The 124672-nt window shown below is 32.8% G+C and overlaps 14 protein-coding genes across 16 annotated transcripts; 8 read left to right on the top strand and 6 right to left on the bottom strand.

The window, feature by feature from the left end:
- The first annotated feature begins 15080 nt into the window (after positions 1 to 15080).
- On the top strand, positions 15081 to 16426 carry LOC118043801 (E3 ubiquitin-protein ligase PUB24-like). The gene is given in 2 exon segments (XM_035051877.2): positions 15081 to 15716; positions 15719 to 16426. Coding segments are annotated over 2 exon segments (1227 nt in total). The 5' UTR covers positions 15081 to 15176; the 3' UTR covers positions 16406 to 16426.
- Positions 16427 to 26825: 10399 nt separating this feature from the next.
- Positions 26826 to 28610, top strand: LOC118043802 (E3 ubiquitin-protein ligase PUB22). The gene has a single exon (XM_035051878.2). The coding sequence runs from the start codon at positions 27155 to 27157 to the stop codon at positions 28394 to 28396; it is 1242 nt and encodes a 413-aa protein (XP_034907769.1). The 5' UTR covers positions 26826 to 27154; the 3' UTR covers positions 28397 to 28610.
- A 9717-nt stretch (positions 28611 to 38327) lies between these two features.
- Positions 38328 to 39209, bottom strand: LOC118043803 (dof zinc finger protein DOF3.5). Its single transcript, XM_035051879.1, has one exon. The coding sequence runs from the start codon at positions 39207 to 39209 to the stop codon at positions 38328 to 38330; it is 882 nt and encodes a 293-aa protein (XP_034907770.1).
- Positions 39210 to 46524: 7315 nt separating this feature from the next.
- Positions 46525 to 47097, bottom strand: LOC118043804 (large ribosomal subunit protein uL15x). The gene has a single exon (XM_035051880.2). The coding sequence runs from the start codon at positions 47057 to 47059 to the stop codon at positions 46619 to 46621; it is 441 nt and encodes a 146-aa protein (XP_034907771.1). The 5' UTR covers positions 47060 to 47097; the 3' UTR covers positions 46525 to 46618.
- A 6774-nt stretch (positions 47098 to 53871) lies between these two features.
- LOC118043806 (syntaxin-121) lies at positions 53872 to 56039 on the top strand. The gene is made up of 2 exons (XM_035051883.2): positions 53872 to 54812; positions 55285 to 56039. The coding sequence occupies exons 1-2, from the start codon at positions 54257 to 54259 to the stop codon at positions 55647 to 55649; spliced, it is 921 nt and encodes a 306-aa protein (XP_034907774.1). The 5' UTR covers positions 53872 to 54256; the 3' UTR covers positions 55650 to 56039.
- Positions 56040 to 61822: 5783 nt separating this feature from the next.
- LOC118043805 (transcription factor bHLH91) lies at positions 61823 to 64031 on the top strand. Its single transcript, XM_035051881.2, has 4 exons — positions 61823 to 61986; positions 62134 to 63027; positions 63151 to 63567; positions 63692 to 64031. The coding sequence occupies exons 2-4, from the start codon at positions 62173 to 62175 to the stop codon at positions 63797 to 63799; spliced, it is 1380 nt and encodes a 459-aa protein (XP_034907772.1). The 5' UTR covers positions 61823 to 61986; positions 62134 to 62172; the 3' UTR covers positions 63800 to 64031.
- Positions 64032 to 66386: 2355 nt separating this feature from the next.
- On the bottom strand, positions 66387 to 68699 carry LOC118043807 (33 kDa ribonucleoprotein, chloroplastic). Its single transcript, XM_035051884.2, has 4 exons — positions 68140 to 68699; positions 67903 to 68004; positions 66896 to 67204; positions 66387 to 66809 (listed from the first exon to the last, which is right to left on the bottom strand). The coding sequence occupies exons 1-4, from the start codon at positions 68578 to 68580 to the stop codon at positions 66684 to 66686; spliced, it is 978 nt and encodes a 325-aa protein (XP_034907775.1). The 5' UTR covers positions 68581 to 68699; the 3' UTR covers positions 66387 to 66683.
- Positions 68700 to 68887: 188 nt separating this feature from the next.
- LOC118043808 (nuclear transcription factor Y subunit A-10) lies at positions 68888 to 73835 on the bottom strand. 3 transcript variants are annotated; one of them, XM_035051885.2, is made up of 6 exons: positions 73673 to 73829; positions 72810 to 73127; positions 70797 to 70909; positions 70626 to 70694; positions 70199 to 70339; positions 68888 to 69705 (listed from the first exon to the last, which is right to left on the bottom strand). In XM_035051885.2, exons 2-6 carry the CDS (start codon positions 73057 to 73059, stop codon positions 69307 to 69309), a joined length of 972 nt encoding a protein of 323 aa, XP_034907776.1. In that variant the 5' UTR covers positions 73060 to 73127; positions 73673 to 73829; the 3' UTR covers positions 68888 to 69306. The 3 variants fall into 3 exon arrangements, with proteins under 3 accessions (XP_034907776.1, XP_073266152.1, XP_073266153.1); XM_073410051.1 differs by having other exon boundaries at positions 72810 to 73829; XM_073410052.1 differs by lacking the exon at positions 70626 to 70694 and having other exon boundaries at positions 72810 to 73835.
- A 15915-nt stretch (positions 73836 to 89750) lies between these two features.
- Positions 89751 to 91217, top strand: LOC118043928 (uncharacterized). Its single transcript, XM_035052046.1, has one exon. It carries the CDS (start codon positions 89751 to 89753, stop codon positions 91215 to 91217), a length of 1467 nt encoding a protein of 488 aa, XP_034907937.1.
- Positions 91218 to 92407: 1190 nt separating this feature from the next.
- Positions 92408 to 94855, bottom strand: LOC118043809 (uncharacterized). The gene is made up of 3 exons (XM_035051886.2): positions 94479 to 94855; positions 93018 to 93125; positions 92408 to 92935 (listed from the first exon to the last, which is right to left on the bottom strand). Exons 1-3 carry the CDS (start codon positions 94797 to 94799, stop codon positions 92624 to 92626), a joined length of 741 nt encoding a protein of 246 aa, XP_034907777.1. The 5' UTR covers positions 94800 to 94855; the 3' UTR covers positions 92408 to 92623.
- Positions 94856 to 98183: 3328 nt separating this feature from the next.
- Positions 98184 to 98983, top strand: LOC118043811 (RING-H2 finger protein ATL70). Its single transcript, XM_035051887.1, has one exon. It carries the CDS (start codon positions 98285 to 98287, stop codon positions 98786 to 98788), a length of 504 nt encoding a protein of 167 aa, XP_034907778.1. The 5' UTR covers positions 98184 to 98284; the 3' UTR covers positions 98789 to 98983.
- Positions 98984 to 102821: 3838 nt separating this feature from the next.
- On the top strand, positions 102822 to 104882 carry LOC118043814 (MD-2-related lipid-recognition protein ROSY1). Its single transcript, XM_035051891.2, has 4 exons — positions 102822 to 103064; positions 103160 to 103261; positions 103456 to 103616; positions 104628 to 104882. Exons 1-4 carry the CDS (start codon positions 102977 to 102979, stop codon positions 104733 to 104735), a joined length of 459 nt encoding a protein of 152 aa, XP_034907782.1. The 5' UTR covers positions 102822 to 102976; the 3' UTR covers positions 104736 to 104882.
- Positions 104883 to 105803: 921 nt separating this feature from the next.
- LOC118043813 (uncharacterized protein At5g39865) lies at positions 105804 to 107636 on the top strand. The gene has a single exon (XM_035051889.2). It carries the CDS (start codon positions 106575 to 106577, stop codon positions 107445 to 107447), a length of 873 nt encoding a protein of 290 aa, XP_034907780.1. The 5' UTR covers positions 105804 to 106574; the 3' UTR covers positions 107448 to 107636.
- Positions 107637 to 110887: 3251 nt separating this feature from the next.
- LOC118043812 (uncharacterized) lies at positions 110888 to 114620 on the bottom strand. The gene is made up of 4 exons (XM_035051888.2): positions 113939 to 114620; positions 113204 to 113359; positions 112370 to 113056; positions 110888 to 112178 (listed from the first exon to the last, which is right to left on the bottom strand). The coding sequence occupies exons 1-4, from the start codon at positions 114329 to 114331 to the stop codon at positions 111057 to 111059; spliced, it is 2358 nt and encodes a 785-aa protein (XP_034907779.1). The 5' UTR covers positions 114332 to 114620; the 3' UTR covers positions 110888 to 111056.
- Between the last annotated feature and the right edge of the window lie 10052 nt (positions 114621 to 124672).

Genomic DNA, 124672 nt, shown 5'->3' with positions numbered 1-124672 from the left:
TACCCTTCTTCAACGGTATTCTTAGTTCACAATACTTGTATCCAAACCGGGGCATTCTTCATCAGACCAAGCAAAACATCCAAATTCTTGTAATAGGTGATCAGTTTATTTCTTTGTTCATGAAGTAATTAAGTACCGATTTTCAACTCTTTCCTGAGCTGACCATGCCCAATTGATAGTTTCAGTTCCTCGGATGGCAGGCTTCCAAGTCTGTTCTTGTTGTTCTTACAGCCTGGTGAATCACTGATGTGGCTATTTCATCCCACCCTTCTTCTTCCATAGATATTACATGCTCGTTTCAAGTTTGGCCATATTCTTGATGCTTAGATGTATGTGATGTTGTAGGAGATCCGCTTTCAGGATTCCTGCAAAGCCGGGAAGTCTTGGTGTAAAATGCATATATAAATAATCAATTTTTGAAAAAGTGCATGATCTCCATTTATTCAAAGGGAAAAGGCTGGGCTCCATGACAACATAGAATCTAGCTGACATCATTGAGCCTCGATTAGTCAACTAGAGAAAAATAAGCAAAGCATAAGCAAATGACAAAAAACTTCTAAGGCAAACAAAGGTTGGTTTACATTTTGAAAACCACTGGAGCTTCTTTGTGGTCACCCAATTCTGAAACTTTTCGCCTTGGAGCCAAGCTTGCGCACACAGTCTTGGCGGAGACTTCTTCTAGTTGTATGGATATTCAGTTGTGGCAGCACTTCATCTTCTTTTCTTGCCTATTTTCTTCGCATTCACCTTTTTCTTCTCCTTCCCCTCCAAGCTGTTGATGCTCTATTTGCCAGCTCTAGGACCCAGGCTTTCAGCTTCCCTTATCAAATATTGCATATTGATATGCAGCTCTTGGAAATGTACGCTAAGGGGAGGGATTTCCAGCTGTTTTCTTCAGATCTCTTCCTTTACTAGCCATCCTTCTTGTCCTTCTTACCGTATCAGCGCCCATGATAATCTTCTTGGTTAGGTTGATATCCTAGCCCAAATCTTTGATCAGCCCTTTCTCTTCCTGTCGGATTAGCCCCTTCTGGTAATTCCGCAAAGCGAGGTTATATGAAGTGGGACCCCACGGTTCAAGAAACATAGACTTTTTTGGGCCGAAAAATTCCTTTGCCGCTTCTGAGATTCCTTGGTCTTCTTAACACGGTGTTTTCGGGTTAAACCCAGTCAGTTTCACCGATCTCAAAAGCATGGGATATTGTTATCCTTGCATTCCTCCGCTTCGATGAAAAGCACAGCCACTTCTTTGTCATGTGCTATTGCCTCCTCAGCCCTGACGGTTACTAACATCCCATTCATATTTACTTCAGACATTGGTGTTTTTTAATGATGAAGCTACTGCCCCCGCTGCGTGGATCAGGTCTTCCCAACAACAACTATAGGTAAGGGTGAATATCCATAACCTGAAGTGTCACTAAGAACATTTGCTGGTCCACATATAGCGTCCACTTCTAAGTTCCCAAGATTGGCCAGGTGAGCCATCATGCTCTGGCCATCATAGTACTTGCTTCATATGAGATTCATCAATCGGCATTTCCTCCAGGAATGTGCTTGGCAATACGTTCAGGGCCGAGCCATTATCAACGAGCACCTTCCCTACGAGGCATCTTTGCAACCTAACCGTGAGTATAAAGGCTTGTTGTGTCCGGTACCTTCAGTATCAAGCTCATCAGATGTGAAGTAAGGTAATTAGTTGCATGGATTCCTCCCCACTAATGCTCCATAGTTTTAGCTCAATGTCCTGGGGACATATGCCTCATTTAATACCTTTTTGCAAGCATTTCAGATGCGGCTCAGAGTGAGTATCAAGGACATGAGGGAGATCCGAAGCTGGAGTCTTTTTTAGTTGCATCCACTATGCAATATTTCGCTATGCTGATCAACTTCAAAAAATTCATTTGATTTCCTCTTCCGTTTACTGTTATTAACTTCTGGTGCTTTGTCCGATCTACCATTCTTTACCTTTTCCTTCCTCCATTCTTCAGTGCGTAAAGCAACGAACCACTTCTGGTCAAACCACTTTATCTCCGTCTGGAACAAAGGAAGAGGATCTCGAACGTTGGAGGCATAACCCATAAATTGTACGGGCATGGCATTGTGATTCTCTTTTGTGCAGGACGGTTAACCCAAGATTCAGCCTTGGGGGGGGCCCATTAGCAGTCTGTTTGTTGAACCCTGCCAAACTCCTGCCATCTGATCTTGACCTTCCGTCATACGTTAACTTCCACACCTTGCTCTCCATTGGTTCAATCCTTAATTGTCCCATCCTCAACATTTTAGCAAATCTTTGCAAACTCGGTGCAATCCTCAATGTGATGTCCTTCTCTTCCATGGAACTTCACAGTAGTCCCCCCTCTCCAATTGGCTTACCTCCTTCACCGCTAGAAATTCCTTGATGTACTAACATGTCGTACAAACTTTTCATCGGCGATACCTTCAAACAACCTTGGCATTGATTTCCCACTTCGTCATGCCTATTCCGCCCTTGGAACAATGTTTTAGGCAATTTGGTTTGAATTAACATTGGGCTTGTCTTCGAAGGATACCCATCCTAACTTATAAGCTCCAATAACCTCTTTCTTGAATGCATAGCAGGTTTCAATCCCATGCAGGATTCCCCTGGTGGTACTCGCAAGGTCAAATCGGGCTTGTACCAAATTGGAATGGTGGTTTAGGGTTAGTGTAGGGATAGGATAGCTAACTTCCAATGCTTAAGTTTGGCATACATGTCCTTCAAGGCTATGGGTAATGGTGGCAATTGTTCGTGAGGTGTATCCTGAGTGGGGTCTGGTAGTGATTTTGATAGTTGGTTGGTTATTTGTATCGGTTAGGTGAAAAAGCATTGGTATAAAGTTATCGTGTGGGGATTGAGAGGTAGGTGCTTGCTGGGCTGTGGAAATTTACTTTTCTTGCCTTTTATCATCCGCCCTTCCCAAATGTTAAACGTCCCCTTCTCTTTTCCTTCCCATAAAAACCTTTCTTCTCTAAAGGCTCTGCTTATGCGCCCTGCTTTAATTCACTTGCTCGGATTCTTTCGCCACACGCTACACATTCATTAGAAATGTTGAGATGAGCTACCCATTAGCTCATAGTAAGTGACCTTGAATGTAATGGCGAACAAGTCACGCATCTCCGTTTCTATCAAAGGGTTGTTTGCACGTGCGTGGCCTCGTCCCTTCCATCTTTTGCTGTGCATAAGGCCCCTCACTGACTTATGGCTTTCTCTCTTCCATCGCATGAGCTGAGTTCGATCTGGAGCAATTTCCATTGAACTTGTATTGGCTTTAGGGAAAGCCTCCACTTAAATCCTTCCATTTCTTAATCTTGTCATTATCCAGCCTCATGGTACCAACTTAGCGCATGATCCCGATAGACTGTCTTGGAAAAGAAGATCATTAACTTATCGTCATGGAATGTACTTCAGCCACTTGTTCAATAAGATCGAAGTGTGAGTGTTTGGGCATTCCAACAGTATACCTTTTATTAAACTCTGGTATCCTAAAATCTTTGTACGTTGAGGTTAGGGTTACAAGCATATTTCGACATTCGTAGGGGGTCAAACCATCATTCCCTCGATGCTCTTAACCTTTCTTCTAATGCTGATATCTTGTCATTCATATTCACAAAAACCCGTGGCCTATATCCGGAAGGCCCCTCGGCTGTTAAATCTTACAGGATATGAGGCTTGAGGGGTGCTGAATGGGAATAACAGAAGGTGTAAAAAAGTGCTTGTCCCCACGTTGCTGATCTGCCCCCATATTCTGAGATTCCCCGACAGGGGCCGCGTGCTCCTTGGGTGGTTGGGTAGAGTTCCTCCCCATTCTGGCTTTTAAAGTTGCTTCAAGCAGATGGTTCAACGGAAACTTCATTTTTCACGGATTCCAACTCGGTCTGTAGTTGTGGACTCTAACTGAGCTCTTTCTTCGTTTTCCATTCTTTGATCTGGAACCGGGTTTGTGACTCTGGATGTGGGACCTATGTTTCACGATCTGGAGATGCATGCATAAAGATGTAGTGAGAAAATATGTATGATTGTGGGATGGTATGCATGAGGGCATGTTTTTATTTGAGAAAATATAGACCATAGCCCATATAGACATTCTCTTGTCACATTGCTTTGGATAGAAGTTCTGCCTTTCTCGAAGTGTGTGCTAAGAATACATGTTCACAAGAAGACAGATTTTTGCATAAGAAGATGGGTCAACGCCCTTTTCATTAATGCTTGGATAAAAAATACATTTGTTTTAAAAAATAACACAATGCTAATCTCTTTCCTCCATGAAACTACTTAGCCAAAGGTAAGAAAAAGCAAAGCGGGTTCTTCAATCTTCCCTAAAAAAGGGCATTCGGTTCGGCCTAGGCGCTTTCGGCGATAGGCGGAATGATGTCTTTCTCCCACTTCGCTGCATTTGATTCTTATTAATTTGCGAGCATTGGTGCCACTCATCCATTTGCTATCGTTTTGGTCATGTTTTTATTACTTATATGAGCACATGTTTGTTCTGTTCAAAGCAATGTTGGGGGGATGGGTCGGATATCGACTCCTTGCTGCTTTTTCCGTTGCTACTAGCTTCTCGTCCAAATTTACTTTCGACTTTTCGCGGTTCCTTTGTCGAGCTTGTATCTCTTGCAACTGTTTTATCTTCACTCCTCTCTTGGCTTGCTAACTCCGCTTTAATCATCCTCGAATTCCTCCCCCTTTTGCTGTTTTCACCTAATATTTCTTATTGTCAAACCTTATACCCTTAATCTCAATCCATTATTGTTATCGTATTGACACTTGCACAATATATTTTGAATCTTGGTAATGTTATTGCATTTCTGGCAATCGCTTCCATTGCTCAAGTTGCAGAACAACTTTGCATCCCAATCGCTAAACTCAACCTTTAAGCCCTTCTTCTCACTCACTATTACCCTAGGCATCTTCTTTCCTTAAGCAAACTTTTAAACTCAAAGTTGGTTATTTTCCGCTATCTTCTAGGACTGTATTTGCTCAAGTCTCTAGAAAATGATCATCCTTTTAATCCATCTTCTAGCATCATTTCACTTCCATACGTCGACCTTGTCCTTCTCTACTCTTGCTCAACTCTATCCTTAGTTTGTTCCACTTGCCTTCTCAATTCACCGTTAGACCCAATCTTTCTTTTTGAAGGGGGTTTCTCTATGGTTTGAGTAGAGATTTGGACTTCTACACGAGGCATGGCTGAAGCAGCTCAAAATCATCTTCAATATTACCTCTTTTCGCCTTTAATAAAGGTTTCTCCTCTATTAAGCGCAAGTGCAATGGCTGTTAAGCAGCTGGAGGCTCTCCCATTTTACATAATCCTTTTCGCTCTACACATTGGATCTCCTCTCAAACCTTCTAATTTCCACCAACACTAGATGCTGCAATCTTGTTGTTGATGATCTTCCTCCAAAACTTTCCTTTGCCATGGAGATCTTTGAACAGACCAAAGAATTGAGGCAATATCCCATAAAGTGCGAGTCTGGGAAACAAAACTGTAGTATGGCCCCCCGAATTGGTCCTTACCACTAAAGTCGGAGCAATAACTTCAATAACCCGTAATCCCCAGCAATAGGTACCCAATGCCTTTGTCCACAACTACAATTAGGACCTTCCGTTGTTGTTGACCCATGGTGCTGCATTTAAAATCGGCTATTAGGTAATTACCTTTCAAAATTTATCAAACCAACCACTGGTTGTCATAGATCTCCCCACTTGCTTTCTTTTCCGACAATCTTTAGGGGTTTTTGAGTGAGACCAGCAAAAATTGATTGAAAACAGGTTGTCTTGTTTCGTATGGCCTCACCATCCAAATAATACAACAGTTGCCGTGCATGCATCTCATTGTCTTCCTTTTTCCCAGCTTTTCTACAATGGTTAAGTGTCAAAAATGTTTCGGCTAAGATAGCACACTGGATTGATCTGTGTGTTCTCATACTCCACATAAGCAGCGGCGGCTCAAGCTTACTAACCAGTCTGACTTGGGAACACACAAGGCCAATATACCTAAGGCAATCAATTCTCTTTTTCTACTTCTGACTCCTTTCCACTCTAGCATCCTCCATTTCAAACCGGTGCCATTCTTTTCCAGAAACTTTTCCAAGTTGGAGATTCTGAGCAGTTTTGACAGCTCAGGGATGATCTTTGTCGGATCTCAAAGGAGAATAAATCCGATACAGGTCATTCGGAACTCGGTCAACAATCCATATTCCTCAATCGTGGGGCACAAGTCCACGCTTCCAAAGGAGAAACATCGGTATTCTGGATCCCAAAATGAACTAAGGCTCGCAAGCTGGGGCTTAAAACTTCTACGCTTTGCGATTTCCATCAAACGTCCGTATTTCCTAAAAAATGCATCTTATCCACATTCTGAAAATGAGTCGTTAACGTTGTTTCACCTCATTCAATATGCAATTCAGGTTCTTGATTGGCGACATCTTCTTAGCATCGCTTCTAAGGCAGTCTCCTTCAATCAATTGTGACAGTTCAGAATTCTTTCCATACTCTATGGAAGGTTTGGTGATGGTCATTTCGTTCACAAATCCTGCAATTCAAAATGCATGGGGGGTTAGTCTTGTTTCGATGCAAAAGATTTATATCGGAACATACACCCTAAGGATAGGTTCTAGTTCTTTTACGTGAGACATAAGGTAGGTTTATTACTAGGTCTCTAAAAGAGGGTCTCTTGCTGTTCCAGTGATCACCCTCGTAAAGGCGATATGGAGGTCCAGCAGATAGTGGGATGGCACGTGTACCAATCACTATCAGTCTAAACACTCAGCAAAGAGTTGGGGTTTACACAAACTTAAGCCTTGACTCAAGTCATAAGGCAAGCTGCTAGTCCCCCACTTAAACTTAGAGTTACATGTGTGTGCCCTCCAAAACATAATAATAATAATAAAGTGATGCATGACTATGGCACGTATTATAGAATGTAAAGATATATGCTAAAGCTTTTAAACAAAACATCATAAGAAAACAAAAACCAATAACATATAACATAAACAATCAAACAAAAACAAACAAATCAAGCTTAGTCCTAACATCCCCAGCGGAGTCGCCATTCTGTCACACCCCTTACAAAAAATTTATAAAAGGCACGACATCGGCTGGCGATTTTCGTTGTGTTCTAAGGATTTGGTTCTTTGGAGTCGCCACCTAGTATTTGGTCACTAGGAACCCTAACTGGTCTTTTCAGAGATTCTAAGGCAAGGGACTGGTTGCGTAAAGGAAGGTACTAGCACCCCTAGTACGCCCTACCTAAGGTAAGCTGCTTGGTGTTTGGTTTGCTTTATAGTCTATGGTGTTGGTGTTTTTCTAATCCCGTCAAACTCGTAAATCGCAAGGATAAGAGAATAAAAGAATGAAGAAAATTTCACAATTCTTAGAAAAAACACAATTACTTTTCACGACTCGTAAACCGTGGAAAAAAAAAAAAAAAATTTTTGAAATGTTTCTCGATCGCAACCAAAGCTTCTTTCAAAACATGCGCGTTGATTTATTACTCCCGATAATATTTTTGGATGTTCGTCCTTTTAAGGATTCTTCATCCAAACATTAGCGGTGAACCAATAACCACAACTTCTCCTCCCAAAATAAGATTTTTTATAGTTTTTGGAATATTGGCCAATACCCTTTGGAGTTTTACAAACAGGTTGTAAAATCCACAAATGCAAGAAAATGATTTTGTGTTTAAGAAATCTATGCGAAAACACATTTTTAAAACTTCCAATATTTTTTATATATGTAAAAAGAACATTCAAAACATGCTAGTGTATTGGCCGTATGCATGAAAACAAAACATTTTTTTTTTTTTTTTTTTTTTTGACGAAAACAGGTTGTTTTAAATACTGAAATTAAATCCCCATATTATAAAAAAATCAATGCATATAAAAAAACAATATATATTTTTTACTTTTCAGAAAAATTTTTTATTTTTTATTTTTTATATATTTTTAAAAAATATACATATATACACACCCATGCATAATATAATAATATAATAATATAATATAATATATTATATACTAACTGGGCTGGGCCGGCCCAACTAAATGGCCGGCCCCAGCCTGAAAGCCGTTGGGCCGAACTCGGCCCGAAAGGGATTGGGCCGAGTTCGGCCCAAAAAAACTACATGGGTTCTGGGCGACACGGGCCCCAGACCGCCGGGTTGGGCCAGAATCCTTCTGGCCCGCCCCACATATTTCTGGGCCAGAAACCATCTGGCCCAGAGAAGTAAAAAAATTACAAGCACGGGGGGAATTATTTTCCCCCCCGCGCGCCTCCTGCATGCAGAACGATTCTGCATGCAGGAGGCCAACCGAACTCAGCTTCAGAAGAAAAAATGCACGGGGAAAAGGATAGTGTACCTGGCGCAACGGAGACGGCGGCTTGCTGGCGGAGCTGCAGTGTCGTGGCTTCACGGACGGCGGCTCCGGGGCGGCGCTAACGGCTGTTTTCCAACGGTTCGTCGTCGTTCAAATATCGGCTCGTTCCTTCTGTTTCAGCTTCTTGAGTTCCCTCTCAGTTTCACTATCCCAAGCTTCTCAACTTTTGGGTTTCCAGTGGCTGTTTCTTGAGTTCGTTGGTTTCTCTCTCTTTCGGTTCTTCTCTTTCTTTTTCGGGTCCTCTCCTCCCTCCTTTTTTCTTCGGTTTTCTCTTCTATTTATAGGGGCAGAACCGGTGTGGGGGACCATTGTTAGTGCGCCCTGGAGCGGGTTTCGCGGGTGGCTGGTCGGCCACCACCCGCGACAGCAAGGTGCCGTTTCTCTTACTTTCGGCCGGTGGTCGGCCAATGCTTTCGGTCGGCGGTCCCACGGTGTGGGGGCTTCGGGTTGTTCGGTGGAGATGCAAGGGAGAGAGAGGCGGGAAGTTTATTTCAAAAACCAAGCTTTTCCTTCTGTTGCAGGTGCGGGGGAAAGGAAGAAGAAAGGGGAACAGTGCCGTTCAAAACTGTGCGCCGGTTCGGTCCCTTTTTTTTTTTTTTTTTTTTTTTTTTTTTTTTATGCATGAAACGGCGTCGTTTTTGGATAAAACGCGCCGTTTCATTTAAAAAAATAAAGGCGCCAGAACATGTTTCGAATCAGTCCTTAATCATCTTTGTTTAATTCAATTTCGTCCCTGCTAATTTCGGTTCGTCCCCCATAGTTGGCCGCGTTTTTTCACTTTGGTCCTTGGCCTCTGATTTATGCATTTAAGCCCTTAATTGATCAATAAACTTCCAATTTCTTCAATTAAGCCCCTGAAACAATTCCAAACAGCCCCCCCCTATCTTTGCGCCTTCTCCAAATTGGTCCCTGGTTTCGGATTTTCACAATTAAGTCCTAATTGGCCTTAAACTTCAATATTTATGCAATTAAGCCCCTGATTTGACTTAATAAAATCCTAAAAATTATAATTTAGCCCCAGAACTTTAATTTCTTCAATTTAAAGCCCAAATTGACTTAAAAAATCAATTTTCTTGCAATCAAATCCCCTATAAATCCAATAAAAAATCAATTAAACCCATAAACATCCAAATTTGGGCTTCTCTCCTCAAAATTCAAAATTTTTCTTCTCAATAGGGTTTCTCATCCTTCAAGAATATTTTGTCAAAAATCCAATCTTTGTATCTTTATACTCCTTGACCAATTTTCTGACCATTTTCCGAGCGCTTCTGCCTCTTGTCATTTTTCTAACCTTCTTTGGCTATTTATTTTATTTATTTATTTTTTTTTTTTTTTTTTTTTTGCGGGGACCCAAAAATGGGTTTACAACACCGACACCCCCACGCTTGAAACCGCCACCGTTTCCCCCTCTCCCTCACCTCTGGCAGAATCTTTCTTTCTTCCCAGTGATCAACTCCGGCCAGTTGCTCCCAACAACGCCCGGCCTTCGCCATCAGCTCAACCTCCCGATCACACCCGTGACCACCACTAACGGTAGTCTTCTCCTCCGCCCGTCCACCGTCTCTGCAACCATTCGGTTGCAAGCAGAACGTGAACCATTGTTCATGTTCTGCAATTAATTAACATTTCAAATTGGGTCGGGCTAGTGTTGGCCCAGCCTGCGGCCCCAAAAAAAAATGTTCTGGGCAGAGATCGGCCCAACCAGTTTGGGCCGATGTCGGCCCACCTTTCCAGGGCGGAGCTCGGCCGAGTTAGCTGGGCCGGCCCAGCCACATTTAATATTATATATTATTATATTATATATTATAATATTATTTTAAATTAAAAAAAATCCAAAAATTTTCAAAAATCATTTTAAAAAATTTGTGATTTTCTCAAATATTTTTCTACCAATTTGCACAAATATCGGATTGTATATTTTACACTGTAAAATACAAATCCGGTATTTAAAAATACCTGGTTTCTCCGAAATATTTTAAAAGAAAAGGGCAAAAACATTTTCAAAAAAGGAAAAAATATTTTGGTTGCATACGGCCAAATCCTTAAACTTTTCCAAGCATATTTTTTTGTAAAAAAACAAAAAAACAAAAAATGCATCTTTTTTCATGTTTTTTTTTTAATAAAAAAGGGATATCGTAACAGTTTAATGATTGTCATTAGGATTTGGCCAAAATATCAAAAAACTTTTTTCAAATCTTTTTGGTTTAGATGTAGACTTTAATATTTGTGGGGTGTAAAATTACACGATAAAGTACACCCTCAAATATTAAAGATACAAGATGTAAATAAATGTGATGCTAAAAAAAATTCAGTCTTTAGAATGGTTAGGATTTAACCCGATAAGGTAAAGACTCTCTCATGAAGAGAGATCTGCCTTAAACCTTAGAAAAAGACCAACTCGACTTAGAAAAAACAATCAAATAACAATGCAGCTTACCTTAGGTGGGGTGCACTGGGGGTGATGCGTCTTCCCCTTGCACAACCAGTCCCTTACTCAGACTCTCGTAGACCATAGGTTCCTAGTGACCATAATACTAGGTGGCGACTCCTAAACATTAATCATAATTTTATGATTAAATCAAAAAACCCTTCCCAACACACAACACACCTCATATCAGGAGGCACGACAAGGAGCCTCCGCCGTCGCCAAACGACGTCGCGGCCCCCCTGCGACATTACCAATGGAACTAAAGTAATCTCGAGGATGCACACACATGTAACAAGTATACCCTTTATGATATGTGCGAGATAGGCCAGGCTTCCCAGGCCTGTGGTAGGCCTATCTATTGCTAACATGTTCTTTTATATGCTCAGGTTATGCATTTTTATCTAGCCAAGTTTTCTCAAGTGACTAGTTTAATGGAGAAAAGCTTAAGTATTTAATGTGTTTGTTTTCTTTGATGATAATGAGACCCATAAATGTATATGTGTATCTTAAATATATCTATATATATTGGTATCCATATATTGGTATTAAACTGTGTTTATAGTATTAATGTCTATCCTTCAATTAAATCCTATTTCTTTTCATTATATTTTTTTTTATGTTTTTATATATTATATTAGTTGTATCATTAAAGAAAGTTATTGATGGGAGCTTGGAACACCATTCAATTTTTCTAGTTTTACTTGTCAGACCATTAATAGTAAACTTATTTTAATGCCCAACCCTTATTTTAAGAAGAATATCATAAAACATATTAGTAATGCAAGGATAAATCTATTTTACAATTCATCCTATATTTATTGCATTGTAGATTATAATAAATAGTTTATAGTGTTTTTTTTCTCTTTTTTTAAAATTTTTATTATGATTTTTGTAAAAAAATATTTAATTTTAATCTTTTATATTATGTAATTGAGAAATTTATCTTTATATTTTATCTTATTTTATTTTATTTTTTATAACACTAAAGTGATTCGCGAGTTCATCAATACAATCCGGAGGAGAGATGGATGAACAAGGTGGCGTTTAGGAGAAAAAGCAGTAGAAAACGGACAAAAGAGGTGGACTTAGAAGCAATGGAATTCAAAGTAGTAAAGGATTCCGGGACCAGCCGACAATTTAGGCCAGACTTGTTCTTTTAATCATTTCGAGCAAAGTATGAACATTGAATTATTGTATGCCAGACATGATACGTTATCCATTTTTGTTTATATATATATTCCAGTGAATTATAATTCTTAAGAAATATTCTTTTGTTTAATTAATAATGTATTAAAATTATTAAAAAATATATCTAAAAACAGGAGCAATAGCTCTTCCAAACACCGATCCATCAACCTCTATATAGGATTTCATGGATATGTTTATTCATATTTATTTTATTATTTGTAAGAAAATAAACTATTTATGCATGAAAGCGAGTAGCGGAGACCTGCGTGAGAATGGATTGACTGGTGATGTGCAAACTACAAATTTGTATATTTTAGAAATTTGACTTGACTTGCCTAATGGTGTTTTTAGGCATAGCTGCTTGCTACCACCACATGCTTGCCGGAATCCGCGTGGATTGACTTAAAAGTTCCAGTTGTGGGAACTTTTTTAGTTTTGAACTCCATTTGTTGTTTTATCATGAGTGTATTTTAAAAGTTTATTTAGTGAATAAAATATGAAATTAATTTTTAATTTTTTTTTTGTTTTTTAATGTATTAATATAAAAAATAAAAAATATATATTTTTAATATATTTTAAAAAATATCATGCTGCACTAGGTACAATACATGTTAAAAAATCAAATATCTAAAGTATCAAAATAATATTATGATTCCTGCTATAGTAAAGATATTCGACGTAGGTTATAGAGTTTTTTCAAAATTTAAAACATATATATAAGCAATAGATTGTATAATTATTTTTTTCAATTATATAAACATTTTTATTTTTATATTTCAAAAGTGTGCTTTTATTTTTTTTCTATATTTCAAATTATTATTTTTTTATTTTCATATTGTTTTGATGTGTTTATATCAAAAATAAATTTTAAAAAATAATAATAATATATATTATTTTAATGTATTTTCAAGTTAAAAAATACTTTAAAATACAATTATTATCACATAACAACTAAACCTTGTGTATTTGGGTTAGAGTTTGTACAATGAGATTATAAATCTCACATCTTCTATGTAGATTTTTTTACTTTTTCACTTCTTAAGATTTCTCAACAGTCACTAATAGGCATAGAATGCTGTGATCAAATTTTCTTTTGAAGACAATACATGCATTCACCTAAAACTTTCCAATTTATGCATGATGGGATCAGAATAAATTTGTTGACAAGCTCTTCAAAGGCCTTAATTTCCTTTTCTTAGACAATTTAATTACAGAAGTATTCTTTTTTTTTTGCTCCTTAACAATAGATTCTTATTCCCTCAGTTTTCACTTACCAGCGAGATTCACCAACAAATCTGAAACTCTAAGAAATAACATGGAATTAATAATAAAAAAGAACTGTTAGGCGCTTGATCGCAGTAAAACCACCCGTTGGCTGTGCAAATAATTTTGTTTTTTGTTTTTTTTTTACTCAATAATGAGCCTCTTCCGGCCATGATGTTGCATCTCCTTGGAATTCTTGACGAAGAAGCATAGCATCTGCATGTTAATCTTATGGAAAAGACGACTCTCAAGATCCCATGTTAACGTCTAAATAATGTATTGGTTGGTGCATTTCTAGAAGAAATGCACTTTTTACCTTTCGTTTTTGCGGACTATGACTTGAAATTCTAGTCAGTTAATAGTTTTTGAATGTTGTATTATAACATGAGAGATAAGGCAAAATATTAGACGAAACTGGAAATCAAGATCATAAAGTTGTATTTAATTAGTTGAATGAGAACAAGGCATATAGTATAAAATATGAAAAATTCTATTTTATTTTTTTATTATTAACACTAACCAATCTCATTCAACCTATAATCTATCTTGATGGAAAATACTGTTGTAATGGCTGATTATTTTGTATAAGTTATGTATCTATTCTATAACGGTTCATTGAGATATTTTAAAAGTTTTAAAAAACCTAGTTGCATCTATATTTGATTCTTTATTTAAAGGAATATTACATGCACCTTCACCTAAATAACCCTGATTCATTTTTAATACATCCATCATTATACTCCGATAAGAATTATTATTATTATTATCTATAAACCTAATTATATTGCTAAACCTAGAAGTTAAGCCAATCATTTCTTTCTAATGTCATCTTGTAAGGAACATAGGGTTTTTTCTTATGCTAACCAGCATAAATATTCCTTGATGAATAATCACAACATCTTTATAATAGAATTTTTTATTTTTACACTTTACACATGAATATCTAATTTTACCTACACTAATATTTTTTTGAATTAGAAAGTGCAAAATTAATAAAAACTTTCAACTCTTTGAAGATAATCTTGCCTATACAACCTTTTAGGTGAATTTCAATACATCCAAGAATGATAATTCATTACTTATAAATCTATATAGAATATTGATGATAATATTTATTAATAATGTAACCATCAGTTAAAAATTCAATTTTTTAGTAAAAATAAATTCAAAATCCAATAACCAATTATTATTTCTACACAAATACAATGTAGCATCAAAATGTGAATTAAACAATCAAATTATCAACAAATGATTGGTATTCAACTAATTATTCATCATTTATTCAATTCAAACTTATTCAAATTATTACCCTTTAATTATTTTTCATGTCAATTTTCTAGTAGTATTACATCTATATGGTATATCTAGAAGAATATATTTATTAATACTTTTAAGTAGTTTCTTTAAAGTTTAAATGAAACAATATATATAAAAACTCATTTGATTGTTGTATAACAATCAAAACAATGCTTTTGAGTTCTTATAATAAGAAAACTCATAAATTTTTGCCTCCTCGTGCATGGTCAGGTAAAAGCTTTCATATTTTCAATTACACTACTAAGGAATCATTAATAATTTTCTATAGATCGTTGTAATAACGGCGATTACGTGCATTCTTTATTTCATATATAGCCAACAACTTTTCTTTCTTTGACCGCCGAATGCTTCCCTACAATATACTGTATTAAAATTCCCCGAGAGAATATGACCAGTGAGAGACACGACCGATGCCCTCTCTCTCTCTCTCTCTCTCTCTCTCAATAAATTAGCCGCATTCTCTTACCAATCTTCAAGACAAAAACAAATTCTCATTTCCACATTTGATCATTAATCATCAATCTCTCCATTTTGCAGCCTCCTAGCTAATCCTTCACTACACAGATTTTACTTTCGATAATTTTTCATGGATGATATTGAAGTTCCAAAGTTTTTTGTCTGCCCAATATCTCTCCAAATCATGAAAGACCCAGTTACAACCATAACTGGCATCACATATGATCGAGAGAGCATTGAGCAGTGGTTATTCACTAGTCAAAACACAGCTTGTCCAGTCACCAAACAGCCCTTGCAAAAAGATTCAGATTTAACCCCTAATCACACCTTACGCAGGTTAATCCAAGCTTGGTGCACCGAGAATGCATCCCATGGTGTTGATCGAATCCCCACCCTAAACCTTGTCTTGACAAAAGCCCATGTCCTTAAACTCATCAAAAATCTTTCGCATCACGAGTTGCAAATTAAAACTCTTATACGATTGGAATTACTTGCGGCGGAGAATGAAAGAAACAGGAAGTGCATGGTGGATGCTGGCCTGCCCAAGGCCATGTTATTGTTTATAGCAGCATGTTTCAAGAAAGGTCAAGTTTCTGGTATTCAAGAAGCTCTTAGTATACTATGTTTTATTAGAATTCCTCGAAGTGAATCAAAGGCTCTTTTAGTGAAAGTGATGATAAGATTATCGAATCCTTGACTTGGATTTTAGGACGCAGAATGGAGAATTATGCCACAGTTAAATCCCATGCAGCTTCGGTGTTGAAAATGCTACTTGAAGAAGCGAGTTCTATTGTATTGGAGAGGCTTAAACCTGAATTCTTTGAGAGGATTGTTGGTGTTTTGAGAGAGAGAATCACCCATCAAGGTATTAATGCCGCCTTGCAAGTGTTGTTAAATGCTTGTCCCTGGGGAAGAAATCGGAAAATGATGGTGGAATCCGGTGCAGTTTTTGAGCTTATTGAGCTTGAATTGGGATCACCTGAAAGAAGAACCACGGAGCTCAATTTGGGTGTTCTTTTTCATTTATGTTGTTGTGCTGAGGGAAGAGCTCAATTCTTAAGCCATGGAGGTAGCATTGCTGTGGTTGCTAAGAGAATATTGAGGGTTTCTCCAGCGGTGGATGATCGAGCCGTTCTGATCCTTTCACAGATATGTAAATTCTCAGGAACAAGTATGGCGATCCAAGAAATGGTGGATGTTAAAGCTGTGACAAAGCTATGTATGTTGCTTCAGGCAGACTGCGCACCATATTTGAAGGACAAAGCTAGGGAAATCCTTAGATCACACTCTGACAAGTGGAAGAACTCTCCTTGCATTTTTTCTTCTCTCTCGAGTCTTGAGTACCAGGTTTCCAGCTAGTTTGATTTCGAGTTCTGCAAATTTTTCTCCTTCCTACCCGTTTCTTATTATTAATTAGTAATACAATTTTGGACCAAACAAATGTGAGCCCCGGTAATGAAAATGCTAATAGCTTCGGGACCATGTTTGGTCTACAGGAAAACTTGCCATGTGATGCACAAAGCTTCCATATTGTGATTATTTCTATTTTTTGTTTTTAATTATATGATTTCCAAATGCTTAATTAAGGATACACTTTCTACATATTGGTGATGCCATAGGACAATTCCAATTAATGAGAGAGAGAGAGACGCATAAAAAAACACACAACCTTGATTGATTTAGCTCATAGCTTGCTAGAGTAGTTTATAATAATAATAATAATAATAATAAAAAATTCATTTTAACTCGTTAGAAGTAAGGTTGTTAATTTTATTTTGATAAATATTTTATTTTTTTTAATTGGAATGAAATGTTTCAATTTCGAAATGTTTTGGCATAATATTTCGGGATTGTACTGTTTATATATATATATATATTTAACAAATATAATTCAAATTTAAGATAAATTAATTATAAATTACATCTTTAACTTAAAGTTTAATTCAACTTAAATAAAATATTATAAAAGTAAAATGTTTCAGCACAAATATTTTAAATATAAACTAAGTCAATGTTATCAAAAACTAATGGGATCTAAAGCATTCCTTGTTTTGCTCAAATTCCTACAAAGTATAAATATTAAAAAAAAAAACAACATGAATATAAACCATATATATATATAATAATAAATTTAATTTTAAAAAATTAATATCATTGTTAATAAAAATAGTAATAATATTTTTTCAATATTATTATTAATATCATTGTTATTGAAAATAGTAATGAAAAAGAGCTTTTTATATTTGGATGGTTTAATTAATTAAATTGAACCGAGTTCAATTTGATTCAATAGTTTTTCAAAACCAAAACGAAACATATAAAATGAAACCGGAACATTCCTACTGAAATTTAAATTGAAATCTGGAACGGATCGAGATTTGAAATGATATGAAAATTTTTCTTTTTTTTAATTGATATAAAACATGTATTTTTGAACAAAATAAAATGGAATTGACAATATTGATTAAAAGAAAGTTAGAAAATATTTAAAATTACAAGGAGCATATAAGCCTATAGGGTGTATCACGAACGCATACCACTCCAGCTAAAAAAGGGGGAGCATCTCTTTCCTCCCAACTTATCCTTCGCATTATGTTTAACTCGTGACTATCCACTTCTAAGTTCTTAAGTTTAAAAAGCGCAAAAAACAGAGCGTGTAAAAGTCCAATTCAATTAGCGGTACGTAAGATCCAATGTGATTTACACGTGAGTGCTTATGTATGCAATACTTTTTTTGAAAAAAAAGAAAAAAGAAACACTTGTAGCTTTAATTAAAATCTTCCCCTTTTTTTATATTTTAAAACCAAAACTTTCTAGATGGAGAATGAATTAAAGTTATGATCTTAAATTTTAATTCCGAAAATCAAAATTAATATCATAGAAAAAAACTTTAAAATTGATTCAAGGTTATTAGATTTTTGAGTATTTAAGTTATTAGATAGTTTTATATATAAAATGTAGAGAGATTTAGTTTTATATGTAAAATATGGTGAGAATGTTGAAAATAATAATAAAAATAATTGATTTTAAATATATTAAAATATAGAAATGTAAAATGTAAAATTAAAAAAATGTAAATACAATAAACAAACATAGAACAAAATAAATTTGATGAGCAAAATATGCTATTGATGAGAACCTCAAATTCAAAGATTTATTCTCTCTTAAACTAATTTTAATGGATTTTGTTTCCTTAGAAGGTTTACAAAATCTAAAATAGATTTAAAAAATCTACTTCAATTATAAAATAAAATAAAAAAATTTGGGATGTCGTTATAAGATTTTTGATATTTTAATATTTGATGGTTTGAAAAACTTTTATAAAAATTTAAGTCTGAATTTAATAATTAGATCAAGAGTTTTAAATTATTGTTCTGATTTGGAATGAAATAGAATTTTTTTTTTTTCAACTTATCTCATTAGTTGATAAATATATCCGCTAGATCATTTGTATAATTTATTTAATATAGCTTATTATTTAGTTATGACAGATGTATACCTAACTGTTAAAATTATTTATTATCTGATTACATAAAAAAAATACAAAAACTAATTTTCAAATAATCTTAAGTTTATACAAGATTTAAGTAGTTTAATTCGGAAAGCAAATCCATTTCCGATTCAGTCTTGACTTCCTTATAACTTCTAGGCTATTATAATAATTATTTCTAAAATATGTAACGATGGATGAGCCACGCGGAGGCCTTCACTTCTAAAGAACCGGCCGACACTCCTCTCTTTTTCTTGACAAAATTTACGACTATAATTGCGCCACAGAATCCCTTTTCTCCTAATGAAGCAATTTGGACAATTGAATCCACCGAATCGAGCATTCTTCTTGCAGGACAGTGCTCAATGCCTGCTCGAAATTTGCTGCTACATTATTCTACACCTTTAAATGAGTGATTTCGACGATGGATCTCACAATTGTAACCCATGTTGTTACATGAAGTTGCTATTTATTTGCTTGAAAGTAATTTATTTTATAAAGAAAAGTGAATTCTAGAAAAATTAATTATAAAAAAGTAAATTAATTTTTAATATTTGATAGTATAATGAAAAATAAGTTAAAAAAAATACTTTCTAGTATTTGGTTAAGTCATGAAAATAAGCTGAAAAATAACTTATTAATGTTTTATTTTTTAAAAAGTTTGTTAAAATAATAAGAAACAAATCTTACAAATTAAAAGGTTGAATGAGAATGAAATTGAAAAAAATATATAATTTCATAAATTATCTCAAATAAAATACATAATAATCAAAATAATAGAGATCAAATCTAAAAAATAAAAAAATTAAAAGATGAAGAAATTAAAATAATAATAATTATCATTTCATAAATTATTTCAAATAAAATAAGTAACAATTAAAAGAATGAGGACGAAATTTAATAGATAAAAAATTTATATTAAAAAATAATAAGGAAAAGGCAAATAACAAATATAAAAATAAGAACTAAAGTTAATAAAAAATCAAATTCTAAGAAATGAAATTGAAAAGAAAATATTCAAACATATATATATATATATATAGCAATTAAAAATTTGAGGACCAGATTTGATATAATCAGCAAATAATATGATATTTTTAAATTTTTAATAATTTTAGGAAAGTGTTTTCCATAAAAAAATACTTTCTTAAAAATCAAGTTAAATTTTTTAAAAAATATTTTTTATTGATAAACTTTTCTAATGATAATATATAAAAACAAGTTCGTTTTATATTCGAAAATGAGCATTTAGCATCAATACACATAAAATTTTACTGCTGATGTTGAAGCTAAAAGTGTCATTTAATCTGGGATCATTGGCTGCTTGCGTTCTCTACTTGCTCCCAAATTTGGTGATTGATATGTATTTAATGCTTTAGCTAAAAAAGGGGGGGGGGGGAAACAATTGTATGGGTTGAAGATTGGGCCATTAATAAAAAGGATCAAAGACTGTGACTGTGTTTTGTGCGTTTTCTTAATGGGCTCTCACTTGTATTATAGAATGAGTTCTACACCCATTGAAGAAATATGGATACGGTGGTTGCTTGCAGTCGATTTATTAATTTTCTATGGCACAGATGAACCTTATTATTTATTGTTGTGAATGTTCCAACACGATATGCTTGTAAATGATTAAGGTGCATAAGGAAAAAGCAACGAAGAGGTGTTTGATGCCTGTCCTCTATTCTTAATAGGATTTTTTATGCGAAAATTATATTCAAATTCAAATGTTATATTCTCATACCAAACTAGGCAACACTCATCCAATTAAATTTTACACTGTAAGACTAATTAAGCTTATTAGTAAAAAAAAAATTATATCAAGTGTTTGAGAAAAAAAAAACCATTGCATTATACTATAAACTAAAAAACAAAAAATGGTGTGTGCATTGTACACAGATTATTCACCAGAACACATTTTCCTATTCACTCAACTACTTTTTTCTCTCTTTTTTTTTATGTTTATTTTTATTACATTACCGAACATATTTTTTTATAATTTTATCCACGCATTATATATTAGCATAATTTTATATACTGTAATTTGTTATGCTTTGCATGCTCTCATGTGTATACACACACACAAAGTATACTACAAAATAAAATAGTAGTTTATAGTTAAAAATAATTGAAAGAACAAAGTTCTATTTAATCCCTGAAAGTTCAATGTACGCATTATTAGATCCTTATTGTTTTAGATTTTTTTTCATTTCAATTCTAAATTCATTCCTATTACATTTCAGTCGCTAGATGTTTAGAGAAGAAAGAGAAAATCATTGAAAAAAAAAATAAGACAGAAACCATTTGAGAGACCACATTCTAACAATAAAAAAAAAAATCCATCTTATTATCAATAAGATTGCCTTTGCGAAGAGAGTTCAATGAAGTTGGTGTTGTCCTTTAATCATGCTAACAGAAAGTAGTTCAGGGTCTATAATTTTTCTTATGCATTTAATTTTTTTATTTTAGATGAGCGGGGTGAGTTTATTAGGGTTTCTATGGGTTGGGTTAAACGGGGTTCCTATAATATTTTTAAAGTGTTTTTTTTTTTTAAAAAAAATAATTTTAAAATGGATTCTTAGGGTAGAAAAACTCATACGTTGATTTTTCAGCCATGGAATGTAATCCGAGAATGAATTTGTTTTGGGCTCCTACATGAAAGGCAACATGTCATCCATTAATACTTTTTAAAAGAAAACACTAATGTGAATGACACATCGTCATCTCTTTTTTAAAAAAATATAGTTGAACCAAGCAAGTTGGACTAGCCTATCATATCTAAGCAGTGTCTAGCTTTTTGTTTTTTTTTATCAATTTGTTTTAATTTAATTATTACTTAATACAATCTTCCTTATATTTTACTCTTTTTTTGTTTATTTTTTTAAATGGTAATATTTTGAATAAAACATTTTGAATTATTTTTATAATTTTATAATCTTTAAAGAGATTATTATAATTTATCTTTGAATTTTTTTCCTCGTAAATTTTAGATCAATAAGCTATATTTGTATAATTTATTTATAAAATAAAAATTATTTGTACTTAGTGATCAAAATTAACCTATTTGATAAATAAAATAAAACTTATAAAATAAACTTAGGTGAAATGTGTGTAAAACAAAGTGCCATATAATAAAGACATGAGTATATAGCATATCCAATTCAAAGAATGATTCATGAGAATAATAAAGAAGAATGATATATGAAATATAACATAAAAAATCATATAGTCAAAGATATATATATATATATATATATATATATATATATATATATATATATATATATAAGAACATAAAACATGCATATAAGAAATAATAAACACATATTAATTAGTTTAGGCAATCAAGTATAAAATATGTTCAAAACATGTCAAGCATATTATTACAAAATTAAACATTCAAAACTTTGCCCTAAATCTTTAGTAGAGTAATCGTTTTGTTGCAATAGATATTTCGACGATCTGAGTTATTATGAAAGCAGTAAAAACAAGAAAAAAAAAATCACCATCTAATTTTAAGGTTACTAAAAACCCTAACTGATATTTAAATTTTTTTGGATAGAGAGTAGTTGGTTATGCTAAAGAAAAGATGAAAATTATCTTAAAACATCTTATTTGAAATAAGTTGTTTCGTTATTTGATTTTTTAATAAAAAAAACTTGTCACGGATACATAATAATATTTCACTTAAACTAAATATGTATGTTTATTAGAAGTAAAAATTCATAGGATAGTGATTTAGGATTTTGACTTGACAATGAAACCTAACTCACTTTTTTATTATTATTATGGGTGCAAGATTGTAAATAAAAAATAACAGAGACTTGAGTTTTGAATTATTTTCTTTAATTATCAAATATATATTAACCCACCTAAACTAATTACTTTAAAATGTATATCCATTATAAATAACCACAAATATCCCACCCAACTTAATTGATATAAAAAAAACACAAAAATAAAATCATAAACACATCGTTAATTTATACAAAACAACATCAACATCAACATTCATTTGCGATTCAAAGATTAATAAAACAAATAAAAAAATTATATTTAAGTTGTATAGCATCAATCATTAGGGTAAGTATGAAGGGAATTGGTTGATGAGTCATACAACTTACCTAGATCTTTAGTATGGTAATAAAGATCAGATATTTATGGTGCAACATCTGACAATTGATCTAGACAGTTATATAAGATGATATTTTTTTTTCCATAATGTGTCTTGAAACAAGCTTAATGGATGATGATATCAATGATCATGAACGAGGACATGCATATAGGGAGGCGGGTCCATCAATAAGTATTTCAGGCTCCTTTATGAGTGTTCTAAACTTGTTTACTAGCTAGGGTAATTTCGGTGTTAACTCTCCATGAGCGTTACATATCTTTTTTTAAGTTGGATGAGTTAGGGTGGTGTAGGTCGTACACAAATGCTCTAGGTCCATTTACGAGTTGGGGCAATTTTTAGAAGTAATTAGATTATATGGTCTAATGTTATAAGAATTTTGAGTTTAGTTTAAATTTTAAAAAAAATATTATGTGAATTTTTATTATGTTTAATTATTAATTATTAATTTAGATGAATTGTGAAATGTGGTGCTTTTTTAATTGTGATTGTGAGATGAATTTTGTAAATTATGTTTATGAATTGTGAATTTTTAGGTTGATTTTTTATGGTAAGGAGTTGAGAGAATAAAAAAACTGTTTTGACCATTTTTGTTTTTGGCAAGTCCCATATTATTTGCAAATTGCAGATTTTATGTGAATTGTCAAATTGTAATATTTTCTTAAATATTTTTTTAATTATGTTATTTTTTTATTGTACTAAATTCCAAAAACAAATTCTTCAAATAATGACAAATAATGGAGGCTGTTCTAGAATGATAGGGCCCCCCACCTGCTAAGTGATCATAGTGATTTGCACACAATCTGAATTTTTTTTTTTTCCATCTGAAAACGATCAGATATCAGTTAGAATCCAACAATAGAAAAAACAAAGTGAAAATGTTTTCGCACCCAACTCATCTAAAAAGGTATGGAGAATTACGTACACATGTTAATACAGCACGTGGAGTTCGTGATGTAATTACATATGATCACGTGATTTAATTTAGATGAAGCATACCATTTTTTAGGCCCAAAACCACAGCTGCTGATAATAATAATAATAATAATAATTGATGACGTGATCAATTTAGGTAAAAGTACACCAAGTATTACAACAATTATTTTAAATAAAAAATATTTTAAAAAACAATTACTAATTCATTACAAAATACTACCTAAAAAATTATATTACTGGGATACCAATGAAAATGGGTTGTTAACATTTAGACAACCTACCTAGCTTAGAGGAAAGGGACGTTCATGTACATTTTTTTTAAGGAAATTAAAGTGATTATGTGATGATATGATGGTCTATTTTTTAAAATATTTTTAAATTATATTTTTTAAAAATATTAAAATAATATTTTTTTTCAAATATTTTTTTTATAATTTTAATATGTTAATATTAAAAATTTAAAAATAAATTATAAAAAATATTATAACATTTTTTAATTAAAAAAACACATAATACACTAAATTATCAAACACAGGTTTTATATATAAGAAATAAAGATAGAAAAATACCCATTATATTGCAGTACCTCTGGCTGCAGGTATTTTTAAAGCTTTTAATTCATTCTTTCTCTACTCTTTTTTTTTTCCCAATCATCGTATAGTGATTTTCCAATCATCGTATATATATATATAAAAAAAAGAAGGAAGATAAAATAATAGTATAGGTTTTTTCATCTTTAATTAATTTCTAGCTTGCTCTTTTTAAGGTTTAAACTTGAAACTTTAAAGTAAGAAATCCAAATTTTAATAGCTAGTTAAGGCTAAAAGGAATAATTTATCATTGGGTCAAAAGCTTTTTTTTTTAAAAAAAAAAAGAGAGGCGAGGAATGAGGTGGACGTAAGTCATGGCAACATGTGAATAACACTATTGATATTAAATCACCATTAAAATAGTTCAAAGGTAATCCTTTGTTTTCATCTATATATTTTCTCCCTTTATTAACATCATGGATTGGTTTTTACTCCTAACAACCCAAGAACGCAAAATTGCAATACTGCCCCTGGATACGCCATCTACTCTTTAGCATGTTTTTTTTTAGCAGCAGCCGCCATATACGGCAAGCAACAAAGGTAAATTAGACTTCTCAACGGAGTCTACGCTAAATTCCCACGGCCAACACTTCCAAGAACATGGCTCCGTATTGAAGCCACCTGCCATCCATCTCCAATCTCCACCTTGAAATTGCTTTCTTTGTCGTCTTCTAGTATTAAGAAATTTCAAATATAGGGATGTAAAGCCAGCCACTTCCATCACTGCTGACTCCACTTGGACAAAACCACGTGAAATATATCCATAGCCGAGCTGTCACCCCACAACTGTCTGAAAGTGCTATTATTATTTTTTCTACCACGTGAAATACGGTATTGAACAAAACTTTGGGTTGAATATCCAAAGTCAACTGAATATCCATTGTACTTAAAACTTTATTAATTAGTTGCATTTGGACGTTCAGTTATTTTCTCTTTCAATATTTGTGAAATTTTTGTGGTAGGTAGATTGCTAATGAACGTCGTTTATATGCATGCTGTCTCTTTAATTTCTTCTCTTACTTTGAATGTTTATAAATCCTAGTGATTAATCACTCTCAACCGTCATGAATTAATTAAAGCTTTTACAAACCATGTCATAAGGAGGTATTATTTTATAATTTCTAACATATAAAATAATAAATTATAATAAACATGTAAAATAATAAATTTAATTCTAATCCTAGTTGTAAAACTCGGTTCTACCTAATGAATTAGTTCAAAAAAAACTCAGGACTTAAAAGTCTAACCCAAGCCAAGTTGCTAGTTGAGCTAACCAAGCCTTTAACATAAAGAAATTTATCCGACTTGATCTGGTTTTTGGTGAATAGAATGATTTGGTTAAATAATCTAAATTCAATCATATCAACTATAAGATAAAAAGGGTAAAGAAAGATTTAGTACTTGATGGTATTATTAGTTCTCATGCGGATTAAGTAATTAAGGGATCTCATAGAATATTCATGAATTAAAAAAAAAAAATCTCATATTAGATTCATAATATGATAACTCACAAATTCATTGTTAATATTATCATAAATATACTGTAATCTTACTTGAAGATAATGACATGGTTGGATAAGATTTTATTTATAGTACACGTTATATATTAAAAAAAATTAAGGAAAAAAAAGCTAAAAGGTCTAGGCTTGAGCCATAACAAAATTGATATTTTTCTACGTGAAAATGAAAAGGTCTTTATTTGCTTTTTTTCCACTTCATTTTTTTATATTTTGTTTTCTATTTTCTAAAATTAATTTTAAATTAAATGATAAAACAAATTTCATGCATAAAAACACACAAAGAGAGCACAAATATCAACATATAGAATGATGTGATGTGAAGATAACTTAAAAGGTGAAATTAATAAAAAATATTTGATGATAAGAACATAAAAAAACATTATTCTTCCGCCCACAAACAATTTAGAGAGGTCACAGCATTGCACAGTCTTTTTACATATTATACTAGCTAGTTTATGAGTAGTATTTGTTTTCGGTGAAATATTTGGGAAAACAAATATGATGTGAGCTATTTCCTTTACCAATCAATAAGATGTTTCTAGCTAAGGCTATTTAACGAAGAATAAACACAAACACACACACACTATTTGCAAGCTATGTGATCGAATATGGGCGGGGAGGCATACTTGTACAAAGTCAGACCACATCTTATGCATTATATATCATCCATATTATGTTGAAAAGATCAGAGGTATGCATGCATTATGGTGCACCACCCACATACATACCAATTAATAGTAGTTGAGCTAGCTCGAATGCAGCTGGACAGTTCGAGTCTTAGTTATGATTGATTTAAGAGTAGAGCTAGCTAGAAGTAGAGCCATGGAGTGAAGAGAGGGGCAGAAGGCCGCAGGAACCCACCATGGCCTATTTGTCGGCACCCATTGAATATTCATGCACCACCACGCATAAGAAACACGAGGTAGACAGAGAAAACAATGCAAGGGCCAGGGGGGAAAGTTCTAGAGAGAGAAAGTCAAAAGGGAGTGGCATTTATCCTTTACAAATAAGCTCGAGGATATAAGCCGCAATACCGCTGCACATCCATAGACTTAGTAAAGTTTGCCATTCTTGAGCCTTTCAATTCCTCAGAAAAGTCAAAACCAATTACTTCTCTCCATCTCAATGCCTATCCTCCGTGTTTTTGACTTTGTAAATCTTGAACACCTCTCAATATTCAACCCTTCTCGTATATAACCCCAACCCCTCATCTTCTCTCCAAATCAAACCAATCCACACAACTCCTCAGAACCTGCTCTCAAATCGAAATTCTCTACATCCTTCAAATATTCTTGGCTATTTAATCTACTTTCATCTACTTATCTATTAACCTCTCTGCTTTCATATCTCATTTGTGATATATTTTCTTGATCTTGTTTTAGCTTAAGTGCTGGTTCCTAGTGTTATATTTTAAGATCTTCTACGTTTATTTCCTATAAAATGGAAGATATTGAAGTCCCTTCGTTTTTTCTCTGCCCTATTTCTCTCCAGATCATGAAAGACCCGGTTATAGTCCCAACCGGGATAACTTATGATCGCGAGAGCATCGAAAAATGGTTGTTTTCAGGCAAGAATGATACATGTCCAGTTACAAAACAAGTGATATCAGGTTGCGAGGTCACACCAAACCACACTCTTAGGAGGTTGATCCAGTCTTGGTGCACTCTCAATGCTTCATACGGTATTGAAAGAATCCCAACTCCAAAGCCTCCAATCAACAAAACACAGGTTGCCAAGCTTCTCAATGATGCTAAGTCTCCACAGCAACAGGTTAAGTGTCTAAGGAAGCTGCGTTCAATTGCTAACGAGAACGAAAGAAACAAAAGATGCATGGAGGCTGCAGGTGCTGTGGAGTTCTTGGTCTCGGTGGTGAATAACTTCAATTCTTTATCGTTCGAAGAAACTTCAGATGACGGGTTTGAGATAGCAAGACCAGGTGATGAGGCCTTGAGTATCCTCTATGGTCTAGAAATATCCGAATCCGGTCTAAAGAATCTTATTATGGGAAGAAATGGTGAATTGATCATTGAGACCTTAACGAAAGTTATGCAAGGTGGAAACTACGAGTCTCGAGCGTATGCTGTCTTGTTGTTGAAATCAATGCTTGAAGTTGCTGATCCGCTGAAACTTATCAGTTTGAAACAAGAACTCTTCTCCGAAATAGTCCAAGTTTTAAGTGATCAAATATCTCACAAAGCCTCAAATGCTTCATTACAACTACTAATCAAACTTTGTCCATGGGGAAGAAACAGAATCAAAGCCATTGAAGCTAAGTCAGTCTCGGTTTTGATTGATCTTCTACTTGATTCATCAGAGAGAAGAACCTGTGAGATGGTGCTAATGGTGTTGGACTTGCTATGCCAATGTGCAGAAGGGAGAGCTGAATTGTTAGGACATGGTGCAGGCCTAGCAGTTGTTGCAAAGAAGATACTCAGGGTTTCTCAGGTGGCAAGTGAGAGGGCAGTGAGGATTATCTTGTCTGTCTCAAAGTACTCGACAACAACCAGTGTCCTTCAAGAGATGTTGCAGATTGGCATCGTGGCCAAGCTATGTTTGGTGCTTCAAGTGGATTGCGGAAGCAAGACCAAAGACAAGGCCAGAGAGGTGCTTAAAATTCATGCGAGAGTTTGGAAGAGTTCTCCTTGCATACCAGCAAGTCTACTTTCTTCATATCCAGCCTGAGAGATAGTGCATGATGGAATCATGACTTCCCTTTTTGCTTACTCTTGTCCTTTCTTGTGTGTACATAATTCATTCTTGATGAGAATATATATTAGAAACAGATATACAATAGCACGAAATTGTGTCGTCCACTAGCTAGAGCATGTTTCATGGCAAATTGGACTTTCCATTTCGAGGAAATTAATGATTATTAACGAGGTTTAGATCTTCACAAGTCACCACGACCCAATAACCAGCTCTTTTTGTTGTTGAATTTAATTTTTAGTTCTCCTTTGTTGCCCAAACTTGACGATCTAGTGCTATAAACATTTTAAAGCTTCCATCTAGCGAAATGATGGATCAACATTTCAAAACATTTTTTTTTTCTTGATGGTGCCGTCCATTCTGATTCCTGATAAGTTGATATTGCTCTTAGAGGATGATGAAGGTCGTAGAAATTTTATTGAATGTTCATGAGACCATTAAGTCAATGAAATTCTGAAATATAATACAATGATAAAAACCATCAATACATAAAAACCATCAATACATAAAAATTAAGAATGTCTGTTCATTAACAGAATTAATTTTAGGTGTTTGACCATTATATTTACTTGTGAATTATAAGAAAACGAGAGTATAAAAGCTTTTATTAGTTCAATTGCTAGGTAATTAACACCTTAAATTTCCTCATCGATGCCTATATAAGTGTGATCTGCTAGAGATGTTAGTTTCAGTACTGCAAGTTTTCTTTGATGATTATGATGTGTAATTCTCTATATAGGATTATTTGCAAATCGATCAAGTGTTTGTCATTTATTTTAGCATAATTAATAATGATGATGATCCAATTAATTGAAGGGGTAATTACATAAATCCTCTTGTAAAAAAAATAAAAACATTTCTATCCACGTATATTAATGAAAATATAACTATGCACATAATAGTAATTTATTATTATTAAATGTAAATGTAATCCAAAAATATTTGAAAATGTATTTGTTGTTGTTTTTTTTTTAAAGTATTTTTTATGAAGAAATATATCAAAATAATATTTATTTTATTTTTTTAAAATTATTTTTAATATTAGCATATTAAAATAATATATAAAAATTTAAAAAATATTTTTAAAATATAAATATTTAAAACAAATCTAAGCAGCAAACATTTTTGAGACCTGGGGGGTCCCATGTCATGTACAATACATTCAACTGGCAGCCGCCCATTTTTGAATCAGACCCATCCCATCCCATCCCATCCCATCTGGTGGCTACAGGTCAATGCTGGTTTAGTTGATTTTATTATAAAGCATTACGTGTTACTTTTTCTTCAAAAAATTAGCCACGAGGTCAATGTTGGTTTAGTTGATTTTATTATAAAACAATAAAGAGCAGCTGTTATTATAAAATAAGTGTTTTGATTTGTTAATATTAAAAATAAATTTTAAAAAATAAAAAAATATTATTTTTATATATTTTTAAATAAAAAATATTTTAAAAAATAATTTTTATCCTAAATTTCAACATGAAATTATTCCAACGCTGGCCAAAAGCTAGACAAAGTCACCATCCTTTTTACTTCTTTTTTATGAAGCACAAGCGTAACCAGTCCTGAGTTTAGCAGTAACTCGTACTTGATTCTTGTGTTTGAATAGAACATTAAGGAATTATTAATTTATAAATGAATTGGTATCGTGCTATAAAACACTTTAAATTATTGTCAAAATTAATTGATTTTGGCGGTGTGGTTCATGCCTTGAAACGTGATTTCTGGCATGAGTCCCACCATTAATTAATTCCTCTGCAAATTTTACAGTGATTTTAATTATTATTATTATTATTATAAAAGAGAACATCAGCTAAGTTATAATCTATTGACTGAATTTAATTGTTGATAGTTAATAAATAAACGATTTTGAGGTTAATTTCCTGTAAAATGATCATCTAACTACTCTAATATATATACATATATATATATATATATATATATATAGAAAGTCTTAAAATTATGTAACCTTGTTTTTCATATTTAGCTACCATAGTTTCGTCATGTATTACAGAATATACCAGAATCTTAATACACACATATATGTATCAAATAAATTAATAATAGATTTAAGCCCTGAAGAAAAGTATTAGTCAAAGTTGGGGGAATATTTTATCTCAAATAATTCAGTACTTACTTAGAACCATTGATTTCCATGGACAGCTTGGTGCTCTAGAGCTTAAACTAACTGTGACATCACCCTACGGTCAAACCATGTTAATGACATACCTTGAGCTAACAAATGGTAATAAAGGACACAGCCCTAGTTAATTAATTAAGGCCTCAATCACGATACATAGTACCTTGTCATAACGATCTTTGCCTAATGCTAGACCTTAATCGACCGTCTCTGGCCTCCTCTCATATTTCAACATATAGAGCTGGTCATGTCTCCCGAACAAGTCCAAGGAACCAGCTATAATTTTAATAGTTATGGATAAATTATATCCCACAACACCCACCATTGTTTGACTACCACAAAGAACACTAATTCTATAATTTGTATTAAAATAACATTTTTTTTATAATAATATTTATGTGTATTAATAAAAAAACAGACCCTGAAGAGTTCTATGACAGTTTATAGAAAAATAAAATGGTTGCGTTACAAATGAGATAAAAAAAAAAGAAAAACAAAGTTAAAAAACATTTGATTTTATCATACTCTGAAGTGCAGACCATTGATACATCCTAGAAGATATACACACACACATACACGATCGTGGGAGTTGGTTTCTTGGATCGTGTGGTGCATTTGCAAGCAGCAAATGAGATTATATTGATTTAGCCTACCTAACCATGAACGTGAATCATTAATTAAACAAATATACTATCGAGAAGTTTGATTGATCCTCTGCAGTTGAAGAGTTGAAGTATTCAATATTCAAGCGTGCTCGCGAAGACCACCGGAAACTTGTGTGGTTTATAAAATTTGCACCTCGAAGTTGATGGGTGAGGACCGCTAAGTTTCCCCTTCAGCCTTTAAGAATTCTATTTTTGCGTCTTTTCTTTTGATGAGAGTAAAGGGTCAGTCCAGAAATATTAAAGTTAGGAATTAGGTACGTAGTTTGGGCAAAATGGTTGGCATATATGCGGGGCCGTATAGAGGTCAAACCCTCGAGGCTCTTTCATGTGCCAGAGAGACGCGATAGACGGCATCAATGTGGTTATTTTATTCAGGCATTGAAACTGCTAGAAACTCAGAAAGAATAGTCGAAAAAAGAACTTAATCTCTTAGAGAAAACATTTTATCGTCAATCAAGAGACTAACCACCGGTTGTTGTCGTATTAAATGAATGCCTTAAGGTTTATAATTATTACCAGTAGCCCAACGTACAGCATGGTCTGAGTGCTGATATTGCTAGTCATTGTGGTAACTTGTAGCAAACTTGCAATGCATGCCATTACTCAAGGTTTTTCTATGGTTTACTTTTGGGGATATATTCTAATATATACTTAGAGTATGAAACATAAGATACAAAGAACGAATTATCATTATTTCAGTGGGATATTAAGCTATTAAAGTTCGAAACTTTTGCTAAGAATTATGAGGTTTGAAGTTTAAACCCTGACCTCCCTTACATAGTCCAATACCAAGTCGATAGACAGAGCAACTCGATATTCATCAACTAATTCATCAAGTTGAAAGATATTTTTTACCATAGTTATTTAATCGTTACCATCCTGAAAAACTTGAACATGATTACTGAGTTTGATTTTCACTACGGATAACTAGTCAACCTTAGAACGATTTTTTCTAATGGAAGGAGTATATGTGGAACAAACTTGTTAGTATTGTTTGACAAAAACAAAGACATCATCGATGTTGGAGAGTCTAGCATTTGTATTGATTTCAATCAAACCATGATGGAGATCTACTTTCATTCCTCTATTAGTGGTATCATACCAATAATATTTCAATAAAAAGACTATATTATGCTCGTTATGATATTACAATTCAATGATCTCTTCTAACTCTTCATAATAATCAACTTCAAACTCATTAGAAGTTGATCGTTTAACACAAATTCTACTATTATAAGTCTTTTTACCATGACCCTACTTTTTAGTATTAAAGACATTCATTGACAAAATACGTCTTATAACACTTGACTTTTCTTTTAGTATCCAAATATAGTAAATTAAAATTATCACTAGCATTCTCTCTTATTTGATAAACCTATAACAAGATTACAACCATTAACAATTAAAAAAGAAATATGCAAATGAGTTGGCCTGTTTGGAAGTGTGGTTGCGGTTGTTTTTCAAAGTGTTTTTCATGCCTAAATGCATCAAAATGATGTTTTTTTTTTATTTTTAAAAAATTATTTTTGAGATCAGCGCATCAAAAACAATTACAATCATATAAAAAAATATTTTTTATAAAAAAAAATGATTTTTTTTGGAAACGCGGGTTGGCCCGCGTTTCCAAACGCCCTTGAGTTAAGAATTATTAAGTTTTGCTTATATGTGTTATGAACCACGTAGAAAAATTATTTATCTTGTAATTAGAAAAATTAAGATTCAGTCAGATATGAATTTTGAGATATTAAAAATTAAAAATGATATTATACTACAAGAATTACTTAATCTATCAATTTATGAGAGTATAAAAGAGAAATTGTTTAAAATAGCATGTTAATATTATATTTACTAAATAAAAGAATTGTAGTTAAATAGCACATAATTATGTGCATGTCTGAATTTGATTTTTATCAAGTATCTTAATTCCCCTTACTATTTTATTTTTATTTTTTATAAAAGCCATCTAGTATAGAAAAATATCGATAAATTTCCACTCGAATGCACTTCTCCACCATTATCATGTCTTGGGATGCGATTGATTTTTGTTCCTAAATGATACTCAAAATAGTACGAGATAAATTATCTATTACTAAGATAAAAATTATTTTAAATAACTTGTACAACTCAATATATTCATGAATGATCATCCATCCATTACTCATATAAAATATTTATAAAATATAAATGACAACGTATATTAATAAATTATACATACCCGATTAATTAACTATCATTGGTTGAATTCAAAATTATTCAATCTATTTGAATATAACTATTTAATAATTATCAATTTTCTATATATATATATATATCAAATTCCTTCAAATTTACCTAAATTTTCAATTTAATAATAACATTGATAAAATATGAAACGTACTCATTAAATAACCCATTATTTATTTCATTATAAAATACCTAAGTTACAAAATCAAACTCAATTTCATCAAATGACAAATAAATACACTTTTTAAAATTTCAAACAACCCTAACATGTACAAATCATACATTCATATAGCAAATTTTTATAGAAAAAAGCTATCAAACAAGTAAACACACAAACAAGCAAAAAAATAATAATAATAACTAACTAACATAAAAAAATAGGTTACAACAAAAAATGGATAGGTTTTCTTGATATAGTGAATCTTAAAAAAAGAAACTAGAACAAGAATATTGACCGATTAAGTATTAGGGTGACTGGATTTATGATGATGAGAGCTTTATTCGAGATAAAATTAGGGGGAATGGTGTTATTTTGCTAAAACAAAATGAATAAAAATAGACGGGGGAAGGGGAGAGGTGATCTGAAAGGTTATAGCTTAAATTTTATTAACAAATTCACTGATGAATATTAGTGATGGTTAAATTTCATCGATAATTTCATTTGTAATACTGACACGTCATATTTTTCAATGGAAATAATGAAGGAATACTTGCCCAATTTTTTTCATTCCTTGATTTCCACTAGTAATTCCCTTAATGTTCATCAACAAAAAATTTTCATCAATGAATACCAATGGAAACAACAATGTTATGTTTCGTCGATAAATATCACCGTAATTTGCTGATAATGTTTTTTTATTAGTGTTTCCATTTGTATTTTATAATTTTTTTGGTAGTGCTAGAACATTTTTCCATGATGAATGTATAATTTTTTGTCTGAACTCTTCATTTTCAACTAAGGATTTCTAACTTCAAAGCAAGAAATTCAAAACTTACAGGGGTAAGCATGATCACCTAAAAAATAAATCAATGCAAGATGTCATTAAAAAAGCAATGCCAATTAAACATCTAATGGAAGATATTGATTGTTGTCCAAAATTATTAGCAAATAATGATTAAGACAAATGAGCATATATGTTTTGTAACTTTTGTTTATAATTATGAAATTTATAATATGGTAAATTTTTTATCATAATAAGGACCAGCATGCTAGTAAACATATATATAATCTTGTATAAATAATACAATGAAAAATCATAGAATGCATACTAATGTATAAGATTAAATAAAAACCAAAATGGTACTTGTTAAAACATTTTGAAATTGATCAAGCTTTATTATTTTCAAGGATTAATCCTTAGTCTTTAATGCTTCATAGTATCCAAATATAGTAAATTAAAATTATCACTAGCATTCTCTCTTATTTGATAAACCTATAACAAGATTACAACCATTAACAATTAAAGAGAAATATGCAATGAGTTGGCCTGTTTGGAAGTGTCGTTGCGGTTGTTTTTTAAAGTGTTTTTCATGCCTAAATGCATCAAAATGATGTTTTTTTATTTTTAAAAAAATTATTTTTGAGATCAGCGTATCAAAACAATTAAAATCATATAAAAAAATATTTTTTCATAAAAAAAATGATTTTTTTGGAAACTCGGGTTGGCCCGCGTTTCCAAACGCCCCTGAGTTAAGAATTATTAAGTTTTGTTTATATGTGTTATGAACCACGTAGAAAATTATTTATCTTGTAATTAGAAAAATTAAGATTCAGTTAGATATGAATTTTGAGATATTAAAAATTAAAAATAATATTATATCTACAAGAATTACTTAATCTATCAATTTCTGAGAGTATAAAAGAGAAATTGTTTAAAATAGCATTTAATATTATACTTACTAAATAAAAAAATCTTAGTTAAATAGCACATAATTATGTGCATGTCTGAATTCGATTTTTATCAAGTATCTTCCCCTTACTATTTTTTTTTATTTTTATAAAAGCCGTCTAGGATAGAAAAATATTGATAAATTTCCACTCGAATGCACTTCTCCACCAATATCATGTCTTGGGATGCGATTGATTTTTGTTTCTAAATTATACTCAAAATAGTACGAGATAAATTATATATTACTAAGATAAAAATTATTTTAAATGACTTGTATAACTCAATATATTCATGAATGATCATCCATCTATTACTCATATAAAATCTTTATAAAATATAAATGACAACGTATATTAATTAATAATGTTAGCTAAATAAATTATACATACCTTGATTAATTAACTATCATTGGTTGAATTCAAAATTATTCAATCTATTTGAATATAACTATTTAATAATTATCAATTTTCTATATATATATATATATATATATATATATATATAAATCAAATTCCTTCAAATTTACCTAAATTTTCAATTTAATAATAACATTGATAAAATATGAAACGTACTCATTAAATAACCCATTATTTATTTCATTATAAAATACCTGAGTTACAAAATCAAACTCAATTTCATCAAATGAAAAACAAATACACTTTTTTAAAATCTCAAACAAACCCTAACATGTACAAATCATATATTTATATAGCAAATTTTTATAGAAAAAAGCTATCAAACAAGTAAACACACAAACAAGCAAAAAATAATAATAATAACTAAGTAACATAAAAAATAGGTTACAACAAAAAATGGATAGGTTTTCTTACTTGATATAGCGAATATTAAAAAAAGAAACTAGAACAAGGATACTGACCGATTAAGTGTTAGGGTGGCTGGATTTATGATGATAAGAGCTTTATTTGAGATAAAATTAGGGGGAATGGTGTTATTTTGCTAAAACAAAATGAATAAAAATAGACGAGGGAAGGGGAGAGGTGATCTGAAAGGTTATAGCTTAAATTTTATTAACAAATTCACTGATGGATATTAGTGATGGTTAAATTTCATCGATAATTTCATTTGTAATACTGACACATCATATTTTTCAATGGAAATAATGAAGGAATACTTGCCCAATTTTTTTCATTCCTTGATTTCCACTAGTAATTCCCTTAATGTTCATCAACAAAAAATTTTCATCAGTGAATACCAATGAAAACAACAATGTTATGTTTCGTCGATAAATATCACCGTAATTTGCTGATAATGTTTTTTTTATTAGTGTTTCCATTTGTATTTTATAATTTTTTTTGGTAGTGCTAGAACATTTTTCCATGATGAATGTATAATTTTTTGTCTGAACTCTTCATTTTCAACTAAGGATTTCATTAACTTCCAAGCAAGAAATTCAAAACTTACAGGGGTAAGCATGATCACCTAAAAAATAAATCAATGCAAGATGTCATTAAAAAAGCAATGCCAATTAAACATCTAATGGAAGATATTGATTGTTGTCCACAATTATTAGCAAATAATGATTAAGACAAATGAGCATATATGTTTTGTAACTTTTGTTTATAGTTATGAAATTTATAATATGGTAAATTTTTTATCATAATAAGGACCAGCATGCTAGTAAACATATATATAATCTTGTATAAATAATACAATGAAAAATCATAGAATGCATACTAATGTATAAGATTAAATAAAAACCAAAATGGTACTTGTTAAAACATTTTGAAATTGATCAAGCTTTATTGTTTTCAAGGATTAATCCTTAGTCTTTAATGCTTCATAGTTCTTAACTTGGTGTAATAGGATTTTTTTCAATAAGCCTTCTAAAATCCCAACAACACTACTATGTTTAAGTGCACTCCTAAACAAGGTTCAATGAACCAATGAAATTTTGCTTAATGATCTCTTTATAATTACTAAACCTAAGCTCTAGATTAGGAGAAATTTTGGGAGGAAAAAAAAAGGTTTATAACCAGAAAACAATGTTGTAAATTAAGGTGGATAAGAGTTTCATGTAACCTTAGAAATAATTATGAAAAAACTTATTAGATTCTTCTTTTTATGGACTAGACAAATCAATACGCTGGAAAAAATAATTCTAACTTCTCAACTTTATAAATACCAAAAAAGTTGTTTCTTTTTTATGTGAGATAGAGTTCCTTTAAAGAGTTTTGAGTTTCATAAAAACATATTAACTATTTTTTATATCAATTTTTCATTCACTAATAATTTGTTTAAATCATGTTAATGTTTAGTGTTAAAAAACTTATATTGAAAATTAGATTCCAAAAAAGTTTTATCTCATAAAGTATATGGACTCCATTTTTAAGTTAACCTTAAATATATACATTAACCATATTTTTAAACAAATTTTCTAATAGATATATCATCCATCTATGCCTCATATATATTATATATATATATATATATATAACCGATAGGAAGATAAAAATACCACCATTAATTTTTGTCAAAGCGAAACATAAATCTTTCACGTGTCAGAAAATTGAAAATGATACACTTTTGGTTTCCTCTTGAAAAACCAACTCCATTAGTGTGATCTTAATTATTGCTATACAAACTCAATCAAAGAGGTAAACAATCATTTAGCATCACATCAATATACACATGCCTAGTTCAACCTTGGAAAAGAATTAAGAGAGAAAATGAACTCAGGTAGTCTACCTCAGGTAAAATTGAGTTGGGCTAATAAAATGAGCATGAAATTTTGAATTATTAAAAAAAAAAAAAAAAAAAAAAAAGAAGGAAACATCTCTAATTGGAGCAAAATTTTGAAGCTTGATATATAATTACTTTCATGGGTGCAGTAAATAAAGCCCAGTTAAAGGTGCCATTATTATAAACACGGGTAGCATATACTTGTTTCTGTGTAGATTATTTCAGGTCCTATACAGTGATATGCATGTATAGCAAGCGAAAAGAAACAATGAAGTAACACATTAATTTCATCAAGACCTTGAGAAAGTATCATCACTAGACAAATCGAAGGGACTCCAGTTACCAAACAATAGATTAGGATCTTGAGTTTGAGGTCCAAGCACTGGCTGTTGAGACATCTCCAGGTTATGATTACCCATCAGGTGAGAATTCGACCAAAGTATCTCTTGAGAGGCTGTGTCTTGCCCTGGCAACGGTGGCAAGTTGAAGCTGCTTGTGTCATTACTTGTACATTGTTTAGTCCTATCTTGGTGATCCCTATCTTGGTGATCCTGATGCTTGCGTGCTGAGTCTAAACTATAGTAGTACATCAAGTGGTCATTGTCGCTCAAAGGAGCTTTCGTCGAGAAGTCGGAGATAGTGAGGCATCCGGCAAGACCATTTTCTTCTGACAACTGAGAACTTGGTTCCAAATTTGTGTTCGAGATGTTAGTGAATATTAGAGAGGGATCAAACTCACTTGTAAATTCTGGAACTTCACAACCACTCTTGGAATCTTGCTGTGGATTCAGGAACTTTGCATAAACAAGTGCAAGATCAATATGAGAATCATCAGGAATCATTGGCGAGCTAGAGGACTCTATGGAGGTATTTCCTTTATGGCTATGTGGATGCCTGGTAGAGTTATTAGGCAAGCCTCCACAACCGAAACTCTTAGAGTGGTCATTAGAAGATAGCCTCGATGACTTTCCTCTTCTATTCTTCCTGCACCCGCCACCAACAGGCACGTTTCGTAAGGATCCTCCTTTGGTCCAATACCTTCTACAACCCTTGCAAAAGTATCTCGGTTGTGTTAAGCTGTAGTTGTTGTAGTAACAAAATTTAGTATTTGAGGAACCACACCGAGGACAGCTTGGTGATATCTCAGAATTTCCCTTCCATCCTGTCTCCATACCAGATCGCTTCAAACTTCATAGGCTTAAAAGAACTGCCTGGCCGCTCACTGGTTCTCGCTTTTGTAGAGTTTGGAAGCAATTCAGAACGCAGAAACTAGAGTAATTATAATCATGAAATATTGGAAACGTGTGTGTACCCCAAGAGCAAGAATGCAGGCTCACGTTTGTTTCAGGTGCACGACTGTTAAGGAATTAATGGAAGTCTTGGAAAGGTGTATGCACCCATGCACATGAGACAGGCAGGTTTAGAGGTTCCGGTGCCGTTAAGGACGATTTGGGTGGGTATGTAACAGCCCCGGAGGCTAATACTCAGTGTCGCTGTTTGTTACATGTGGCAGAATTGTACTGGAGGGAATGAGGGTGGTAGAGGAAGCAAATGCCTCGAGAGACTGGCTTATATTTCTTACAGGAGCAGACATCCTATATTAAAAAAACACCAACTTGGCAAACTGACACTCGAAGTGTTCCTCCACCGTCTAATCTTGTACATGTTAATGTCTTCCTCTCAAGTATAACCTCTCCTTGTAAAAAGGGATCACATATTGCATACAAAAGAGCTATGTGTATAAGGCTGGATATCACTAGATTTTTCCCTTTTTTTCTTTTTAGCCCATTCCCTGCATGAGCTGGATCTAATCCTATATATTAGGTTTTATTTTTTTGTTACGTATAACCCTATAATTACTTTGGCAATCTACGCCAAATGACTTCTACATTTGTAGCATAAAATAGAATAGCACCCGCTAGGCATCCATGTAACACTTTTCGTACGATAATTCATGTCACTCTGTCGAAATTTACAAGTAAAATCTGAACTGATAGAGGGACAATAAGAATCAATCCTGGAGCCAAAAAGTGCTTTCTTATCTTCCCCTATTTTACATTTTCTCAAATAAGTGTTCGTTTCCTTGTAAAAAAAAAAAAAAAAAAAACATTACTTCATAAAAATTATAAAATAAAATTATTTGAGAGTTCATAGGATCTTAATAAACAAATCCAAAATTATTTAGAGATTTATTACCTAAATATTTAATTTTTTTTAAAATTTAAATAATTTTTTAAAGATTGGGTTGTCGTAAATAAATTTTTATATCTAGAATGCTAGCTCTAATTTTATATTTACATGGTCTTTCTGGCTAAAAGAAAACCTCTAAAGGCATAACTTATTATTTATAGAAAAATCTAAAAAATTATATGAATTGGTAAAATATTAATTTGTCATATGAATAATATCCATATATTAATTCAATACAATTTTAGAAATTAACTCAATAAAATCCTTGATTTTTCTAAGCATAACATTAACTATATAAGATAACTTAGTGATCCCAAGTCGAAGATCATTTATATAACCATTATGTGAGTCTTTCCATAGACATGGGTGATTTCTTCATATAAACTTCTCATGCATGTCAGTTCAGTGTACATATCTTATGACAAGAACCTACATATTAGTTTTAAATATCATTTATACATTAGTTTATAAGAATAGTTCTTTCCTTTCATAAAAGAAAGAATGTAAAATATATTAGGCTTTACAGCTTTAATAAATGTCTAATATTTAAGAGGGTACCGATCAGGAATATTTTAGGAACAATACTTTGATGCAATAAGAATCTTATAATTATAACAACTTATAATTTTCTTTGCAAAATATTTTTTTCTCATGAATTTTATTTTTACTTTGAATTTATTAAACTAATATTATATGAATATTAAAAATAAATTAATTTTTTATTAATAATAAAAATTTATTTATATAAATATAATAATACTACATATAACCAACTAATTAAATACAAAACATATTAAACTCACAAGAATATATCACACGAGAGTAGCATAAGCTTAGTGAGGTTGTGTCTCTTGAAGGAGGAATGTCTAGTAGGAGATACTAGTTATATTTAGTAAGTTGAAAAGGATCTCTTGGATGATGTGCTCCTCGGATCATGTAAACCTTGTAGATTTCATAAAAACTATATTTTTAGTTAGAAATCCAAGGATTTTAGTACATGACGTGACAAGTATGCTACTTGTGACCCGCGACACCAGAAATTTATCAAATTTGAAATCTAATGAATTTGCAACCACAATCAGAAGCTGTAAATGCTACAGCAGCATCATAGCTGTTAGCTTGTGCTTAACCAAAATACTAAATTAAGAAATTCGTTTTATATCTTAATATGCTTTAAGCTTCCATGGATGTACAGTTTTCCATAAAAAATAAAATAAAAAAATTGTTTAATGGACAGAAACACAATTTGGAAAGCAACTCGTTGAATGGAAAAGACTGAAGAAGAATTTTGAAGATAGGAGGACACTGATAGGGTGAAAGAAATGTTGATTAAGCAGGCTGCAAGGTGGTGGAATTTTCAGATCAGTCGGAACTAGCAAGATGAGCAGAATCTAGAACTGCGAAGACCCAGGGAAAGGCGTAAAGCATGATTAGCTAAAGGGAGTCTTAACACTGGAAAGGTCCATCAGAGGATCAAATTATTAATATCAATTAGCAGCGACATTAGAAGATTAATTAAACAATAACGTAAGATGATTTACTCGTCTTTTTTCTTTTCTTTATAACTCTGCCTTCTGTTTCTTTTTGCCTTTCCTAAATTACTATGCATTTTTACTTGCAAACTCCAAGTGTTCCAAAGATCCAGATTCCGATTTTTAAGTAATATTTACTACACTCAAAGCTCGTTTAACGTTCTTGAGATGTCTTCTGCCTAAACTTAAAGATTTCAGAGATAAAGCAATAAGAGCAGGATTTAGGTTTGCTTTTGTCAAGAATCCAATCCCTGTTCTTCTCAAACTATACTAATTAACTTATCAGGCTCTAGGCCAGTTTATACATACATGTATCGTTGATATTATTCGAAATTTATGAGCAACTCTTCTAGTTGGTGGCCATTTGTGGTCATGGGGGAGCGATGTAAGAATCTGTCATGAGGTAAAGGATTTCAAATAATTCTTTATCCGTGGGTGCAAGTACTATGATGAAAAAGGGCAAAGAAGCGAACCCAGTCATACTGCCTACAGAGACCATGTGGCTTTAACTACTGGTAAGTCTTACTATGGACAAACCATTAAGAGAGGCCAGGCATCAGGGATTACAATGTCCAAAGTGCTCTCAATCCTTGTCGCAAGATTAGAGGATGTTTAAGAGCGCACGTTAAAGATTCACGGTGGCTGCGCAGTGATAGCAGCCACCGTGCGCTGTTTTATAATGTTTTTTTTTTTTTTATGTTACAGAAGATAAACAAAAACTGAAACTGGCTGTACATCCAAGGGGCAAGGGCTATCCGCAACAAGGATGAACCTGTAAACTAAGGGGGGGCAATCCCAAATTTCCAGGATATTCAGATTGCTAGATCAAATACAAGCTAGAAAATCAATACAGAGATAGCCCTGCCCTTTTGAAGTTATCCCTAGCAGACTGAGAAAACCCTGAATCCAGATTCCCTTGCGATCTCTTACCAAACCTCCCCACCCCAGCATGCCTTAGGTTCACTGACAAGCAGCACCTTTAAGAGGAGGACTCCATGAAACTAAATGAGGTTGCAGCAAAGTAGAGCATTCTTCTTAAATTGTCTACATGTGTGACAGCAATACCCATCAAGCTGCTATACACATTCTAGTGTCTATGACCATGTTATGCTATTTAGGATTACCACATACCAAGTCTGATGGCTTGTTAGGCTATTCAAAGAGCCTGGGATTTTCGAAGGATTCAACACATGGTGCCATTTGTTATTTTGTTATGAGCAGAATTGGGAGTGGGGTTTGCCTAATGATTTGTGCAGAAAAAGGGTTTTCTGTTTCACCCATTTCTAAATTTGACTATGCTTGCTTAGTCAACACATTCAGATATTTCCCATAAACAGCAACGTGAAATACTGAAATTGGTAAACCTAAGAACACACTTTCTTTCAAAAAAGAAAGGTGGTTTTGTTTTTGTTACCAAGTTTAAGGAAGCTAGGGTTCGGGATTCAGGGAGCAAGTTGCAGAGCGAGAGATGAGAAACTTGGCCTTCAGTCAAAATCAGCTAGAAAGAAAGAGAGTTCATTGCTGGTTCAAGGCAACTTGTGAACTCTATTCCAGAACCGGCTGCCGTGTGTAATCTTGAAAGAAAATAGGAATCAGTTGCGGAATTTTTTTTTTTTTTTTCTCTGACGGTGGATCAACATGGTGGCCAACCGACTTGGCTATTCACCAAGGTCTCAGATTAAAATTAAATTAGGTTAGAATTGACTTGGTCTCAGCTAACCTAATAAGTGCATTGATTTAGTCCAACAATTAAAATCCAATTTGATTTTTGAAAAAAAAAAATTCATCGATCTAACATTTCTTTAATATACGCATTAAGAGAAGAATATTTTGAACTTAGGCGAATTAATTTGACCAGCCTAGATCATGGGCTTGATTAGATTTGATAAATTAATTTTTTATTTAATTATATTTTTACAAAAATAGATATTCATAACAAAGAAAATTATGGATGACAAATGTATTTTTTCATTAAAATTATCTTTTTTTATCCAAGTATTTATTTTTACAACAAAACCTTTATTATTAATAGTATGGTTCATGGAATAAAAAACAATAATAGGAAAAAAAAAAAAACTTCAGTAAAACTATAATGAATTTGAACTAAGAAGAAAAAAGTACATATTTTTAATCAAGAGCGTAATATTCCATCCTCATTTTTAATTATTTTTTGTGAAAACAAATTATATGAAGCATTGTGTTTCAACGTGAAAAATTAAAAATTTGAGAATTTATCATTTTCACACATCTACATGAAAAAAAACATTAGAACAATAAATTTGAGGAAATCATATAAAACTTTACTAGAAAAAACTAAAAAAAATAAAGATTTTATTCTCATTCAATTGTAATGAATAAATTATATAAAACTGATGCGTATCAAACTAACACATAATTATCTATAAAGCAATTAATGATATCATCATAAGAAAAGTTCTAATCTTTTTTAAAATATTTATATAATTTTTTATTAACATAATGTTTTTCATTTCAACTAAAAAGCATCGATAATTAAAAGAAAAATTTGTTAAAAATCTAGAAATTTTATTTTAATTAAATATTTATAAATGAAAATTTTTCATATAAGGTATGTAATAATCAAGAAGGAATTGTTAACATTCTGATAGAAACTTTTAGCGTTATTTAAGAATTAGATTAAAACTATTTAAGAATCTAAAGTTTTATCTATAATGCACCTCAACTAAAATATTTTTAAAAAATTAGAAGAAAAAAACCTAGAAAAATGCTAAGCATTTGGGCGGGCCTCAAGTAAGAGAAAGGTCTGGCACGTGGGTCTTCAAGGCAAGCTCATGAGCCGGTCTTTGTTTTTTTTTTTTTTTTTATCTGGTTTAAGGACAGACAACTTATTGTTTACCTTTTTATTATTCATTTTTAAAAACTAAATTAGACAAGGCCTAACTGGATAAAGATTCAGTTAGAAGCTTAAGGTGGCTTCAGAAATAAAATTGTCAGGTAAACTATGCAGCAGCTGGTTTTCAAGACAGACAGGTTGAAAGAGAAGCGTGAAAGGAATGGAATTAGCAAGATGCTTCACTTCTTGTTGTTTTACCAGGTAGACAGAACTAAGCAAAGGAAATATCCCGAGATAGCCCCAGAGTTGTCTTTCAGGTCTGCCAAAAATAATTCTAAACCTTAAATAATTATTTAGTATTTTTATTAAATATAGATTAACTTTAAACTTTTTAATTTGATTTTTTTGGCTAGCCTGGATCAGAAGAATTAAATCATAAGAATGGACTGCCACTATAGGATAGTATAAAACCTGCTAAAAAAAAAAAAAAAAAACGATGAGCATAGTAAAAAAAATCTATCATGAAACTGGAAAAAAATATGATAAAAGTATTATAAAAAACCTAATAACTAAATATAACCTAGTTAAAGGACAATTTGGCCAATCAATAAAAAATATTAGTGATAAAATTGGGAGAAAAAATAGATTGACAAAAGAAGAAAAAAATACTCAACTAGTGAATAGAATTAAAATGTGTGATCTTATTTGGTCAAAAAGAGCTCGAACAATTATTAAAAAAAAAAAAGTTTTAATGATAAAATTAACGGGTGAGAGACAAAATTGAAAAAAACAATAGAGGAAGATGGAAAAAAAAGGAGTTGAATTGAAAAAAATCAGCCTCATTGTTCAATTCCATAATGATTCCCAAGTATAGAAGTATTTCTGAACCCTCGAAGGCTTGAACCCTCGAGATCCCTATACTTCTCGCAAGACGGGCCAGAGGAGGCCCATGAGCACCCTGACCATATCTACGGGATTGCAATTTCTTGAGAAATCAAAGTTTTACATTACAATTCTACCACTATAAAACGCTAGAAAATATGCAAGATCCCTGAGAAAACATCCCCGTGCATTAAAGGAATGTTTAACAATGCATTTTAAAAAATATTTTTTAAAAAATTTAAATTTTTTTACTTTAAATTAATATGTTTTTAATGATTTTGATGTACTGATTTCAAAAATAATTTTTAAAATATAAATAAATATTATTAACATTCTTTTTTCTGAGTAAAACACAATTTAAAAAACAACCAAAAACACACTTTCAATCAAACTTGAAACAAAAGATATAGAAAAATTTCTATGTAGTGATTTGTTTTATAGTGAATTTCTATGTAGAAAAGGCATGTCCCCAATGTCCCACATTGTATAGACCAGACCAACATTAATTTTTCAAGTTGCCTCAATTCCAGTTCTTCTATTTTTCTGTGTAATGGCTATAGTTACTTCAACAGTTCTACTACTCGTTCCACCAACAATGAGCAAAAACCTTTAACAAACCTAACAAGCCACCAGCTTTAAAATCTGCAACTTTTACTCCTCCCATCTCTGAGTAACGAATTTCAACTTTAACAACTCATTTCCGAAACTGAACAAAAATCTTTGACAAATCCAACAAACCTATTTCTATAAAATTTGAAAATTATACTCAACTTCTACCCCTCAATCTCCATGAATAAAATATTAAAAATAAAATTCAAAATTTTAAAAAACACCATTTGAAACGCAGTTACAAACGGCCGCTATAATTTGTACACCTGATTTTAGGCCATCAAGTAACACAGTATAAAAGAGTCTATCATCACGAGTCATCATCAAGAACATGTCATAGCTAGAACAGGCATGGTCAACCATTTCCAAGCAACACAGTATAATAACTATCATCAAATCATCGATTCAACTAACCAAACACATGGATGCATCAAATAGAGCCAATTTACGAACATAAAAATATGAAGCAAAAAGGCATTAAATTATGAAATGATCCAGCAGTATCACTAAACTCTTTAATTTAAAGAAAGGTCAAAATCTTGAAAAGAAACATAACCTAGGCTGTAAGTACAACAGCACCACCAGCCTCTTTAATCTTCTTCTCAGCAATCTTTGAAATAAGCTTGGCCTTGACAACAATGGGTTGCTTGTCAGGTAAAACCCCCTTGCCAAGCACCTTGAAGTAACCGAACTGAGTGACATCAATCATGGGCACAGTATCCTTGGTTGCCTTGTCCTTGACATCTTGGGGGACCATGGACCAGAGCTTGTCGATGTTGACGATGGGACAGTAGAACTTGTTGCGGAGCTTGTGGAAGTAACGCATACCAACCTTGCCGAAGTAACCAGGATGGTATTTGTCGAAGAGGATCCTGTGGTGGTGCATGCCTCCTGCATTTCCACGACCCCCAGGGTGCTTCCTGTGCTTTCCAATTCGACCATGACCTGCGCTCACGTGACCTCTCTTCTTCCTGTTCTTCTTGAAGCGTGTAGTCATTTTGGGTTTTGGAGGAGAGGGATCTGTTGTTTAGGGTTTGGGGTATATATATATTGGTGATTGGGTTTTTTCAGTTGACGGTTTTGTCCTCTAGGTTACCAAATACAAGGTTGTGCTTTGGTAAATGAACTTTGAAACAGGACCCTGCAAGGTCCATTTGAAAAAAATCATGGAAAAGCTTTAACTTCTATAAATAAATATGAAAATGGTTATGAAATTAAGTTTTTAAAATTTTACCAGTTACTTTAAACACTATAGTCATAACTATAATTAAAATGGTAATTCTCAAATGAGCACCAATAGAAATGGAAAGGATTTCTTTGTTTTGTTTTTTTTTTAAAATTTTATTTCATTAAAAGAGATTTTTTATCTCGATTTTTTTTCATGAAACCTATATTACGTTGTGAATCAAATCAAATATTTTTAACATAACAAAAAATACTCAAAATATAAAAAATTACTTAACATTATTATTAAAATTGGTTCAGTGGATCAATTTTAAAACCTTTCTACTTGACTCTTTACCTAGATTGAATTTAAACTTAAATTTTGTGGATGTTGCGACAATCTGCCTTAGTTAACTTGATTGGTCTAAAGGCAAAGTGATTGATGATTTGAAAGATGAAATTCAAGGGGGGAAATGATGAAAGTGATAGGAAAAAATAAACTCATAGCCTAACTTCTTATATAGCCCGAGTTTAAAATTAAATTGTATATGAGTTGTCTCAATACGTCCCAAATAACTTCCCAAATCCAAAGGCAATCCGGTCAACCGGTAAAAAAATTCTTAGGAAAAACTTGAGAAAACAATAATGAAAGTAATAGAAAAGAAAAACATTTTGACTCAACTTCTTACCTAACTCAAGTAACTCAAGTGTAAAATAAAAATGCGTGAGAGTTTTCTCGACACAATCCAATCAACTTGGTTGATCTCTTGATTAAAAAACAACCCAAATGACTATTAATAAAGTCTAAGGATGAAATTGAAGGAAAAAAAACATGAAATTTAAAGAAAACAAAGGAAATGAAAAAAATGGTTGAATTGAAGAAAAAAAAAAAAGCAAAAAAATAGAGCATGTTAGATATTGCATGTTTTTGTTAATGTATATGATCTTTACTATATTTTATTATACGTAATCATTGATCTTTTGATTCACGGTTATATTTTTTTACTTGATGTCAAAACATATATGTTAATAACACTTACATATTCATTCTTTTGATTCTTTTTAGAAAAATATTTGATCTACAATGAGACAAGTTGAATAAATACATTGACACTTTATTTTTATTTTTTTTATCGGCTAAAGATGGTTCTTGATGTATTTAATTAAATGCATGTATAGATTTTTTTTATTTATAATTATATTTTTTAAAAAATAAATAAAGAAAACACATTTGAAAAGGCTTGCATATATATATATATATATGCTAAAACAAATTATCAAACCAGTGGCGATGCGGGTTAAATAATTAGTACATATACTAAAAAGTGGTGTTTTCTAGGGGTGATCATTTTCGGCTCGGTTCGGTTTTTATAAAAAAAAAAAAAAGTAACCAAACTGAAATTAAAAAACAACAAACCGAAACTGATTCAAACTGACTAGTTTCGATTCAATTCGTTCTGGTTTTTAGGACAAAAACCCGTTCAAACTGGTTTGACTTGGTTTTTTTTGTTTGGCTCGGTTTTTTTCCGGTTTGGTCAGTTTTTTTTCGATTTAGGTTCAGTTTGATTTGATTTTTTTGGTTTTAGGATTATAGAACTAAAACCGAACCACTTGGTTTTTTAAAAATTTTAATTGGTTTTGTTTCACAGTTTGGTTTTTTCACTTATTTTTTTTTTTAGTTTTTTCAATTATTTTTTTTTCTGGTGTAATCGGTTTTCTTTAGACACTTTTAGTGTTTTCCTATAGAAATGACATAATTATAAATTTTGCCAATTTTTTTTACTGTAGCGATGGAAAAATTATAATTTTCAGGTTTTTATTTTTTTTAGAGAATAAGTTTTTCTTACATTTTTATCTCTTTATACTTTGTATTTTTATTATTTTACACTTGGCTATTTATCACAATTTTGTTTTTTTATGTTCATTTTTTTAATGCTTTTTTTAGTTTTTCCTTCTTTTTTTTACACCTTTTTTTTTTGGAAAACAAATATTATTTTCTATTTTTTATGTTTTGAATAGTTATCACTCTATATTTGGCCTATTTAAACAATTCTTTTTGTTATTATCTTTATTCTTTTATAATTTTTAAAATTTTTTCTTTACACTTTTTTTTTAAAAATTATTATACAAAGACTAAGGAAATGGCATTTTACTATAGAAATTGCAACATTATTTCATTCTTCTACCATGTTACAAATTAGCTTGAGATATCTTATATATTTTTATTAACACATACAATCTTTACTATATTGTAATATGTCTTAAACATCAATTTTTTGATTAACTGTTATATTTTTTACTTAATGTCAAAAAAACAAGCTAATAACACCTAAATATTAATTCTTTTAGGTTAAAAAAAAAAAAATCTCAGTACAGTTATTTTCGGTACTGTAGCTTAAGGCTGCTAGGCTTTCTCGAATTAGTTAATTGGTTTTGGGTGACAGATACAATCATGCTTGTCTATATGTCAAGCTGTGTCAACTTCTCCTGCAAATGCAAGCGTAATTTGTGTTTGATTGTAAGATGCGTTGATCTATGGATATTTTTATTTTTTCTTAACTTAGTTTGTAATCTTACTTGGCAGAATTTGAAAATGAAAACTGGCCATCCAGAAGAGTTGAATGTTGAAATTCCTGCATGCTTAGCGAAGAAGACAGTTGTAAGTCCACCTGCTATTCCTGGCAAAGCATCTCCTGGTGTTTTTTATTTTTATTTTTGTCTATTTCCAGAGCTCGCAGTGGAAAAGTTTACCTTGTGCATTGATTTGTGCCACTTTAACATAAAGTTGGTGTCCGATCTTTATTATTTACCTGCCTGCACTTGCCTTTTGTTTTTCTTTCTCTCTTAGTATACAAGAGGAAAACCCCTTATTGTAGCCTCTTTGATTCCAGGCTGCTGTTCCTGGAAACATCTCCTGTTGTTCCTGGGAGATCTATCAAATGGTACTTGAATAGGATGGAGCTTGGTGGTTTTGTTTTCGTGCTTTTTACAACTTGTAATTTCTGTAGATTAGACCAACCTTGTGTGGAGTTATCAATGTCAACTACTGAATCGTTTTTCTTTCTGATGGAAAGATAGATCTGTCATGGATAGAAGCAGAATATCTCTACTTGTGCTTTGTACGTTATTGTACTTTCAGGTTAGGCAATTAGACGGTATTTTCTTATGTTATTTATCAACTCCTTGTTTTTGGTAGATTCTAATGCCTTGTGGCTGCTGCTTTATAGGATGTGTTGGGGTCCCTCCCTCGGATTTTAGTGATGCTTTAACCTCAGCATCTAGGCTTGGGGCTTTAAGCTTCACCTCATCGTGTGTTTCATCAATGCCACAGTGCTTTTGTTCAAGATTTGGAGTCTCGGATCAATGCTTAGAATCTTTAACATTTTATCTCGATAAATTCAATTATACGGTATGTTCTGCTACGTGATCTTATCAATCAAATCATTCTCTCTTTGGAGCAGTAGGGAATCACTAAATACTGAAGAAAGCATTTCATCTCCCTCGCCTTGCGTTGGAAGTGATGTATGTTGTGTTCATCAAGGTAGCAAGGAAGCTTCTTTTGATTTATAGAACTTGCCTTTAAGTGGTTTCCATGATTGTGAATGATCACAGCATGCATATAAGAAAGCAATCAGCCCCTTTCAACATCTCTTGTTACTTTTTCTACGCTATTGAAAGATGGATCCAAAGGAGAAGCCTAATAGCAAGCCAAGAAAACAAACTAGTAGCTGTCAAGGAAAGTCATGAGGAGATTAAGGAAGATGAAATGATTTGATATTTCCTCTATTATTTAAAATCTTGAAAGCACTACATTTTAACAAACTATTTGTACTACAACTTTATAAGAATCATCCATGTATCATGTTTATTTATATATATATATATATATATATATATATATGAAAAACATATCAATTGAGAGCTAGAAAAACTTATCCTCTGCTTCCTTTACTCCCTTCGTTTTGTTGTTGCTGCATGTGGTATCAAAACCTTCAAATAAAAGACAAGCGTCTCATCATGTAATCTTCCTTCCTCCTCCACCAACTTGATAATCCCTCCCTTTCTATCATTATAATCCCTATCATTTCAAATATTGTTTCAATCAAGCTGGCTGTCGATAATTATCTTTTTTGGAAGGCATAACTAGTGCTCTATTTTCATGGCCAAGATATGTATTGGTACCTTGATGATGCGTCCAAAATCCCTCCCAAAACTATTGATGTTTTGCTTCCTAATGCGGGTGTAATCACTCAGGTTTCAAATTATACACATTATCAAAGGGTGCGATAGGACAATTTCATTCAGAGTACTCTCATATCTTTCATGACTAAGGGTGTCTTAACTCAAGTTATCACTCATAACACTTCTCATAAGGTTTGGCGAGCTCTTGAAACATATTTTTCTTTATAATCTAGAGCTCGTATCATCTAAATTCAAACTCAGCATGCTAATGCAAGGAAAGGCAATCAATATGCCAATGCTTACTTTTGTTGATGAAAACTTTACATCGATACCAAGAAAGACAGTCAACATGCCAATGTTATTACTGATGTTCTAGCTGGATTAACACGCTACTATGATAACTTCATGTCCTCTACCTATGCTCACATTGATCAAGTCACACTTAAAGAGGTATTCTCTTTGTTGATTGTCACTGAATCTTGTCCAAGTCGCCGTCATCTTTTAGTTTATGCACCATTTATTGAGACAATTGTTGTTTAAAGACAACCACTATTATCCAATAATATAGGGCAAAGTGGCTTTCATGATAGAGGTCATCATAATAGTTTTCAAGGAAGTGTTTCCTCTTGCAATCGCAATGACACATATCCTACTTCTACAATTATATGTCAAGTGTGTGGGAAACCTAGCCACTTAGCCCACAAATGCTATCATCACTTTGACCTCACCTATCAGGATTCTTCTTGTTCTCATAATAAACAAGCCTTGATTACAACTAATAATAGAAGTTGGGAGAATGAATGGCATAAGGACATAGGTGTCACTCACCATATCACACATGAAGATTATCAAATTAACCTCTCCTACCAGAATTCGGTATTATCATCTGACAATGATTTTAGTGTGTGTTACTCTGCATAAACATATGAAGAAACACTTGTTAGGCCTGCTAATTCTACCTCATCGCCAGTCATAACAATTTTTAATCCCTCTAACCCTCAAGCACAGCAAGATATATAATTCAACAAGCCTCGCATATTATCAAGTAAAGAAGGATTAGAACACATGTCATGGTTACCATATCAAGGAACAATATTTCTCAATCAAAAGCCACCTATAATGATTTTGTAAGGTATCATTTACCTAAAGCTTTACTTTGCTCCCCTGATTTTATGTAATGAAGAACCATCTTCTTGTAGTGATGCAATTAAATCACCATACTGGTATGTAACAATGAATTATAAGTTTGATGTTTTTTATGCAATTAAACATGGTCCCTAGCCACACCACCTTCAAAGGTCAACATAGTTGGTTTGATGTTGGATATGTAAAATTAAAATCCATGTTGTTAGTTTAATGGAGCGATATAAAGTAAAGTTGGTGGCCAAAGGATTTTATTAGCAAGAAAGTGTTGATTTTAATGAGACATTTAACCTAGTTATCAAACATGTTACAATTCAAATAGTATTGTATTTTGATGTCTCCTTAAATCGGTTGATTAAGTAAATTGATATTCAAAATGTTTTTTTGTATGATGAATTGGAGGAAAAGATATATATGAAACAACCTTAGAGCATTCATCTACAGTATCCTTATCATCTTTACAGGTTATATAGGTCATTATACACCCCTGCAAGGAAATGTTTTTTTCAGCCCCTCCATTGACAATATTTACAATTTTTGCAGTAAAATAACTGAAATTTTAGCTTTTTTAAAATAATTTTTTTTAATTTGACCCTCCTTAATTTTTTTTTTCTTGCTTCGCCCCTGGCTTCATGGCTTTTTAGTCATTATTTCAAATATAATAAAAGTTTTTGTAAATAAATACATATTTTTTTGTTGATTTTTTTATGGTGCTAACTACTGATGATAATGTAAACTATTACCTGAATTAAATTTTATTCAACAACTTGATTTCAAAGTAAAAAAATGACCAAATCATAGAATACTATAAGTAATATACTTTTTTATTTTATTGAATGTTACATAGTATTATTTAAAAGTTTAGTTATATTATTATTTTTTGATAAATTGTTTTTAGAAATATTATTTTATTAAGTGTGGATCATGGGTGAAGCCAATCTAATAATTTTATGAACACACTCTATTGTTTTATAAATTAAAAAAAAAAAAAAAAACAGCCAACCTTGTATAATATTTTAAAAAAAAATTATAAAAAAACTTGAAATTATAAAGTAATTCAAATAAAATATCCTTCTGTTTTTATCATTCAAGGTATCCCCTCAAAATCCATCTTCTTCTCGCTCCAAATTGAAAACAGCATAAAAGTAGCGATTAGATAACTATAAAATCATAACTACAAAATCAATATGACAAAGTCCACTATTTTACATAATAATAATAATAATAATAATAATAATAATAATAATAATAATAATAATAATAAACCCTCCTTTTCCTACCGTCTTTTAAAACTCAAAAATCCACACGTTAAGTGCTTATCAATCCTTCAATACCCTTCACTCGGCGAGACCTCTTCCTTCCTTCTTTGGTTTTTTCTACGATCTTTCCTCTTACATTTTCCAGGAAAGTCACCTTCAAAGAAAAATCTAAATCTCCAATAACTTACCCTTACCCTTCCTCCATATCTGTCTTCATCACTAATAAATTAGCTTCAATCATAGATCACCTTCCTCCTCCTCTTCCTTCAAAATAAAGGAGTGAAAAAGGAGTTGTCGAACTTGAACCAGCAACCCTTTGACCAGTCTCACCTTCCTCAGCCAGCCAGCCTGCCATTTATCCATAGCTATAAAAATCTTCTGTAAAATCCCTTCTTTTTACAAAATTCTCTCTCATCATCTTGATATTAAGATTTTCTCGGTAAAACATGAACGATCTCTTTTCCGGCTCCTTCTCTCGCTTCCACAGCGAAGAAGCCTCCCCGGATCACCATGTAATTCAGATGTCCGAAGCGCAGTCCACCGGCGGTGGGGTTAACCTTGACAAGTTCTTTGAAGATGTAGAGTCGATCAAAGATGAGCTCAAGGAGTTGGAAAGACTTAATGAGAATATGCGGTCTTCACATGAGCAAAGTAAGACTCTGCACAACGCTAGGGCTGTCAAGGACTTGAGGTCCAAGATGGATGCTGATGTTGCTCTGGCGTTGAAAAGGGCAAAACTGATCAAGGTCCGGTTAGAGGCCTTGGACCGGTCTAATGCAGCGAACCGGGGTCTTCCTGGGTGTGGACCGGGGTCTTCTTCGGATAGGACTAGGACTTCGGTGGTGAGTGGGTTGAGGAAGAAGTTGAAGGATTTGATGGAGAGTTTTAACGGGTTGAGACAGAAGATATCCACGGAGTATAGAGAGACTGTGGAGAGAAGGTATTTTACCGTGACTGGTGAAAATCCTGATGAGAAGACTCTTGATCTGTTGATCTCTACAGGTTAGTGATTGATCTTTGTTACAATTTTTGGATTTGATCCAAGATTAGGGTTGACTTTGGATATATGGCTAAAGAAACATGATTTATTTGCATAGTAAAATTGATTCGAACCTTTTACAAAATTGATTTGCAATAATTGAAAGGAGGGATAATTTAGACAGTCTGTCAAGCATGTGTGAGGGAATAGTAATGCTTGCTCATCTCACATATGTGGCAACCCATGACGGATGAGCTGGTTGGAGATTGTTGATAGCCTTTTCCAATTGCAAATACAAACTCTATCTAAAATTTTTCTCAATTAGTTTGTCTTGGTGTTCATGGAATTTGATTTTGGTCATTTGGGACGGCACTAAATTACTTTACCATTCAAATAAATTGTCAGTGCTTTCTGGGTGTTTGTATCCAAGAATTTCAAGAACGAGATGAATTTGTTGCAATTGTCTAATGGATTGAGCATTTTGGTACGATTCAGGTGAGAGTGAGACATTTCTCCAGAAAGCAATTCAACAACAGGGGAGAGGCAGGATTTTGGACACGATAAATGAAATTCAGGAAAGGCATGATGCTGTGAAAGATTTGGAAAACAATCTAAAGGAGCTTCACCAAGTGTTTATGGACATGGCAGTATTGGTTGAACATCAAGGTGAACAATTGGATGACATTGAGAGCCATGTGCAAAGAGCTAATTCTTTTGTTCGGGGCGGCACCCAGCAGCTGCAGACTGCCAGGAAACTACAGAAAAATTCCAGGAAATGGACTTGTTTTGCCATTATTATATTGCTGATCATCATATTGGTGGTGCTCCTCTCCGTGCGGCCGTGGGAGAAAAAGAAGTGATGCTGTCTAGGATTGATATGTGTGACTTATTTCAAGGCTACATCTCTTGCTGCAATCCTTTTTATTTCCTTCGTTTTAGCTTTCCATACGATGAACATTTTTTTCTTCTTTTTCCTGTTGCATTGTTTATTATTTTCTGCTTTGGGGAGTTGAATTTTGATATTCGGGGGTCATAGTCTCGCAGATGATTAGAGCCAGAGAGATGGAAAATCATAGGAATTGATGGGCAATTTTATGTTTGTGAGTGCATCCAGGTGGGGAATGCCATGGATTCCTTTACGGGCCTGTCCAGGAATATATTGTAGACGCACACCCCGTTTTGTATTTAGTTTCTTTTCTGTAACTAATATTTGGGATTTTAGTTGTACGAATCTTTAATTCTTCTTGGCATGTTCTTCGCGTTTTGTTGATCATGGGCCACGCCTCTCCATGTAAGCAACTATTCATAGAAAAATGCCACCATTTTTGGTGCGTTGTCCCTGTAAATTGTAATCTTCTGATTCAACGAAGGTGGCCTCGGAGTTTCAACGACTCCCACTTGGCAACAAGGGACTTTGACTGAATAAAGAAATGGAAGGACACGAGGGAGAAGGCAGCAGCATCTCCTGGACTTTTCAAATCTTATAATTAGACGTCAATAATTGCTAAAGGTCAAAGTTATCTATCTCCTAGTTCTAGAACAGGGGAAGTTTTGCAGCGAAGAAGACAGTTTCTGCAGTATTTGCTTTCAGCTATGGTGTTCCCTAAAATCAACAAAATCGTAACATGCTTCATCAATCAACAGAATGCCAAAGCAAAGAATCTTAACACTGGCACAAAAAGGTTGAAGTTCCTGGGGAATTTTAAAATAAAATAAAAATCTCTATGCAGAAAGTCACATGTTCAAGATCCGAAGGAGATTATGATTTTGTTTTTCACCCCCCAGGAAATACTGCACACGAAAATCGGGGAGAATCTCACCTGAAAGTTTCCTGATACAATAGATAATAAAAATTAAATAATAATAAAAAATCTAAGAAGGGTCCGTGTTTGACCGTGCTATTTCACCCTTCCCACAAAAATCTTTTCACGGACTACAATGGTCATGACTAGACATATAAATCTTTTTCACTCGCTTATCACAATAAAATTATTAAATTATATTTAGAAATAAGATTTAATTAATTGGAGTTTGCCAGTAGTTTTGTATTTTTATTTTTCTAAAACAATAAAATTACTAAATTATCTTAATAAACAATATTTATTTAACATGCATTCAAGAGTTTTTTTGTATTTTTATCATTGTTTTTTTTTCCTTTTCTTTTTGCTATATTCAAGTTGATGATTTTGTAATTCAATAACATGAATATTTTTTTAAAACAAAAGGAGTTGATGAGTGAGCACATAAGTGTGTGGGCACTGGCCATGGCCTTCAAGCTATACATGCTGTGTAGCTTGATAGCCAAACACCAGCTTCTAGGATAACATTAGAATCGTCTCGATGGTCCTTTATCTCTGAACAATGTGTGTGGTCAACGGTTGGTTTGGTGTTGGCAGCCATCCCTTGTTTTTTTTTTTTTTTTTTTATAAGATTTTTCACTGATTTTAAAAATGAATCAAGATATCTCGAGTCTTTTTATTTATTGCTCTTTGTTAAATTTAGCTTTTTTAAAAAGAAAAATTTGTCTTCAAATTAAGTTAAATTAATTGATTAGATATAAACATGATCTATTTTAGTGTTGTCGTACAACCTTTCGTAGTGTCGTTAAGACTTTCTCTATGATCACTTATTGGTGGTGGGACAATGTTTATAGCAAATAGATAATGAGTCTCCGACAGGCTTCTCATCCTTCGTATGATATTAATAACTCATTTTTCATGGTTAATTATTGCCAACTTATTTTTTGCTTTATTTATTGCATATGTTTTTTTTTTTTATCATGTTATTAAAATAATAGAATATTTTAAACTCAGTCAAGTTAATGATACATATCTGAATTATTTCTTAATTATTAAAAAGTATTGGCATTACCGAATTTTTTTTTTCACATTTGAAAAAATTTGAACCAGCATAGCACGAGGCACCCTAGTAGGGCATATACAATGAGGCCTCCTTTTTGGAAGTTGTTTAGAAAACTATAGCCACCGTCCAAGTCATAGCTCAAGTATGCACCACTGAGAGGAAGGGTCGAAGGCTCAGATCCATTCACTTTGCTATGCAGTGCTTGGGGCTTAAAATTGAAGGCACAATAACTATGTTAGTTGATGGAGCTTCGGCCTCGGTTTCTGGTCCTCATAATAGCATTTCCTGGGTCCTTAAATGGGCCTATTAGTTTCATGGCCTTAAGTGAACTGGGCTCATGCAATCATGTTCCAGCTCATTTGGAGACAGCCCAAATCACATATCCCTTCTAATGGGCTGGGCGTCAACAAGTATCCCATATTTCTACAGTTTCGCATTTGCCCTTATTAATGACCTCTGACCTCCAGAAAACTGCAGGGTTTAAAGGAAGAAGAAGAGGAAGATACGAGTAGTGGCAGCACGCAACAAGCTTACCTCCCACAAACTATCCAGTTTGATATGCATCTGGATCTGGCTTTTAGAGATTTTGTAGTTTTTTTTTTTTTTTTTCCTATCCTAGACACTGCATTGAGTGTATAAAAAAAGAGTCCAAACAATGATTAGTTAAATAAACTCGGGTTAACTTGACAAACATGTAAAATATAAAATTAGGATATCCTATAGAAACAAAAAGCTAAAAAAAAATATATAAAACTAAGGCTAATAACCTAATATAAAAAAAAAAAATCCTTGCCAACGAAGATGGCAAGAAGAAAGGATCACGACCAAATAGACTCGGAACTCTTGTTTAGCGGTGAACGAATCCAATCTTTGCTTTAAGGGAAGCAAGCTAAAGGTGGGCTAAGGGAAGGAATTCAAAGCCGGGACTATAGGGCATAGGACTTGGATCTAGGATCAAAAAACTGACTGAAGCCGAGAGAGAATAAAATTAATTTTAAAAAAATATATTAAAAAAAAAACTCGAATCAATCCTAAATTTTAAACAAAACAAAATTTTGGGTATAGTTCTTATATAGAAAAAAACTCTATTCAAATTTTAATAAAAAATGTAAAAATTTGAACTATCTAAATTCATAAAATAAATAAAATTTCAAATTAAAAAAAAGAAGACTATGATATTATAAACTTTTTCAGGTTTAAGACATGAAAATAACTCAAACCTTCATAATAGCCAAAAAGATTATTTTGGTTGCTTTCCAACCGTTTTATTAAATTTCCAGCCATTTTTTTAAAATGATTCTTTTTATGAATGTTGTGATTTTAAACATAATATTTTATTAAATATTGCAGTTCAAATATATAATATTTTAATAATATTATAATTTAAAATAAAAAAAATTTAATTAAATATCACGTTTCGAAATCCTTAAATATTATATTTTTCAACCATATCGGGCACTGATATTTCATCGAACCTTTTTTATTATATTCTATTTCAGTATTTATTTATATTGTAGATACTAATTTCACAATTTATCAAAATTTCTATGCATACTTATAGAACTTAAATGTCCTCCGTTGCAGTTACTTTAAAAATTCGTACTGAAGGGATGATCATTATTGGGATCACCGCAGGAATAAAAAAAAAAAAAACCAATCTTCATCGAAACTTGTGTGCACACATAAAAAAAAAAGAAAAAAAAAAAAAACTTATAGACAAGATGTTACCTTTATTTTTCTTTCTTTTGAGAGAAGCTAATAGTGACTGTTTTTCCTTGCTTTCTAATTACGTTTGACTATATTTTAAAAGTTTTCGGTCTAAATTAATTTTTTTTCATAGTCTTAATGTAATGTTAACAAAAAAAAAATTTTTTTAATATATTTCAAGAAAAAAAGAATTTTAAAAGACATTATATACTACAGTATCTAGCAAATTTAAATGTACACAGGATATTTTGTTTGAAGGCCTGTGCATTGACAAGCTCTACCTGGAATGCCCTTGAACTTGAAGGCTTAGAATCCATGGAGCAGTCAAATGTAATGAGTACTGGGTAACGCCATTAATGTACTGTGGACTGCGGAGAAGATGGACAGCAGCGGCCTGACCAGAGTCTGATCGATGGGAGAAAAAGAAAAGCAAACTGTGCTGATGCTCCTGACATGGCTAGAGAAGTTCGTACCTGCAGCTGCTAGTCATCGCTGCCATCTTTATCAGCTGCTTAACCTTTGCTATTTTGAACCCTAAATATGCATCTCTTCTCCAGCACAGGCACTGTAGCACCCAGCTCATCTGTTTGGCTACAAGTCTTTGCGCCAGGAAAAAACAAATGGTATTTTTGTAATTGAATGTAAAATCCCAGGAGCAAATATGAAGCCCATCGGAAACGCAGACGACTTATTAGCGACTGAAATTTTCTTTTACCGAGTTGCTTGATGTTATTATTGTCGAAAACAAAAGGCTGGGACTGATCTTGTGTTACAATTTGTTCTTAGTTCTTGTTTACTCTTTAATATAAATTATCAGGATGGTGGAGGGTGGAGGGTGGAGGGAGGGGCCTGGAGGAGGAGTGCTGTTCTTTAGACGCTTTGAACACAGAAAAACACTGCTGCGAAATATGGCCCTGAATTGATTCTTATTGTTAATTAAATAAATAGGCAATTAATCAGCCTATAACCAAGACTTGGAAACAGCGCACAAGCTTTCCATGATTCTGTAACAAATTCCATCTTATTAAGGTAAAAAATTAAATAAAGAAGCTTCAAGCATTGAGCCTAACTAAATCCCATTGCATTGCAGCTAGCTACTTTGGTTAGAAACTACTATTTTTTTCTATAACCTTGTAAAAAATATAAAGATGCGAGGAAGTTAAAAAGTTTGATGTCAGAATTTTTAAATTTTGATGTAAGAATTTTTAAAATATTGAGATGGTGATGAACTAAGTGACTTTAAAAGAAAAAAAAGATTGAAAGACTAACATATTGAATTAACTAGAACCAACTATGTTTACCCCGTAAAACTCTTGATCTAGAATATGAACGCGTGATAACACCATAAAATCTAAATTGGAACAAATTAGGAACCGTGATTCAAATTAACCAAATATTGGAGTCCTGAAATAAAAAAAAAATCAATTAAAAAAATCCAAAAAATAGCTCGAGCAAATGTAGAACAATGGTTTGTGCTATGGCGTGCTCGGACCAATGTTCTTAAAGAAGAAAGAAAAAAGAATTAGAAACTCAGGTAATTGACTTAATTGGATCCATTAAATCAAGTTAATTTAACAATATGATTAAAAAAATAATAATGAAGGATAAATAAAAAAAACTTGAGATAATCTAAGTTATTTTTAAAATTAGTAAAAACTCATATAGAAACCATAAAAAAAGCCTAATATCAAAATAAATTAAATGCTAAAGAATAAAAAAATATATGATCTTAAAAAAGAAAAAAAAAACAAATGATTTTTCACATCTATGTTGGGGACTGAATATTTTTTATAACCTTAAAAAATATTAAAATAAATAAAAATCATTACATATTGAATGATATATTTTATTAATTGCCGTCAAGTCTAGAAAGGTAGACCTAAAACAATGTGAAATCACAAATATACCTTATATTGTGTATGGTTAAAGGAAATTATGATAAAGCTGGACTAATTTATTTATTTATTTTATCTTTTAAATAATCAAGTAAGTGCACTGTATATAAAATAATAAAATACTAAAATACCCCAAATAAATCTAAAATTACAAATAAATCTAGCGAAAAAGATATTTTACCCCTGGAAGAAAGAAGAGATGAGATATTAGTGACTAGTACTAGCAGCAAGGGTACAATATTATATAATATTGAAGAATTGAAGGATAGACGGTTTCGGAAGTTGGTTTGAGCCAGCAATTTGCATGGAAGAGATGGATGGAATAATTTATCAAATTGTGGGGACCACCCACCCCCACATGCTTTAACTAAACACACCACCACTCCGACCTGAACTATCAACCATCCTTTTGCTTCCATACCCCCACAAATTGTGTGAATTCCTCAACACCACAACTTTTTTATTTTTTATTGTTTTTTCCATCCTGAGAACATTTTATTCAAAAGGGCCCTTCTATTGTATTCGAGGTACCCAGCAATCCTTTCTACAAATTATGAACCCATTTTATTAGCATTATTTTATTAATATCTTTATATAATATTCAGGATTCAGTTACAACTTTCAGTTCCCTTTCCTCTCCTACCACCTCCTTTCCCCTTCTTCATATATAGGAGAATAAAATTCCAAACCTCTCTCTCTCTCTCTCTCTCTGAACCAGCAATCCTTTTTCTTTGTAAGCTCTTTGATGGAGTACTAGCTAGTAGTGTCAGCTTCTTGGATTTCCTTTTTTTTGGTTTTTTATCATGAACTCATAATTTTCATTTCATTTCTTGCTTTCCTTTTTGGGTGTCTAATTAATGGTTTCTAACTAATATTGCAGGAGACAAGAGGGCACCAAGGTAGATTGCTCATCCTAAACATGTATGAAGAGACAGCCTGCTTTGAAACCAACAGCTCCATAGTAGAAGGTGGGAATGATGATGGGTTTTGTCAAGTTTCACCATTCATGACAGGTAGCAGTACCACAAGCAGCTTTGAAGAAAGTCTCAAGCTCTCCATGGAAGAGCTCTCTAATCATTACCACCAAGAAGAATCTGCTGCTGCTGCCTCTATGGAAGAAATTCAACTTCAACATCACATGGCTTTTAACAACAACTGCCACCATTTAATGGAACAGTACCCTACAAATCATCATCAAGTCCTGTCATATGACCACCCCTCAAATTGGGATCCCAATACCATTCAATTCCAAGAGATGCACCAAGTACTTGATCAAAATGGCAACTTTAATGCTGCTGCTAATACACCATCCTCCTTGCTACCCGACCTTCTCAATCTTTTCAACCTTCCCAGATGCACATCAACATCCACTTTGCTTCCGAATTCATCAATTTCCTTTACAAACCCTGCCCATAAGACTCCCTCGGGCTTTATGGGGGTGGACAGTACATCTGTGCTTTTCGACTCAAACCCACTTGCTCCACAGTTCAGGGAATTGGTTCATTCCTTACCACCACATGGCTTGCCTGCACCCTTGTTTGGCGGTGGCCAAAGGGGTGATCACGTGGATGGACTAAGTGGAGGAGGTCTAAGTTACCAAGATGGGGGTCATGGAGATGGGGTTTTTGAGTTTACTGCAGAAATGGCTTGTATTGGCAAGGGAATCAGGAAATCTGGCAAAGTTACTAAGCATTTTGCAACAGAACGCCAAAGGAGAGAGCACTTGAATGGAAAGTATACTGCCTTGAGGAACTTGGTTCCAAATCCTTCCAAGGTACTGCTTAATAAATATCCCCTGATCAACTCTATCATCATATTTACCTGATTACTATATATAAATCAGAATTATTTGGTTTCATATACTTGGATACTAATTATACATTATTTGGTGGGGTAGAATGATAGGGCATCTGTGGTTGGAGATGCAATTAACTATATCAAAGAACTTCTTCGGACGGTTGAGGAGCTGAAATTACTAGCGGAGAAGAAGAGAAACGGCAGAGAGAGCAAAAGGCGCAAGACTGAAGAAGATGGGGGGGTAGACGTTCTTGAGAATTCCAACACGAAGGTTGAACAAGATCAGTCAACATACAATAATGGTTCCTTAAGGAGTTCTTGGCTTCAGAGGAAATCCAAGCATACCGAGGTAGATGTTCGCCTAATCGCAGATGAAGTTACAATCAAACTTGTTCAGAGAAAGAAGGTTAATTGCTTGTTATCTGTTTCCAAAGTCCTTGATGAGCTTCAGCTTGATCTCCACCATGCTGCTGGTGGCCTTATTGGGGATTACTACAGCTTTCTGTTCAACACTAAGGTCAGTTTTTATCATGTATCAGCTAGCAGCTTTGATTAGCTAATTCCTTATGTTATGCACATAATTAACTAAAATGGTGGGTTTCGATGGATATTAATTAAGACATGTACTCTTGATGTTGCAGATAAACGAAGGATCATGTGTCTATGCTAGTGGAATAGCCAACAAACTGCTTGAGGTTGTGGACAGACAGTATGCATCCAGTACCAGTGTACCAGCAGGCAGTTGTTAGTAGTGTCGGAGGGCATCATGTTCCTAGTTAGAAATATCAACCCTTTTTTCCTGTGCTTTTGTTTAGACAATCACTCTTTTCCTGTGTTGAGGGAACAATTGGAAATTAATAGTCAAGATACACATACCAGTAGTTATAATGTTGGTGAGAGGATAATCATAGGACTTCTGTTTTATGTTTCTTAAGTTTCAAGTTTATGCTAATTAATTATGTTCCTTGTAATGTTGGTGAACCATGTAGCATGCTCTGATCAGTTTTTGCAGAATCTCATAAACTTGCACAGAATAAATCAATCAAATGATCATTAATTAAACATTCCAGGCTCCACCCCATATAAAGTAAACTTCAGCTTCGCTTGAATACTGACTGACACAGCATTGAATCAGGAATGAAGTTTAGTCTTATGTTCTTGGAGTGAAAGAGTTGTATATTCGTTTTAGGCCAATTTTAGAATTATCCATGAGATGGTTGGCTTTTAAGAGGCTATCTCAGAAACTAATAAAATGATCATGACAGGCTTCACTTTTGCCCATCAGCTAATTCAAAAGAAGTAAGCCATTTCTGACAGAAATATTCCTTATGGAGTTGTTTGCTCGCTACCATTTTCATCCACTCCTATTACATATTGGCACCTTATTTATCCATAATGGCAAACAAGTATTTTGAGAAGCAGTTTGAATTAGCATATGCCACAAACCCACCAATGTTTCTACATATGCTTGCGGCTGCTGCAGGTTTCTGTGAAATTGTAGAACGTACCAAGGATAGGTTAGTTCGCCCTCTTCGTCGATGAAAGAACCACACAATGCTGGCTATTCAAATTTTGTTTACCATCTTTGTTTTGGGTGCCCTGTAGTCTTTTGCATAAACTATTGTTGTTGAATCATAACAAGATTTCCGAATCGAGAGAGACACTGAATCTTAAAGGAAACCAAGATAAAAGAGGAGACGCCCTCAATATTGCAAAAGAATCAAGGTTTTTATTTCGTTTTTAAGCTAAATGTCTACTCGAGATGTTTATTTATCGGCACCCAAATAAATTAAAAGGTCCTGATAAAAGTAAGAAACATAGATATTAAAATTAAGCCCTATATTTCTTTCTGAAATAGATAGCTCTAAAAACTGTACTGTGTGGGCATACATCAGTTATATTGACAAATTATTTCATTTTCTACGAGCAAATGACTGCCCGATGCCTTGCGTATTAATGGTTCAACTTGAAAACGCTTCCTTTTCTGGGATAACCATTTCATGCTCCAAATGCATCGAAGTTGAGTAAAAAACGAAAGACATGGTTTAAAATGTGGTTCGGGCATTAAAAATAAATTTCACCAATGTATAACTCTTTTCCTTTGATGGCCTGTGTTGATGTTATGTGTAACTGATGTCCGTATAGTAAATTGTGGTTTGGCAGATTCAATGGCGGGGTCACTCGTTCATTTACTGGTAGTGCTGGAGCTGGAGATTGCAAAAAAACTCCTTCCATTCAATAATCTATATGGAGGTGATAGTTTCAGGTTTCTGTTACCCTTAATTTTGTTAGATTTCTTTTTTTATTTTGTTGCAGAGTCTTTGGACATAGTGGCATGAGATGAATTGCTCTGTTGGATAAATTAATTCACAGGCCATCTTCTTAAGAAGCCAAAGCTATGGTAGATGCATTTATCTCTATAAATGCAGATTTTGGTTCAAAAGGAAAGAAAAGGTTGTGATGGTTTTTAGCGGACCGGTATTGCAGTCAGAGATGATGCGATTAAGGCCCCTGAAATTCCTGGCTTGAAATGTTGACATTGCTTGCAGAAACTAAAATGTTTCTTGAATTCCAAAGGGTTTGCAAGAGTGCAATGCGATTGCCTTTTAGAAGAAAATAAATATATTAGACATCGCTTGCAGGGTTTTCTTTCCCTGAGATTTGGGTTCCGCTGGCAATGCCCTTCTTGCCGGTCATCTTGATTCTCAATGAACTTCCAGTGGCTTTGCTAAAGCCGTGAAGGAAAACTCTCGCTGGTTTTGGCGTTGCCAGTCCCTCTTCTCCATTTGTTGATGCCATCAATGATGCTTCCATCTCAAGGCATGTGGTTTATGGTTAACCGAGTCTACAAAATTCAAAACCGAAATATTACTCTGTTTTTTAAACTTAGAATTTCCGCTTATTATTTGGTTTTTCGTTAAAAGCTGAATTTTTTATATAAAAAATGATATCATTCTTGATCCCCTGAACACAATTGTTTCCATGAGTTAGATCTTCCATGTTAATTTGATATGTCAAAAGACTCATTTTTAGTATTTTTTTCATTAATTTATTTTGAAAAAATAATAATAAATATCATTCCATAGATCCAGTCAATTATAAAATAGCATCACACAATCCATCCCCTTTGAAAACCATTGTAGAAAAAAAACAATAGGAAGAACATTTTGTAATTTGAACTGCGAATCAACTGAAGATCGATTTGTTTCTACTGATATCATTCGACCCCTGATTGCATACTCCTTGATGATACTGGAGGCGGATTTGCTACCATTCAAGAACCACAAGAAATGAGGGATCCAGACCAACGAAAAGATAAAATTTAACCATCAAAACTCTGCACACGCCACAACAAGGTTAATATTAAAATTGGCACAGTATTTAATTGTTTTTACAATCCAGAGCTGCATCACTCCAAACGCACAGCAAATGACTGCAGCCCATAAGCTTGTACTTTAATCTTCTTGTATGGAATTTATACGAGTCAGCTTGTATACAATTTTGGAGCAAAACAAAAAAATAAATCAAAAGAGATCCCATATTGAGTCAAGACTTGGAAGTTGATGGCTATATCTTCCCACAGCGCTCCATCTAACAGCATATTTAAACATCCGTGGAATTCACATGGTCCTCTCAGGTTCCAAAGCTGGACAGCAATTCACCGCTCTCAAGATTGTTTTCTGTGTTATTTTCCTTGGCTGAAGGAGGAGGTGATCTTTCTCCGGCCAAATTCAATCGCAAAGGCCGCCCTTCCACCTCCTAGTATAATCACACATCAGCTGATAAAAAAATGAACAACCAAAATGATTCAAGGATGCAAAAGCAATAGCAGAATCCGGTTTTACCTCTCCATTCATGGCTTCTAAAGCAGCTTCTGCATTCTCAGCAGATTCAAAAGAGACAAAGCCAAAACCTCGTGATCTTCTTGAGTCCCTCTCGTAGATGACTTTGGCACTTAATACCCCTGGCTGGTTAGCAAATGCGTCTCTAAGACCCTCAGACGTTAGGCGCCAACCAAGGTTTCCTGCATATATCTTGTGTTCACTGTCTATAAACCCCTTGTAGCCACTCTGTATCCTTGGTCCCATTACTTCCCTCTCACCTCCCCTTGGCACTTCTGGGAAGTTCACCCTCACAGATCGACCTCCAAATTGCTGTCAACCATCACCATCACCAACATCATCATCACCATTTTTCATCTTCTTGTAAGGAGCTCAATTAGCGGCAATCAAATATAAACACAGTTCTCAACTACAATAACATACATCTTGAAAAGTGCACACATGAGGAATAAAATATATAGTTGGGGATAAGGATAGGAGCAAGTTATGCCAAGTTCCAAGTTCAGAACAACATTTCCATAAAGAAACTCTTTAGTTGACAAGGCATCCTCTAACACCACCAATTAGAGTTTGGATTCTTTTTATTCAAATAAAGAACTAGCACATATTCAGTTGACAGCAAAAATCATGGATAGAACTGGACAAAACCTCAGCACGAGTTGCTAACCATCTGAAACTTCATTTGAAACCAACCCACAATTTTATTTTATTTTAGCAATGCAGAGACTGCAATAAACATATGATTAGTTTCGCACCAGTTCAACGCAACAACAACACTGTACGAAATGCTGACAATTGGTAAGGGAGCAAGATGGATTGCTAACTTTATTGACAAAAGAGAAATCATTAACCGCAATTGATTAGAGAGATGAGCATTCTCCACCTCCACAATACATCCTTTAAACAACCTCGTAACAGATCACATCAATGCAAAACTAAAAATTCTGTAAAGTCACTGCACTCGAAATCATAGATAGCTTTAACAAATCCAAAAAACAAAAGTCACTTACTGCTCCATTGAACATCCGAATCGCTTTTTTAGCTTCTTCAACACTTCCCATGGTAACAAACCCAAAGCCCCTGCTCCTATCCGTAACTCGATCATAAATAACCTTAAAACCCAAATTAAAAAAAAAAAAAAGGAACCATGAGCACAATTCATTCGTCTAATACTCCAAAAAGCAGTGAATAAAGAAGAAAAAAAGAATATTCAAATCCAATTAGTAAGGAGACACAAGAAGTCAGACCTCAGCACTGAAAACACGACCAGCTTCCTCAAAAACCTCAGCCAATTCCGAAGAAGTCATTGAATATGGTAGATTTCCCACATAAAGCTTGCCTTCTTCAGTTGCTTTTATGGCCTCCGCATCTCCTTCTTCTACAACTTCTTGGTCAAATTCGTCCGTTTCACTTTGTGGGTCATCTAGAGCTGTGGTGTTTTCTTCTGTTCCAGCTTCAAAACTGTCAGAAGAGGCAGCAAAAATGCCACGGAAATGAGGGAGGGAGAGGAGAGAAAGGGAATTGGAGTCTTGGTTGTTGAGTTGGAGGGGTTTTAGAGGTTTAAGTAAGGGTTTTGATGAGAAGTGGGAAGGGAGTGGAAGTGGAGAGTGAGTGAAGGAGAGGTTTGAAAGCTTTGTGTGTAGTGGAGAGGAAGTTATAGTTGAAGCTGCCATGGAGAGAGCTGACATTTTCTTTTCGAAATTATGCGAGACAATTGAAAGGAAAACGGAGGGTAGGAATGTTTTGGTGATATATTTTTTCGGGAGAGAGAGAGAGAGAGAGAGAGAGAGAGATAAGGTTTGTGAATTTTATTTCTATTTTGTTTTTTCAATTTGGTTTGCTTTTATTTTGTTTTGGTCCTTTCCGGCCAGTCTCTTCTTACTGGGCAGGTGGTGCTGTGATAAAAAGAAAATAGATTTGGGCTGGGCTCATAAATTGGAACGAAGACCCAAATGCTTTTCGCAGGATTGTTCCATCAAGTTGCAGGCAGAAGAAGGGACAAAGTTTTAAATCTTACAAATAGTGATGATAACACAAACGTACAGCAATATATTACAACCATGGAGTAGAAATCAAACTTCAAGAGCATCAAACATGCTTCAACACAGTTTTGGATAACAAATCAAGCACACACATCTGGGTGTTTTTGTTTCATTGCTGGAAAAACACCCCTTTATTATGTTGTCTATTGCCAAAGTTTTGTTTCAGTGCATTATGTTTTCAGCACCTCTGACCAATCCATGACAGCAAGGCTGTATGGAATGGCAAAGGTACCATTAATGCACTGGAGCCAAGAACGACTTGCCCTCACAACCAAATATTGAACTTCAAGCCAAGATTTGGTTGTCATGTTCCAGCAAAGTTCGGGTTTGGTCTTGTGCATGAAGCAAGCACCAACCCAATCCGTTCCCTTGCTATTTGAGGTTGCTGCAGTTGTCAGCTGCTGCAATCCACTTACTGGGCATGCCAATGCCATGCCCTCCCTCCATCCCTGAGAAACCATGGACAGTTGGCCCATGATGATTGAAAGGGAAGCGATCGACACCTCCCCTGCTGTACAAACTAGTCACTTCTGATCCACAGAGATTTGATCCACCACAATTTGCTTCCATTGAGGAGTTCAAAGTTGCACCAACTGATTCCAGGACTTCAGAACTCTGAGAGCCAGTTGGCTGCGAAAGTTGAAAATCACCAGCTTTCTTAGCCTCTGTTATGCCTTTTTCATCATTCAACTCTTTTGTGTTCAGGAAACGGCCACCGCATCCCCTTGGCCGGCGCATTGCGTGGAGATGGCGTGAACGGTGCATATAAGGCTGTCAACAGTAAAAACCTAATTATCGAGACAGAGCGAGAGGGGGAATTTACTTTAAAGAAGAAGAGAATCTTTCCACTAGCTTTAAGTGGTAGATCGAATTAACGCATGGTCGAATCTCAAATACAAAGACATTGCTACTGAATCAAGCATTCATTTCACCCAACCTAAGAATTCATATGCCATTATAATTGGATCAATCACCATCTGTCCTAAACATGTTACCAGTTAAAGGAATAATTGTGGTCGCTAGTTAACAAAGAAGCTTAAGTGTTAGATTGATACTTTGAGTCAAATGTTTTACAGAGGAAAGATGACAAAGGCTTGCCCTAGCATACAAACTTGAACTAATGTGTGTCTTTGGACTAGGAATTGAGAGAAGGGGTTTACCTATGAGGTCTAATTTGTCTGACCATATTTTCAATCTAGAATGATATGAAGTTTTATGTCCTAAAGATAGTGCTAGATTGAGGATCCAAATCAAGAGATCATACCTTACGATTTCTGGGCAATTTATTCTTCAGTGCAGCTTTTGCACGGGACTTCCTACGTCTCATGATTCCATGGTACTGCTTCGCATTTACATATATGGGTACATCATCTGTGGTCGTGCTCATTGGGAGCATAATCCGCCCCTACATTATTATGAATAAACATGGAGTTAGTTGAAGTTGCTAGATTTCTAGTTTGTCCATTTGTCGCTGGTTCTCTTCAAGCATAAACGAGAACTCAAATATGAAAAAGGGTTGTTCTATCACAATTATGTTTTAAATTTTTGTTAGGAGTTGTTCGAATGAAGGGGAGTTGTTGACCCCATCGCTTTCAGTAAACTACAGATTAGTAGAATGGAGATCGTTGTGCTTCACATGGGTAAATGTTATTGCAAAAGATGTATTTTCACTTGTGAGAAGGATCATATACCGAAATTTGAGGTCCAAAAGTTGAGAACAATCCATAACACTGGTCCACTACAGGATACTTTGCGCAGATCTACAGCCGTGTTCATCAAAGTACGAACCATTAGCCATCAATCACTATAAACTAGGTTTGAATACTGCCAGTATAAAACCTTAACTGAAATAAAACACGCACCACAGGCTGACCAAATCCCAGGTCAAAATGAGCATAATACTCCGGCAGAGCTGTTTGGAGTGAAATGGCTCCCTGAACAGATTTCTGTCCACCACCTGAAGGTTTGCAGTCACCTGAATGAGAAATTACCTTGATGGTTAACAAATAGTCATATTGGAAGTGCCTAGAGAAAACAATTGGTGGATAAATTTGGACTTAAATGGCTGATCTATCAACTAGGTACCAGAACTCCATGTGATACTTTCTTTTGTAACGATGGATCAAAACAACCAAGGGTATCTAGCTCTCTGATAAACTATTCAGTGCATCAAACGGGAAGAAGATAGTCTTTGAACAGGTTCTGGAAAATATAAATGCTAGGAAGCAGTATTTCACCCTTATGATATCACCTGGTCTTTTGGGCCATGAAAGATGAAGACATGTCAGACCAGTTGAGCACTTCATATTTCAAGCTACCCTTTTCCAGAATGACTGAAGCAGCATTTCCACGCTGCTTTCTGCATCCACTTGCCAAGAAATGACTTTGAGATGCAATCATCATTGATCACGATTTCTTCCAACGGATACATGTTTTCTCCATGCAAACGGATCCGATTACATCAGATCACAGTCCATGTTTTTTCTGGCACACGTTTGATTAGTTTAGCAACAATCATGTTTTCATGTTGCCTCAGTTTATTCCTTATCATACATAGGAGAAAGAAATCTTCTTTAGGACATTTATTTATCCCTAAGTTCATGAAGCATCTACCATAGAATAGACATTGTTGGCTCCGAAGTTATATAAGAACTAATTTTATGATTTTATCCATTTCAGTATAAAAGTCCTCCAAAAATAATGCAGGTCTTTGGGCACTGTTCAGAGCTATATGGCCGCAACACATTTGAGCAGCGAATGTTCCAGTTTTCTCATAATATATCTTTCTCAAGTGGATTTTTTGGCTAAATTCTAGTATGAATGTTCATTTTTCACACACAACTATTCCTTATCTACCACTGTCTAAACAGAAATCATGTTGGAAATCAACCAAGTGGATATTAATCTTTAATCCTTATATCCTAGAAATTTGATCTCCTAATAGGTATTGGTGTCCTACTAGACCTAGTATTTGTTGTTAGTCCTATTTAAAAATGATTTCCTATTTAATGTTAGAACTTGTTATTGGTTACAACTTCCATAAATGTAAGAACTTGGTCTTCTCTTAAGTGTGTGTAGTGTTTTTTTTCCTTGAAAAAAAAAAAAAAAAAAAAACACCAGTGCCTTGTGTGGTTTAGAAAAAAGTTGTGTTGTGTGTGGGTTGAGTTGCAGCCAAACATATTTGTGTGTGTCTTGTGAGTGCATTGTGACACTGTGTAGGTTGTGTGTGGCAACCTGTGTGTGCCATGTGAGCTACACATTGCGTATGGTAGCATGGTTTGGTGAATCAAGAGTTAAATTGTAACTATTGTTTTATATTCTGGGAAATCATAAATTTTTGTATTTCCCGCAAACCAACAAGTTCCCTTCTTAGTAAAAAAAATAATAAAAAAAAAAAAAAAAAAAATATGGATCGATCCACCATATCACTTAACACTCTAGTTTATCTAATTTGATTCAAACATGCTTCCAACCTTAAACTTGCCACTGCATGCCTCCAGCCTTTTGGGGGCACATCCACTACTGTGAATGGAAACTGAAAAGCTACTCTTATATCCTATTTGACCCTTAATTACTGGCTAAATTATAAATCCTCATTTGGGCAGAAACAACTTCCATTGTCTCGAGCCTCGATCATAAAACAATCATTTTGTGGCAAAAAAGTGTTAAGAAATAGATTGATTTCGTAAATCTAAAACCTTCTGGTGCAAAATGCTGTAGTCCAGAGGTTATACAGAGCACAATACAAAGTTTCACAATGCCTTTTGAAGCTGCAAATTCGTAACTAATGACAAGAATTACCAAAACAAATGTAACAAAACAATTAGAAAGACATCTATGCAAATTTCTAAACCATGAAAAGGAGAATGATTTACCGGGAAATATAGTGAATTGAGTGATATTCCCTTTATCCAACCCTTGCTCAGTACCCATTCTGGCGAGCTTAGTAGCATTTTCACCTCCACCGGCAGGCTGTTCCATGGGTAAAGCATTCAATAGGCCACAAGATTCACCATTAACAGCCTGAGACCCAAATGCATTCCACCATGGCACTGTTGACAACTGCACATTTGGATTATGGACACTTCCTTCATGTTCTTTGAGATAAAAAGTTTTCATAGCCATTAAATTCCCTCTGAAATGACCTGACTGATTGCTTTGACCGTCTTTATCTCAAGAGTTCAAACTCATTCCTGGAGGTTCAACGATTTAAAAAAAAAATTCTCACGAATTTTTCTGCTGAATTCAACCTCATAAGAATATGAGAAATAAGGACAGAATTCATGTAACTTATATCACCAAAGACTTTTCCATTGTAAAACGCAACCCCCAAGAAAAAAAAATTCTGCTTTGATAGCCAAAGTAAAGAAAGATAGAAGAAGCAGAAATGTTTTATTTATTTATTTAAGAAAAGAATCAAATCCTAGAAAAGAGCATCACCACGTTACTGTAAAGAGCAATTAAACACCAACCAAATAAAATGGAAAATACAAGAAAATGAGGTGAAAATACAGACATGGAAGACAGTTTCTTCATTAATAAATAAACAAGACATGAAATGAGCCCATCTTAGAGTACAAAGATCGCGACCATATAAATTATAAACCGGAGATACACTGTGAAGAAACCAAGAAAATAAAACAGAGAAGAAGCAGGTACTCAAGACAGAGTCAAAACTGAAATATTCTGATTAAAAGACAAAATTTTGTGAGACAAAGAAGATGACATGCATACTCACAGAACAGAAGCAGAAGAAGAAGCAAGCATCAACTTAGGTCTCACACAGAAACCAGAGAAACCCCTTTTAATTTGTCAAGAGCCATTTTTTTTAAAAAAAACTTTCAAGCAACAAACAAAAAGAAAGCAAGAGAGAGAGAGAGAGAGGAGGGGGTGGTAAATGCACCCAAGTGTAATGGAACTCCACACTAGTAACCAATGAGCATTAGCTTTCATGCAAGTCTCTTTGTACACTCACAGAACCGGTATATTAATGCAATAATTTATTGTTCTCTTTGTCTCTTCCTGGTGCTTTCTAACCTTGTTCTTTATTTTTGACCATGTACTTACAATCCAACCTTGAAGGTCTCATTTCCATTTGTTTTTTTTTTTTAATGTCCAAAAATGGGTGTATTGGGAATTGAGGCCATGTAACGTAACGAGAGGCTTAGAACTGATACCTGCCATCTATTCGTCGTACCTTTGTAGCTACCAACATCTGTTTTTCCAATTGGAGTGTTTGTTTTTATGATTAGACATACCATTAAAAATTCTTTTTAAACTGTTCTCCCTTATAAATTCAGATGTATATGATATTTAATATTAAAAGATATATAAATAAATTTATTTTAATTAAAAAATATTTTTTTAAAAATATAATACATCGTATTACCAAACATACATTTATTAATAATTTTGGATTACAAATAATTTTTTTTTTAATGAAAAAAAAGGTAAAATTTAACATGCAAATGATTTTTTTTCTTACATATGGCTTATGTACTCTACATCTGGATATAGCTAATGTTTGGGAGGGCACTCTAAATAGAGATTTGTTAAAATTTATTTTTTAAAGAAAGTAATTTTATATTTTTGAATTGTTTTGATGTACTAATATTAAAAATAAATTTTACAAATAAAAAATATATATTATTTTGATATATTTTTAAAAAATAACTACTACCATACTTTCAAACCCCGTACAAAAAAAGTGTTGTTCTTATATATGCTTTCATTTAAGAAGAAATAATAATATACATAATTGAGTATTATTTATGTCTTCGTTAGTTTTATATATGTGTGTGTCTTCTTAAATAACATGGCATTTTATATATTGAATAGTTAATTAATTTCATTTTAATTAGAAAATAAAATAAAATGTGAAAATTAAGATTAAAAGGACATCTATTCCTTAAAACAATAAATATGGATTTCTAGAAATTCATATAAATAAGAAGTTTAAGTTAAGAAATTATATACCAATTCTACTCACTCGTATAAACTCCCTAATTTTGGCAAATTCTTTCTAAGCGAACAAATAATTGTTTTTTTTCAAATAAAGTACTTAATTAAGGTTTTGGATGCAAGAATTTATTGAGAATCATATTTTAATTTCTCTAGGCTTTTCTATTTTAGTAGAAAAGTTAAAATTATTTGCAATGCTCAATAAAACTTGACTCGATGGAAACGAGTATGAGAGGTATTTTTTCCACCTTGGAAAACCTTTACTTGATTATATTTATTATTTTTAGTATTTCTTTACTAATATTTCATGAATAATAATCTTTTAAAATAAATATCTATTGGATATATATTTTGATTACTTATATTTAACTATGTATAAGTGTTTTAATAAAATTCAATATTCAAACAAAATTAATGTTTATTTTTCTTAAATATTAACTATTAATTATAAATATAAAAATAATTTTTTTTATTAATGAAGAATCTCTTAACCCATTTCAAGTCTGATATAAAAAATCCTCTTCTACCCAAACTTGATTAATATAATGAAGGAATGAGAGAAGGATGACTTGTCTTAAATCAACTCCATTATCATCCCTACATGTTAGTGGAAAGAAATTTCTTGATATATCTATTGAGTGTCAAAGAGTCATCACAACTCAAAAGTTTAAATTGTTAGGTGAGACCCTACTATGTGATTTATATTATTTTTTAGTATGTCTCATCAAGTAAAAGCACCTTGAACTTAAAATTTACACAGACTCATCATTACTTTGTGTTTAATTTTATCAAATAAAATGAAAATAATGATATTCAAGCTTGTGATAACTTGGTTAAAAAGATCTAATAACATAAAGACAAATACCTCACTCTTAGTGTAAAGGAGATAATTTATGCTGTTTTTTTTATGTACAAATCATACAACAATCATTACAAATCATAATCTTATGATTCAAGCATAATATGCATAGTTGTGGGACTAATCATATGGCATAGATTGATAGTGGTCTAATTAAAATCAAAACACTTCCACTCCATGTAATCAAGATTATAAATATGTGATCCAACATCAATGCTCTTTAGATTTGAGATTAATTATGTACGTATTTGTATTTCTCCATTAAAAAAACCGTGAAGATCTTGACTTTCAACAAGCTCTGTCAATTGTGTTTTCCATAACAAATAATTTATTAAGACAAGACATAAGGAGACAAAAGCTACGTTTGGTATTGCGATAACTACTATGATTGTGGTCGGAAAAAAAAGTAAGTCTAGAAAAATCACTTTTAGTTGTGGTTGGTTTAATTTAAATATGTGTTTAGTAAAAACTATAGTTAAAGCTCATGTATAGTAAAAAGCATGCATAAGGTGTTTTGAATAAAGTTGTGGTCTAAATTGATGTTTCTAATGATAGTACCAAAAAGGATTGTGATTATTATTTTTTTAATTTTCAATTGAATTAATTTGTATTTCATAAATTTTACAAATAACTACACGAATTACAACACCTTTTTTATTGCCCCATTAAACTTACTTAAGCAAAAGAAAATCAAATTATTAATGGCTCTTACTAACAAATTCATCAAATTCATAGAGAAAAAGTTGTTATCTGATGTTATTATTATGGACGTTTACGATGAATAGATGGTTGGAGTTTGATTTCTTTATGTGCAAGCTTATTTGTTATAGTAATTGAAGGATATTAATAACATATGCTTTATAGATATAGGTACTCTAGTTTCTCAAGGAGAAGGAAGAAGGAGGCTATTGTTGTCAATTTTTTACAAACAATAATAAAGGCCCTAAGAAGAAATGAAAGACATTTTGGTAAGTTAAGAAAACGATAAAATAAAAGAGACAAGAACATTGATGCACCCCGGCAAAAAAAGCTGGTAAAGGTGTTGCCCAATAAATACGTTTTACTTTATTATTGTGGTTCACTGCTAACATAAAAGCAAACTAAAAAACAAACACCTCAAAATTACCAACTTTTAGTGTTGATGGATAAAAATACTTAGGACTTGAGGTTGATGAACCAAACATGTTTGAAATTGTTTTTTTTTTTTTGTAAAAATTATAACACTATGTTAAAAGAAATTTCTCAACACAGAATGTTAAGATGTTAGATAAAATTTTAAAATATAATTCATATTATTTTCTAATACTTATATGCTACTGAAGTTAATTATGTTTATTTATATTCTAGAATCCATTAATTGCAAAAAGATATCATGTTTAATAAAACAATTAACATAATTACCGCATGTTCCAAACAATTATGTTCATTACAGGCCATATGATTACAGCAGTTGACCATGATTATATCATAGTAGTTAAATCGGAAATCCCAGTAAAACGTGAATGTATATGTCCGTACCAAACATTCATAACTCGCAAGTCCAGTACTGTCTGTACTTATAGACCGAACACTCCTGAGGATACCTACGGCGACGGGCTACGAGGCTCTCGAAGGCAATTGCGGTGGTTGGAGGGTGGCTTTCTCTAGCTTTACTTGGCAAGGACGCTTGCGTTGTGCGTGTGACATCACCTTTTCTTTTTTGCCTTGCCTTTGCACAGCGCACGGTGCGACCACAAACCTCAATCATTACCTCGGCGAGGATTACATCTCGCCGCTGTTTTTCTCCGAGCTATTCATGGCTTTACTGCCATCTTCTATTCCTTGCCAGCAGCACACTTCGGCTTTAAGATAGAATTGGCTGGCTAAATGGATCTTGCTATATATATATATATATATATATATGGCCAATTGGTACTTTTTTTATTATTATTATCAAAGGTCAGATTTGTGGTCAGAATCATTTGGCTATATAATGATTCGACTGGAAATGATCCGATCCGAGTTAAAGGAGCGAATCAAGATGCATTAAAGTCTGATTTTGGAATATAAATGCCGGCTAGTATTCCGACAACACATGTCCTTCTTTCCTGAGACATTTTCTTATCCGGCGAGGCATGTTTTTCAATCCTTGTTGGCCCGTCAAGGCTTCTGTGATTTTATCTCTTGTTTTTTCCTCTTTTTCCTTGTTAGCAGCTAGCTAGGACTAATGATCTTTCGTCCTTTTTGGTTTTTCGTTGGGTAGCTATAACTGGCTACCCCAAGTACAAGATAAATCAAATATTCCAGTGACAAATAATTGGCCATTGATCAGAAGTCTTCTCTGTATACAAAAAATTGATGAAAAGTGAGAATCTCAGGGACTTTTATGTTATTTATTTAAGTCTTGAAGGTACTACAAGTGGTTTCTCTGCTGGTACGTGCCGGTAGGACTCCTTAGGAGCTAGCTAGGTAGATCCTTCCAGTCCCTAAAGTGGGTGCCAAATGTCGTCTTTAAGGTCATGTCCTTCATTTTTGTTTCCTTCTTTTCCTTGAATTTTAGGGTACGTAAGCTTTGGATTCAATCCCGATGGGACAAGTTACATTGTCTTATTATCAACCATAATTAATGATCACATGTTTTTTTTTTTTAAATGTTTTTTTAATATTAATATATTAAAATAATTAAAAAATATTTTTTAAATATTTTCTAAAATATAAAAGTTTTTAGAAATATAATCTAACTTTTTTTTTTTTATTGAATTGAAGAGAACATTTAATTACAAACCGCATTTCATAAAAATTCAAATTTATTTTATTAAAAATTTATTTTTTTTATATTTTGATATGTTGATCTTAAAAATAATTTTTTAAAAAATAAAAAAAATATCATTTTGATGTATTTCAACATGAAAAATATTTTAAAAAAACAACTGTAACCATACTTTTAAACAAGCATAGAGTGCCAAGATAAAACTTTATTAGGTTAATTTTTTTGGTTTGAATTCGTTAGAGATTTTTTAAAAAAAATAAGAATTTTAATGTTAATTGTCTCATTAACATTACTACATCATATGTTTAGCTTTTATAGTTCCAAAAAAAAAAAAAAGTTGCATGGGAATTGCATTATAAGGTGGGTAACCAAGAAAAAGTAGGTGGGCAATGTGCGTAAATGGTGAACTCCCTCCCACAAGATGGAGGGCATGACATGGAAGTATTAATTATTTTAAATTTGCTTTATTTTGCTCGGTCATGTCCAGTTAGGTCTCATTAACTTGATTTGCACATCGCACCTATACAAAATAAATTAAATTAATTAGTAGACGTGAGATCAGAAATATTCTTTTTTTTCCCCTTGAGAATTAGAAATGATGTATCATTAATTAAAGTTTTCATGCTTCTACAGTATTACAGAATTTCATCAATTCCTGTTAAAAGTATAGTTATGGTTATTTTTTAAAAATATTTTTGTATCAAAATACATCAAAATAATATTTTTATATTTTTTAAAAAAAATATTTTTGAAATCAACACATCAAAACAATATAAAATATACAAAAATAAATAAATTTTTAGCAAAAAAATAAATAAATATTTTGAAAATACAAGTATAACTGCATTTCCAAACGCTCTTTAAAAACCACTTTTAATTTTCTTGGGAAGATATTATAGAGAATATATAGTAGTCTTAAATGATTAACTGTCTACAACATTCCCATAAATGTATAATATTTATTCTCCTCTAAAAAAGTATCTCAACATCTTCAAATTTAAAGTTCCAAGTTTAAGTAATTAAGAGAGAGAGAGAGAGAGAAGAGAGTCCCGAGTCTATGTAATTATTTTCCAAGCATGTTGAAATTTTTGTCGTAGTTGTTGTCCTACCAAGACTTCGCAAATTAACACCACTAGCTAAGAGTTAAGCTATACTACTTTCACTATAAGAAGAAAATCTAGTAAAAAAATAGGGGTGTTCATATGGATATAGGATATAGTTAGATAAAGTTTGAATGTATAATTGTATTTAATTTTTAATATTTTATAAATTATAAACTTAATTTATTTATTTATTTGGCTCCAAGCAGATTGAATACATCATGTTAGGCTAGCTTTTTGTGTGGATATTACATATATCCATGAGTTTGTTTATATTGTTAATTTTCATAAGTCTATATTTAGAGTTAAATCTAAAACAGGAACTCTAAATGCCATGACACTCTCCATATTAGATTTAATTTTTATACCTTACACCACCATTAAAATCTAGTTATCTCCTCTCTTCCTTTTAGTAAAGAGACAAGCTTTTATTTGTCAGGTTAAGGAAATCTAATAAGAAACCCACTAACAAGAATTTTAGAGTTGAAGCATTATTAAATAAGCTCAATACATAAACTATCAAACATAAAGACAAAAGAGAGTTTGTTTAAGTAAGTGCACTTGTGATATCATTTCTTATGTTTTTTTCTTAACTCATTTTCATTTGAAATATTAATATTATCTAACTTTGACGGACTGAGTCGGGTTAGATCTATAATACAAATATTATAGATGAAATTTATTTTATTTTTTAAATCCATGTGCATAGCACATTACTTGCCCTTTGACTCAATGCTTAATTTCATGATGGTAATATAATCATAATTATTTGTTTGTTTTTTCAATACTTTTTCTTTCCCGTTGGTGTTAACACAGATACATGCTTGGTTGCTTACACATTGAAGGTTGTTGATCGATATAAATTGACTTGCCACTTTGAATCTTTTGTAAGATTTATAATATGAGACTGTAGGAGCTAGAGTGTATGTCCAGTTGCTTGCTTGCTAAGATTTTCTCTTGCTTGAGACTGTAAGATGAATTCTGGGCACCAAAGACTTTACAAAACTTCATTATTGTTGTCCATGCTCAATTAATTATTTTAATTTTTAAACTTGCAAGTTTCCTCACCCAGGAGTATATATAGAAAGCTCAAACATATATAATTCACCAAAATAAATCCTCCCCGATAATCATTTAATAGTGTTTTTAGTAAGATACACACACACATACAAGTGGAACGTAGGGGGCGATGGTAACTTTTGCCTCTCGTCTCCTTTCTTAAAGCAAATTGAAGCTAGTCGTCGCTCCTCCTTCTTTTAGGCCTCACACCGTGACAAATTCCTTTCCTTTTTGTCTTTCCGCCTCGGCCTTCTTACTTTCAAACCCTACTTTTTAGGTCACTGTTCATGCCCACTAGAAAAAGAAAAGTCTCTGCCTCTTCCACTCTTATGGGATGTGACGTGTCCATTTCAAGGGGCAGAAATGGAGCCTGTAGGCACGCATTGATCTTTCCAAGTGGAGATCTCTCCTAAGAGCAACGTGGAAAAAAGTAGGGTTCCTGCTGGAGTTTGCAAATCCACATCAGCCTCTGCTTGGCTTTTTGCATTTTCTCTTCTTTAGAGCTACCATTGGTTCTCAAGCGGATATGCTGGAGAACTTTTTTCTTTGTTTTTGCGTGAGAAAGATGTGCATTACTAAAAGGTATAGCTAGCTTACAACGGATTCATGATCTAGCAAATTGTTTTTTCTTTTTTTTTTTCAAAGGACCAATAAAATAGACAAAGCGACATCCCTAGTGATGGGCTCAAAGGTTGCCTTTTTTTTTTTTTAATTTTATTTCTCTGTGTAGGTAGCTAGGTGCATGTTACCTAGCTCCGAAAATGCCAGGTTATACTTTTTTACCGGATGATATGAAGGAGGTTGGCATATGAGTAAAAATCACTGTTTCTTTCTGGCTGAAAATGTAAGTGTCCTTCATTTGGCGTGATTTAAAGCAAATATATAATTATGACAGAGTTATTCTTCATGATAAGTCATGCTGGTTTGATATAATTCTTGAGAATTTACTGGAACTATATATTTCTTAATGTTGAACTCAAAGAACATGCATTAATATTTTTAGCTACAGCTATTTTTTGTGTTAAATCAACAATATTATTTCTAATTTTGAGTAAAAAATTAGTTTTTAATATATAAAGTAAAATTATAACTTTCAAATGAATTGTTTTTTTTATTTTATTGTCAAGCATATTTTAATGTGGTCTTCAAAGGTGTGGTGTGATGGCAAAGGGTTAAGATTTGCACAACAAGTCTCGAGTTCGAATCAGGACGTGCATCTCTTGTAAGAATCTGAGACAGACAGGGTTTTACTCGCTTACCTAGACTCACAAAATAGGCTTTCCAGGAGATAGAATTTTCTCGTATCCAAAATATATATATATATATATATATATATATATATGTAGTTATATGTGTGTGTGTGAGCAGTATAGTAATCCATCTAAAATCTTAAAATTTAAATGAAAAACTATATAATGTCGTCCCAAGCCATTATCCATGATCAATTGATTACCGAGGTAATTTTGTTAATGCTGGGGATATCTAACTATATAACATAAATTATAAATCGAAGAAAAATCTAAGCTTTTGTCACACTAGATAGATTATATTATTAATAGAAAGTAACACAAGGGTGGATTATCAATGGGATCGCCACTAAGCAAGTGGATTTACATTCCTTTGTTCTGTCTTAACTATACTCAGCATGATAGCCTATTTTTTTTTTACAAAATAATTACAAGAATCTTCTCTAACTTTATAGCCAACATTAGATTATTTATTGTCATGAGCCACCATCAAGCAAGTGGAGAGAATTGTTTTTTAATTTATATATAATTAAATATATTACTTGTCAAAGAACCATCTTAACCTAATAGCTTAAACTATTTATGCTTGATTTTTATCAAATAAATAAAAGTGGTGAGATTTATATTCATGATACTTGGTCATCAAAACTCTAATTGGATATCAAAGAACCATCTCAACCTAATAATTTAAACTATTAAATGAGATTTCAGGATATGATTTATATTATTCTCTAATATTAATTATTACTTCAAAATAAAAAAGATAGAAACAATAAGGACATAAAAAATATACTTCAATGTTTTTGTTTTTATTTTTAAAAAAATATAATTACTTTTATATTTTTTAATTATCCGTGTAATTGAATATATTTTTGTTATTTTTATATTCGTTAACTTTATATCCACACATAATATAATGAAATAATCAATTAATACGTTAATGCATTCAAATATAGATTATTCGATGAATAACTATGACATTTGCACATAGGTGGATATCATTAGCAGTAATAGACATCAACAGTACGTGATCGAATCTATTTTACGTGCATAAGATCTGAGTTAAAGAAATCGAATAAAGAATTGAAAAGAAAAATCTGGATTCAAGAAATGAGCTGTCTTGAGCCACACGGGACGGCCTAATCATTTGGAGGTAGCTAGGCAATATTATTAAAGAAGTGAAATACCTAATTAATCATTTGGAGGTAGGGACAATCTTGACGAAACTAGAAAATAGTCCAAGCCGACTCCTAGAAAAAGAAAACTACAGCATTATGGACACACTTGTACCTCGTTTTATTATTTTAAAAAATATATTATTTTAATATATTTTTAAACTATAAATATTTTAAAAAATAATTATTAGTACACTTTCAAGCACTCTAAATATATCAACAAAATGCAGAAAATAATTGTATATCATGTTTGGCTTTTCAAGCCAAACTTGAGGTAATTAATCTCTAGATTTTTTATATTCCATTTTACATCATCTTAGCTCTAATAGAATTCTTAAGAATTGAATCGAGTTCATAATTTTTTAATGATGTGTAAGAAGCGAGTTCGTAATTTTATGACCAGATTGAGAAATTATATAGGTTCAAGGTTTTTCTTGCTATTTTTCCCAAAAAATATATAAATAAAAAGAAGAAGATTGCAGTGAGGCAATTAATTTGACATCAAATTATAGAGGACACAGCTGTAACCAATGTTGTCAAAAAAATGACATTTAAAATTTTATGATTTTAAAACTCAACATATATTTAATATATTAAATTAGATTAAAACTTGAAAACTAGTAAAATCGATTAAACTCGGTAAAATCAGACCGATTTCACAAGTTTGAAAAAATTATAAAATTGTGCATTCTAGTAATTTGTACCTTAACATTTTCATTGTTTTAAATTTATATCTTGCAAAACTTGTGTAATTTGATAATCAAGGGCTTGATTTTGACTATAATTATTATAAATTTTTTTATAATACAAGTTATTTGTGGATTTTATTTTCGTAAAATTAAAATACATATTCATTCTTCATAATTTCTTATGTAAACTATTAGTATATCAATTGGTATATATTACTCTATTTTAGTTAGCAAATATATAGAATAAAAATTGTAAATTAACATACTTGACCCTTGGAGTAATTAATGTTAAATGGCCTATCAAAATTTGAAGGGGCTCATTTATTTTAAATGATGAAGTAAGTGGGTTAATTTGTCCAAAAAATAGAGGAATCAATGTAAATAAAATACAAGGTGTTTGGGCTTTTCTATTGTTTATTTTTATTTTTATTTTATTATGTTATATTGTTAATTATTACTTGATTGAAATTATTAATATATAATTATTTAAAATATTTTATTTATAATTTTATAATTTTACAAATTTATATTATATATTATATGTCATGTCAAAAAAAATATTTTTAACAACTTGACAACAACAATATCCTTGTCACCATGTGAGGCAAAGAGTCTGGCGGTGCTCTCTCCAACACCGCTACCACCACCTTAGCGGGGGCTTAGCCTGTTACTGAGCTTGCATGATCACAAACGACAAGTAGGCTGAAACTTACGCCAGCAACAATAGAATGCTGCTAAATATAATAATAAAATCTCTAATTGCTGAACAACTCAGCATATCTAGGAGTCAAAACTGCTCAACTCAACAAGCTGCTTCCTTGAAATATAGTCTTAGCAATTCCAGTGAGCGATTTCAGGTCTGTTCTTGTTTAGCTGAAAGGGAAAAATCTGTGGTTTGTTGAAGCTCTTTACTTGCCCGGAGGAATGCTCCCAAACTGAGGATAGTCGCCTGGGAATTGATTAAAGAGCACCTTTGTGGTGGGCTGGTGGCTTTTCACAGGCCCATTGGCGGCTAGAACCTGTGGCTCAAGTGAATAAAAAATTGTGGTGGTTAAAAGTTTATTCCAAATAAGTTGTCCTTGGATATATATGTTGAGCCATTGACTATAAATAATTTGTATTTATATAAAATGAATGTTAAAATTAATGTTTAGAATCATGCTTATGAATCTCACATGTAGTTAGTGGGTTGTCCCGGGATTAAGGTAATTCAGGGTTTTATTCGGGTTTCAAATTATAAAAATCCAGGGTTATAATTAACCCGGTCAAATCCATGTGATCTTCCTGATCAACCTGAAACCCAAGTAACCAGGTATAACCTGATTGAGATTTTCTTTTTATATTTTTTAATAAATTCAAAAAAAATATAAAATTAATTTATGAATGTAAGATAATTATATATAATCTATGAAAAATATTCCTCAGCGGTGCCTGGTTTTTCTTAGAAGGAAAATGCACCTGTAGATTGGCATGAATTTGTTTATGGACCTCCAATCCATATCCCTGTAGATTGGCATTTACTAGATAGGTGTTACACGCTTCGTTGCGAGCCGCTCTGACAATGTGGCCGAGTAGTCGAGCTAAAGAAATAGATTTGCGTTGTCGATCTAACACGTACGGGTTGAATAAATAAATGTAACTTAGAAGCATCAAAGCAGGCATTGTGGAACGAAAATGAAGGAAATCATAAAATGTATTGACAAATGCAACGTTTAACAGCACTAGTTGCATTTGCCAGACAGCATAAAAGGCCAAGTTAATTCAAGGGGAAAAGGCACGCTCACACACAGGCAAATGGCGATGGGTGCCAAGGGAGAAAAGGATGAAACATTAGCCATGGACGCTTGACAAATGTGTTAGATAAGGTTTTATAAGATATGATTTATATTATTTTCTAACATATTTTTTTAAGTGAAAGTTCTTTGTGCTTGAAATTTACACAGATTCACGTTACTTTGTGTTTAATTTTTATCAAATAAATAGAAATAATGAAATTTGAACTCGTGACTGTTTGGTCATTAAGGTTTTGATACCATGTTAAAGAACCATCTCAATTTAATAATTTAAATTATTAAATAAAATTTTATAAAATATAATTTACATTATTTTCTAATAAAATATATGACACATTAGCTGATGCGTAAGACAGTGATGTGCATTCCAGCACCTGAGCAAAATGTTATGAAAGAGAGTGGCAGGCCAACTTTCCGGAGCTTATTTTTAATGGGCCATCTAGCGCGCCTCACCTCCTTTTAGTGTTTTCCCCCCTTCAATTTGATTTTAAATTATTTAAATTAATTAATTTAAAATATATTACAAATATTATTTTATATCGATTTGAAATTAATTAATAATATATTTTAGATTTTATTTTAATAAATAGCATTTGATTTAAGTTATTCTTTTAATAAATTCATAGTAACTTTTTTATAATATTTAAAACATTTTTATACTAGCATGATTTAAAAAAAAAATAGTATTTGATAATTTTTTTTGTAATCGTTTATTTTTTTATTATATTATTAAATAAAAAATAAATTAAAAAAATAAATTTATTAAACCCAATTAAATCTATCATTTAGATTTTGGATTTAATAGGTTAATTTAATTGATTTAGATGAATTAAATATGTTTTTAATAACTCTTTTAAAAGAAAAAAATTTAAATTTTTTTTGTTTGCCCGCAACATTTATATAGTTATCTCTCATTAATTATTTCCTATATTCATCCACTAAGCAACGTAGCTCAGAAAATTGAAGATCAGTAATATCATTTATCTCTGTAATTCGAAGTTTACCTTGCAAGCCCATAGCCGTGCAAAGTTCTAGTTCTAGGTTTATAAGAGAACTTTATTCGTATGTATTCTATTTCCATACGACAGATATAAGTTCTTTTATGTTATTTTTCCTTTTTTTTTTCTTTTCAAGAACTGATTCTCACTTGTTCGCTTACTATTTTATTAATGTTAAGACCGAGCAATATAAAAGAAAATATATCCCACACCAATTACAACTGTATGTGTGAAAAACTTACGAGAGTGTTTGAGAATGTAATTAAAATCATGTTTTTTAAAAATTTAAATTTAATTTTATAATTTTAGATTATTTTAATAAGTTAATGTTAAAAATAATTTTTTAAAAAATATATATTATTTTAATATATTTTCAAATAAAAAATATTTTAAACTATAATATTTATAGTATTTTCAAACACACCTGCATATATTTAATCTCTTACAACCTTTGTCTAACTATGTAAACTTACACAACCTTGAAGACTTTTTCCCTCCATCAATTATGTGTTCATTTAAATTTTAAAGAGTCTCTTTTAAACATAATTACATGGGACTTGTTTAAGAAGTATATAAATTTAATCTTTTAAGAAGTACCCTATTCTCAACTTTCTAGTCTATCTATCAACCTGGATAAAAACTTAATCTTTGTAGAGTTTTCCGTATATAAATTTAAGCCATTAATTTGTAATTCCATGATAAAACTATTGTGCAACTTGGTGCAGATTTGCACCATGAAAAATCAGATGGTAGATGTATATACAACCAAGGATGGAGGCATCTTCAAGACTTGAGTAGGCTATAACCTACGTCAAGATTTTATCAATATTTTTTAACTAGTTTTATATATATCATAATTCTTGATTGAGTTATCAAAATATTCTAAAAATTTGCATGAAGTCTTCTAATATGATGCTTTAGCTTGGATTAAAATTTCAGAAATTTTAAAGAAATTCATAAATTTGATGAAAAATCACAATTTGACTAGTATTATGTAGGGGTGTTCAAAAAAACCGACCAACCGATTAAACCGAGAAAACCGAGAAAAAATTAACCGAAAAAACCGAACCGATAGAAAAAACCGAATAAACCGATTAAAAATTTTAAAAAAACCACCCGGTTCGGTTCGGTTCCGGTTTTAAAAAGCTTAAACCGATTGAACCGGACCAAACCGAACCGGTTTAATTGAATCTAAAATAAAATATAAAAAAAAACATCCTAAACCTAAATAATAAATACCCTAACCCTACAAAACTTTGCCAGCCGCCGGCCCCCCTCCAAAACCTTTCCACCCCACTCACCCTCCCCTTTCCTTTTCCCCAAAACTTCCAGCAACCCCATCCCTCCCTCCCCACTCTCTCTCCCTCCCAAAACCTTTCGAGCTGCTCACCCTCCCCCTTCCCCCTTTCCTTTCCATCAACCTCATCCCTCCCTCCCCGCTCTCTCTCCTCCCTTCCTCTTTTCCAGTGGTGCGCTGATGGACTGACCTGTCTTTCAGGAGTTGCTGAAGGTTTAACAACACCTTATGCGTATGTATGAGCTTCTAGTCCAAGGCTCTTCTTTGAGATGAATCTACGATGAACCGTCCATACCTCTTCGAAAAGGTTGTTGTGAAGAGTAAATAGAATTTGGTCGATGTTTTCCTCGGAAATGAAGGATGAAAGGCTGGCCGTGTGAGTTTTTGTTAGACATCTGTACCGCACTATTCAAACTTATCTTTGAGGCTGTCTGTACAAGATAGGAGTTCAGTAACTATAAGAAATCACCACTGTGTCGTTGATTTTCTAGTGGTAACAAACTCTATCCCCGTTTCATTTTCCCAGCATTCCTTCTTCTGAAGGGACTCGTGATTCTTGTGTGAGATTCTATATGCATCAGATGGTGCGTGATTCTCAATAACACTGTATGGACCAGTTTTCTTTTATTTAATTAGTTTCGGTTTTTCTGGTTTCTAAGGCTAAAAAACCGACCCGAACCGAACAAAACCGGTTCGGTTTGAACCGGTTTTCGGTTCGGTTCGGGTTATATTAACAAGAAATTATATTTTCCGGTTCGGTTGAATTTTTATGTTAAAACCGGACCGAACCGGACCGTGAACACCCCTAGTATTATGTTATTGGATAAAATTTTCAATTCAACCATCAGATTGAGTTGAAATTTTATAAGGAATCTTAAAATATATTGAATAAATTCTGGTTAAAATTTTAGGATGAATGGAACTTGGTAGTACTAACAAAAAAAAAAGATTGTCAAATAAAAGCAAAAAAACTTATTAAGGATAAAATGATTATTTTCCATTAAAAAATAAAAACAAATCAGTTCTTCCTTCCTTTTATGTGTTACTGACTGAGCAGAAACAGAATAGAAAAAGAAAAAAAAGAAAAGGTGAGAGAGAAAGAGAAAAAAGTAAGGCAAAAATATTAAAAAACAAATCCAAGAAAAAAAATAAGAAAAGTGAAAGAATAACCTTATAAATTTATAAAGTACAACTTATAAAACACTAATCTAAAGAAAAATCAAATGGAGGAAAGAGGAATTGAGAGAGGAAAAAAATTTAATTATTTTTTTTTCCAGTTGATATGAAATTATTGTTTTATCCTGATTGAAGGGATTGTTACAATATCGATTCATCAGATTTGATTATAGATGAATTATATTCAACAAAACATCTAAAGATGTAACTTCAATAATTAGTTTTTTTTTTACTTTCATTTTAATTTTATATACTTTTAAATTTATTTTTTATTATTTTGGGTAGTGTATTTGAATTAAAATTTTATTGTTAACTTTAAAAATTCATCATGAGATAATAATTGATGTTTAAAAAAAAATTATATATTTATTTAGTAGCCAAGGAGAGGAAAAAATCCTGGCCCTATACAACAATGGTCTGCCCAGATTTTGAAAACCTGTAATAAATCGGTATATGACTTATCCTACCATAAAAAGAAAAGAAATTTTAAAACTCTTCCCAAAAATGCATGATTATAGAATCTTGGCTTCTGGATTTCTAACCCATATGCAGATAACCTCTTAAGATCCAATAAGGCCTTCACCCCTTTTTTTTCTTTGCTCTTTTCCAATTATGGCCACTGCATTTAATGCTTTCTTAGCCCTTGTCACTTTTGCCATCTGTTATATAAACCTCCCATTGGGTATGGTTTAGAGCAAGAGTGAAAAGCAAACATGACGAGAAAGAAGGTTAAGCTCACGTTTATAGTGAATGATGCTGCTAGGAAAGCTAGCCTCAAGAAAAGGAGAGTCGGGTTGCTGAAAAAAGTGAGCGAGCTAACCATACTATGTGGCATCGAGGCCTTTGTTATCATCTACAGTCCAGATGAGCCCGAACCAGCTGTCTGGCCGTCACGCCCTGAGGTGCAACAACTTCTTATGAGGTTCCAAAACATGCCCGACATGGAGCGTTATAAGAAGATGATGAATCAAGAAAGTTATCTGAAAGAGAGGATGGCCAAACTAAATGACCAGTCCAGGAAGCACCTAAAGAATAACAGGGAGTTGGAGATGGCTGGTCTCATGCAACAAGTTTACCAAGATAAAGGATTCGATGGCTTGGACGAAACTCAATTGTGTGGTTTAACTTGGTTGGTGGAGGAGAAAATGAAGGAGATAAGGAAAAGGGTTGAATATTTTCAACAAATTCCTACACTCCAGCCAGGTGCATTCCCACCTGGTCCTTTTCCTTCTAATCATCAAGACTCTAACAAGGATGGTGGTGGCGACGATGACGGAACTAGCGGCCAATCTGGAGGAGAACCTAGAGATGGGAGGAACAATCCAACAGATGGTGGTGCATCATGGGACCACTGGTTCACTGATGTAATAAACAACCCTGAGCATAATGTTGCTGGAGGTAGCACTGCCAGAAATGTCTTGGGGCGACCACATCTAATTAACTTTACTGGTGTAAGCTCTGGAGGGGGACCTGATATTGGATTCCACCCTGGGCATAATGGTGGTGGTGGTGGCGGCAGTTTTAGAGATATTGTTGGATTGGGCCTCCCTCATAGCAGAAATATGGGAGGCATCCGTGGTGGACATAGTTTTGATGTGGTGCAGCTGCCTCATGAAAATGAAAGTTTAAGAAGCAGCAGTTCTGCAGGTGGAAACAATTTTGATTTGAGGCTACCTCTTGGCAGCAATATGACCGGAGGTAACAATGCTGGAAACAGTTTTGATCAATGGCTGCCTCGTGGCCTAGGATTTAATCCAGGAGGCAACAATAGCGTTGGGCACAATTTTGATCTGGATTTGCCTCAAGGAAATGATGTAGGAGGAGGCAAAAGCACAGTTGGAAACAACTTTGACCTGTGGCTGCCTCATGTAAATAATATGGGGCGCAATAGCGCTGTTGTGAATAATGATGATCCTTGGCTGGCTCATGGAGATATGGGTGGAGAGAATTTAGGGCTGGGGCTGCTTCCTGGAAGTAATTTTGCAGGAAGCAGTACTGGCGGAAATCCTTTCCATGGACTGCAGGGGATGCATCGTCGCGGCTATAGTGGAGGCGGAGCAGGCAGTGCTGGTGGAAGCGACTCGAGGCTGCCTGGATCTTTTGGAGCTGGTTCAAGTGATGATATCGGGTACCCATTTGATGTTACCAAAAGCTGGCCTAGTAACAACTTCAATCCTTGATTTGCAAGGATTTTCTAGCTTGTGTGTTCGGTCTAATAATTTCTTGGATGTCGGTCTCATGCATCCCCCCTCCCCCAAACTTCTTAGCATTTTAGGAAATTAAATATTTTCTTATTTGTATTTTTTATATATTTTATTAAGATATTTTTTTAGTTTTTATTTTATTTGAAGATAATATTTTTTTTTATTCCATATCATTATGATTTTTTAGTAATATTTTTTTATATAAATAATTATAATAACCTTTCTAACAAGTGAATACATTAATGAATAAAATTAAGTATTTTTTTTCTATTGTAGAAAAAAATTATTTTGTGGAAGAGAGAATGACAAGGTTTTTCTTGAAAAAAAAAATATTAAGGAACTAGTGTGTTGTTTTCATCCACCTCAATTGTTGTTATTTAAAATATTGATGGTGAAACTCATGATGAAATAGCTCACATAAAAATTTTATATTAAGCTCCATAATTGGGCAACTCACATAAAAAAAATATAATTTTTTATTTATATATAATTTATTTAAATTATATTAATTAAAAAAATTACAACAAGGATTGTAAAGGCTCTTTAGAAAAAATAATGACATCTTCTAAATAATCCATATATTTTATTGACTTTTTTTTTTTTTTTGGGAGAAATCTTATTGCCAAGGCCCGTCACTGGCTGCACCTAAAGCAGAAAAGATACATAATTAATTTGGATAAAATATAATCAAGTGAAAATTTTTAATAAAAAATAATATTTTCATTGGTAGACAAGAACGGTTAGTTTCGATCCATTTCTACTCATCTCGGACAATTTACATTGAAATCTTAAATAGTGTGAAACAAATAAATATGTATTTTATTTTTTCAAATGTCACACCGGAAGGAATTGAACTGAACGGCGGAGACAACTATGGTCACAAGAGGTCCCTTCATTCATCTCATGTTCATCCTATGCATCCTAAGGCATGCATGACTACAAAGTGAAAGTTTCAGGGTTGTCGTTGCTCAAAACTACAAAACCAGTTAAAATTACTTAAATCTAGTCGGTCTAATTTTTTTTTAAATGATTTTTATTTAAAAATATATGAAAATAATAATTTTCTTATAAGAAATTATTTTTAATATTAATATATCAAAGTAATTTAAAAATATAATAAAAATAATAATTTATACAGAAAAACAATCACCTATCGAACACCCACGTTTCATGAAAAAGGCAGATTCCAAACATTTTAATCTCGTTTAACATTCATAGCAAATAACTGATCACGTATGTAAATTTACACAGAACAACTCTAAAAAGATACAGCAGAGAGGAGCATCGACCGAAGAGAAAGGTCTGCACCATTTGGACAAGAAATGAGGAAAAAATTACAACATACAAGGTAACCAAAACTCTACAAACCATCTAAAGCACAATTAGAAGAAGTTGTTATACTGACTGGTGAGAGAATCCTTGAGATTTGAGTAAAGACCGTAAAGCGAGTACTGTCGAAGGTTTTCCACTTCGTACCATGAGTTTAGAGCAGAAAAGTGTTTGTCTGTGCCAGAGAATGCCATTTGTATCCCAAGGCTGCAATCAACACTACCTCCGTTTTTTTTGCAACTGGATGTTCCGATTGCACAGTCCTGATTGTTGAGGCAGACAAATTTTGAGTTTCCTGAACATTGAGCGCAGCCATCCCTTTTCCAATATAAGTTCTGTAGCCTTCCCTTCTTAAACTCAAGCACCTGCATTACAGAAATTTAATGGGTTCCTGATGATCTTATGAAGCTAAATCGAGATCATAATGGGTCCTGGATCGTCGCTTACCAGGGTGAAGCTTGTCACAGTGTATGTACTGTTTGCAACAAAAGCAGGGAGAGACCTTGCAGCATATTTTCGACCGGCAAATGCAACCATATACCCACCATAATCGCCCTGCAAAGCACCAACAAAAAAAGGGGATACAGTAAACTGAATACAAATACTCTCGAGCTTATACCCAGTTCAGCTCTGGATACCTTGGTTGATACCGGTCACCAACAAAAGGGGATACAAAAAAAGAGATTGAAAGCCACTAGTACCATCACTTATATCCAGCCTTATGGTTTACGACTTTACGGTACCTAGGTTGCTACCATGCATGACTTGATAAACATGTATATTGCTATCAACAAATTAATATTCACTGTGTGAGATTGCAGGTAAGTTATTTGCTATCTGGTGTAAATATAGATAAATGAATGTGGAATTTTAAGGAGGGGTTATCAGATAATATTCATCTGTAAAGAGCTCAATTCGGATCTCAACTAAAAAAACTAGACATTCCTCGGAGAATGAATTTTAACTACGGGTCCATTGAAATAGCCTGTTCTTAGTCAAAATTTAGTAGTCTTTTTATTTGCAGCTGCTAGTTTTTCATTTTAGGTGAGGAAGATTAAGGTACATAGGAGTTGTGACAAAGGTTAAACAGTTGTTACAGTTGCAACATGTGTATTGTGGTGAAGATGTATAAAAATGATACTTCGTCAAGGCAATGAAAGAGATTATTTATTTCCAAGTGCAACCGACAGTCTATCTTGTAGGCATGCTAGACTCTAGTTTTGGTTTGTGTTAGATAACATCTCACTGGAATCTAGAAATACTCATATTTTTTATTATAGTTCTAAAACAAATAAGCAACACATGAACAACTCTAAGAGTATATACATTTATGTCTTTCAACTTTTGTCCCCGGATCTCTCACTGCACCCTTCACTCCGTAAACTCAATTTATCTATAATTTTCTGACAATTGGAAGAACGTGAATTAATCTTAACACTCCTTAATGAACATTTTCAACACTCCAAGGTGATTATAAGTAGGCGAAAGGCACAGATACCTTGTTTATTTAATTACTTGAAATAAAATCTTCTTCTATTTCCACAACCCGGGCATCACTTTATCAGCATTTTTCAACAACTAAATGCTTGCTCTAGCTATAACAACTATTTCCCAACAAATTGCCGAATTCTGCATTTTGTGGGAGTCTAAGACACAACACATGAAGGAAAAGATTTCAATTGTTCTTGGTCGAGCAAGAATGAACAGTTCATGTTCCTGGCAGATATAAATGGACTTGGCCCTAAAGATTAATCAATTAAACAAAGAAACTGATCTATGGGCTGGGCACGATCAATGTTTTGAATCTAGTAGAGGGATAAAACCCAATTGACTTAATTTAAAATATCCAAATAAAAAAACAACAGAAAATTAAAGAAAGCATACAGAGAGAGTGGGGGTTCAACTAACCGGAGAGAAGGATGAGGTGTTGATGGTGAGGAGAGAGATCTCATCGACTTTAGGTCTAAAAACTGAGATCTGAGAATTCTGGCTAGTAAGAGAAAGTCTGCTGTCACAGGGAGACAACTGTAGGGTACTGTTGAAGAAGAAAGCCTTACTCGACGAAAAAGCGATAGATAAAGTGAAGCCATCTGATACCTGTACAGTGGTGTCTGCACAGGGTGTGTAGACATGGTTCGTGTCGTCTGGTTGTACAGGCAATAGAGTTGATGATGTTATTGTTACGAGGAATAAAAGGAGAGGTTTTAGCTCTCTTGTCAACGTTGTCATTCTGTTCTGAGGCGGTTGCTTTGGTCGGGTGTTTTTTGGTTTTTAGCTTTTTATTAATTTTTGACTTCGCAGAAGAGAGAGAGGGAGCGGGAAGGAATCTCTTGCCGGAAGGAGGATTGGGCTGCATTGGCTTGGGCATACTTTTATGGCCCAACTTAAACGAAGTGGGCTATTTTTCCGACTCTCTAGCTCGTACTCTTTATTAAGGCCCGTTTGATATTGTTGCAGTTAATATTTTCTATGGCTTTTTTAACATTCAGTTTTCCAAGATTTTCACTGGCGGCATTATTTATTTTTTTCATGTTTTTAGGTATTGATCTTTTCTACCATTGCTATTTTTTTATATTTCTTAAAAATTGTTTCTCAAAGGTTTAGGAGCGAAAAAAAAAAACAGTAAATTGATCCGGTTAATAGTTATGTGAAGTGGTTAAATTTCTGTTAGATTGTGTAAAGTAAAATTCTTTCTGGTTTCAGAATGTGAAAATTACAATTCTCTCTATAAATTTAGTATAGCTATCATGGCCTCAGCTTGAAAAACAGTTTAGATCTATATTATAGGCTCAACCTTAAAAAAAAATATCTATAATGCGTAGAAAAAATACAAATCTCGCATGAACTCAGTTTAAAAAAAAGGGTTTGGTTCAAATGAATTCAGTTATATTTTGGATCCCACTCTTTCTATAATTTAAAATATATAAAAAAAAATTAAAAATTTATCATATTTCTATCGATATTAATATTGTGTAAATCCTTTAAAATACCACCATATTTTTATTAACATTAATATTTATATAAAAATATTTATCACTTATTAATATATATGTTAGAAATATTTTTTTCTCATTAAAACTATTAGAAAAAAATTATATTTTAACCCCCCTCTCTATAAAAAGATTCAAGGATTATAAATACACCATCAATCTTTTAAACATGTGGGTTTTCAATTTTCATTATCTACTGTATATTTATTTTCAGAGTCTTTCTCTAAAATAATGCTATATTTTCTCTAAAATAGATAATTATTTAAGTATTAGAGTGACTCGAAATTCACCAAAAAAAATATTTTGCAAATATCAGGCACCAATTATTTTATCTAAAAAATTGAATCAAATTATTAAAATAAAAAAATTAATTGATTATTCAAAATACAAACCTTACCTCAAGCTACTTGGATGTTTTAGATATTATCTTAATAAAATATATATCTCATGCAGCATTGTTATGTATAAAGATGCTGATGGTTTTTACATGGAGGTTAATACCCTTTAACTGACAGCACACTTCATATTAAAAAAGAAAAAAAAAAACTAAGTGAAGTGAAATTACCGTGGATGTACTGTGAAATAAAAGAAAATTTATTGTGTACTTTAACAATGTTGTCGTGTTTTTTTTTTTAATTTAATGTGGATGTCCGGGTCAGCTTGCGCGCACCTCGACTAATCCCACGGGCCCTGAAGTTAACGACCATATAAGCCTCTAGTAGCCATCATATGAGCAACTCAGAGCTTGAACCTGAATGTTGTCGTATTTTTGCCCTTGAGCTATGTGGAAGCTGAGACGTGGTGGAAGAGTCAGATCGCAACTTTAAATATCCTCTTATTTTTCTTTCTTGAACCGAGAAATTCATGAATTGGTATCCTAATTTATATAGATACAAATAATCTAATGGGAGCAATAATTTCCAAAAACATTTAAAACTTTTCATTTCTAAGCAGAAGAGCCGTTTTCTTAGGGTGTTTTTGGTTTCTTACATAACTACCCATCCTCATTTTTCTCCTCTTCTCTAACATCTTTGATTCTCGTCAAGTTGCAAAGTTCTCATTAAACTTTTCATGCATTGAATCACGCCAAATGTTAAGATATTGTTTAGGCAAAACGATCGTTGAATGGTAAACACAATCGGTTTGTTCTAGCTTCTTGCAGAGTGCATAAGTAAGGCAGGTCTGTGTTAATTCCTTTCACCTTTTCATTTTCTTCACTCTTTCTTCTATTTTAATTAATTTCTCCTTTTGAATCATAAATTAAACATGCGAGATTTTCATTTTTTCAAATGTTTTCTTTTGTTTTTCCCGTCCTGGCTCTATTGTTCTGTTGCTAGAATCGACTGTGAAGTTGAGTCCTAGGCCGACTCTGAAGAAAAGCTTCTCGTCAGTATCAGTCGGGACCTCAACTTTTCAAGGACTTCTAAAGCTTCTACTGAATGTTGTGTCATTATAAGCTGGAAGTGGTGGCATAAATGGCACGAAATTATGTCATGCAAGAAGAACCCTCAAGGGTCCGAGCGACAAACACCAAAACAAGAACAATCCAATTCTAAACATTGTCTTCACCGTCTTCTAACAAAAACTTAATGATACTCAAACTGTAATTATCAATATTTATAATATTAATAAAGAAATAGACATAAAAATAAAAGAGAAAAAACCATATTTATTCCCTAAAAAACCCCCGATAAGAATTCCTGTTTTTCTTGTTGTTTCTCTCTTTTTATATTTATATATTGATAATCACAGTTTAAATATCATAAAAATTTTCATATTTAAGTGTATCGAGGGACTCAAGTACTCTAGGTCTGCCATTTGCGGTTGAAGGATGTGCCGAATCTGCCTGTGATTAATGGACAAGAAAGAATGATGAAGACAGATATTAACATATGTCAAAATGCAGCCAGTCATCCCCAAGAAGCAGGAGTTCATGAGAAGCAGAATCTTTGGCATATCCCACCACAGCCTCACAACATACAGAAAAAATGACACGGCTGATATGGCTATGGGAGGAGCAGCAACTTAACCACCAGTCATCCCTTATGACATAGACCTGACATGAAGAGTATTTTGAGATCGCCTGCAACAGAGAGAGAACAAAGAGAAACGAGGAGGAAGAATCCTTAAATTCTGCATGCTGCAGGTGTTCACCACTACCACCAACCTTATTCATGGTAATTGCCTGTGATGTATATAAAAGTTAGCAAACACCACAGACAAGAAACAACTCTAAGGCTCTCTGTATACCTTCTGTGGGAAGTAATGGCTGACCTTACTTGAATAAAATAGTAATCAAGAATGCATATATATTATCGACTTGGATCGTGCTTTGCACGCACAAAGAGAATTATATAAGATTGTAGAAGTGTTTTGACTCTACTAGTCATCATATCAAGACAAGCGTAAATTTAAGGATATGAGAGCCGTTGAGCTTAAAAAGTAAGTTAATAGACTGATAGAAGATTTGAAAAACGGATGTATTCACATGCATTGCTTGGCTCGGATTGCCCCCTCTTTACTTCAAAGCCCAAGTACATCTTCCCTTTATTAAAACTCTGTCAATATTCTTTATCTATCCCATCTCACCATTGACTTTTTTAAATTTATCACACCCCAAATAGACCCTTTCTCTTGCCATAGCCATGGCTGACCAAACCATTAGCACTACATATCCAATTCTAATTCCAATTCCAGCTTCTCCCTTCATTATTCCTTGAGGACATGAACAGCACAGCAGGTGATTCTGGATTTCTTAGCTCTAACAACATTGGTGGATTTGGCTATGGCATCGGTATCTCTATTGGAATCCTGCTGCTGATTACAACAATCACTTTGACTTCCTATTTTTGCACGCGAAACCAACTGGCATCGGTGCCCATCCAAGCAAGAAACGTTGCAGATCAGCAGCTGAACCTGCAGAACTTTGTCGTCGATATAGGGCTTGATGAGGCCACTCTAAATAGCTATCCTACACTGCTGTATTCGGAGGCCAAGCTACACAAGACAGGCTCCACTGCTATATGCTGCTCCATATGTTTGGCAGATTACAAGAACACTGATAAGCTCCGGTTGCTGCCTGATTGCGGGCATCTCTTTCACCTCAGATGCGTTGACCCGTGGTTGAGGCTGCACCCAACTTGTCCGATCTGTAGAACATCTCCATTGCCTTCACCTCTAGCGACCCCTCTGGCTGAGGTGGTTCCACTGGCAAGCAGGCGGGATTGAACAATATAGTGAAGGAAAAATTATGTGTAGTCTTTGGGTACCTTCTGGACGCTGCAAAATCATCACATCTTACCGGATCAGCTCCAATTATTGATCCATACAGCTCTTTCCCACGATGTAATATCTCCTATATTCTTTTGTTTTTGTAGTTTTTGAAATAAATTTTATGATGTACACCTGATTGAAATATATGCATGCGGGTAAAATTAAGAAAGTTAAACGTATTGAATATGAATTTTTGTTTTGTGTGTGTGTGTGTGTGTGTGTGTGTGTGAGAGAGAGAGAGAGAGGGGGGGGAGAGGGAGAGAGATGTTCTAAAAATCTAATATATATATGCTTAAGAAATAGAATTTTTGGTGCTTGAACAATGAATAATCATATATTTGTTGGTATTTCATTCTTTTTTAAAAAGTTGATAATTGATTGTAAAAAATCAAAAACCTGTAAAATAATCTTTTATAATAGAATTTAAAGAGTTTCAGATGATAAAGTCAATATTTTTTTAAAAAAAAAAATATTGCAATAAATGAGAGAATAAACTTTAAATTCCCAGAACAAAAGTGTTTTTTCTTGTTTTTATATGATAAATGCTATGAGATTTAAAACTATTGATCTCTAAAAAATAATTATGAACTCTTTATCTAAGTGGTTTAAGAGTATCTATAACCTCTCAACTTTATTGTTTTCCTGAAAATGAGAGGCTAAAACGTCATTTTCTCATAATAGCATTAATGAAGGTTAAATATTTTTTATACAATATTAATGAGGACAAAAAATATGGCAAGTCTCTTAGAGATTTTTTATATATTAATAGGTGAGGGAGACGAATATCTTTAATATTAATATTTTATGTTAAAAATCATAAGAATAAACAAATAGAGTTTTATGGTCCAACATTGGACCTATAACGATTTTTAGACACTTAGCCCTTCGCATTTAGCACACCGTCAAGCCCACGTTAATTGAGTATGACAGTAAGTCAAACTCATGCCAAAATAGGCATGGCACATAGCCAAACTCAAGGTCAATAGGGTTGCTAGACTCATGCTTAAATGAGCTTGGCCTGTAGCCAAGCCTAATGGTATTTGGTCTAGCAGCTCATTATACTCATGTATGCTTAAACTCAACAAATAGTTAAACCCAAGGATGTTGGGTTTGTAAGATCGTCAAACACACGTTCGCTTGGCTTTATCATATAGTTGAATACAAGAATGTTGGGTCTGAAAGGTCATCAAACTCACGTTCGTTTAGGGTTAGCTCATAGCTAAACTCAAATATATTGGATTCGGCAGCTCACCAAATCCATATCCGCTTGGACTGAGCGAGTAGTTGATCTCAAAGACATTGAGTCTGGTAGCTCGCCAGAAGTATATTTGATTGGACTGAGCCCGTATTTATAAAGGTTGAGGGAGCTCAAAATAGCTTATGTTGTGCTAAAAAATGATATAACAGTTCAGATCCTTTAGTGGAACTCAACTAAGAGGGAGCTTTGTCTTGCTTATGATGAAATGGCCTCCCTAAAGTAGGGGATGGTTGAGATGAGGGTGTTCCAAAAAGCTCTAAGGGTTGAACTTTTTACATGCAAAGAAAAAACCTAGAGCTCTCGTGCAATGATAAAAGCTTTGAGGAATTTTTCTAAGGAGTTCTAGAAGATGTTTGAAGGGTCTATAACAAGACTTTCCTTGCTATTTCAACTTGTATTTCTTCAACATGTCAAAAAGAATTTAGATGGACGTTAACTATGCTTTTCATCCAATCCCATGCCTGACTTTGTTGTTGATGTCTTCCTTGTCAAGGCTGCAACTACCCAACACAAAGTATACCTTGCTGGAGAGCCTTTCCTTGATGTTAGGCTCTTAGCCCCTCCCCCCACCCCTTTTGGCTTTATACTTAACCTTGGTCGTATGAGGTTTTTCATCATATAATGAATATTTATATTTTATTGAATATGGTATTTTATTCATTTATATGATGTTTTCTTTGAGAAAAATATTTTGTTAAACTTGTCTAGTCTACATGGATTCAAAACATATACTTGGTAAAATCTCCATAATAGGTCTTATGCTCATATTTAAAAAAAAAAAAAAATTAAAGTAACTTTTTTAAATAGTTTGTATAGATCAAAGCCCATACTTAGAAAAAATCTCAAATTTTAGTAAGATTTTCTAGTGACCATAATATTAGATGGCAACTATTGTCATTCAATGGTGTGCACATCACGACATCCTCAATCAAGTTTAATAATTTGACTTTTTTTTTTTTAATTAGACGATAACAATATAGGCAATGATAGTAAACAAAAATTATTTTTTTTTTTAACAAAAACATTGAAGGTACAAAACTGGATTAAAAAAATTAAAAAAAAATAGCTTAAGGTAACGTGATAGATATGTAACCTAGTTATTAAGGGGCAAGCCAACCTAACTTAACCTGCAAAACTCGTGGTCTAGGTCATGAAATTGAAAAAACATGATAGAAAAGAAATTAAAAAAAAAACTATAAAGTCAATCTTTAAAAAATAAAAAAAAACTAAAGTTGAATGATAAAGTCAAAAAAGGAAAATAAGCCAAAGAAAAAAGACATTGACCCGCATTAGCTTTTGAAACCCATGACCCAGGTCATTAAACTGGAAGAAGCATATATGAAAAAATCACGAAGGCCAATCCCCGGCAAATCAAATGATGAAGGATGAAATCAGGATAAAATTACACAAAAGAATATGAAATAAAAATGATGATTAAAAGAATGAGGATGAAAATAAAAATAAATAATAAATAAATTAGAGGGCAACCTAAAATTGTTTATTAGAGGGTTAAATTGAGAAGAAAATTAACTTTAACAAAAAGAAAAAAAATCAAAAGAATAAGGACTAAATTGAAAAAAATAATATACTATAAACTTAGATTGAATTGGTGAAATTGAAAACTAATAAAACTTTTACAAAAAAGCAAAGGAAAAAAAATTAGAAATCAAAAGAATAAGGACTAAATTAAAAAAAAAGTATATAACAAATTAAAATTGAAAGATAAAATTGAAAATAAATAAAAGTTTTTATAAACAGGCCAAGAATAAAAATTAAAAATCAAAAGAATAATGATTAAAATTAAAATACCAAAAATAAATAGAGTAAACCTGTAATTTTTTTAGAGAAAAAGAAATGAAAGGGAAAAAAAATGGTATATTGAAGACAAACCACCTCATCACTACCAACACATTTTAAACCAGGATGAAGATGATGTGGCGGCACTTCCAATGACACAACAGAATGGTAGATTTGGTAACCAGAAGACATCACACACATCACCTGAATGGTGAACGGGTGTCTCTCATGTACTAGCTAGATTAGAGTATGCACCAATAGGTTTTTCAATTTAAATATTAATTAATTAAGTGGAAAAGATCAAATTACTTTTATTGGTTCTGGAATCTTTAAAAAAAAAAAAACCTATGTGAAAAGATAAAAAATCTCATAAATGTATGAGTTATATTTTTCTTAATTCTAAGAGTAAATATATCTTTTCATTGTATTTAAAAAAAAAAAATCATTGATCAATGGCTTGAATTTTTTTCTTACTTTGAGTGTAATTTAATTATTTACTATTTTTCAAATTCAAAAAAAAAAAAACATATATACCCGGTGACAATCGGTAATGAGAAAAAATTGAATTATCTCCCATTCAAGCCATTTCATTTTTTTTCTTTGAAGGCCAAAACCATAATTTTATTATAACAATGAATAGTGTTTTTTTTTTCCTAGGTGTGAAGTGATTTCTCTACTATTTCTAGAGTTTTTTTCGTTTTGTTTGAAATGGTTTTTTTTTTTTTTTTTGGTAGAAAGAGGTTATTTTTTTAATGTTGATATTGTGCAATACATGATACATCTTTTAGTTTTTTTAAAAAATAATAATTAATTAATGTTAATGTAGTGTAGGTGTAAGTGGGGACAGAAAATTAAATTATTAAAACCCAACCAATCATCCATCTTGAAGCCAACTACCATTCTAATCATACACCAACGCCACCCTCGACGTATCTGGACCATTCAAATCCAAAGATTAATAATATCACATTGGATACCTGCTCTGTCCAAAGCCCCTCAGAAGAAAACCCCAGATTGATTAAATTCTTATTCCACTAATATTCCTTCCTCCTAAAATCTCTACGATTTCTTTAGATTCTCTGAAATAAATGGCTAACTGCATGATGATTGTTCCTTTGCTTATCTCGCTTTGTCTGATCCTACCTTTGATTCAAGCCTCCAAATTCCAGTACTGCGGTCTCTCCCTCTCTAAATCCTCTCTTTCCAATTTATCTCAACCAAAATCTTGTTTTGTTTTAATTTAATTGAATCTTCTTCTTTTTTTCATGCAGATAATAACAAGGATTATGACGTTAAAGTTAGCGGAGTGAAGATAAGCCCAAATCCGGTGAAGAAAGGGAAACCAGCGACCTTCACTATCTCTGCAACAACAAGTGACTATGTTTTTCTTTCTTATGGAAATTAATGGCTTTTGCTTTTTTTTTTTGGATAATTTCATTTTGTTATTTTTATCGTCGAATTATAGTTAATTAATACAGGTGAATCAATTGCTGGATTTAAAAAAAAAAATTGGATAATTATAAGTTGCAAGTCTGATTGCTGAATTTTAATTATTTAATTAATACAGGTGAATCAATAACTGATGGGAAAATGAGGGTCGATGTTAGATACTTCGGATTTCCTGTGTATAGTCAGGATCATGATCTTTGCGAGGAGACGTCCTGCCCTGTAACCAGTGGTAATTTTGTGGTGTCTCACACTGAAGAGTTGCCTGGGTTCACTCCACCTGTAAGTGATTTATATGCATTTTACATATATTTTGATGGATGTTATTGATTGGATATTGTGGATGTCACATCCGTGTGTTTGGAAAATTCTGTCGAGGATGACATGATTATGGCATATAATCAGATGCTTTGAACTAAGCAACTGGCTCTTCAAGCTCAGCTGTTTAAGTTTTTTGCAGCTGTGGGCAATTTATTTGGCATGTAAATCTCAAGGAGCATGATTTTTTCAAGAGTGAAAACTGAGTAAAGTGAAGTGGATGATGGGATATTGTTTCTTATAATATTCCCTTTTGAGATCTCTAAATTAGCAATCTTAGTTTTGGGATTAATTGATTTGGTTTGTTTCCAACTCATTGTTTTGTTAACCATATATGCCTGTTTTTTCTTGCAACATCATGAATTTTAAAACCTCCATTAGATGTCATGAAATCCGTTATTATTTTCTAGAGCAAAATGGTGAGTAGTACATGGTCATGGTTTTCTCCAATTATGATCTAGCTATTTCAATCTCTGTAGCTTGTGGGTGCACTCATCGGTGATCAGTTTCTCTGAAGCACTGTTTGATAGTAGGGAATTGTCCAGAATAACACCATCACAGCTGCTATCATCCATGAATAGATGTTTCTGCTGGACATAATTTTCCTTTTAAACAAGCATTATTAGTTTAATGACAATAATGTTACTTTTCTGTGTATCAAATCCAACTCCTAAATTTCTTTTTAATGAAAAAATTAACACCATGTTATTTCTACTCTTGCTTGAATCTCTATCAACTCCACCCTCACCTTTTTTTTTATTATCCCTCTTATGAGTGGTTACAACATATGGAGGATAGACTATCCCAGCCTGTTTCTTTTCTCATTTCTTTTGAATTGTTGACTATTTGATTCGAAATGGCTTTTGAATGTCCCTGGTTTGAATCACTGGATCTAATTTTATAGTGGAGGCAAGATAGTGAGATCAATCAGATGAATGGATTTTGCATTTACCTGCCAATGTTTGTCATTTGCAGGGTTCATACTCTCTTACTATGAAGATGATTAATGGAGAAAGTCGTGAACTTACTTGCATTTCCTTTGGTTTTCGCATTGGTTCTGCATCATCCGTTTCTGACGTTTAGGTGCCTTGAAGGCTCACCTCATGGTCTAAGCACCGTCACTTCTGTATCCATAGCATATACCTTTTAGCTACCCTAATATTGCTACAATGTCATGATGTGTAATGTATGATTAAGCTCCATTTTCTTAATACGAGGATCAATTCGGTAGCTATGTTATTGAGAATTGTCAATACCCATTATGTATCCTTTGATGCAGGATGATAGGCTATCTGCTCACTTGAACTTTGGGGTAATTTGTTTTCGAAACAGATGACTATTGAATGAAACCGTATGCCATATTGCACAAATGCAGGAAGGGAATAAAAACTGATGTTGTGATCATTGAAGGATCAACTACATATTTGGTGCAAAATGATTGGTCTGCTAAAGAGAAATCAATTTTCTATGAAAGAATAATACGAGAACACAGATTATTCGCTATGCATGTCCCTGATGTCCCCATGTGTGCTTTGAGACCTGCCTTACAGATTGGATTCCATGCTGCAAAATGCTTTCTGAGAGATGGGAAAAAAACCCACTTTTCTAAATAACGAGCCCGCTTTCTGGTGATTGTTTGGTCACCACATGACGAGGTCCTTTTCTCAGCCCTCGAGGTCCCAAAATATCATTTTTTACCCTTCTCCTTTTTTAAAATTAAAAAAAAAAGGTTTTTATATCTTTTTAACCATAAAAATAACAACGTTATAACTGGATACAATCATCAATCAACTCCGAAAACTAAATAAAATATAATGCTCAGCCTATAAAACAGAGAGAGAGAGAGAGAGAGAGAGAGATAAATGACTTGTGAATTCATCTCACTCAACCTTTAACCTGTTCTTGTACTCTTTAATCTCTGTGCTTCCTCCTTCGTTCTTTGTAAAATATATTATGTCTGGGTTTAATTGTTAGAAATTCCAATTCATAGTTTTTGATGTTTGGGTATATATATATATATATATATATATAAACAAAAAAAAAAAAAAAAAAAACAAATGTTAGGTCTAAAATCTACCTCCTCTAACTGCATGGCTAGTTATTGACTATTGCATACAATTGCATGGGGTTTTTTATCCTTGAGATTTTCCGTTCAACTTAACATGAATGATCCTACTCTCAACCCATTACAATTGAGCTTTTCTTACGTTCCACTAAGGTTAATTTGCTGACTCGAGTTGTTGCCTAGAGGCTAGAGGGTTCAACTTTTCTTTTTCTCCTTTTGAATTACAGGATTTGTTGAAAGTGGGGCAAAAAAAAGAATTTCCGGCACCATCAATGAAAGGGAAAGGAAAGCTCCATTAATCAAATACGTTTATCAGTGTTATATTGAAGAGCACAACACCTGTGCTTCTGGCACACCATGTCTACAGGGGTGCAGCTCTGCTGCCTCGGAACCATCCCCCCTGGTGTTCCACCACCAATCAAACTGTGCCACAACATGGCATCAAGGGCATGAGTGCCAATGGCAGGGAAACCAGGCTGTGGTGCCTTTGCCAACCAATTACTTGAAATGAAAAGCACATCCCCTCGCTCATTGTTTGAGGTGGTGTGGTACTCTTCATACCTGATGAGACACCATGTTGTTGGTAAAAGACCTAAAGGGTCAGGGTCCTCTGATAAAAGGGTTGCCATGGACTCCACCTAGCCCCCACAATTTGTGCAGTGATCAATTCATGGCTTTAAAAAGCAATCAATTACCCACGCAAAGCTTTTCACTTTTGTGCCACTGGAAACCAAAAGAGAAACCTCCACTGCTGTTTCATGTCCTCTAGTCTCTTCATAAGTCGTTCTCAGATAAAATCCACCCTTCCCTCTTCAACTGGTTGTCATCACACCCCATCCATTTTGTGAGCAAAAGAAATGAAATCAATGAAGGGAAGATTCCTAAAGAAATTGAATTTCATTCCAAGTATAAGCACACTGAAACAAGGTCTAGTTTCCCATCTGAACTCCACAGAAAGTTTTTCCTATCAGAACCTGCAGATACCACCAATTTACATACAAGAGGATCCCAAAAAAGACATTCTAGCTGGTAGTTTTGGTGTATCAAAACACAAAACTGAATCAAAAGATGAAGAACTGGATTTGGAACTTAATTTTGTCGACAAGGTGAACATTGCAACCTCCGTAGTATCCAATGACAGAGTGCCTGCCGTGGATAGTCCTGAGGCTCCAGTCTCAACGGAGATCACCGTGGAGCAAGTCACAGAAAATGAAGCTGAGAAAGAGATTGAAGAACATCCATCTCTTTTAGATTTTGAAGAGAAATGTCTTCCAGGAGGAAGCCAGTCTGTGATTCTCTACACGACAAGCTTGAGAAGTATAAGAAAGACATTTGAGGATTGTCATGCTATTCGGTTTTTGTTGGAAAGTTTGAAAGTAATGTTCTGCGAGAGAGATGTTTCTTTCCACTTGGAATTCAGGGAGGAACTATGGAGGATACTGGGTGGCAGAGTGATTCCTCCAAGGCTTTTCATAAAGGGAAGGTACATAGGAGGAGCTGATGAAGTGATTGGCTTGCACGAGCAAGGTAGGCTGAAGAAGCTCTTGGCTGGTATACCTCTCAACCTGTCTAATTCCCCATGCAATGGTTGCGGCAACAAGCGATTTGTTGTTTGCTCCAATTGTAATGGCAGTTGTAAGGTCTTTGAAGATGATCAGAATGATGAGAAGTGCATTAGATGCCCTGAATGTAATGAAAACGGATTGGCTAAGTGCCCCATCTGCAGCTGAAAGTCCAGCTATTGTCCTGAAGCTCTTTGTTGATTCTGTAATGTTTTCCATCTTCCCTAACTATTTCTTCAGTTTATAATATCAGACTATCTTGTAACTTGTACAGTGCTTGGATAGAACCCTGCTGCTTCAGTTGCAGCACAAGATGCTAGGCCTATATATATGAGTGGAGGAGTTAATGAAATGTAACACCAAGTGTCCTGAGTGCTTGCGATAGAGTAGTTAAAGCCCTTTCTGCTGTAGAAAATCTATTGGTATTTCCTTGCTCACCCCTTTTTTTTTTATCTTGTTTTCCTATCTTGTCTAACATTTCTCTTCATTTAAATTTCAGTTGCAATTTACAAGTCTTAAAGTGGAAACATATTGTGGTTAAGAAAAAACGGAAATATATTGATTGCATTTGCATTGGATGTCCTGAGAGTATAGAGAGATATATGAAGTGACCATTTGTTGCTGCAAATCTGGCTGCCATTTCTTTCTTGAAGGCATTCTTGATCCTTTTGTCGTATGAACTTCTGCTGCCTCTTCTGTGTTTCATTTTTATTTATTTTTTGTTACAGCATGTTGTTTGCACAATTGTTAGAAACAGATGACGCATTAGGTTGCAAAGATAGACCAAACTGCTATTCTAATTTTACAGGATTCTCAAGTGAGGATTCCTTTTTCTTCTCTCAAGGAACTGTATCATGATCTGATCATGTAAGGTAATGATAATTAGGGGAATATCAGACATGTGGAAGCATAATAGAGCTTCATATTAGCAGGCATCTCTTGGATAGTAACGTTGAATTATAGTGTTCTAGGATAAAAATGAAAATAAACCTCAGGAAGCAAGCAGGCAAGGGTGATGACAACACGGGAAAGAATCAATTCAAGGTGGGTTTATGTGGAGTGTGGAGCCTTGTGGGTTTGAGCTTGAATCATTGTCAAGGTAAGTTTGGAATAATAATGGGTTGGGGAGGGGGAGAACACGCACATGGCTCTCCCTAATATCATAAGTAAAGTCACCGGTTGGTAACAAAAGGAAGTTTGGTGCAATAATGGAAAGTGTGAGCTCATTATTATGCCTATCCATTGCCTGTGGCCTTTTATCATGAGCAACACATCTTTTTGCGTTGTTAAATCGAAGCTACCAGTTGTTGATTCCATGCTTTCTGTCAAATTATGTGGGGAAAATGGGAGCAATCAAACTGCACACAAGTAATGGAGTAAGAAATCTTTGATTTCATGCTCTGAATCTTCTGAAAGAAAGCTGATAATCAAACAAACCTTGGTGTCGAACGTGTATGCACGGTCAGGAGTCAAACTCTTACAGTATTTTCTTAGCTTGTGGTGCTCATGTCCAAGTGTTCTTCTTCTATACAAGTACAGGATAATGCAAAAGGAAACCAAAGAAATTGTTTAAATCAGGACATTTCATTTCCATCAACAATTTTTTCTAATTTAACTGCTTCAGTCAAACGTCAAATGTACTGTTGCCAAGCTGATGGGCAAGGAACAAAACTTGTACTTGTTGAGACTATAGAGCCAATAATCAGCCTTGAAGAAGGCCCATTTTCACTCATTCAAATACCGAACCTCCTTGTTGAACTGAGGCCTTGCCTCGCGTGCAATAGCCTGAAACTTGCTCAAACTTGAGTTCTTGAAAGTTAATTTTTGAAAGTTAATTTTTTCTAAATATCATTATTGGTGGGTCTTGTAAACAAAAAAAAAATATTTAAATTAGATGAGGTTTTAAAATATAATTTATATTATTTTTTAATATATATTTTCAAGTGAAAATCTCATGGACTTGAAATTTGCATGGGCTTACATTACCTTGTACTTAAATTTAAAAAAAATAAATGGATAGTAAGATTCAAACTCGTGACCACTTGATCATCAAGACTTTAATATCATGTCAAAGAATCATCTCAATCTAATAGCTTAAACTGTTACGTAACATTTCAAGACATGATTTATATTTTTCTATGACATATCCTTTTAAATGAAAGTCCTTTGGGTTTGAAGCTTATACAGGTCTATATTTTTTTTATGCTTAATTTTTATCATATAAATAAAGATAGTGAGATTCAAACTCATGATCGCTTAGTCATCAAGGCTTCAATACCATGTTAAATAACCATTTAAACCTATTATTCTCTAAGAGGCTTATACCAAGGAGGGTTGGTTGTTCTAGCCATTGTTTAAGGCTGCTCCTTTCCCTTGAGGTGATTCATAAAATTGCAACCAGGAAGGCTAACAAACATGTCAAAGGTTGAGCCAAATGGCAACGTACTGAAAGGCTGCAAGTAGCATGTTTCTTCAGTATAATTATGGTGCTGTATCAAGCAGATGAGGTAATCAAGTTGTTATCATTTATCAGTACTCTTCTAAGTGTATCTTATAAAACCAATTTATATAGTTCTCAACTTGATAAAAAATGCTAGCTCAATGAATTTCTATTATTTTGTTTGCCTGCTGGAACAAGTCATGAGTATTCGTTGTGATCAACATCCTCATCTTCACCTATCCCCGCCATAATCACCATCATTAAGTACTACTAACAGCGAGAGAAATTGATAAAATATTTTCAGTTTCTGAGTCCAAAGAACAGCCTGATGCATGCGCAAACCGCAACAAGTAAATGGAGAATTTCACTCCTTAAGTTGACAAGCACGAAAGGAGCTTCTAATCACCATTAAACGATGCAGCTATCGTTATCATTTTTACACTAATCTAGTTAAAATTCTTGGTCAGGAATCTTGGTAAGATCATCCAAATACATACAGTACTTCAAACGTTCTCCATGAAAGTGACATGTTCGTAACGATGCTATATTGGAAGGGTATATTCTGAACGTGCACAGCTGGGGTAGGAATTCTATAGAAAACCATTTCCCCTCCACACAGCATGATATCACATACGTTACAAATGTTTGTCGTGGCAGCTAAAGGACGCGACTTTAGGCGGGATGGTTATCTAGAAAAGAAACATGCATTTCGAAGAATCTTTTCATGTCGTTGAATGTCAATCCTGCAAAGTTCCTCTTTACAGCTAACACGGCAAAGGGAAAGGAAATATTTGGTTCCAATCAATTAAGTTGTTAAAGAACCAGAGTCCTTAAATGTTGAAAGCATCTCAAGGGTCAGATAATTGCCATCAGTGGATCGTATGGGAACTTGATGTCAGAAAGGGGGTACAGAACAGTCGAAGAATATTTCTACACCAGTCTACAAAAGTTACTTGTTCTCTTAGAAGGAGAATATTTTGAGAATCGCCAAAAAGTTTTAAAAGTGAGTTGGAGCTCATTCAATTGAGAGAGAGATTTTACAGCAATGCACGGAAGCAGGCATTCCCATGAAAGGCTGGCCAAAGAATAAACGGTAGATCATGCCAAATTCCAACAACTACGTGCAAACAGGGGGGGAAAGTTAGGACAGCTCCGTTTGAAGACCAGATTAGAAGAAAAACAACACGACCCTTTTCTCTTCAAACTCTTCAAAAAGTTGAAAAAGGTCCCTCTTTGTTAATGCCATTCACATCACAAGATACCGTTTGTAAAATGAAACTTTAGTTAGACTAATCACACTTCCTAAGATTTACAGCAAGTCTCTAAACAGTTGCCTCTCATATGGAGCCATTGACCGACTCTGGTGGTGCTGTCAACATTTCTGTCGCATGAGTTTCAGTTAATGGTTGCAAGTGCTGGGTGTAGTGGAACTCGATCTGCAACCGATGATGAAGAGGTTTTGATGCCATCAAACCTTTCTTGATGTCCGCCTGTAATTCCCTGATTGGAATTGCTGCCAAGAAGCTCTTTATGTACTCCTTGCAAGAATCTTTTCCTTGGCACACAACCTCCCCTTCTTCCTCACTCTTTAATGGTTCCTCGCTTTTAGTTGGTTCTTCAGGATTGGTTATTATTGCCCCAAATATAGAAGCTTCATCCTCCTTCGGGTTCACCTGCTGCTGATCCTTAGGTTCCACTGTGGCTGGCACATTCTGCTGATCACCCATTGTTTTCTCATCGGATGATTCTGTATCATTTTGCAACTTATGAATGATCGTGTTACTGTCAAATTTCAAAATGTAGGCCTGATTGCATCCCTCATAGAGCCTCTCTCCTAATGTGTCGATAATGTAGTACGCTTTCGGTTCAACCTTTAGAATGAAAAAATGGTCGTTCCAACTTACAACATACACCTGAGGTTCATCATCGCTTGGACATTCCAATCCAGTGCGGCTTATCTCATCCCAAATGTTATCGAAGGACATGGCACCTTGCAAAAAGTCAAATCTTCCCTCATCCATCCCTTCTGGATGGAAAAACCCGATAAAGGACTTGCCAGGGAGCACAGAGAGAAAACGTATCTTGGCTTGGAGAACTGTTTCAAGGTCGAAGTGTTTGTCAGGGAACCGCTCCCTGTAGGTTTCATTCTCACAGAGGTTTCTCCATTCCAAGGACCCTTCTCTGATGAGACTATCAAACTGGGACTTAATGGGCATCAGACCACGGTTATTCTGAAACCAATCAGCAATAACAGCAACAAGGGCTGTACATGCACTTTCACCTGCAGCCCGCTCACTTCGCTGATCAATGGAAGCAAAGAAAACCTCAGTTTGAAGCTTCATCTGCCCATCACGGCTTATCACTTCTTTTTTCTCCCAACTGCCTATGGCAAAATTGTCATCACCAAATTCAGAAACTGATGATCGATTTGCAGATGTATCCTCGTCTGCCTTATGCCACTGCAAAACAGCAACCATTGTTTCAATTACCCATGTCTAATTTATGAAATGAATTAGTCATCACAAAACTACCTTTACCATCCTTCAAGATGATCATCAGTATTTTCATTTTTGTAATTTTAATACTGCTAAATTGGAAATAAAAAGCTTTATAAAAGCATGAAAGTAAGGGAAATCAATAGATGACTTACCCCAAGAGCAAGAGATTCATCAGAGCTAAGCTGCCGGCGATCAAAATCAATATCATCCCCCCCTTCTTCTCCATATGCCTTCTTCAACAATGGCTCTCCTTTAGCTTTAGGAGACCTAAAGCTCAACTTCCTCTTCCTCCAAGGTAATATGCTGCGCTTAGAACTTTGCAAGAGAGATGGTGCAGACACTGATGGTGTATAATCATCACTATGTGAGCAACCCACATCTGACTTGCGATTGCTGTAGTAAACCCAATCTTCATCTTCATCATTTATCATTGTACTAGAGTGAAAGGGTCCTCCAGCATAGTTTGCAGAAGCCAGCGTGCCATAACTAAATGACTTTCTCACAGTAGAATCTTCCTTGATCTCATCAGACTCTCCTTCCTCCAAATCATCGAGTGACTCAGAATCAAATGGATAGTTATCCTCACCATCCTCGCTCCTGGCAGAGCACCTGCCTTCACTGCCCTCTTCCTCGCGACAGGCCTTTTTTGCTCTCCTGGTAGACACATATCCTGTAAAAATCTTTACCTTTCTGAGACCAGCTTTAATTGCAGAAAGCTCATCCTTTTCAGTTGAGACAGCTTCTCCAGATTGAGGTGGCGATGGAACTGGTACTATGGCTCTCTGTAATGGCTCAGAGGTCTCGGTAGCAGTTCTCAACTCCAGTAAGCTGAGCGATACCTGCATGATTCATACAAGCTGAGGTAAGAAACTATAAAAATTGTGAAAATATTAAAACCGGAAAAGGCAGATTAAAAATGTTGCGGGATAATTTTAAAAAACCAGTGAGAATGTGATGGAAATTGGAAGAAATTCAAAGGCACATACACAGAGCAAGGGTTGAGGCTCAGCCACGCCAGCAGAGACCACAAGAGGAAGTCTTAACTCAAACTCTTTCTGTTCAGCTGCAGATGCAAATTCAGCAAGGTTCACTGTTGCTGTTCCAACAGCAGGAACCTTGTTCTTCTGCCCTTGGTTCCCACCCTGGATCAGAAAACAAAACAGCTAAGTTCCCCAGAAAGTTAACAAGTTTAAAAACGCAAAACTATCAGCCAAAAAACCTCAAAGATATCCAAAAGACCCAAGCTTTGTCGAGTCAAAATGATGAGAGAAAAAATACTCCATTAAATCCAACCACCAAATCCCCAAAAATCAATTAAGAATCCTTTGTTCCCCCAAATTGACTACCACAATAACCCACAAAACAAAAAAAATAAAGAACACCCCTTCATATGCTTATATTCTTCAATTAAGAAACCTCTTCATCTCAATTACAAGCAACCCGTAAACTATCAGTAACCAAATACCAAAAATGAAATTTTAAATTCATCCCTGAATTTAAAAAAAAAATCATATCTCAAGTTTCATAAACGCTATCAATTTCACAGTCCACATGAATTTTCCTAGATTCTACAGCCCAAAATTTTTCTTTTTCTATTTCAACAGACAAGAAGACAAAATCCCACTTGATAAATGACAAAAACACAAAAGACCCATAAACCATCTTGAGAAGAAAAATAAATTTATTTGGAGAGAGAAGCAAAGAAGAAAAGAAGAACTCACATTGAAGACAGTGAAAGAGATCTCCCAAGGATGAAACACATTTTCTTTATAAGCAGACAAAGTACACAAACTCTCGAACTCCTCATCCCACTCCACCAAAACGCCACCGTTTTCCCCCTCCGCACCACAAACCTCCACTTCTTTCGTAAAATTCCTCTTCACCGCCGTCCTCCTCAGCGAGCTCAAGGCCAATTTGGGTCCTTTCCACCTAATCTCCACCGTCAATTTCTCCGACTTATCCTTCAAATCACCTCCTGAAGATGTCCCAGGCGCAGCGGCTACAGCTTCCCGCACTACATCCCAACCCTCCATCCTTCGAACAACGAGCCTCACCTCGTACTTCTTCGAAACCAGCGGTGGCCATGGCCGCCACCTCATCATTTTGACCACCATTCCTCACAACAGAACAAAAGAAAACTAAAACCTCCTAATTATTGTGAAAATATTCAAAAAACAAAAACAGAGAGGGTTTGTTTTCTCTATAAACTGGACATAATTTAGTCAATGAATATGAATGTAAGAAGCAAAATCAGATATGCAAGGGAGAAAAAGATGGAATACGCCTTTGTGGATTTTTAGTTTTACAGCGAAGAGGGTTTTTTTTTTCTTTCTTTTATTTCTCTCTTTATTTATCACGAGCACAGAAGATGGAAAAAACAGGGAACGATGTGAGAGACAGAAGGGACAGAGAGAGAGTTATATTTGAGAGAGAGAGAGAGAGAGAGAGAGAGAGAGAGTTAAGCTAACTATGGTTAAAGTATGGGAGTTAGGGTGAAGGATGGTGCTGGGAAGGGAAGGGATGCATCCCGCATGTAACGGCGTTCTTTTGTTGACAAGGAAGGAGTTGACTTAGGTCCCTATTTTTATTTTGGTTTTTTTTTTTTCTTTTTATTTATTTGTGTTTAATAGTCTTTGTTTGTTTGATGTTTTTTTTTTTTTTTGGATATGTTTTATGTGTTAAGTTGGAATATTTTTATAAAATCTTTTTAAATAAAAAATAATTACATTAAAATGATTTTTAGTTGAGAGGAAGTTTTTTATGTTGTTATTATCATCGTGTGAAAAATATTAAGAATTATTTGTTAGGGTTTAATTATATTTTAAAAATTTAAATTTTATTTGTTTTAAATTAAATTTTTTAATTATTTTAATGTGATGATATCAAAAATAAATTTTAAAAAATTAAAAAATATATTATATTAATATATTTTCAAGTAATTTGTAAAATAATTGTTACTATAATTTCAAATATTATTTAAGCATGTAAAGGAGCATGGATGCACGAGTATGTTAAGATAAATATTATGGGACTTAATTGATTTATAAAATCTACAAAAAGAAACTAAGAAAAACAAAATATTAACATCAAATATGATTTCATTATGCATTGAAAATATAAAATACTGTTTCCTGTTAAATTTGAACTCCAATGCTGGCAAGGGAAAGAGGGAGTCTTTTTAACGCTTTTAAATGTACTGACAAAAACATCATTATATTTTTGTTTTATAATTATTGATTTGCAGTGTTTGAATTAGTTTACTCATAGCTTAATTAATTTTTATAAATTTTAAAATTAATAATTGGATAAATTTTTAGTAATTATTAATATTAAAAATCATAAAACTCAAACTTGAAATCATAAAAAAAAAAAAAAAACTTTTAAATTTTATGCTTTTTAACACTAGAATACTTACTAAATAGTTTTATTATCAAAAAACACCATTAAACCATGAAATGCTGGCGTGATTGGTCTGTAATAATAATAATAATTTATTTACATGGAATTATAATTGGAGTTTCCAAATCTGTGGTTTTATTCGAGGATAAATTGCTTACGTGATGATGTAAGGTTTTTCAAATCATGAATATATATATATATATATATATATATATATATATATATATTATCACGTTAGGTAATACAATAATAATTATAGTGTATATTAACTAATAAATCACCAATCATATTTTGTCACATCGTTACAATCTTAATAAAAAATAAGTGTTTCTAATATTATCCTTATTACAATATATTACCGTACACATCTAAATTACATGTCTAAAGTACGACCATACAAGTGTGTCATTATGTTGTATGAAAAAACATGGTTTTACAAAATAGCACTATTTATGAGAAATAGATTTTAAGAAATAGATCACACATTAATCTACATGGAATTTCAAGATTTTTCAAATATTTACTGGCACGTGTGGTAAATATTTTCATTAATATCACCATATGAAAATTAATTATTTCTTTAACAACCACATGGTTATGTTCAGTGTGTGCATTTTAATAAAGGAAAAATTAAAAGACATATTTTGTTATTGTTCACCAAGAATATGGATAGAGCAAGTTAATTTTACCCTTGCTAGAAAAACTAATTAAGCATGAAATTGGAGATAGAAATGTATTTTTCATGGAATATATTCGGCATTGCATGTTTGAAAATGGTACGTGAGTTTCTTTTTATTACAATTCAAATTTTATTTTGCCTTTAAAAGCATAAAAAAATAATCCTTAAGTTATGGGTTCTTCTATCTTTTTAAATAATAATAATTAAAAAAAAAAACAATATATTCTAGTGAGAGAAAAAAAATATGAATGCACAAAATAACAAAATTATCCTTGGAATTTAAAAGATCAAAAACTAACTATGAAAGTCTTTTGGTCTTTTTAAACTGGTTATTTTTGTGATTTTTAAATTTTGATAGGGTACCTTGATAATTTTATATTTGAGAATATGATTTTAAAAAAGTTGTGGATACCTGCATCAGCGTATAATAACCTCCACACTTTTCAAGTGGCATGTGAGAGCCATAGAAAAAAAATATATACATGTATAGAAATGGCAAAATTACCCTTGATATATCTTTTATCTGATTTGATTTCTACTTTTAATTGCTTTCTTTCTATACTTCATTCTTTTCTTAATTATTTTTTTCTTTTAATTCAATCTCTTTCCATTTTGGCAGGTAACACCATTTCTCTGATAGAAGATATCCATCCATTTTATATTTTTAAGAAGAGGCTCTATCTTTGGAGGTTTATAAAAATTAATTAATTTAGTACACAGGTCCAATCCTGTCGAAACCAAGTTATTATTTATGTTAAAACTAGGGGCCATGTTAAGAATTTTACTTCTTTTTTAATTGTTTAATATGAAGTTTGAATCTTAATAATTAAGATAATAATACTTTTCTTTAACCACCATTCTTCCGCCAAAACCTAGAATTTAGTTGAGCAAACAAAATGCTTACTTTGGTAACAATATCATTTTCGTCACTTGCCAACCAGATTTGTTTTTATTTTCTGGTTCTTAAAAGGGGATTTTTCCTCCTAACATTTCCACCTTTCCTAGCTCCTACCATGTTTGTATTATTATTATTATTATTATTATTATTATTATTATTATTATTTAGGGTAAACTTCTATTTGTCCCAATAGATTCATTAATCTTCCAACTCTCCACTCCTCTAGTTTTAAAATTTTCCGTTGGTTTTTTTTTATTCTTCATTGAGATCTCGTTTCGAAACGCGGTGTAAACTACATTTTTTAAAATTTTAAATTTTTTATATTTAAAATGATTTTTATGTTTTTATATTAAAAAAAATCTAAAAAAATATATTTTGATGCATTTTCAAACGAAAAATTCTTTGAATTGTCACCACTATCATAACCTCAAGCATACCCTAGTTCTCATGTCAATCTTAACCATTAAAATGTAAATTCCACAATTATTTATTTGAGTTATGTTTGAAGATGTTTTCAATTTTTCCAATTATAACCAAAGTCCTAATATATATATATATACACACACACTAATCTTTTTTTTCTTCTGTTTTCTTCACCTTTCAATATTAGTTTTCTAATAGCTAAACACCGAAGTCATCTACAATCGAGGCCATTTTCATCAGAAAAATCTATATCAGATAGTTAAGACTCTGAATTTGAGTAAAAATAATTAAACAGGGAAGGGCAATATCTAAAACCCCAGAAAAAAAATCAATAGGAAGTGTAAAAAATATAGAGCAAGAGTGTTAATTGAAGCCGAAAGTCCAATTTATAAGATCCTACAATCTGAACACTAGCATATTCAAGTACAGTAAATAAAATACAACAACTGTCAAATGTTTCCACTTGCTGGTGGGTGGTGGGTGCTATTAATATTTACACATGCCCAGACATGCACTATAAATCATATATCTATGCATCTTATCAATTGAACACGATAAAAACTAGTATATAGTTTTTTTTTCCTTACAAAAACATAAGGGAAATTCGTTTTAGAGAACAAAAACCTTGTTACCCCAATATAGACATGTAAGGCAGGTTGTCAAACCGTGTTTTCGAAATTTTTTGAAATTTTATGTAATTTAGTTTTAAACATTAATATTTTTTTAAGTTTTTGAATTATTTTAATTTATTGATATATAAAATAAATTTTAAAAATTAAAAAAATATTATTTTAATATATTCCTATACAAAAAATATTTTTTTTAAAAAAATTATATTTTCAGAGCCCAAAGAGGACACTATTTGCACGGTGTTAGCATTAATTTCGTCGAGGTACCCAAAACTTGGTTGGGAATAAATTTTATTTTTTTGAGTCTACTCCAAGAAATCTCTTTTTTATTACGGTGAGTTCTAGAAGTACGAGATGACTCTCCATTTTGAGTGATTACATATGTCGTATGTTTCCATCATTTTGAAGATTACCCCTAGGCTTCGTGATACATCAAAGTACAATCGAGTGAATAAACGCTTATCCTTGAAGGGAAAACCAAAAAGAGTTATGGAGTTAGACGGTACAAGCATGAATTTCATCTTCACAAAAATAAAAATGAAAAAACATATTTATCACTTGATAGCTTGGCTATAATTGCTCATTCGTCTTCTGTTGGTGGGAAAATTGTAGCGTTTTTCTTTATACAGAAAAGGGAAATGGAAAGAGAACTGAAAAAACTGCAAGAACATTTTTCAAAAGTACTAATCCATCATCTAGACAATTCTGCAATACAGATCCTTCAAATGGTAATTAATTTGATTCATAATTATATATAAATTATATTTTAAAACATCCCCTAATACCTTAAATTTTTAGATTAATATGATTCTTTGATAAAGTATCAATTTTATTGACTAAACAATTACGAATTTAAATCTCATTATCTCATTCTATTTACTAAAAATTAAACACAATATAGTATAGGCATGAATAAATTTAAAGTTCAAAAAAAATTTATTTAAAAGGGTGTATTAAAAAATTATATAAGTCATATCTCGAGGCATCATCAGCTTAAACTTTTTAGTTAAAATAATTTTTTTAACAAGTTCTTCATGAAATTGAAAAATAAAGAAGAAGATTTAGTCTTTGATGGGAAAAATTAAAAAATAACAAAAAAAAATTAAATAATCTTATCTAACATCTTGAGTTATTAAATTAAAACAGTTAAAACAAAAACACATACATTCATTTAATGATTACAACACACACACATACACACACAAAACTCTAAAGTGAATATACTCAAGAGCTGGCTTAAAGTGAATAAATACCTTGAACAAAATTATAAATGAAATCTTTTAAAGTATCTAAGAAATATTTTATTTAAGACAATCTTCATTTTGTATTTTGATTCTTTTATTAAGTAGGGGAAATTTTGATAAAACATAATTAATAAATATACTTACTTAAAAGAAAAAATTGTTAATTGAAGGTCTTTAGCTATCATTCAAGTTGTATATATGTTCTGGCCGGCTGTATTATACCCTGAAAAGAGAGGGGGGGGGGAATTCACACCTAAAATAGCAAGAAGAAGAAGAATCCTAGCTACATTATGCCTTGAAGTAATCGCTTATTATATATGATAATTCTGGCTTAAGTTGCTTCAGGATCGCATCGACTTAGTTTTCTCAATTGATTAGAAAACACATTGACCAAAGAAAAGAGAAGAAAATCACGCGTTTTTGTAAATATTTGTAATTGTTTCTTTGGTAAGTCAAGGGAGGAATCACACCATTCATAAGAATCGTCCAAGAAAACCAAGCGAAGTCTAGCACAGTAGCCCTCTCTTTCCTCTTCCCTGTTTTAGGTGGTTAGGTTCCTTGTGCTTCAGTGACTGCTGGTCTGGTTAGGTGATCCGATCTGACTCCAATAATTAGGTCAACTTTTAAATATTAACTGACCCTACAAGCTCTGTTTCTTCTTCAACGGATCTTTGACCTGCTGCATGTGCACCACGCGTGGGTGGGTTCTTGCTTACAAGAGTGAGTAGGGATCATAGACTTTTTGGAACGTGAGGTTTCCATGGGAAGGGTATGGATATATACTCTCATAGAAGCTAAGCTTTTCCTTCGTGTGAGGGCGACCCCCTGCATTTAATATGCCTTTACACCTTGCCTTTGTTCATTTGTTGAAGTTTTTGGAGCCTTGGAATATGGGAAACGATTTAGCTGTAAGGCATCTCAAAGACATATATATATATATATATATAGCTTTTCAATCCTTGTTTTACATGTTACGAGAGAAATGCTAAACAAAATCTTAAAATATAGTTTTGTTGCAAGAATGTTATTTCTACTTCTCTAGAAAAAATTACAAAAAAATTATAAAATATTATTCATTATAATACTGTTTTTTTCACTAGTTTTTTTTCTTTGATTTCTTTTTAATTTTTTATAAAATTATCATGATCTCATGATCCATGTCATAAGTTTAATCATTTAATATTAGATTGATTAAGAATTATTGGTGTTATTTTTAGACATGCTAAGTCAACTGGTCATATATAATTATTAAAATAATTATATATTAAATATATGTAAACCATTTAAAAAACCATATTATTAATTTAACTCTACTAGCATAGAGCATTGAGATGCTTTAAAAAGCCATATTATTAATTTAACCTCTACTAGCATAGAGCATTGAGATGCTCTCAGGGTCAAGATGCCAATTATCCAAACCTCATTCAAAATGATTCTTACGATCACCGATATCATTTGCTTAATTACTACGTACCTTAACGTTGGATTTGTACTTTATTGACGCGGTAGTAGCTAGACTAGTAATTGAATATAATTAAATTGCTTTCTAAACTTTTTACATTTATTTTATCAGGATTCTAAACTTTTAACATTTTTTTTATAACATGTTTAATTTATAACATATATGACTTTCAAGGATCTGTTTTTTCGGTTTATTAATGTACATTAAAGAGAACTAAAACCTTTTAGGAAAGTATATAGATCTAAATTCATTGTAGTTATTTATTAAAATAATGTAATTATAATGATGTTCTTACCTCTCTATTCAAAAAACTTAAAACATGCGTATAAGGGTTTTATCTTTTTACATGGTTCATTTTCCCTCTCTTCTTTCTTGAAAATTACTCTCTTAGTTTTTTGTATTTAAATTTCAATCCTTGCTCTTTTAATTTATAATTATTGGTCTTGGTTTTTTTTGTAAAAATTATATATTTTTTAATTTCATTATTTAATTTTAATTTATTAAATATTATATTCTCAAATGTGGTCATTATTATTTGAATTTCTAATTTTTATCCTTGACTCTTTTGTAAAAAATTTAATGATTTTTAATTTCATCATTTAATTCTATTATGTTTTTCAATTTGATTCTATTTGTTTTGATTTTTAATTTTTTTTCTTGATCTTTTTATAAAAGTTTTTTTTATTTCACCTATTAATTACAATATTATTTTTATTTGTTTTTAATTTGTTTACATTGTTTTTTTAATCTTATTTCAACACTTGAATATTATTTTTAGTAAAAAATAAAATAAAATAAAATAAAGAATACATGATGGAGACCAAGGCTAGTCTAATCTATAGGTATTTACGGGTTTTTTATTCTTGTGTTTTGTAAGCTATAAACGTCAGATAAGTTAATTATAATTCGGGATATATTTAATTGAATAGCAGATTTGGGTCAAAGAAAGTGTATGATACTTGTTATTTGGTAAGGAAATGAATAGAGGGGAAATGAGAACACTGGAAGTTTAAGAGACTGTTTGAGAATATAATTATAATTATTTTTTAAAATATTTTTAGTGCTGAATTAGTTAAGTTGTGCGCACTTCACCGCATGTTGGTTAAAACAAATTAATGAAAAAATTTTGAAGGTGGAGGCATTTCTAACATATTTTTTTGACATGAAAAAAATAATCTTTTGAAAAAAAAAAGTCAATACATATGTTTAATTAAATAGATAGAGGATTATATATGTAAATAAATAAATAAATAAATAAATGTTAATATTAATTAAAAAATTAAAAGATAAATATAAATGAAAATGTTTAATTTCTCAGCACAGTTCATTAACTCTATTTGTATTTAATAGCTTTGGTTTTTAGTTTTTATTTAATAAAATAATAATTAAATTAGATATGTTAAAAAATAATTGAATAAAATTAAAGAAAAAGGATTAGGTGGGGATGCACTATAAGAATATCTACTAAATAAATATTATTGTCTTATTTGAGAACCAGGTAAAAACCAAATAATATTTTATTAAAAAAATACCATAAAAAATTAAATTTATCTATTTTAATTAATCTCAATTAAAACTGAAAACCTCTCAAGGTCAGGCATCCAATAGGTATATTTAATTAATCTAGTTTAGTTATTTTCAATTTAAATCAAAGAACCAAAAAATCAAATTAAATTTACTTAAAAAAAGGCCACATGCTTAGCATGCTTGATATTTTTTTAATAACTTAAATAATATTTTTTTATCCAATGAAACCCATCAAAGAACAATTTCTTTGATTGCTGGAATGTGGAAAAATAAATGAATTTCTCTCTCCTATACTATTATTCAAAGATTCTCTTTCATTTGAAAATCAGGGGACTACAACATAAACAAAATGAGTAGTTATACCAAAATATATAATTGTCAAACTCAAAGGACCAAAAGAGAATTTTATCAAAAAACTAAAACGCAAAATCTTTTAAAAAAATGCTGATACATACAATGTTGCTAAAGAGAGAACCCTTAATTTTATTCTCAATGTCAATTTCAGTCCCTTTCATTTTAATTTTATGATAACAAAATAAATAAATTATTTTTCATTAAATTGAGCATCGAAACAATGTCATAATATGTTTTTGACACCTCGGGAACTGACAAGGAAGTGTGCTTTAATTGTTTTATTGATATTTGGATATTTAAGTTTAGGTTAGTGATGCAAATAAATAAAGTTTTTGATGTTATTTATTTTTAGCTCATAGGTTAACTTTGAGCTTGAATTTACATCTCTAAATAAATTTATCCCATATGATCTTAAAGTTCATAACATGCTCTTTTTAAACTATCCAATCATGCTCATTAGAGCTGTGTGCAATGAGTTATGATTGTTTTTATTTGAATATCACATCAATTTTGGATAAAATATTTGCAAGTTTGAATATATTCTATATATCATATACTTATATTATTTATTTTGATTAAATTACAAACATAAACATAGAAGTGGATGTACACAAATAATGATCAGAGTTTCATGTAATTAATTACTTATTTAAATTGGTTGGTAGTTCATTTTTAATAATCAATAATTACAATGGATAGAATTCCACGTCTTAAGAATCGACATCACCACTAACCATTAACTTAAAAGAAATTACTCATTACATCAACAAACATTATCAAATTGTTACGTTGCTTATCAGCTACTAAATTATAAACATGATTTTTGGTATTCTGTAAAGCAAAATCATGTCATTTAACCTTTGCCAAAAAGCATGTCATTTAACTTTTAGTGCCAGAATCTTGCTAATGACACCACACAAGCATGAAGTAACTATCGTGATTGTCAAAAATTTGTATTTTTTTAAATTATTTTTTGAATTATTTTAATGTATTAATAATCTATTTGATTTTTTAAAAAAAATTACTTTAATATATTTCAATAAAAATATTTTCAAAAACAACCACTATTTAGCTCTTATCTCTTCTCTCTTCTTTAGGAACCACGTGAATTAATTGACGTAGTTGTGAAAAAAATCTCAAAGCAACTGTTTTCAGTTTTGGATTTTAAGTTGGTTAGTTTGTTTGGAAATATAATTATAGTTAATAAAAATATTTTTTAAAAAACAACGAATCGATCGCTTATATCTCCTCTCTCCTGTAGAAACCAACCATTCTCACGTGAATTAATTGACGCTGTTGGGAAAAAAATCTCTATGCAATTGCCTTCAGTTTTGATTTCTAGCTAATTAGCCTGTTTTTTTTTTTTTTTTTTTTTAGAAATGTGATTTTTTTCAAAGTATATTTTATTTAAATATTAAAATGTTATTTTTTTAAAAAAAAATTATTTTTTACATCAGTATATTAAAATGATATAAAAATATATAAAAAAATTAATTTAAAATAAAAAAATTCAAATTTTTTCAAAAATATTTATTTTAATAAACAGCACCCTTCTCTCTCTCTCTTAATTTGTTTTTCTTGTCTTCATGTATACATCTAGTGGAAAGGGGAAACGAACCAAAAAAAATAAAATCAGTGGAGGACTCGGACTCTCCTTTAACAGTCAAAAAAGAGCACGCAGACACTACTTGAGTTTTATCGCCACTGTGCCATTTCATATGGACTCTTAATTTGAATTGACACGTGTCATCGGTGCCAAATGAAACGGTTGAGTTGCGAGATCCCTCGGTTCTAGTTAAATGTACATGTCATCGTCATTATTATTTTTTAAAATGAAATT

Source organism: Populus alba, chromosome 6, assembly GCF_005239225.2.
Source record: "Populus alba chromosome 6, ASM523922v2, whole genome shotgun sequence".
NCBI classification, from domain to species: Eukaryota; Viridiplantae; Streptophyta; class Magnoliopsida; order Malpighiales; family Salicaceae; genus Populus; species Populus alba.
This window is presented reverse-complemented; position numbering and strand designations above follow the sequence as displayed.

Coding starts and splice junctions, on each gene's coding strand:
- LOC118043814 (XM_035051891.2), top strand. CDS start 102,977: ATGGCTAACTGCATGATGATTGTTCCTTTGCTTATCTCGCTTTGTCTG. Junction 103,262..103,455: donor CACTATCTCTGCAACAACAA/GTGACTATGTTT, acceptor TAATTAATACAG/GTGAATCAATAACTGATGGG. Junction 103,617..104,627: donor TGCCTGGGTTCACTCCACCT/GTAAGTGATTTA, acceptor TGTCATTTGCAG/GGTTCATACTCTCTTACTAT.
- LOC118043812 (XM_035051888.2), bottom strand. CDS start 114,331: ATGGTGGTCAAAATGATGAGGTGGCGGCCATGGCCACCGCTGGTTTCG. Junction 113,360..113,938: donor TCTCTTTCACTGTCTTCAAT/GTGAGTTCTTCT, acceptor TTTCTGATCCAG/GGTGGGAACCAAGGGCAGAA. Junction 113,057..113,203: donor AGCCTCAACCCTTGCTCTGT/GTATGTGCCTTT, acceptor TGAATCATGCAG/GTATCGCTCAGCTTACTGGA.
- LOC118043802 (XM_035051878.2), top strand. CDS start 27,155: ATGGAAGATATTGAAGTCCCTTCGTTTTTTCTCTGCCCTATTTCTCTC.
- LOC118043806 (XM_035051883.2), top strand. CDS start 54,257: ATGAACGATCTCTTTTCCGGCTCCTTCTCTCGCTTCCACAGCGAAGAA. Junction 54,813..55,284: donor TGATCTGTTGATCTCTACAG/GTTAGTGATTGA, acceptor GGTACGATTCAG/GTGAGAGTGAGACATTTCTC.
- LOC118043928 (XM_035052046.1), top strand. CDS start 89,751: ATGACGAGAAAGAAGGTTAAGCTCACGTTTATAGTGAATGATGCTGCT.
- LOC118043807 (XM_035051884.2), bottom strand. CDS start 68,580: ATGTCAGCTCTCTCCATGGCAGCTTCAACTATAACTTCCTCTCCACTA. Junction 68,005..68,139: donor GTCGTGTTTTCAGTGCTGAG/GTCTGACTTCTT, acceptor TTGGGTTTTAAG/GTTATTTATGATCGAGTTAC. Junction 67,205..67,902: donor TTCGGATGTTCAATGGAGCA/GTAAGTGACTTT, acceptor GATGGTTGACAG/CAATTTGGAGGTCGATCTGT.
- LOC118043803 (XM_035051879.1), bottom strand. CDS start 39,209: ATGGAGACAGGATGGAAGGGAAATTCTGAGATATCACCAAGCTGTCCT.
- LOC118043811 (XM_035051887.1), top strand. CDS start 98,285: ATGAACAGCACAGCAGGTGATTCTGGATTTCTTAGCTCTAACAACATT.
- LOC118043805 (XM_035051881.2), top strand. CDS start 62,173: ATGTATGAAGAGACAGCCTGCTTTGAAACCAACAGCTCCATAGTAGAA. Junction 63,028..63,150: donor TGGTTCCAAATCCTTCCAAG/GTACTGCTTAAT, acceptor TTGGTGGGGTAG/AATGATAGGGCATCTGTGGT. Junction 63,568..63,691: donor GCTTTCTGTTCAACACTAAG/GTCAGTTTTTAT, acceptor TTGATGTTGCAG/ATAAACGAAGGATCATGTGT.
- LOC118043808 (XM_073410051.1), bottom strand. CDS start 73,059: ATGGCTATGAAAACTTTTTATCTCAAAGAACATGAAGGAAGTGTCCAT. Junction 70,695..70,796: donor TGGGATTTGGTCAGCCTGTG/GTGCGTGTTTTA, acceptor ACACGGCTGTAG/ATCTGCGCAAAGTATCCTGT. Junction 70,340..70,625: donor CTTTTGGACCTCAAATTTCG/GTATATGATCCT, acceptor ATAATAATGTAG/GGGCGGATTATGCTCCCAAT.
- LOC118043804 (XM_035051880.2), bottom strand. CDS start 47,059: ATGACTACACGCTTCAAGAAGAACAGGAAGAAGAGAGGTCACGTGAGC.
- LOC118043809 (XM_035051886.2), bottom strand. CDS start 94,799: ATGACAACGTTGACAAGAGAGCTAAAACCTCTCCTTTTATTCCTCGTA. Junction 93,126..94,478: donor ACACCTCATCCTTCTCTCCG/GTTAGTTGAACC, acceptor GGTGCTTTGCAG/GGCGATTATGGTGGGTATAT. Junction 92,936..93,017: donor CTGTGACAAGCTTCACCCTG/GTAAGCGACGAT, acceptor TCTGTAATGCAG/GTGCTTGAGTTTAAGAAGGG.
- LOC118043813 (XM_035051889.2), top strand. CDS start 106,575: ATGAAATCAATGAAGGGAAGATTCCTAAAGAAATTGAATTTCATTCCA.